Source organism: Haemaphysalis longicornis, unplaced genomic scaffold (assembly GCF_048455015.1).
Source record: "Haemaphysalis longicornis isolate Haplotype H1 unplaced genomic scaffold, Haemaphysalis longicornis Haplotype H1 scaffold_1, whole genome shotgun sequence".
Classification (NCBI taxonomy): domain Eukaryota; kingdom Metazoa; phylum Arthropoda; class Arachnida; order Ixodida; family Ixodidae; genus Haemaphysalis; species Haemaphysalis longicornis.
The window spans coordinates 241,091,991-241,236,169 of record NW_027526203.1 but is presented as its reverse complement, the minus strand read 5'-3'; the positions used below and the strand labels follow the sequence as shown (position 1 = coordinate 241,236,169).

The window sequence follows — 144,179 nt, the reverse complement described above, 5'->3', positions numbered from 1 at the left end:
GTGGTGAGCTCAGAACCATGCCTATCGACACAGAGGGAGAGCGTATAGGTTGTATTCACTGGCGAGGCGCGCATACAGGCAACCACGTGAGTGTGCCGTCACTGGTTACGTCGGGCTTCGCGGGATGGCGGTACTTGTCCGTTCTAAGGTTATGATGTGTGTTGGACGTTCCGAACTTTACCCCACCGAACGCAAAGTAAAGCCTCGACTCCAATGTGAGTGCGATTAATAACATCTGTACTGACACCAGCGTTGAGAACTGAGTTGAAACGGAGCAGACGACGCACGCCGGTGTTTTTTTTTTTTTCTGCGGCGTGTGGGTGCAGTGGCAGAAGCCGCGCCATGTCCGTGACGCTTCGGCCATGTCCATGGCCGTGTCTAGTGTTGCCAAGTGAAGAAATTGACAGCTAAACTTTTCAGTGAATACCATCTATAAACGCAGGCAGCAAGCCTGCGGGAGAGAGGGCACCGCGAGACGAAAGACGATTTTATGCCAGCGAATCCATGACAATCTACCATCTGGCTGCATGGCAACTGAAATGTTGAAATGAATGCTGAAATACCTGAAAATTGCCACTCAAAGCGAAAAGCAAAGCGATTTTTTTCGTTTTCATTTTTGAGAGAAATAATAAATATCCCCACGTTTTCGTTTTCGTTCCGGCCAGACATACAGTTTTTTTTAGTTCCCAGTTTTTGTTTCCTTCCGACACCATGGTTACGGGGACTTGGTTACTTACTGTCAAGGTAATCCATATAAAATAGGGGCTTGGGGTTCGTTCTGGTTTGCATGTGTGCGTAGAAAGCTGGTCTAAATTAAAAAGTGGGCTAGCGAGACAGGCCTCAGAAGGGCAAGCTTGAGGTCGCCAAATGAGGCGTGGCACTCCTATTGCCACAACAGTGCAGAATATTCTTTAGAAGATAAATGAGAATTGATTTCCCTCTGCAATATTCTTAATACACTGCCAAAAGTAAAATGCGTATTCGAGAAAGCTTTTTAGATTTATCACCATTGCAGATGTCTGGTATGCAGCTAAAACAACATTTTTGGATATGAGCGTATTTCGTTTCTATTCGCAAAATGGCCGGGATTAAAGTTCATCTAAGCCAAAGAAACATTTCTTCGGCTGTAGGTGAAGGCATAAGGGGAAGAATAATTAACGAACACATTTACAATACAAAAGTAAGAATCCACTCTAGGTGGCCCTAAACATTGCCCGTGAGCCGTCGAAAGGTTTCTGGTAAATTTTAGACGCCAAAAGGAAGGCGGCTAAACAGATATAGTCCATCCAACGCCGCCTGTATAAACACTGCCTAACGCGTCGCCCGCTTTCCAATGGGAGCGGTAGAGACGCTTAGTTCAGGCACTCATCCGCTATGTGGCGCGCGCCGGCGGACGTGTCGCCTTTCGTCACTGCTCGCGAGTCCCGAACACTGCATCCACTTCTACAGCGTGTGTCTGTCAGTTTGCCTCGAATGCGCCGGAGCGCGGCCTGGGGAACGCTAGAACAACCGTAAATTATTTTGAATAGTGTCCGAGAAGCGGCGCTGGCTGGCGGACATGAAAGCACGTATGAAGGCTACGGAGCGGGAAAGGGTAGGAGATAGCAACAGGAGAGTGGCGGTTTGGCCATTTTTTGCTCACGCGTTAGGCAAGGATTATACAGGCGGCGTTGGTCCATCCGGCGTGAAGAAAGCAGTTTCTTGACGTCATGCATGCCGCAGTTTACCTGCCAGTAGTCCGACAAAATATAAAAAAATCAAAGGTTGTTCGAAGCATCATTAAAACAAGGTAAAAGGCGCAGGTGCAGACTGGAAACACACTCAAACCCAAACTAGGCCATCTTATCTACGACGACTAGAGGTGATGACAATGAACTACTCGAATTCAGGACGGATTAAGTAGTGATCCAACATTTTAGCGACGTCCTCTTGTGTAACCCTGCGTAATACAGGGAAACTGTTGTGGTTAAGAAAGCTAAATACGGATAAACTCGTTTAGAGTGACAATCCAGCTGTGGCTATGTGCCGTGCAGAGATCAGCGAAAAGAAAGAAGAAGAGTACTGTCGTCATACTGACAGGTTCGTATCGGATTTTAATTCAGCACAGGATTTTGGTAATATTAGCCCGTTACGTTTATCCAGCCCCGCCTGTGTGAGCTTGCCTGCTTGGAGCACCGCACGCACAAGCCCCGATGCCAACCATGGGGACCACGCTGTAATCATCATCAACGCGTTGGTGGTGGGTAACGAGGCCTGCGGTGTTCTGGATGTGCGGACCACCAACATCGAGCACGAGTCCCGCAGTGCCATCCGTGCCGTGAAGTAAAACTTCGTTGCCATGGGCATGGAGTTCCCGGGGATGGTGGACCGCCCCATACGGGAAATCACCTGCACCTGGCTACTGCGCTGCAATGTAAACCCACTGAAGGTCATCCAGCTGGACCTCACCTTCGTCGACGAGGACGGCCACCCGCCCCCAAACTACTCCACGTGGCAATTAATCTTCAAGTTCTGCAACATGGAGGACACACACACTCAGACATTCATCGAACTGCTCACCAACTCGGGCCATCACTTTAAGAAGCACGACGAGAAGGTCATCCAACCCTACGAGTTTGCCCGGCTGCTGATGACCTCTGGGATGGTCCTCTCGAAATGCCTCTGGTGGCTTCCCATCCAGTGTGGCTACGAATTAGGCTACATGCTCAAGATGCTGGCGGACGAGAACTAGCCCCCGGAGGAGTCGGAGTTGTCTGAGCTGCTCCTCATCTACGTCTCGGCCATCTGCGATGTGAAGTAACCTATGAAAAACTGCATGAACCTCACCGGCGGCCTGCTGGAACATCTAGAACCATTCATTTAAAAGTCGGCACCTTGAGATGTTCATCGGCTTAAATCGAGCCTCACCAACACCTATACATTGACAGATTGCTCTCAGGGTGGCGTTCTTCGAGATGCGAAAAAGGTTTATGAAAATAACGTTTACCGCGCGAAGTATTGTGGGAATCTGGACGGTCTGGGTACGTCATGAGTGAGGAACGCCAAGTTGTACCAAAACGAGGCCACGCATGATAACGCGAAATTCTCGCCGTGCCTTTTACTCCTATTGCCGCCAAGCCGGTACCCACGTCCTCAAATTCCACTTCTTGAGAACCGCTGATGCTCCCGCTCCCCCTTCTCCAACTGGCTCTTCTCACTGCCGCCAAGCTTGCACCTCCTCGCACCACCAAGCAGTACCCGAATGGCTCAGCTGTCACACAGGCTACCGGCCCCCAATCAACGTGGCACAATGTTGCTCTTGATCAGTAGCTCCCAAAGGCTCACCACATTCTCTCGCTGCCAGTGTTTTAAAGACGATAGCCTTTCTTGGGCTACTTAAACCAAGAAATTTTGGTCTGTCTGTATGTCTGTTTGCCTGTCTGTCTGTGGCCCGATTCAGCCACCCGGCCAAAGTAAAACAAGGCCTGCGAAATAGTCTTATATAGTCACAGCTAAATCACAGCTAAAGTCCGGTGTAATGTTCATGCTTGTACACATTGTTGAAAAGAACAAGACATTACGCAAATATAAGACAACAAAGGAATACACAAGTGATATTTGCAGTGTTCTTTTATAAAAAATTATAGATGATTGATTTTTGCGAAATGAAATACTACATCCACTGCAGAAAAAAATTCACTCCACCTTCGCCTGCTGTCGCCCGCTCCACTATAGCTTCTGGCGGCATTTGAAGAAATGAAGCGGCAACAGTTACGAAAGGTTCCACTAGATAGGCTCCACGTTCTACTTGGAACGCACGTGGACTAGGGAAACGCGGTACTACAAGCATTGAAGTAGGGTGCCTCAATTCACGCGCGTCTCCGCCGTACGGCAGCGCTGGCATCGATTAACCCGGCCTGGGGAGTGAAACGCGGTAAATTTAAATCGGCTTGAGCAAAACTTTAGCGAGTTTACCTTGAGAGGAGCGCGACGGAAGAGGAACCGCATGAGAGGTGAGCGGGAAAGCAAATGGAGGCATTTACTTAGCAAATGTCGGCAAAGACTATCGTCTTATGTCGACATTTGCAACGAAAGGAGCAGATACGTGGCCAATTTTTTTGTCGTTCAGTTTTTCTCTACTTCTCACTTTTTTGTGGAATTCAAACTCCTTCTATATTTTGCTGCTCTACACTTGTTTAAAAGAACCAAACGTTTGTAAAATATTCAAATACGAAAATATAAAACGTCGTCAGCAGTCATGCGATAAAGAATGTTTCGAACCGGTGAAAATGATTTGACATGTTGCCTGTTGGTTTTTTTTTTTTTTACATTCACTTCAGTTGAGCCATGATTTGCCTTGAGGGGTGGTTTTCTGTACTTGGAATAGTAGCTTCAAATTTTGTGCAGATGTATTGTTGTTTGCACATATTTACTGTTTGTATACAAGGTAGCTGCCTCAGACCAGTTCCGAGGTTTCGACTATAGGACTTGTCTCTTTCAAGGTATCAGGGATCATCTCTGGCGCACTGTTTATATAGATAGAAATGAGCAGGAGACATGGATGGGGCTGGCGACGGGAAAGCAGAGTGGGTCAACGATCGGTTTAAAAGGAGGGAAAAGGCGAGAAGTGACAGCCGCAGGCGAGAGGGGAAGAGTTGGTCGAGATTCTTGGACAGTCGGGAGGGAAGGGATAAAAGGGGAGCGAGGGCTTAAGGTGTCCTGTAGCGACGCCACGGGACCTTAAGGGAGGCTTACGGGAACGCCGAAGAGGAAACAAAAGAAAACCACAGTGCGGGAGCCGCAAAAGGAAGACGTCTAGAGCTGTCTCTTTTTTAAATGATCGATAGAAAAACGCTTTCGCGTATGAGCACCTCGGAGGAATATTTTTTTAGTTCTACCAAACAGCCGCGTGGAAGTAGCCTGTGTATTGCTTGGACAGTCTCGCCAGACAACCTTCACGTAATCTTGATCTTATCTTTTCAATGGGACTGAAACATTGTGTGATCAAAACACCACTGTAAGCAATTCATTGAAATTGTTCAAGTATAAAATCATGTGTAAAGTTTTTTAATTAGCTCTTCAAGTAATAAAAGACCTGAAGTAGCCCTGAATCTAGATACCTGCAGGTGGATCGTCCTTCTAAACCGGTGTGTTTATAGAAAGCTGCGGTGGATTGGTGGGAGCAAGGTTGGGTGCGGGGTTAAGTTTTTTTGCAGGGATGATGATGATTATAAGATTGTAATGGAAGATGAGGAAACCTTTCTGTAGTGTTGTGCGTTGGACACATAATAGATGTTGCCACTGAACTCGTGTGTATATAAACGATAATGACGGATTAAACGTGGTTATTGTCATGGATTGTACAGTGGTGTAGTGTGTTTACTTATATGTGTCACCTTGCCGGCTACACGACATTCTGGCGACAAGGATGTCTTCCACGGGCATTTTGCCACCGCCTCCTTTCCTTGCCACCCCCGGCGCGCCCGATGTGCCATGGGCCCGATGATTACGCCTCTTCGTGAGGTTTCTGCTGGCGTCCGGAGCGACCGAGCTACCCGCTCCCCGTCGCCGAGCCCTCTTGCTGCACTGTCGTGGTACGGAAGGACAGCGCATTTTCCACGCGCTTCCGCCTAGTACGCCGCAAACCAAGGCAGAGCTAACGAGTGCGGGGCCCTTCTGGCGGGGTTGTTGTCCGGTGGTGAGCGGTAAACGTCAGCCGGCCTGCGTCACGCGGCTATACTTTGGCTACATTTTGGTGACGTCACATAGCCAAACGGCTCCCCCGAATGAGGGGTGAAATCCGGCGCTGTTGAGAGCACATCGGATTGTGAGATGGCTGCGTTCATGCCGCCTGTGTTCGCACTTTTGTTGGAGCTGGAGGATCCCGTGCCTGAGCGTCGACATGGGGACCCCTTCTTGCTGAGCGACCGTGACTTCAAGCGCCGTTTCCGTGTGAACAAGGACACGGCGCGAATGCTGTGCGACGCACTCGACGAGCACGTTAGGCCTCGAAGTGCGACGGGACTGTCGACGGAGGCGAAGGTGATGTGAGCGCTCAGGTTCTTCGCTACCGGCAGCTTTCAACATTCTCGGTAGCGTTCATACTCTCGGCATGTCGCAGCCGTCGGTCAGCCGCAGCATTCACGCCGTTGCCAAGGCGCTGACGGAGGTGGGACGCAACAGGGGCTGGGTGCGGTTTCCCTCGACACCGGAGAAGGCGGCCATCAAGCGTGACTTCCTACGGCGCGGGAAAATCCCCGGTGTCTTGGGGTACCTCGACGGCACCTTGGTCGCGATCAGCGAGCCAAGGATGCTGGGCCCCAGGCGAGCCCAAGGGTACTGGACGAGGAAGGGATATTACGCCCTCAACGTCTTGTTGGTGAGTACGAGTTCTGCTCGTTGTTTACGGAAACCGAAATGGTTTAAAAGCGCAACCACTTTGCACAAAAATCAAAAAAGCAATGAAGACCATAAATATAGGCGAATGCATGTTCCTTTTGAACTGCACCATCCATATTGCCTGTCATTTCCCACCGTACAAGTTTTTGTCTGGTGGATAAAGTAGAGGAAGGTATTAAATCTGCGCAGGGTTTACTTCTGCCATAATGGGCACTGCGAAACGTGCTATACAGTGTCCTCTCGTGCAAATATTGCCTCAACACCTCCTCGTCACTTGTACTGACCGTGACAAATGAAAACGTGTTGCACTAGTTCTTATACACTTTCCTTTCACTTTTCTTGCGGGTGTGTGATGCCCGCATGCGCATTATAGGCGTGCAGGCGGGCGCGCCAGGGTCATCGCACGACGCCTATGTGTGGCGTGCGTCGCACTTTCGTCGTCGCCTCATCGAGCAGCAGCGGGTTGCACCAGGCGACGTTTTCTTGGGCGATGGTGCTTACCCGATGGAGCCATGGCTCATGACGCCTGTTGCCCGTCATCCAGGGCCTGAAACACCGGAAGGGAAGTACAACGTTGCACACGCTGCGATGAGGTCTGTGGTGGAGCGCTGCATTGGCTTGTTGAATTGACGCTTCCGTTGCCTGTAGCGCTAGCGAACACTCCAGTACGAGCCAGGCTAGTGACATCGTCGCAGCGTGTTGTGCATTGCACAACCTGTGTTTGTTGGAGCCCCCCTGCGATGACGGCTCCAGCAGCAGCAGCACCAGCAGCAGCGACGACGGGGGTGACGACACAGACGACAGTGCTGAGGAGGCACCTTCTTCCAGCAGCCAAAATTTCTTGCTCCTGAGGGGGCGAGAAGTGCGATGCAGGATCGTGGCTCGCTTTTCACTGGCCAACTCCAGGCATACAGCATTTTTACAGAGGGTGCGCCGCCGACTTCGCAGGCAACTGAGGCTGCGCTGATTTTTATTTTGTGAACTTTTCTTTCCGGCCGTTTGGTTTTCGGCATTTGTTTTGTGTAGAGAGGTCCTCTGGTGTTGTGTGCGTGCTGTGGTTTCCTGAAGAGTGCCGAGAAATTCGCTCGCTTGGTTTGACCAGTGTTTCTGAAGGCCCGACACTGCAGCATTTTGTGTAGAGAGGTCGTCTGGTGTTTTGTGCGTGCTGTGGTTTCCTGAAGAGTGCCGAGAAATTCGCCCTCTTGGTTTGACCCGTGTTTGTGAAGGCCCGACACTGCAGCATTTTGTGTAGAGAGGTCGTTGATCCCGTGCGCTTCGGATGATCGTGACGTCAAAATGACGTGAAAAATCGCCACCGCCCCGGGGCGCCCTCGGAGATCGCGGGTAGTACATCATGTCCCGGAAGTGCGTGTCAAGCGCCTTCGGGGACAATCTCATAACTTTGAAATGCTGCTAGAGCGAAATTAGTAAAATTGTTTAAATATAACAAAGCCTTTTCTGTTTGTGTGTTTTCACTAGCACTGCCGTTGCTGCTAATGCTAGTTGAACATGTTTACACGCAATTATTTTTTTACTTTGTTCAGTTATAAGGCGCCAGGTAGTGCTGCGTGCGGTACAGCTATTTTAGGAGGGATATTTGAACGCTGAGTGCAGGCACTGGACAAAGATTTCGTCCCACCAGGGTCTTTCTTGGGACGAAGAGCGACGTAAACGGCAGTGCACTTTCTCGTGCAGCTTGCAGAGGACCATTCCATCGTTTTTCGAGATTTGAGCGCCCACTCCTAGAGTGGGAGAAAAAAACTGTTGCCAAAGCGGCAGTATATATGAGGACTGTGACGTGAGTATGATATTTTCGTCAATTTTCTAACGCCATGTCATTGTTCGGCCACTCTCGCTTGTGCAGTGAATTAAAACCGTTTTTCAAAACGTATGCGTGCGTGTTTTGCGCACGATCAGATTGCGTACTTATATTGTCACGAAGCCGAGATGACGCAGTTGTCATAAAGGAGAAACAAGTTTATTGGAACGAACTTGTGCTCCCCAATCAACTTAAAAGATTACAGAGGCGGCGAAGCAGCGGTCAACAAAGTGACTTGCGCAGGCGAGTGTCGTCGAATCGAATTCCGCGGCGTCTCCTCTGCACGCTTTTATCTTTCGGCGCAAGTGTTTCTCGAGCCGTCCATTGAAATCCAGAACATTGTAGATCAGAGAAGATTATCCTGGGCTAGTGCCGTTAGGGCGAAAGAGTTTGCTTATCTGAATGAGATAGCCCGTGCGGAATAAAAATAAAGAATGGAAGACGTGCATCGCGGACACAGATAACAGAGCCAGGCGTGGCCGGGCGGTAAAGACAAACAATAAATAAACAAACCCATACATAGTTTGCGGCGATATCATGGCAAGCTCGTTTTAATTTTTTGTAATGGAAGCAGGGCTCCAAGTGCAACGTCAATGAAAAATAGTACTGTCCTCCAATCTTTAGCGTCCCGAGGATACACTTCCCGCCTAGCTTTGTTTCATGAGCTATATTAACATGCTATTCTGCGTGACGAACTGCTTTAACAGCGTCAGCATGTATCACGTCACATTGACCACGCCCACAAATTCGGTGTTTAATCATGCAACAAGAAGTACTTTGCTCAGTTTTTTTCTTAAAACATCCCGAGAATCAAACCGACTTGCCACAGGTATTGTTTCCATCCGCGATAATCACTTGTTTCTACAAGCATAGGTACAACTGTGCAATGAGGTGCAATTTTTGTAATTGAGCACCTGCACTGTATCCTTACGTTAGCATATGTTGTAATTCCACTTCCCTATTTTGTGTCTCTATCCTTGAGGGTTAAATAGGTAAAGTATATCGCAATACGCTTCGTTAACTAAGATAGAGGCCGAATTTTTAACCCTTTGTTGTTTTTTGGCCGTTAAGCTGATAATGACCACATTTTTAGACACACTGGATCTGGAGAGCTGCTGGACGTGGAAGGCCCTGAACGAATAAGCAGTACTGTGGGCCTCAACAAAAATAGGTGCCAACTATGAGCACTTTAACAAGCTGGAGTAGAGAAAGCAGTTTTGGCATTGAATCACAAACATTAATGTGCCCTTCTTTATTTTTGCAATGAAGATAGCATTGGTTTCTGTGTACTTTAAATAAGGCTGTGTACCATCACTACAGAAATGCTATAGTTGATTTTGTCACGATTTTTTTTTTTGATTGTTGGTTACTCTTGGACAGTGCTGCTGCATGCAGAGGAAAAGGAAACAGTTCAACATAACTTGTCACACTCTGATTTATTGAGGAAAAATTCCATACACCTTTGTAGATGCTGCTGTTGGCATATCATAATTAATATTTACAAGCAGGTGTCCTTCATGATGGCAAAAATCGCAAATATCACTCTTCATAAATCTAAGCAGGCAGTCATCAAAGCACTGAGTGCTAGAATACAGGCAATGGTTGGTTAAATGAAACTTTCGTGACCACTTTGCCACTTCTCATGAGAATGTCAGAGTGACTCATGAATGTGAACTCTGTGTCAAGAGACAGCCTCCAACATTTTAAGCATGTTTATTTTTTTGCATCAACAGTGGAGATACATACTTGCATATCGTGTTCTCTTAAGTAAAATGATCTGTCAGAGATCGCCAAACAAAATCACCGTGCAATGGTTGTGCTATGTCATAATATAACTCTTGACAGGACTGAACTAAATGTGCCCAGAAGAGTCCGCAGTGTACTCATTATTTTTTTGTTTGTGGTACATTCATCATCATTTCTTGCTCAGAGCAGAATGACGGGTACAGTGTAATAAACAGAATTTTCTGAAGAGAATCTTGACCGGTCTCTATAATCAAAACAGAAGTCACTGGCTATCCCAGATCAAGCAACACCGTGTCAAGACATAGTATATAGTGGTCGAAAGCAAAGCAACTTTCTCTGTTATCCTCACACAACCATGTCAAACACAAAACGACAAGAACGTCAGGTCTTCATTTTGTTGCCTATTGACATTTTCTGTTCCTTTCTCGTTGTATTCGATAAAGTAGGGTGGTGACCGTCGCCTTCAAAAACTTTTTTTGATTACTATGTTTTCCCTTGATATAAATCGCTGGGGAATAACCAACCAAGGTACCACTTATTGCAAGTCAGTGAGTCAATATCAGTTCCTATAACATGTGAGGGCCAATTTTTTATTTCCAATTAAGGGTAGATCAAATAGAGCTCATTTTGTTTACCTGTAAGGGCTCTTGTAAACTGAAACTGATCGTTTTGTAATGCCAGCGGTGTCAGCCTTACGATAGCTGAGGCAAATTAACCGTTACAGAATTAAAACCAACCATTGGTATTGCGGTGTATTGAGATGCGTACAAAGTTTACAATAGGGACTATGCACTTCCTTTATCACGTTAGAAGCACGTCATTTATCACGTTCCCACCACCCCTCGCGGGAACCCCTGTGTAGATGCGACGCATAGGGGGTTCACGTTGCAGCGTTGGACAGCGGAGGAACGGCGCTGGAACGATGGAGCAGAGCGGCGCAGGCACCGCGTTTTATAGCGCGCATAACGGTGAGGGGACGCGCCGGCGCCAGTGCGTCTGCCGCGGCTATGACGCAATACAATCCAACACAATCCACTTTAAGAAGAAGAAGAAGAAGACTTTATGTTTCAGCAGACGTTGTTACAATTCCTACTGAAGGGGCAGGAGCTAAAGGCATTGAGTGCCTGACGAGGGCTCCTGACCCTCTGGAGTTCACAACAGAGGAGTTCACAGTAGAGGACATGTTTAAATCAAATATGCGTGCTTAGCAATAAGATCCAGCCATACAGTGAGAAAAAAATAAGTAAATCAAGAAAAATACAAAAAATCGTACATTTCCAATAATGAGAATCACAAGTTATACAATATACATAAAACTTTTTTCTTCAATACCTGTTGCCAGCAGATACAATACAACACGAAATCTTTCCTTACTGATTGTTCCTCATGTCTATGAAAAAATCACGTCTTCACACAGTACAGTTTAAATTCTTTAGAGTGAGACACGCCTAGTGATTGTCATATCTCACTTTCTTTTCTATAAACATCACCTTGGATTCAGTCTTAAACACGGTTGCACTGGTGCTAAAATTTAAACTATCCGCTAGGATGTTCAAGACATGTGGTACTTGATAAATGGCCGATTGTTTGCCGTAATTAGTCCTAGTTTTAGGTGTACGTCTTATTGGACGCCGTACACAGTAATGACGGTTTTCTGCGTCACCATCTACATATAACTTATTTTGTGTACCATCTGCAAAAGTCTAAAGTAATACAGCTGGTCAGCTCTAAGTCTTCTTCTTCTTCTTCTTAAAGTGGATTGTGTTGGATTGTATTGCGTCATAGCCGCGGCAGACGCACTGACGCCGGCGCGTGAAGTTGGCAGGTCCTGCAATTTCCCTTGAAAATTTTCGAAACACCGTAATATATTTTTTTGCAGGACAACAAGCTTATTGTAATTATTCCGTGAGGTTGTTCCCCACACCAAGATTCCGTACGTTAGTTTTGAATAGAATAGAGAATAATACATGTTTCTTTTTAGCCATAGCGGTACTAAGTGTGATATTTTATAAAGGCATCCAACTGTTCGTGCCAGAGCCGCAACTAAATTATTTACGTGTACTGACCAGTTTAACTGTTCTTGGAACCAAACACCAAGGAACTTTTGCTCATGTACCCGTGCAATAAAATGACCTTCGTATTTGAGATTGATATCTTCGTTTAAGGGCTTATTGATTGGGCGGAAAATTATATAGGTTGTCTTTGTGGCATTTAATCGCAGCTTGTTTTGCTGTAACCAGTTTGAAAGATGCACCAGATATTCATTTACAATAGATTCCAGAAATGTTAAACTGTTTGATGAGAAAAAAATATTCGTGTCATCTGCATACATAATAATATCAGAAGAACCTGGTATTTTAACAATATCATTTATGTACACAAGAAATAATAACGGGCCAAGTAGGGATCCTTGTGGGACACCTTGTTTCAATTTCATTTCGGCAGATAGGACCCGCCGCGGTGGCTCAATGGCTAAGGCGTTGCGCTGCTGAGCACGAGGTCGTGGGTTCGATTCCCGGCCGCGGCGGCTGCTTTTCTGATGGAGGCGAAAAGCAAAAACGCCCGTGTGTACGAGATTTCGGCGCACGATAAAGATCCCCAGGTGGTCAAAATTAATCCGGAGCCCTCCACTACGGCGCGCCTCATCGCCTGCGTTGCGTCGGCGCGTTAAACCCCACAATCAATCAATCAATCAATTTCGGCAGATAACATGTCATTGATGCCAACTATTTGATATCGATCATGCAAGTAGTTTTCCAGAATTTGTAATGCGATCCCACGAATTCCACAGCTAGATAATTTTTTTAACAGCAAATCAAAATGTATTGAATCAAATGCCTTTTGAATATCTAAGAAAAGACCGAGTGTGTATTTTCTGTTTTCCATATTTACGATTATCTTTTCCTTGATATATGCCAGAGCTTGCTCAGTTGACCTATGCTTTTGGAAGCCGTATTGGTTGGTTGCTATTATTTGGTGCTTGTCGAAAAAAGAAGTGAGTCGCTCATGGATTATGCCTTCGAATATTTTAGATAGAGTTGGAAGCACCGATATAGGACGATAGTTCGACAGGTTGTTACGGTCACCACCTTTGAATATAGCAGTGACTTTGGCCAGTTTTAAATGTCTGGGGAAAATGCCTGTGGTCAAGGTGAGGTTAATAATGAAGGATAAAACTTCGCATATCAATGGTGATATCAGTTTTAACTCTGCGGGCCCTATTTCATCTATGCCAGATGCTACATTGGTTTTAAGCTTGCGGATTAAATTTGCAACCTCAACTGCGTCTGTTGGTCGCACAAAGATGGACTCAGGCACACGGGGGCCCTCTGTTAACGCGTTGTCTGCGCTAATGCTAGGTCTTTCGTACGAGCCCGCATTTATAAAGTGGGCGTTGAAAGCATCGGCTAATCTCTTTCCTGCAAGAGCTTCATCGTTTACGGTTAATTCTTCGATACATCCACTACTTGTACTTTTGCCAGTCAGAGCGTTCACTACCTCCCAGATTTTGCGTTGGTTATCGTAGAGCCTTTCAAATGTCTTTTGGTAATAATCTTTCTTGGCTCTTTCAGGTCCGACGTCAGCGTATTTCTGTATTTTTTGTACTTCAGAAATGCTGCAGGTTCTCGTGAACGTACAAAGTGATGAAATAACTTATTTTTACATTTAATTCTCTCGTAAAGACTAGTGGTTATCCATGGCTTTCGGCAATTTTTAATGGTCCGGTGGGAGAGCCTCTGTAAAGGGAAAGCTGCAGTGTAGCTTGTACGCAAGAACCCGAGAAACTTATCACATGCATCATCAGGATCGGTTTGGTATAAATGCAGCTCCAGTCATGCGCTTCTACTAATCTATAAAAGTGTTCCTGGGCCTCGGTATTCTTTTTGCGTCCAAGGCGGGTCCGAGTTCGGAGTTTGCTTTGATTAGGTGCTGACGGAAGAACACAGACCACCAGAAGGTGGTCACTTAACTCGTACGAAATTATTCCGCTTGTAACGCTATCCGAGCTTATATTTGTTGCACAAATATCACGCAGAGTGGCACTTAGATTGGAGAGCCTAGTAGGCAAAGTTATATGATTTGTAAACCCATAAGCTGATAGAACTGTCTGAAATTCTTGGCTGTACGGGTCACCGGACTTCATATCGATATTTATGTCGCCAATAATCATGTAGGGAGCATTGCAGAAAGTGACCGATGCTAGCGTTTTGTCTAAAAACTGTAGGAACTTGGTTTTATGTCCGTGCGGTGGTCTGTGCACCAGACTGATTGTGGTCTTTCCAAAACGCATCGTCAAGATTTCAATGTCTTCATTCATAAGAGAAAAAGTTTCTACTAATTCATAGTTTAGACTATCTTTAAAATAAATAGCGAGCCCTCCACCTTTCTTTTTTTGTCGACAAAGAAGTTCGAAACGGTAGCACGGAAAATAAGGTGCATCGGCTTTATCCCTAATCTAGGTTTCAGAGGAAGCTATCACATCAAAATCTATTGATACTGACTGCAAGAAAATGGTGATGTTATCACCTTTTTTCCTTATACTTCTAGTTTACATGTAGTATGGAGAACGACTTCTTTGTAGATGGTATTTTAGAGTTGAATTCCGAGACAGTGTAATACTTGCAAGAGTCATTCAAGTCCATCAGAGCGAAATCTAGTAGCAATTGCCATTTTCATGCGACCTATTTAGTTGCGTATTTGGGCCAGGTTCCCTTCATGAGCTATGTGAATCACAGGCGCGTCTTCGTCCTTTCGCACCACCGCCCTTCCATTTGTTGTCCATGCAAATTTCCACCCTACTTCTTTCTTTTTTTGGATGGCAGCCGAGAGCAAAGCTTTGTTTTTCTGGGTCAGATGTTCGTTCACAAAGAGCGGCGTTTTTTGCGCGCATCCAAGGATAGAGCAGTCCACTCTCTTTTTTCTGCACTTTGCCAGCACGTCATTGCGCTTGCTACGTCGAACAAAACGCACAACTATGTTTTTCACGCCCCGCTTTGGGGTGCTAACCCAGTGACATATATCGATGTCAGTAGCGTCTATGCTCTCGCCCACTGCCTCTCCTATTTTCTGCAGGACGGTCACGGGGTCGCTTTCCGCGGGCGCGCCCTTTACACTCGAGATTGTTCAGGCGCTGATAATGCTCCAGTTCATCACATCTTTCGGATAGCCTTTTGTTCTCCTCTCTCAGCTCTATGTTCTGCCTGAGCCGCTCTTGCATTTCCAGCCTCAGGTTCTTTATATCTGTGGCAGTGTCCTTGACGTCATTGCAAATATCAGTGCAGAAAGATATACCGTCTTTAAGTTCACGCATCTCAGCACGAAAATCCTTCTTAAAATCCTCAAACATCTTTAGCAGGTCCCGCAATTCTTTTACATCTGTCACCTCCTTTTCACCATCCCTGTCAGTATCCTTGTTAGCATCCTTGCAAGCACCCTTGCCACTATTTTTCCCCATCACGAGAAAAACAATTTACGCTTTGTTCGCCAGCAGTGCACAACAGCCAAATTAAATCACTTATACTTTTTCTCACCTGCAAAAGCAGAGTCAAGGGTTTACGATGTGGCCGGTTTGTGCACCGCTGCCGAATTGCGTAGCGCCAACGATGTGGCGGGAGAACATTTAGACGATGCCCGCAAAATGCCGTTGCGACGGCCAAGTGAAACGGTGGGCGGTGCAGGCTGTTCCACTAGGCCCCAGCGATGCGGGGGCGCCGCAGTTGCACGTTGCCAGCGTCCAATCGCGCTCCCCTGGTCGAAGCCCGATGAGCTCGTTGAACGTGCCGGCACGTGCGACGATCGAGTCCGGTTACCAGTGCGGGTGGCAGCTTCACAGCGTTGAACCAGTCTCCCAGCGCTGATTCCTTCCACACGATGACTGTGTTCCGCGACAATACGCAGTGGACCTGAATTCCTGGACGCGGTGCACAGGCCTGTTGTAACACGGGAGTGTCGAGATGTTAGACACACACACACACCCTGCACTTGTAGCCACCTCGTGGAGTTGACCGGCTCAGAAACAGACCGGCTCCGCCTCTGTGCCGGGAAACTTTTTCGTCGCTGACACCAGGAATGCGGGTAGCACGCAGGAAACGTAAAAGCACACGCTCCACCAGACCTAGCGAGAGCGCAAACCTGTGCCGGCAACTCTGGTCTTCAAGATGGCCGCGCCCAGGGGCAAAAAAAATCAAGAAAAAAAAAGCTATCGGTACGTTTTTCCCGTTTTGGTGAAATTCCTGGTCGATTTCGATGCAGTTTTTTGCGTCTTTGAATTCTTCTTAAAGGGACACTGAAATGAATTTGTCAAGCTCCCGTTTTTGCTTGCACTGCGTAGACTGGCTCAAATTAGCACACTTTTCATCGTTTTTACGATTGACAAATCGGTAATTATTTTACAAAGCGCGAAAGAAGAAAAACTACCATGCGCGGTTTGCGGCGGCCGCACCAACTAAAGCTGTGACGTTAGGAGGAGCGGGCACCGTGATTGGACGATGCCCAAGGTGAGCAACCAAACAAGTTTCGGTTTCGGTTCTGTAAAACACAACCGTTGGCGTTGTTGGATGGGCATTCTCAATAACTCAGTAATCATCGTACCGCGCTTCTGCCATGTTGTCAGCTGTAAAAATGCATAAAGATAAGCCTCCTAGGACGGCTTGGAATCGTAGCATTCACAAGCCGAAACCTACGCAGTGCATGAACGCCCTCCGCGTACCCGCAGACGCCCAAATTTCATGCGCTTTTCCCCCATATTTGGAGCTTGCCTCCCTCATGCCTGTATCGTAAAAAGCGTGTTCGCACCAGGCCAAGGGTCTGTTCATTCTGGCCTGTGCCCACTGCCTGCAAGCAGTCGGTGCTTATGGCAACAGCACGCCAACGAGAACTCGCTAGCGCGCCAGTGCCAGCCTGCGCGCGTTTTGTGAACTAGTTCGTGGAGCCATGAACGTTGCGGCCCAAAAAAAGGTGAACTCAATATAGAAAACATCGGCGGAAAACGAAAAAGTTAACTTACAGAAAAAAAAGCACGTACCTGCGGGGATTCGAACTCCTGACTTGCAAAATACTTGCGGTGGCATATCTAGCACTCCAAACCACTCGGCCACGGAGTTTTTTTTCTTTCTTTATTACATGGGAAAATACGCTCAGACGTTGCAGTACGAGGAATACAAGCAAACAAAAGAATACCCTGAAGTTATGAGAAGCAATTATACATCAAAATTCAGGCAAACACACACAAGCGTTCAAAAGAGGGAACCAGTCAGGTGGTTGGTCAGCGAACTCATACACACTATGTACAAATGCCACAGTTTCTCGGAAATAAGACTTATTTGATCTTGGTGGCTCAGCATGCCTATCACATAAGCGGCATCACCACAGACTGTACAAACCAATCAACACGAACATGTCATAAGGTGGCTCACCAGGATATTCTCTATCCGATTTTTGCCACTCGGCCACGGAGCGGGCTCCGCTGGTCTTGGTAATATAGGGTATATATTGTACAACCAGTTTACACTTTTATTTAGTTTTGGCATTTCAAGCAGCTTAGGTGACTATTTGTTGTATTGCGCTCGTGCTACAGTAAGCGTCGCCCGAGTTTCCACAATAGCTCACGTCTAGCAATTGCATTTCGTAGACGGAAAAGCGTTCGCAGATGCGTAGTCGTGCTGCTGACCGCTGTGCTTGTTCGCCCAGCGCAAAAAAGTGCTTCCCGCACCCTAGTTTTACGCTGTACGGTAAAAATATCAGTTGATTTTATTTCCTTAGTACCTATATTGACTTCGCTGACTTTTCTCCCGCCTTCAAGAGGCCTTATATTTTCCTACTCGCGTACCAGTCAGCGAAGCGTCGCATGTGCGCTTGTGCAGCGCTTCTGTGAAGCGACCTTGACTTGGAGCTAGATACAGTGTACAAACTAACCAAGTAAAGAAAGGCAGATTCTACCATTCACAAACGTGTCCTGGCTTCGTTTCAACTGAGCGAACGAATTGCGACGACCCGTCGGCGGCCGGCGGACGAAACGCTGGGCCGACTGACTGTCTGAAGGCAGGGGACACAGAACAGGGCAGGGGAGCCGTGCAGTAGCGCAGCCAATTGCGAGCTCGGCTCCTCTCGACGTCACACGAAAACGCCGCAGAAAATGGGCGAGCGTAAAGAGAGGAGGACAGCCTTTTCGAATTAATTTTTCCACTAAATAAAATCGCGTAAACGCGCCCAGGGTGGTCGAAACATGGTCTGGGGACTCCGGACTACAGTTTGCGCAAGTAATCCCGCAATGTTTACATATCACTTCAGTGTCCCTTTAAGTTCTGATGCGTAGTTCGAAAGCACAATTTTCGATGGAAGCCAGTTTGGTACCGTAATCGCTTCAAATTAGGTCATAAGGCTTGGTGGCCGCCTTACTTGTTTATGTCGCTGGGTTGATGTACTCCTGGGGCTCCTTGGCAAAACTAGTTCTACTTCAGGGGTCCTGGTTGCTTCATGTGCTCCGGGTGAGTCATTATAATCTTCGTCGCACAGGTTTACATTAAAAAAACAAACGTTCTTGCTGGAGCCGGGGTGACGGCTGCCCGCCACTGATGCTACCCAGTGTTGTCCCCAATCCAATCCAAATCCAGTGTTAATCCAATCCAATCCAAATCCAATCTAATCCAAGCCAAGCCAATCCAATTGAATCCAATCTAATGCCCCTCGCGAGAGAGTGTTCGTTATCGGAGAGGAGATGGGGTGAGCGGCGGAGAGCGAAGCTGACGCGGCGAGGAGAATGGGGGAGGGGTGGACGCCAACAACAACGACGACGACGCCGGATGCAGGGACAAGGCGGGTGAATGAGATGCCTTCGCATCTAAAATGACATGTTCAGTGCCACAAAGCTGTCTGAAGATGCGTTGGTTGCCCTGCTCGGCACCTGCCTGTCCTTCAGGAGCAAGAATCAACATGTCGGGGGCAGGCACCTCCTCAGCCGCGTCGGCTGTATTGCTGACCTCGTCCACTTGCTGCTGCTGCAGCTATTGTCGTCAGTCGTTCCAACAGGCAGCCACACAACACACTCTGACAATGTTGACTGCAAGTAGAGGCCTATGAAGAAAATTGGTGCTACTGCAGGCAAGGAAAACAGCTTTTGAGAACTGCAATGTTGCACGTCACGACAGACCACATCGAAGCATGTGCGGCATTGTACTTTTCTTCAGGTGTCTGGGGCCTGGATGACGAGCAGGGGGTGTCATGAGCCACGACTCGAGCAGGTGGCCACCATCAACGCCAGAACTCGCCAGGCTTTACATGTCGACAAGAGGGCGGGCAACAGTGAACAGCCAGTCACACAAAGGCACTGTAGTCGGCAGTCACGGCCAGGGCCTTCATATGGCGTCGCACACCTGAAAGAAATACATAACACAAATATGTACTAAAGCATTAAACAAGTACACAGTTCGAAGAAAGGAACAGGTGATAAACAAGAGCAAGATTACAAATAAATGGGTTACTTGGAAGTGATTCATTCCGCAACTGCATGCAACGACGAACGACGTCGCCGTGTTGTATGTGCTTTTCTTTAAACTTCGTTGTTTCTCTTCGCAGGGGAATTAGAGCATGCAGGCGACCTGAGAGGAAAATTGGTTACTTACAACTATAGATAAGGGCCCTCCCACCCATATATGCGGTACAAATGCGGAACACAACCCCCCCCCCCTCCCCACCCCGCATTTCGAAATCGATAAACCCTTAAAATGAGCCGACAAGCTGGACTTGTCACCTTTTCACTATGTATCAAGGAGGGTGCTATGACTCACTGGCGCCATGTTTGCGCGGGTCAGTCGCCCGCCGGTCGACCACCCCACCGCTTGTCGACGGAAACGAAAGGAGGCCGACAAGACGCGGCGGCGGCCACTGATTGACAGCGGCTTTTGACCGGTGTTGAGTGTTGGTGCCCCAAAGGGATTAAGGAGCCGCCGCTCTTCCCCCTGCCTAAGCAACTGAACGCGTGTGCGCGTGAAAGCCCAGACGGCGACGACCGGACAATGGAATCCCAGTGGCGGCGGGAGCATAGCGAAGAAGGCAGTGGCACTGGTCAAGCCATTAACTCTTCCCGGAGTGATTCCACGAACCTTGTTAATCTGTGCTGTTAGGCTCCCTGGGAAGTACGTGCGAGAAGAACCCCACCGTGGGAACGCAGTGCGCGGCGGACACCAAAAGGATACGCGGCGCCCGCGCGTCTTCCGTTCTTCCCCTCTACTACAGGCTCCTGACGAGTGGCAAGGGTGTGTGTGTGTGTGGGGTGCATCTGCCGACATACCTGAAAGGCGTGTCCCTACCCGAGGGCGGTGCTTCACAGCGAGGAACTTACACATCACCATTGGTCCGCATTGTTTTGTATGGAGATCCCTAACCTAGGGAACTAGGGATCGGGGGTCAACAAAAAGGGCGTGCTGCGGCCCGCCAAAAGCTGTCTTCATCTCGATAACTCACTGTAAAAATGTAAATAAACCCGTTGAGTTTGCTCTAAGCTCTCCCCTAGTCCTGGCTCGACGGAGCTACGGCGACCGGCCCCGCTACCAGCAGACTGCGGTCGCTACAACTCGCTACAAGGGGAAAACATGTCAGCCGAAGTGAGACAAGGCGCCGAAGCAGTTGCCACACGATGGAAGCGGGGCGAGGGCGATATAAGTTACGCATATATTACACGGTTCGTTACAAAGTCAGTTACACGCCCAACACGATATACCTGTTTATCTTTCTTTATAACCTTTTTTTTTTCAAGACGCCACCCTATTCGATACCTCTGAACGTGTTCATTCGAGCTACATTTATTGACATACCTTTTCGATATTATTTCACTTAAGCGAACATAGGCCGGAGAGTTAAAAGAATATTTACATACGCATCTGCTAAGTTTTTTTTTTTTTTGACACACTGTTTGATCATCCACAATTGCGAAATTTATGGGAGATCACTGCCACCACACGACACCGCTCAAAACAAACGCATTTCAGTGACTGCTTTTCAGACATCGCGCTCCTTTTCCCTTCGATGCAAAACAGTGGGGCTATATCAGTTTTTGCTTCCGTAACATACGTAGCCAGAAACAAGCACGTACTTACCACCGTGCTTACGTCGCCGGGGTATCCAAACCCCTCGTGTGTCGGAGCTCCGTCAGTGCCGACACCACAGTCTGAATGCTGCGACTGGCGGCGGGGTGCGACAGTGTTTCATGGTGGCAGAAAACGCTTTGCAAACTGTCAGTTGCGAAGAGGGACACAGCACGCACAGCACCTTCGTATCTGTTGACACTTCGCTGCACCTCGATGGCCGATAAGGGCTTCCAATTTCAGCGCCTTGGCAACGGCGTAAATGCTGCGGCTGACCAACGGCTGCGTCATGCCGAGAGTATCACCGCTGCCGACAATCTGTTGAAAGCTGCCGGTAGCGAAGAACCTCAGCGCGCACATCACCTTCGCTTCCGTAGACAGCCCCGTCACACAGCATCCGCGCGAGGCCTTGTTGACACGGAAACGGCGCTTGAAGTCGCCGTTGTTCAGTCGACGCTCAGGCACGGGATCCTCCTCCAGCAGCTCCAACAAAAGTGCAAACACAGGCGGCATAAACGCAGCCATCTTACAATCCGATGTGCTCTCAACCGCGCCGGATTTTACCCCGTGTTCGCGGAAGCCGTTTGGCTACGTGACGTCACCAAAATGTAGCCAAAATATAGCCGCGTGACGCAGGCCGGCTGACGTTTACCGCTCCGAGCCAATCGTGAGATCCCACCGGACAACAACCGCGCCGGAGGGGCGCCGGAAATTTTTCCGGCGCGCGTCGGACGTTGTGTGCGTGCTGTGGTTTCCTGAAGAGTGCCGAGAAATTCGCTCTCTTGGTTTGACCAGTGTTTCTGAAGGCCCGACACTGCAGCATTTTGTGTAGAGAGGTCGTCTGGTGTTGTGTACGTGCTGTGGTTTCCTGAAGAGTGCCGAGAAATTCGCTCTCTTGGTTTGACCAGTGTTTCAAGGCCCGACACTGCAGCATTTTGTGTAGAGAGGTCCTCTGGTCTTGTGTGCGTACTGTGGTTTCCTGAAGAGTACCGAGAAATTTCCTCTGTGTTTTTGAAGGTTTGGTGATGGCTTGTGTGGCCTGAAATAGGCTCTGACCTCTTGTACTCCGGCGCCTTCTGAATGCAGACTTCGTTTTCATTTGATCCTGTTTATTGCTTTCTTTTGATGGGACGTCAACGAGGCACAAGATATTTATTTAAAAGCATCCCAAAAAGTTCCTGCTAGCATCACAAAAACGTGTGTAGTAGATTGCACAGAATGCATGAAAACTGTCAGTCCAAAGAGTGAAATTATGCCGTAGCACAACCATTGCACAGTGAGCTTGTTTGGTGGAGTTACTGTGGACCGTTGCAGTTCACAATGCCTTGTATGCGGGTATGTCAGCGTGCTATTGACATCGACAGCACGGTGACACGGTGTGTGCACCACTGCGGTGTCAAGACATTAATTCTGCACATCACTGTATCATGGTGAATCTGTTGCTTAGAATGTGCTCAGCATTTCTACACATATGGATTTGGCAAATCTTGAACACAATAACAGGATGACTGACAGGTTCAATGCTGTGCCCAAGGGTCTTAATGAAAAAGGTAACAGCAAATGCACAAAATTAAGGCTAACCTTTCTTTGCCAAATTTGCAACCGCAAAACTTTTTCTCATCTGTCTCATCTGCATCATCTGTCTCGCAGCCATACAAGGCAGTACCACCCTGCTAAATGCGCTTCAGTTTTTTTTAGTGTGCCAACGACTATAACTTGGCAGTCTTCCCCCCGAACCGCACTTTACCGGAAAGCCTCGCTGGCTCGGAGTTGAAGATATATGTTCTGTTGCTCACAAATTGACTCATTCAGGGACATGTTCTATGCTGGACACACGTTGGGTAAATTTTAGATGCGGAGCATCTTATTCGCCGCGAGCTCGACATGTAGGTGGCGCCAGCGTCGCGCTGCTAGTGTGGATGCTCCGCTGAGCGGCCCGTAAGAATGCACACTGTGGGCGCGCTTCGTGCCTTTTTCTCGCCGTATGTGCGCACGAAAGATGCAAACAAGAGTGGTATGCTGTAGTTCGGTTACTCAACGTTCAGTGTATAGCATGGAGCCGGCAGTCAGTTTTGATTATTACGCCAAAAAACGCGATGACTCATCGGGAATTTCAGAATGGCCGTAATTGTGACAATGAACTTGTACGCTGTGGCTCGTAGCAAGCTCGATTTTTCCAGACTATGGCTTTGAGCCTTCAATAAAAGCATAAATAGAAACAAATCAGGAAGCCTCGATCTCTGAAATTCTGTTTACAACGGCAATCTCAATCCCTTTCACTGGTAGCATGACGCATTCTTGCATTTGTGGGATGCTCTGAAATGGTAACACTACTTAACTGCCCCGAAATTCTTTCTAAGAGCTTACGATATTTTTTGTGTGTTCAAAAGGCAACATAAAATTACTGAATTTTGATCAGCGCAGAGATATAAATGTAACCGCTCTAACGGGTCTTTTAAATGAAATTTTAGCGACTCTGAAGGTTTCATGAATAACGGTTTCGGATCACTTATTTAAAGCTTTCGTCGCAAGTGAACTTGCGAATTGAATTGTCAACGCACGCAGTACAATCAACATCTCATGTTTAGCTAGGTTTTCGCAAAGTGACAAGCAGGTTTACAGTGTTCAAACCATGCTTCTGGGACCTCAAAGTGAGCACAAATTTTCTGTGACGGCTGCTCTGTTGACCATTTGCGTTCCTTTTAAAATCTAACAGGTGCCTGCAACAGCGAGATGTGTTTGCATTCTTGCGTATAAGGTCGCCTACGAACCCTAGAGATGGCAATAAATGAAGTTGCGCTGTTGCAGATGTAGTAAAACATTTCCTTTTTATTTCTCGTTGCAAATCAGCGTAACGGGTTCCATCGCCTTTGTCTTGGCGTTTAATTCTTGAGGATTGGTTAAAAAATGAAATTCTGCGCATTTCTTTTTTTTTCGGAAAGGGGGAGGGGGTCCTGCCAACGTTGCAAGAGCAGCGAGAAGAGAACGCATGTAACGCGCGCGAAAAGCCAAACTATGGTTATCACTATTACTTACAATCGAAACTACACTAGGCGTCGTGTTCTGTAGCGGTGAAAAAGCAGTACACGTATTTTCCAAAATGATTAACCCCCCTTTGGTCCGAGATTGTCCAGGAATTGTGGGACGCCTTTTTCAAAATTGCATTGAAAGCAAGCATTGTGGGAAAAAATTAAAAAAAAAACCAGCGAGTCATGGCACACACCCCACACACATGTGGGCAACAACGTGCATTATATTACGCGTTTTCTCCTCTTTCTTTAAACTTAGGTCCACCTTAAGAGGTTAAGACGTGAACAAATTAGGCATTTGGTTATGCTGAGTGAGACACGTTTCTGGACAAGGTGATTCATGTCGGATTTGAAAATGACACGAAATGCCATATGACTGACGCAAGCTCACAACAGCTTAATTTTACCGAAATATTCCCCCTAAATACTCTTGCGCATCCATAGAAACGTATTTTAAATAATACGTAAAATTAGCAACTCGATACAGATGAATAAATGTTTATTCCTCCTCCAGAGTATAACCAAGGACTGTCCAAAAATGGTATTTATTTTAGAAAAGGTACGGGAAGGACACGATCACACAGGCGCTTGCGGGTGTACAATACGTGTCCGCGGATGGGCGATAGCGCACGGGTCGTGTGCAGTGTAAATGTTTTTGTTTGTTTCTTCTTTCTATAAGGACACAGCGGAATTTTACAAGGGTGTGGAATTTGCACGCGTATGCACAGGTCTTGTCGCTTCTTACCCGTTTCGTGTACTAAACTTTTATCCTTGAAATAATCGTCACGCCAGCTTCAAAGATCACCCTTCGACGTTCCCGAAACGGCAGACGACTGCACTCAGCAATAAGAAAAGTGCAATGTGTGGAAGCAATATTTATAACACGTTTGACACTCAACCGGTGACCACAGCGAAGATGTTTCGTGGAATTAAACCAGCGCATTAACCCGCAACGGCCGCTGATTATTGCGTTTGTAGAGGAAACGAGCACGCAGAGGTTACTATGTCATTGCTTACTGCCAAACGAGCACACATATTGGTTGTTTTGTCGCGTGCAGCACGCGTCTTTCGCCGCACGCAACGTGAAAAAGCAGACGACGCGAGAGCGCCATCCACACTAGGAGCGGTTCGTCCCGCCGCCGCCAGGGGCCGACTGTGTTCGCGCTCGGGGCGAATAGTCTGGGCATGTCCCGCGTCGGCGTCCGCACTCACACTGCGCATGCGCAACTCTCCTCCTTCCCTCTCTCCCGCAGCTGCGCGATACTCCCGCCACTTCTTCTCTCGTACCAGCTGCGTGCACTTCGCTTTCGCTTCTCCCGCGTTCTCGCTTCTGCTTTCGCGGCGCATGCTCGGCGCTTGCGCATCTCTCCTCCTCTCGTCTGCTCTCCTTCAACCTTGAATGTAAATCGGGTAGCGCGCTGCGCGCGTTCAGTTCAGCGCTTGCTGCGGTCACTGGTCGGCGACTTTGGCTAGTTTCGGTTTCCGAAATGGTGGCGATCCTAGCGGCACGGTGCTGCGGCGTGGCCCTTCCCTTTCCCTCAGTGTTTCTTTCTTGCCACACCGTCAACGCTTCCGCGCCTCCTCACGCATGCGCAACAGCTCACCGGCGCCAATATTTTTTTTCTTTCTCTCGGCGCGCACGGCGGGCCAGTTCGGTACGTGCGTGAGCGAGCCGGCGTGCGAAGGGTTGCGCGGGTTGCCTAAACGCTTCCACGGGCGGAAAGTTTCGCTGCATTATAACATACATTCGAATGTATTCTAAATATGGGGCAGCGGAGGAAGGAGTGCTACCACTCCTGCGCAGCTCTGTGGTGCAGCAACACAGGGCGGCACAGTTCGACCAAGTTTCTCGCCTTCTCCAAAGACGACAGGTAAGCAAATTAGCTTTGTACAAGTTATAGTGAATTCCTTAAAAGCCGACTGATTGCACTCTTCTGTTTTCAAAATAATTCGCGCATGTAACGTGAAGTTAATGAGACATGTCACTCGTCTTGGAGTGGAAACTAATGGGCAAATATATCCCAGCTGTGCAGGTACGCAAAGTTTTAGTAGAAGTAAACGCGTCTTTGGCACGTACACACTTGTTCGCAAGATCAATTTGTGGTGGCATTGCCGCTTTTTGATTATTGTCTTAGTAACTGCTGGAACGTCGATTCAGTATACTTATCAAGGTATGTTTTGTTGTTTCGTGCAGCAGGTATGAGTCTAGGTTTGGGCCCCAAGTCGAGGATGGTTTGCGACTTCATTGGACGCTTCCTCCGGTGACTCTCTTCAAACCATCCATTGTCATCACGACGCACCTGCTCACAAAGAAGGCAAGCTCAACTGTACGCGCTTCTTGCCTTTCATGGCGTACATACTACCACATCGATTGATGGCGTGGAGGTGCTGCGCCCTAAGCATTTTTTCCTCCCCCGTCTTGCTCCAAAACGTATATTTGCGGCGAAACTACTGCCAAGCGTTGCTTCAGAGCTCCGAAAAATCTGACGTAACTCCGCGGTGTTCAGTGCAAGTCGATTTTCACATGACGCAGTGGAAGGCCAAACCGAAATACATGCGTTGTCTGCAGCCGCCATTGCAAGCGTTTCGCTGATTAAAAAATAAATCAAACCAAATAGCATTGCCGGCTTTGCTGTTCAATCTAAACTGCGCGCCCGCGCCTTGTCATCTTATCGCGAATGGGTTTGGTGTTCCATAGTTCTGAAGTTAGAATGGTGATGCCGTATCGGACAGGATGAGATAAGAGGCGCTGCCCAGACGCGAGTTAGAGGGTAGCTTGTAACAACCTGGCCGATATCTGGGGCTTAAAATACAGGAAAGCTTCTTTTTTTTCTGGGTGTCTTCTCCCCCCCGCCTTCCCTCCCACCCCCCGGTAAGCAGACTGTTAAATCACGCGCCATTAAAAGAAAAGACGGTTCTGTGTTCTACGACGTGCACATGGTTGGGCATTGTTTTTGTACGTAGATATAATCCAGCAAAGAGTGTCTACAGTGCGGTCATTGTGTTGCAACAGTTTTTTATGGCTGCATTTTGTTGGTGTGTACATGATTTCTCGGAAGTGTATGCAGGTTAATGGGCGGGTCAACGCTTTCTTTCAGAGTTTGCGTTAACTCGCCCGAAAGGCAGGGCTTGAAGCATACGTGTGCGTGCTTTCTTTTAACATATAGATTCCCAATGATTGTGTCTCTGAACTGAAACGAATTTTTTTAATGTCAAAAGAACATTCCTGTCTCGAGGTGAGCCCAAGAAATAAGTATACATTGAGTGGAACTTTCAAGTTCTTTTCTTCTCCCGCCGAGGTGTGCGCGAAAAAAAATCTGTGTAGGGACTAGAACTTTCGAAGTCCTTCTTTCGTAATCAAGTATTGTGTACCTAAATGTGTATTCATGGCTGTAACTTTTGCGCAACTTTAGACGGAGACCGATACAAAAAGGGACTCGAAGACCTGTACCTGTCACCGTGTAAAGTTGCGCAAAAGTTACAGCCATGAATTCAGAATACCAACTAGCCCGCCTAACCGTGTTATTGTAAATGTGTATGTAGCACGTTTTTTCCCTATTGTACAATATTGAATGCCTAAATTTGCATATGTCATATTTTTGCTTAGTCCAATACTGTGTTCATAAAATATATGTGCAATATATTGGTGTAGTACATGTGTTTTCATGACTTCGAATTAAAGACGTCCTCATATGAATTTTGAATAAATGCATAGCAAAAATAATGTTTGTGTAACACTCCAATTATTATCGCCACAAAGGCAACAATTCGACACCAGAAAACGTACTATTACCTACATGTTGTCTTCGTTCAATTATTAAACACGTTACTGCACACATAACAAACGACGGGCGGCGGCCATTTCGAGTCATCGGCGCCGCTCGTCCAAGTTGGACGTGCGTCGGTTTCAGGGGCCGGCGCGCGGCGGCACGGCCTGGCTGCCGCGGGATAAATGACGTCAGCAGCGTCCGCGACGTCAGCAAACGCCCTTTCCCCCCTCGCCACTCGTTGCCATGGCGATTAATGCAACGTTTCTCAGAGGCCACGTACTACTAGGGGAGTATTTGGCGCTGCTGGCGCGAATTACGTGGGACCACGGTGGATGCGAGAGAGGCCGCCCCGTGCTGCGGTTGACTCCACTTCACTCCGTTCTTCCGATGAAGTGTGATGGAAGCAACAGTCCCGTCAGTTAGTGGGTTGGCGCAAGGAAGCGTCAGCACCACCCCACAAACTAACAGCAACGCTACGTCCACTGAAGACAAAGCTGCGCAGCGAAGGGCACGCGACGCTGAGCGCAAACGCTTGAAGCGAGCGGCGGACCCTGAGCTTCGTCGGGGCGAATGCTCGGCGCTTGCGCATCTCTTCTCCTCTCGTCTCCTCTCCTTCAACCTTGAATGTAAATCGGGTAGCGCGCTGCACGCGTTCAGTTCAGCGCTTGCTGCGGTTGACTCCACTTCACTCCGTTCTTCCGATGAAGTTCTACGAACACAACGGCAACACAACGGAACCCCGAGATGCTCCGCATCTACTCAGCGTTCCCTTCGGGAAGATGGGGCTAATTTTTGTCTTCTGTAAATTTCCTGTTCATGTTTGCCCTTCGCATAAAGTCCATTTGTTCTCTATCATTTTCCCACTTGGCCTGTGGTCCTATATGGGGTTTTTATTGGTTGTCTTAAATTTACTGCATTATTCCTTGATGTCCCAGCAATAAAGGATCCATGGAAAAATGTACCCGCTTCACTGCAAACCAATGTAAGTGACTAGATTTACAAAAACCACACTGAGTATTGTAGCATTCAGGCGAAACGTACAAAAGCCACTCCCGGGCTGGAGTGAACACTTGTAAATGACGGCAAACCACAGTCACTACCTCACGATTGTAAACAAACAGTGAAATGATATTGCACAACAAAAGGCACTCTCGGCTTGGAGTCAACACTTGTACACGACCTGGGGCAACAGAAGGCACTCTCGCCTTGGAGTCAACACTTGTACATAACGGCAAACCACAGTAACTACCTCACTAGTGTAAATAAACAGTGAAATGACATGGCACAACAAAGGCACTCTCGGCTTGGAGTAATTGCATGTAAATGACAAGAAAAAACACTATCTCACTTGTGTCAACAAACAGTGGAATGTAAGGCAACAACAAAAGCCACACGGCTTGGAGTCAGCGCTTGAAAGTGACAACAAAAGACAATAACTATCACACTATAGTGTAAACAAAGAGTGCAATTACTCAACGCTTGTAAATGACAACAAAAGGCACTATGTCACTTGTGTAAACAAACAGTGCAATGCAACGGGGAAATAAAAGACACTCTCAACTTGGATTAATTACTTGTAAATGACAAGAAAAAACACTATCTCACTTGTTTCAACAAACACTGGAATGTAAGGCAACAACAAAAGCCACACGGCTTGGAGTCAGCGCTTGAAAGTTCAAACAAACACTGGCATGGAATGGGGCAACGAAAGCCACTCTGCTTGGAGTCAAAATTAAGTAAAAGAAATCACAACAGGAAAAAAAGTTTAACGGTGGTGGGGAATCTATGTGCTGTATTGGGAGTTGTCACGCTGATTACTGCGGTGGTTGCTGAGGTGGTCGGTGTGACCAAGCGAAGGTCGCAGTAATCAACATGATTACTGGCAATACAGCACATAGCTCTTGCACAACTATTAAGAGCGCCTGCAATAAGGCGCCTTGTGCCTCAATGGCTGCTAGTTGCCGGTTCAACCCGGCAGCTATTGTTTCCAGCACAGCTGCCTGGCGCTCCTCTGTCGTCGCAAGCCTGGCCAGCACCTCCTCCAGAGCCCTGTGGTGGCGGGCAGTCTCCTGCGCAGCAGTGCATACACAGCTAGCATTTCACCTATGCTCCATTACACGGCATTCCTCAACTTTTTATAGAACCTACAAGTATTACAGCTTGTAAGAAACAATTGTGACGTGCCAAAAACAGCACAGTTGAGGCTGTGTGTAATTTGAATCAGAGGCCACCTGGTTATGTTGGACTGTTTCTTTTATTTTTCCTTCTGCGTGCAGATGTCAAGAGGAAAAAAATGTTTGCGAAGAGCTACTGTGCATTCATATTGAAAGCATTCACAAATACACGTTACTGTCACATGATAACAAATGGTTGTATAGGCATGCGTGAGGCAATGAACACAAACCTGTTTCTTCTCCTCCTCCAGCTTAACAATGCGGGCGTAGCCTGCAGACATGCGCTTGATGAACTCCAGGTTCTGCCGTGAAACACGGCTTGCAGGGTCCCTGTCACGAAGTGTTTAGCGAAGAATGTACCTAACCTGTTTTTGTTAGCACGTGGAGCCTGTTACACAACTGGCAGCAAGCCTAGCTCAGCCAAGAGTGCATTTTGTTGTTGTGGGTTGCCTAAGTACCCTACCCACTCGCATGGCTGCAGGAGGCCTGCCCTGGTGGAGGAGGTTCAGCAGTCGAGCTGCTGGAGGGAAGGCTCAGCCTGGCTTGGGCTGCTGGGCAGGGGAGGCGTGTGCGGGGGAGGACTAGGAAGGGGAGGCGTGTGAAGGAGAGGGCTGGGCAGGGGAGGACGGAAAAGGGGAGGGCTGGGCAGGGGAGGAAGGAGAAGAGGAGGCCTCTGCGAGGGAGGACTTGGAAGGGGAGGCCTCTGCGGGGGAGGTCTGGGCAGCGCTGAGCTCTGCTGGGGAGGGCTGCAGGTGCCAGGCGGGCTCCTAGGTGTTGCTGGAGCTGCAAAAAATTCGAAGTACATTTCGAGCAATCATCTGCGCATGGCGCTTAACACTAGCAATGCTGAAAATAATGAGCATGACATTGAAATGGAATGTTTACACACCTGCCATGCCGCTGGTGCCTGGCCTGTCCCACACGGAGACCAGTGGGTGTCCTGCACCAGCAGCGGTGGCCCCCGCCGGATCCTGATCGCATGCAGCAAAATCGTCCACAATTATCAACATTATCTCCACAGGCTACACAAATTACATAAGCTATGTATGACTTGCGGCTAAGAAGAATGTGCGGTCACACCTGACTGCCGTCCCCATCGAAATGCTCGGTGAGAGCCTCCATATCCCCTAGGTCCACCCCAAGCAGGGTTAGAATTCGGCCTGCTTTCCCCGGCACCGGCCCGGCGCCCGTGGGTCTGAAAAGGAGTGGAAGGCTGGGTACAACTTCAGGAAAACAATTGTTGAAAAAAATGCCACTTCCACCTTGGTGGAAAGCAAAAACGCACTGCACTCCCGTTTAACTTACTTACGTACAAAATTGCTGTAGCTGCTCGTACGCGGCTATGTATTCAGGAAAAAAATACCCTTTGCATTCCTAGGCAAGGTAGCATTGCTTTTAAGATACCGCAATAACGGCATCACATTAGGACATCAACTCACCCCATGGTCCCCCGGTATGCCAGCCACGCCTTCTTAGCCCCACTTTCTCCCGTCTCCATACCGCCTTCCACTGGTACATAGTTTTGCTGGCAGGGCCCTCGTCATTTAGGAGGCGGGTGACCTCCCGCCACAGCCGACGTTTTTTTTTTTTTTTTTTCTACGGTGGCCCGGTCGCAGGCCTCTGCTGCCAGCACGGGGTTCTCCTCTACAAACTGAAGCAGAAACTGCACCTGCGCCTGCATCACCTTAGGACCCAAAGTAACGCCCTTGTGCGACGACATGGTGCAGTTTTCCTTTCAGTCTGTACTGAACCGCCAAATAAAGACGTTCAAATATTGCGCGTGCAAATTTGTTGTCCCACGCGCAGCGCCGCTCGGCGCCGTAAAAGTAAACAAAGTAGGATAATAAATACGTTTACTTGATTTAATCGCTGACGATACTGCCAATGAAAACAGATAAACAGAAAAAAATTTGTTATATTTAAGCAATATTATAACTTTCGCTCTAGCAGCATTTCAAAGTTATGAGATTGTCCCCGAAGGTGCTTGATACGCACTTCCGGGACATGACGTACTACCCGCCGTCACGATCACGTTACGACGTCACGATCGTCCGACGCTCATCAGGTTAGTAGAATACGCAAAACGGGACCACTGGCGCTCCGCGACCACCCGACGAGTACGACGTAGCCGTTGAGATGCTTTCGAAGCATTTCGTAGCCCCTTGCAAAGTCCGCCTTCAACGACATCGGTCAACTGCAGGGTGAGCCCATCCCTGATTTCGCAGTAGAGCTTCGCGAGTTAGCCGCTCTTTGCAATTTCGCCCCCCAAGCGGACGAAAACATGTTTGAATAGTTCGTAGCAGGCGTCACGTGCCTGCGGCTACAAGAGCGATTGCTGCTGCAAGGCGATAACCTGACGTTCGATCATGCTTTCGAAGTAGCACGGCTTCGTGATCAAACCCAGCGTGAATCCGAAGCCTTCGCCAATCCTGTTCATCGAATTCAGCAGCAGTTGCGAGACAGCTCAGCAAGGCAGGGTTGGCGAGATGGCAACTGCGATAATGGCACACGCTTCCCGGGGCGTCGCCGCTTCAGCTGCTCACACGCGTACAGTGCGTACAGCGCACCTGCGCCTGATGTGAATAACGCCGCCGCTGTTCTCCCCGGGCCTAGAAGTGCAAATGCCTGCGGAAACTGCGGCGTAGCAGGCTGTTCGCCTTCGGAATGTCCCGCGCGCGGTCGCACATGTTTTGCCTGGGGACGCCGCGGCCACTTTAAGAGAGCTTGTCGCAGCTACCGTCGCGGCCGATAAGGGTACTCTGCAGAGGTCCATGAAATCGTTCCGGAAGAGGATGCTGCAAGTGTCATTAGAATCTTGGCGGTCCGTACTGATAAGAGTACAGGTGTCTGCGTGGATGTCAAGGTCGCGCCAGTTGCCGCGGTGACGCGGGTGCATACCATGAACTTCTTGGTTGACACAGGCTCGGCCGTGTCTATTATGTGTAACCACCAATTCCAAAGGTTGTTCGTCAACGCAATACAACTGACAAGTTCCCATCTTACATTGCTGGATTTTTCACGTAGGAATATTCCCGTTATCGGGTCATTTCACGCCATAGTCACGTCCAAGGGGAAAGAAGCCACTGTAACTTTTCATGCCACGCCATGTGGTACACCTCTCCTTGGCCCAGTGGCGGTCCCAAGGGGGGGGGGGCGTAGGGGGCTGTCGCCCCCCCAAAGAGGTCCTCAGTTTCTTATTTTTAGTTTTTTTAAGCATTCCACTTGCGCGAAGTTAAATCCCAGCGGATTGCACCGCATTCGCGCACACGCCTCCATGGTTATCACCACTTCAGCAGAATTGGCGCAAGGACGAGAGCGATTCTTTATTCGCCTCGTCCCCCCCCCTCCAAAAAAAAATCGCCCCCCCCCCCCCCCCCAAAAACCAATCTCTGGGACCGCTACTGCCTTGGCCTAGATGCTGTTCAAGCCCTGGGCCTTCGCATCATAAGAGAGGAATTGCGCTGCCTGAAAATGTCCACGCAGGAATGCCGAGAGCTTCCAGCTATGAGTTCAGTCCTTCCCAAAAGCACCATGCCAAAGAAACCCTTTGGCCCTCCCACGTATGTGGGAGGGCCAAACTGTGGACAAAGTTTGGCCACTTGTTTTTGCCGGGCCTGAGATTTGTAAGAGGTGTGCAACACAAAGTTAAGATGAAAACCTCCATCGCACCAGCCGCACAGAAGATGAGGCCCCTACCATTTTCAGTCCGCCAGCCGGTCTCTGGCGAGATTGAGAAACTACTTGCTGCTGATGTCATTGAGAGAGTCAATGCCTCCGAGTCGGTATCTCCTATTGTAGCAGCCCGAAAAGCAGATGGTAGCATTCGACTGTGTGTTGATCTCCGGGAGCCCAACAAAGCTATAGTAGCAGACAACTTCCCTTTACCTCAGATGGAGGAGCTGCTTCATGCCCTCAACGTAGCACGCTGCTTTTCCAAGGTGGACCTGGCATCAGCCTACTTCCAGGTTGTGCTCCACCCAGGCAGCAGAGACCTAACTTCATTTATAACTCACGAGGGCCTCTTTAGATTCAAGAGGGTCTGCTTCGGGTTGGCATTGGCACCAGCTGCGTTTCAGCAGATCATGACGAAAATTCTTGGAGGTTGCAAAGGGGTCTTGTGCTACTTGGATGACAATCATTTTTAGCAAGACGGAGAGCGAACACAGACGAAACCTGGAGCAAGTACTGGAACGAATGGCAGGAGCTGGGCTCAAGCTCAACAAAAAATGCGTCTTCAACACGTCGGAGCTCTCGTTCCTAGGACATCACGTCAGCGCAGAGAGTATAGCACCACTCCAGGCCAAGGTTGATGCAATCATTAATGCTCCTGCGCCGAAAGATGCAGCCACGCTAAGCTCCTTTTTGGGGCTAGTTGAATAATATTCTAAATTCGTGCAGCGACTGGCAGAGGAAGTCGAGCCAATGCGCCGTCAACTTCGCAAAGACGTACACTTCCACTGGGATGGCGCCGCCAAAGAGAGCTTCACGGGAGTAAAAAGACTTCTAGCATCCCACAAGGCCCTCCGAATGTTTGACCCGAAGCTACCTGTCATTTCGCAACAGATGCCTCTGCGTACGGTCTCGGTGCCGTACTGCAGCAAGTGGAGGGGTCCCATGTGCCGACTGTGGCATTTGAATCGCGGACATTAACAGAGACAGAACGAAAATACTCGGCCGGAGATCGTGAGGCCCTTGCCTGTCTGTGGGCCTGCGAGAAATGGCATGTTTACCTCTGGGGCCGATCATTTACTCTACTGACGGATCACCAGGCTTTGGTGGCATTGCATTCATCGCGGAGCACAGGACAGCGGCCACTTCGTATCGCAAGGTGGACCGCACGACTTCTGCGCTACAACTTCAAAATACAGTACCGCAGCGGAGCCCACAACCCGGTAGCAGATTCCTTGTCCAGACTGCCCGTGCCAGACACAGAAGGTGTCTTTCAGGTTGATGAAGAGGTTGTGTCCTTGGTTACAAAATAAGAATTCGTAGGAGTTCTTATTTTAACTTGCATATCTCCGCGAGAGGCTAACATTCTATCGATATTATGCACGCGTTGGCATTAATAAGACATCTTCATTGTGTTTCCTTTTCTTTCTATGTGAGTGGTCGCGTTACGGAAATGTAAAAAAAAACAGCTGTGTACGATGAAATGAGTGAGCAGATACGTCATTAGTGCGTGTATGTTCGCTCTTTACTTTTTTGAAGTGTAAGCGTTTTGTAACCGTTGCATTGATAATTGCTGAACGTGTACCTTACGTATGTCTGTTCGTTGTAAATGTATTATGCGAAAATGAAAATATTAAAAGCTTCTGATTACGGAGCCATGACTTGTTCCTGTGCACTACTTTCAAAATGAACACTTCTGGCGCACTTGCGTATCCAGTCCAGGAGTTTCGTAGTACATAGGGTATTTCAAAATACATTTTACTCGCTAAAATGGCCAGCAAAATTTAGCTCCTTCGCGCAGCAAGTAGGAATATTTCTTGAACACCACTTGCTCTTAAATGTTTTACTGGTCACATTTATGCAACAAATTTTTACCCCCGAACTGCCCATTAAAAGAAAAACAAATCGACTCGTTTTTTTTTGTGCTGATGGTTCAATCATGCAATATTTTTGACCAGTAAAACAATATTTGCAATGCAATGCAATGCAACAGTGCAATATTTGACCAGTAACACACGCATTCAAAGAAATTTCTACTGGATGCGTCAAACCGCTGAAGAAGTTCACGGTTCATTGATTTGCGGGACGTCTTATTTGGGGACACCCCGTAGTTAGCCGACACAATGTAAAAGGCCCTCACTGGTGCAGGTTACACTTATGGTGGTGACGATGATGATGATGATTAGTGGTATCCTCTTTGTAGCGGGGTGATGACGTCATCTCATAGGGACCCCCCCCGCTTCCTCCCCCCCTCCCTTCGCCGCTTCGAGCCGCACTCCAGGTCTGCCCCCCCCCCCCCCCCCGGAAAAATAAGAAGTCTACGCCACTGGTCTGTCGGCAGGACGTTGAAGCAGTACTCAAGTGCTTGCGGCTGCTGCCGTAAGTCATAAAAAGAAAAGCCGCAAAAACACAAGTAAATTTTACGTAATTATTGTGTTTTAATTTAAAAAGCAATCTTTATTTTACAAAATAATTTTGAATAATAATAGTTTAGCGAAGTTCCGTTTTCATCTCCTAGGTGCCGCGCGCGTCGACTTGCCCCTCAGCTTCCACGGAGTGGGGGGGCTAGCGCCGCCCGGATTCTGAAGCGGAGTTTCGCAACTGTCTATAGTTCATCTCACAACCTACATGCAGCACTGTGGAGGCTACATTGTTGTCCCCCTCAGGCCGCCTAACTCACCGCGAAGGAAGCGACAAAAGGCGCCGGGGCCGGGCGGTGCCACTTGCCGAGAGGGGAGAAGGGAGTGTCCTTTCAGGACCCCCTTCACGGCGGATTAGGCGCCCTCAGTGGGCGCACTATTGATAACAATGTAGCCTCCACAGTGCTGCATGTAGCTTATGAGATGAACTATATATTGAGTAACTCTGGTGGTAACGTTGAACAGGGCGCAGGCGAGTCGCACACAGCAAGCATGCAGCGGTGCCCACAGAATGTGCTTCAAACACACGGCTGGCGAGCCGTGCGTTAGCGTGGCGGGCACATGGTAATAATAAAAAGAAAGACAGCGAGAAAACAAGCAAGCAGCACATCACAGGGGAGGTGTTGGTCACAGTCGTTGTATGCGCCCGATCGGCGAAAGCCACAGTGCAACGATGAACGGTTTCGTTTTCGGTGTCGGCGCCGACAGCAGGTCGCAGACGACAGGGGAGAATATTTCCTCCCCCGTTTCGATGTTTCGTAGAGGCCGTACAGAGGGCGCTACGTGTAATTAGCTAAAGGGAGAATCTCGCTGGTCCGGGGGAGAAAACCCTCGATTTCCTCCTTTTTTCTACCCTTTTTTCTTAGGGTGCACCTGCAGTTTTTTTTTTTCTTCATCTCCTTGAGTGCATTTCTAATTCCTCTTTACTTACTAGTGGGACATCGCAAACCTACGTTTGTAAGCTCAGTAGTTTACTATAATGTACAGTCATCAAAAGTGTTAACAATAACGAATAAGCGGGTGCCAGCCTATGCACGGATCGGCAGATTACGATAGCCAACGGCGCATCTTCGGCGGCTGATAATCGGCGCTCCCGATGCTGACTTTCTGCACTCCACAGCTCCAGCGCACGCGCACAACCTCGCTGATTACCCAGGGCGCTACAGCAAGCTGCTGACCTGTCCATACGCTGGCACCTCGTTCTTTGTTGTTGTTAACACTTTTGATGACTGTACGTCGCTGGCGTGTATCCTGGTGTAGAATCGTTCGGCCACTTTAATTATCTCGTGCGTAATGTTACCCTGTTCTCTTTCTGAGTGCGTACAATCTGCCTTGTTCAATAGCTAGCTTCTACTTACTTGCTTTTAAGCTTCCTTTTCTCTCCAGAGTTTCCTCTATCACTGTCATGTTGTACACACGATTTTCGTTCGTTTTACTTGTTAACCAATTTTGACTGCTCGCCTAATCCAATTTGGTTTACCGCACTCGACACTTTCATGTTCTTACGCTTGGCAATTACTTCCTACATTTTCTCGGTTAGACTGCCAATTTGTGTCCTACATGCTGCTTTTCCCACAGCTGCTGCTTTCTCTGTGATTGTCGTTGTTAGGTTGTCATTTAGCGCGTCCACACTTCCCGCGTTCTCAACGGTTAAAAGAAACTCCTGCGTACTGGCTGTATTTGACTCCATGTTGGGTTTCGTACTTTTTCTTAGTTTCCCTCTTTCCCTTTTGAGATTCAGTCTTACTTTGCACCTAACCATCTTATGATCTCGTCTTTGCATCTTGATTAGCACCACCACGTCCTGCACAGTACCTGGGTTAGTTGTCACTTAAATTTCGTTTTTCGCTACACCGATAGGACTTTTACATGTCCATTTCCTATTATTTCGTTTGTAGAAGAACGTTTTCGTTAACCTCAGGTTATTTCTCTCTGCAAATTTCACCAGTGTATCTCCTTGTCTGTTGCGATTGTCTATTCCGAAGTTTCCCACTGACCTCTCTCCCATTTGCTTCTTACCTACCTTTGCGTTAAAGTCTCCCATCACAATCATAAACTGCGTTGTTGCCTTCTCCATTGCAGATTCGACGTCCTCGTAGAAGCTATCTACGGCTTTATCATCATAGCTGGTTGTTGGCGCATAGGCCTACACTCATTTTATCCTGTATCGCTTGTTTAGCTTGATTACAAGAGCCGCGGCTCTCTCGCTAATGCTGAAAAACTCCTCCACGTTTTCTGCTATTCCTCAGCATAGAATATGCCCGCTACTAAGCTCCATGAACCTTTCTCCTGTCCTTCTAACTTCGCTTAAGCATATAATATCCCACTTAATGTCAGAGAGTTGCTCTAGTAGTACAGCTAAGCTTCTTTCGCTAGATAGAGTGCGTGCGTTGAACGTTGCCAAAGTCAAGTTCCAATGGCGGCCTGTCCGGACCCAGAGGTTCTTACACCCTCTGTTGGATCGCTGGCCTGACCGCGGCTTGGACAGGTGCTCTAATTGCGTTGTTCAACCATGGGAAAGGGGGGCCACCTACTGCACCAGGGTGGCCAGATCTTTCTCTGGTGAGGGAGTGCTGTTTATGCCCCTAAGAGCCTTCCTAGCATGGTTGAACCTATCTAGTTTAGCTTCCCAAGTAACCGGGATGATGATTACTTCCGGCAGGCAGCACTCCATATCTGCAAGTGTTATGTTCTGGGAGCCAGAAGAAGAAAGCGACACGCAGAAGATGTTACTGCAAAGCAGTATATGTCGAACCCCCCCCCCCCCCCCCTTCCGTTTTCATTCCGGTGTCATCGATTTACTCGGCATCCGCCGCGGTGGCTCAGTGGCTAAGGCGTTGCGCTGCTGAGCACGAGGTCGCGGGTTCTATTCCCGGCCGCGGCGGCCGCTTTTCCGATGGAGGCGAAAAGCAAAAACGCCCGTGTGTACGAGATTTCGGCGCACGTTAAATATCCCCAGGTGGTTAAATTATTCCGGAGCTCTCCACTACGGCGCTCCTCATCGCCTGCGTTGCGTCGGCGCGTTAAACCCCACAATCAATCAATCGATTTACTCGGCGCCGCTCCGGGGATCCTCCTCACCACCGCTCACACGTATTTCACAACTATTTTTCCCCTCGCCTCCACCGATGCCCCTTTGACAAGTTGCACAGTCGGCAGTTAACGGTGGTAGTGCGGTTATCAGATGATTGCGAAAAATAAACAGAAACACGGATGGGCGTGCGTAAAAAATGCACTGACGATTACTATACTTGCTGATATGAAATTTGTGCGCAGCGTGAGCTGCAGTCTTCCCGGTCGCGGCGCATTTCTCGTGCGTCTCAGGAAGTGTTCGCGTGACCAGCGAACGCACGCCGGCGTGCGCTACTCTGCTGCTACCACGCAGCGCGCCGCCGCCGCCGGCCAGCATGTTGCAAATCGTGTTTGGACCTCCCGCGCAAATGTCACGTGTTACGGATTAGCCCCGCACAAGGGGGCAGCGAGCACGTTGTTGCAAATCGTGTTTGAACCTCCCGAGCAAATATCACGTGGTTTGTATTAGCGGAGAATGGAACAGCGTCTGGTGAAAGTGTCAGGGGGAGGGCGCTTCTAGGTGGTGACGCATGAGACATGTGTGAGGGAAAGGCAGTGGGAGAGATGGCACCATAGCCGCACCCACCTCACCCTTCGCTAGACGCTCCTCTCCGTTTTCTTTCTTTCGTCGCTGCTGCGTTCGCTCACTCGGTTACGCGGACATAAACAGACACCGCTCCCGCGAAGCCCAGTTAACGGCTGCCAAAGTGCTGCCCCCTAAAACGACCGAAACCCACCGTCACCGTTTCCGCTCAAATTCCACTTCGCCACGTAGCTGCGAATCCCTCCCGGTTGAAGAGAAACTTGCCCAGTCGGAACGCCGACGTGAGCCCATATTTCTTTTTCAGCTTGGGAAGCCTTCTAAGCGACATTTTCGCCGGTGTCTTCCACGCATAAGTATGCGCCATCAGCGGCTGCCGGTTTATGCGTGCTCGGTTTGCGGGTGGAAAAAAAAAGGGGGGGGGGTGTACACACAGCTAGGCTTCATGCCGCTACCGATGAAATGCCGGTTGTGCTGGTGGGAGATTTAGATTTTGAAATTACATGGCTCAATGCGCTTCGTCGGCTGTCCTCCTTAATCGAGTAGTTCGGATGTGGGTTGATGTGTTGCACAGACATCTTACACAGACAGTATGATGTCTACGAGGGGGAAGGGAAACGCCACATGTTTGTACGCGAGAATGGAGCTCAAGGGCTTCCAGATCTTAAACCGTTATGGGACGGTTGCGTGCCGTTCGCTTGGAGGAAGAAGAGCAAGAATTGAAGCGTTGGCCCGAACACTAGCGCAAACTTGGGCAAAAACAACTGAAAGCTGCTGGCGCCGCCGTTACCGCCTTAAGTTCAGCTCTTCGAGTAGCGGCGGATCCCTCCCGGATGAACAGCAACGTGCCCGCTTGGAACGCCAGCGTGAGCCAATATCACTTCTTCAGAGGGCTTTCAGGAGATATTTTCGACCGCATCTGTCACTTCTAAGCGCACGCACGTCAACGGTTGCCGGGTTAATCGTGCGCAGGTTTGTAGGGGAGCTTAGTGAGAGGGAGGGGGGGGGGGGCGTGCACGCGCAGCTATAGGTTTCATGCCCGAACTGATGGATGGCATGTCCGTTGTTCTGGTGCGAGGCTTAAACGCAGACCTTAAACGGCCGAATGGGACCTGTCCGGAGCCCTTAGTGATAGAGGGGATTGGGTTTATGTGTTACACAAACAGTAAGATGCTTACGACGTGGGGGAGGGGGAGACAGAGGCAGCTCCATGTTTGTCTGCACGAACAAAGCTTGGATCCTTCAGAGGTTCAGTCAGCTAATTGGCTAGGAAGTGTGCTCCATCGCCAATTACAACAAACGTGTTTTGTTACGTGCACTCCGTGGACTGCGTCAAGCTTTGCAGGTCATCCTTCTTCAGAGTGGGAGGGCACTAATTTTTTATACTAAATCTATGCCTAATCGTCACGTAAAATCGCAGACGTTGCTTGCCACTTCTTGTACCCGGGCGGCTTTGCGATCAGCCAAAAAAAAAAAAACTGCGTGTGTATCGGCGGTATATCGTTTAGGATCCTACGCGGTATCAGAGAGGAAATAGGCTGTACGAGGGGGCATGTAAAGAGCTACCGAGAGTTGTTGCCGGCAAACGAAGAGAAATGACATTAAGAAGCGCTGCGTGTATTGTTTTTATACTAGATAATTAGCAGGCGGTGCTTATCACTCCTTGTACCTGGGCACCTTCACGTTAGAGACTTTAAAATCGAGAACTCAAATTCTGGGGGTTTTACGCGCTGAAGCTATACCTGGGCAACGAGGTACGCCGTAATGCAGGGCTCCGGATTAATTTAGAAACTTTGGAGTATTTAACGTGTGCCTGAATCTCGGCGCACGAACGCTTCGGTTTTGCTCCGCTATCAGAAAAACGGCTGACGTCAAAATGGAACTTCTGGTTGAAAACAAACTGGTGGCCAATTAAACGTTTCGTGAAAGTTTCAGGACAGAATTTCAGGTTTGACGGCGGAATTTGATAACAAGAAGCGTATTGCTATAAAAAATCTAAAGTGATGTCTATGTGCTTGCTACGAATCTTAAACGTAAACGTACGACCGCGACTACGGGACTTCGTTCACTGTTGCCCTGCGGCAGGCAGAGAAAATACGAATGTAACCACTTTTGGCGACATCACGTTTGCGGTGCACGGCTTTCTTTAGAAAGGGTGTTGGGCGGTGCGAAGTGGCGGACAGTGACATTTGCAAGAGCAGCAAAAACCCTTACAACCAGGCGCTAAACGTCCTCGTGTTTCTTTGTGGCTATCAGTCCGCACCAAAAACAGGACTACCATTGGCTTTTTATTATTTATATGGAGGTAATTGTACAAAGATGCCATATATAATACTCGCATTCCTTATTAATGATTTTTCTGGCTCTTTTTTGTGTGCAAGTACCGACGTCTTCCCTCTTCTGTTTGAAAATCACTTATCTCCTTGGAATTCCTTGTATGAGGTAGAAGCAGGACGCCAGGTAGCTAACCCGTACAGGGTAGTCCATCAAGAATTTTTGTTGGCGTCAACACAATGCCTTGCCGGGAACGTCGTTACGTGACAGCTGCGTTTCCTTTGGTCATCTAGGCTTGGTAGACACGTTGGACCAGGCGACGGGCGTCGTTCTTGAAGCTCTTTACGAGAAGGGAATGCTGGAAAACTGCCTCATCGTCTTCTCCAGCGACAACGGCGGTAATAGTGCAAACGGGGCTTCGAATTGGCCTCTGCGCGGCCAAAAGAAAACCCTGTGGGAGGGCGGAGTGCGCCTGCCGGCGTTTGTGTGGTCCCCTCTGTTGGGAGCAAGAGGCCGCGTCTCCAGGGACCTGATGCACTTCGTGGACTGGTTGCCCACACTTTACCACCTGGCCGGTAAGCACGTTCCTCATTTCCTGAAATGGTCAAGCAAGTTGGCACAAACAGGCTGTTGATGAAGATGATGCTACTAATGATGACGACATTAGAAGGTCCACATCAGGGCAAACTCCAACACTATATACAAAAAAAATGCTCCGCATTATACGCCAATTGCCCCATAAGAAATTTCGGTCGAAATTATTTAGGTGAAGCAAATCCGAAAAAAGGTATGGGGGCGAGGTGATAATGGCGGTATTTTGTTAAATTTGTACGTGAGGTTGGCATCACATGCTCTCGGTCTTAGTATTAGGTCTGGTGCTCGCATATTATTTCACGTATAGCGATAGCTATAGGACCACAGAAACTACTGTGAATAAATTAGCAGTACATTAAAATTACATTTCACTCACTGGATGGGGAACCAACGTGAAGTGTTACGTAAAGGCGCCGTAGAATTGAGTTGGTTACGTTGATCATTAAACTTTGTGATTAAAGAAAACGTGAAAAAAGCGTCTCCCTAATCCTCATTGTGTATTGCTTTAAAACACCAAATACAACGTTACGGCGTAGGCGTGCCACTTGGCTCTGCCACTGGGCAATGCCACAAAATCAAAGTTAGAAACAAGCATCTCTGACAAGAAGTGCAACCACGTTCAAGCAATTACGTTTACACACTCGCTCTAGAAGAGTTACGGATGATTTGTCTGGCCCTCGAGTGTGGCTGCTTCGGAGGTAATAGCAGGGAACGGGGGATTTCTTTAAGCCAAATAATTCCAACAGACATCCTGGGCCAATGGAGCGAAATGAAAGCAATCCAGATTCCGCCGAAACATCGCAGTCGATAAAAAACGCGCATAAATTGGGAGTATGATCCCCCCCCCCTCCACACTTTATAAAATGGTTGCATTTGACAGGTGGTGACAGCCCCACTGCATGGAAATTTTTTTTTCGTATTCGAGAAGTTTCTAGGAAAGCTGCGTAGCCTTTGTAGCCACTTTGTCTGATCCGGATAGAAGCTAATTTGGCCTCTGCATTATCAGGCAGGATAACTGGACGAGGCTTTTTTTTTAATATTTTGGGAGATCTCTGCTGAGGTATGATTTACCCCTGTCTGACTGTTTGTATGTGGCGACATTTGATTTCTGAACATGAGCGTACTGTTTAACAATAAAGTGTTTCTTGTTTATCACATTTATATATTTTCTCAGATTGTGCCACGAGTGTTAGGCGGTACTCAGAACTTGTATGTTCCTTTTTTCCGCTCCTCATTTACTTGAGGTGTTTTCACGCGCGGAAAGCTCACAAGGCAAGTTTTGTTAAAAAACAATCATGCATTCTGGGCGAAAAGATGGCCAAAAGGGACAAAGCATCCCAAACTGCCAACGTACGGAGCCACGGAGCCACTCTTCCGTTCAGCGCCCACTCACTTCACCCGAGCCCACTGCCGCGCCTCGAACTTGTACTCACCTCCTGGCAAAGGAGCACACATTCTTGTGCATAAGCGGTTGTACATGTCTGAGTGTCGTGCTTAGTTTAAAATGCGGCGCGCCCAATCAGAAAAGGTTTGGGTGATCTTTATAAAAAAATTACTACCATTCCACTCTGTGAAGCTGGATGACCAGCGGAGCTGTAAGAAACGCAACTGAAAGAACGTGCCCTATACAGTGCGCGATGTCATCATTCAAAGAGAGACACATCGGTTGTTTCCAGCTTTATATGTAGTTTAGTGTTTCATTTGTGCGTATACTTGGCTGTAGTGCCATCTGCGGACGACGGTAAGCGAAGAGAGTGCGCCGAAGCTGTGAGGAAAGGAGCAATGACGCCGAGTGGAGAGGGACCAAAGAAGTTATCTTTAGCTGTATCGACTCTACGATGTTTTCTGGCCTGTGTGCTCGGTCTTCTCATGCATCCGGGTCTCCTGAAACCTATAGCGTATAAGAGCTCCGCTGTAATATGATCACCCATTTAAACCAAGCGTCAGGGTCAAAGGCCGGTGCATGGTTACATACAACTGGATAGAGAATGTAAGGAAGCAGCATTTTGCAGCAAAGTGAGTTTGGCGGGGTGCGTGCGTGCGTGTTGTGCGTCCTACTAATGTTTCGCATGTTTATACAACGGTCCTAATTCGCTGTGGTGCATCTATATCGGCATTATGAAACGCCTCCATTCCGACGGCTGACCTCATTAGCCATGAATGAAGTTGCCGACCTAATTTTATTTTATTTTTTCGTTCGACCGTCTTCATCACACATCTCTTTCCTACTTTCTCTGGCCTTGTTATTTGGTCTTTCTCTTTCTCTCATTATTGTCATTATCCTGTTGATGTCCGCTGCAAAACTGCACCCTCTCCCAACATTTCCAACTGCATGTAGTCCTCGCCACAAACTACTCTTTTACGCGGTCGTCCAATGTTTGTTGCGCTAAATGCACCACATTTACCGGCGTAAGTACAACCAGAGTCCGTCAAAAGCATTGACTGACTCTGGTACAACTGTTCCGTACACCTGTGATGATGATTATGATGATGATTGCTAGCGGTATCCTCTTTCTAGCGGGGTAATGAGGTGTCATCTTACCAAAAAAACTAACATATCTATGTTTTATACTCTTCATTTAGTACTAGAGCTGCTCTTAAGGAGGCACAAAATACTTATTTTTTCTATTACAGGTCGTGGGTGTCCTATGCAATATATCCCTCTCTACTTTTCGTCTACCAGCATTCTAATCTTCTTTTCCCCGCCTTGACAGCCTTGAAGTTAACTCCCTCTGTGCTACCCTTAAATTCTAGGGCTTCTGGAAGCCGAATATTTCTTTCATGTAGATATGGATGGGTACACTCGCATTCCAACAGTACGTGCCGCATAGTTTCTGTTTCTTTCCCGCAGACCACGTCTACCCCATCATTTTGTGTATACTTCCCTACAAAGCTCTCAGTTCGCTAGCAACCTGCTCTAGCCTCAAAAAGCAAAGCACTGCCCTTGGAACTATCGTAGAAATTTTCCTTTCTGATGCCCAATTTCTCTGCCCTGCACATCTCTACCGATGTTTTAGCTTCCATTTTTTCCCTCCATTTATTCGTTTCAATCTGCCTTGCTTCCTTTTTGGTTACCTTGGCTGTTTTGGATTCTCCACTGTTCTTTCCGTATTTCATCGTTAGCCTTCTAGTTTTCCTTAGCCACTGCGTGTCCACGCTTTTTATGTATAGGTACCTTAAAAGTTTAGCTGTCCACCTACGTTGACCCATTGCTCTCAACCTCCCGTTAAAACATATTTTACTGTGTGCTTCTCGCACTTCAAGCGACGCCCAGCCCATATCTTCCTGCACTGCTCCGGTAGTTGTACCATGCGCTTCTAAGGCCAAATGGTCTACCGTGCTCTGGTTCACTTCAAGGCATGATAGAGCATCTGATTTTAAGCAGAGTACTGCATTCGCAAATGTGAGACCCGGAACCATTACTACTTTCCACATTTCTCTCACTACTTCATATTTATTATACCTCCACAGAGCTCTAGGCTTCATTATAAGCTGCGTTTCGCTTTCCTTTACTCTTAAGTTGCTCCTCGTCAGTTCTTAAGTAGTTCTCCCCTTCGTTGATCCGCACACCGAAATATTTATATTCCTTGTCTCTTGGTGATTCGACATGCTGAATTGACACTGCGTCAGTGCAAGTGTCATTGAAAACCATTATTCCCGATTTTGAGTGCTAAAATTTACCCCAGGTCTTTGGCTTCCTGACCACTAATATTTATGAGCCATTGCATATCGCTCTGGTTATCAGCTAAAAGAACAATGTCGTCTGCGTATAACATGCCCGGAATACGCTGTTGTACCACTTCGCCTTGCCACATATGCGTTAAGTTGAACCCTAATTGACTTCCTTCAACTTCCTTTTAAAACCCTGCCATATAAAGCATAATTAGTATTGTGCGCGAAGGGCATCCCTGTTTGACGTGCTGTGCGCATTTCTGGCCTTCCCATGTCAGGTGCACACTATTATCTTTATAGATTGCTATAAGGAACTGTATTAACTCGTCGTCTAAGCCCTGGAGTTAAAGCATTCTCCACAGCAGTTCTCTGTCTACGTTGTCATGTGACCCTTTAATGACCGAGAACGTAATCCATAATGGTCTATTCTGAGCTTTGTTGCTCTAGTCTGAGCTCTTCAAAGCTCTTCAAATAGCTCTATTCTGAGCTATTTGAGCTTTGTTGCCAGCTTAATTTCTGATTTTATCGCCTGCAATACTAATCGATGCACCACTAATGTTACTCTGAGTGGTCTGTATGAATAAATACTGGATTTGTTGCCTTTATGTATTCAATTCATCCTACTGTCTAGCCAATCCTCCGGTATTTGCTTGATTTAGATCACCTCATCTATTGCCCTCATAAACGATGCCTTACTTTTTGGTCCAAGCAGGTTTATAAGCTGCATTAATATTCCGTCCTGGCCCACTTCTGTTTGCGGGGAAACCTTTTGCTCTGCTTTTTTCCAGTCAAGGCTGCTCAAACTTATTTCCTCTTCCGCAGACTTCTGTGGCGCTGATGTTGTCGGTGTTATACGTCTCAAAAAACAAGCTCCACTATTTGGACCACAAAGACGCAAACTCGAGAGCTCTTACCGTTTTACTCTGTTTGTCTTTCTTTCGACTTCATCCTGGGGTTTTTCGGAATGTTGTAATTTCACCGAATAGCGAAACGGCTGACATGTTTCAGCCCTCGGCAACGAAGCCTCCATGGGCTCAAACTGCTCTTTTCTGCGTTTTTTTTTCCCTCTGTAACTAGTGTTTCTTTTCTGCCCTGCTGTCCCCAGGAGGAAACGTCGACGACCTAGGCTCCATCGACGGTGTCAACCAGTGGGAGACGCTGTCCAGGGGTGCGCCTTCGAAGAGACGGGAACTCTTACTCGGCTTCAGTGTGCTCACCAATACCGGTGCATACAGGAGCGGCAGGTTAGATGCAACAGATGTTGTCGCACGGTAGCCAAGGCAGGAACCGATACGTCAATAGCAACACTCACGCAAAGAAATAAAAAAAATCGTAGGAAATCTCTCTGTATACGTCTACAGCAACGGCTGGTGGAGTACCGCTATGAAATAATCATGGTTCTCCGAAGAGAGTGTTTCATAGGGCACGTCCTAAAGTTATAGCTTTATTCTCCCGGGGCAGATGACCTTTTCACATATACTAGGACATTATTAGCGTTACCACGTTTCCTAAATACCCGTGTGGATATGTGTCATATGTTCATTGGCGTGGGTGTGGAGCAGCTGCGGCATGTATTTTTGGTTTAGATATTTTAAGGCGCAGTGAACTCTATGCGGCATGATGAATTTTTCATTACGGCCTTCGAACTAGAGAAAAGTTTTTAATAAAAATCCCCCAATTTTACCTCGATATCAGGGAGGACACTTCCTGTGCACTTCACACTACTAGCGCGTTCTTCACTTTCAAAAATGTTTCCCAGTCGCTTGCCGTACCTCCTGTGCTGATACCAGAAAGTCCACATTAAACTGAGTAAGATCAGCCTTCCGCAGAAGCTGAAACGTTCTAGTTCATATTACGTATTACATATCGGTACGCCTCGTTTTAAAACGTGGGTGCACAATTGGGGTCTCTTTGAAGCATGGTCGGAAAACTGCCGCCTGCTAAGTGAATTAAGCCCATCAACTCAAACCTCTCACAACAATAAAATTGTTACCAATCATCAGCACATGGAGAGCCGCCGGAGATCAGTTCGGCGAGATTTTCCTCAACACTGAATTAGTATTTCTATAGGGCGGGTGGCAAACCAGCACTTTTTATTCTTCAAGTAATTGGGTAACCTTCCAGCATTCAGGATGACCGTGGGATATAAGCTGTGTAGAGGCTATTTGACCAATCAGTGTCAAAGTTTTTTGCACTCACTGGTTTAACGCTATGGGTGCCTCTCACATTGCAATTATTGCTTTCGTATATTTGCCCCACTTGAGGCTCCGTGTTCCCGTGCATGAGCCGTCGACTTCGTGGCTCTATACCTGCCAGGTACAAGCTGGTGGTGAGCCCTAGTGACGGCAGCTGGGACGAGTTCAGGGAGGAGCCGCCGGGGAACGTGTCCCTGGCCATCGACCTGAACCAACTGATGGCCGACTCGGCCGTGGCTCAGACTTTGGCGAAGTTCTACAACACGGGGACGCCTCCCGCTGCGAAGCCAGAGTGGAGGCAGTACGCTTCCGTCTGCTGCGGCTCGGAGCTGGGGAGCAACTTCAGGACCGCGGACTCCCCCTACCTATTCGACGTCGTCAGCGACCCTTGCGAAACGAAGAACCTTGCAGGAGAGCGGGGCGACGTGAGTGCCTATAACAACTGCAAACCATTCGAGCCGAGTAAAGCGCAAAAAAATTACACAGAGGACGAGGGACGACAACAGGGAAGAAGCGCTTCCTCGTCCTTCGCGTATATTTTTGCGCTTTACTCGTCTACCATGCAATACCAACTTGCCCAGAAGTCCGCCTTCATCGGCAAACATTCATTGCGCCAGTTCAATACTGCCGGCAAACTATGTGACTGTGTGTGCGCAGGACGAAATAATAATAATAATGATAGTAATAATAATAATAATAATAATAATAATAATAATAATAATAATAATAATAATAATAATAATAATAATAATATAAAAATGGTCGGTGTCTTCACATTCACTTGTATTGGTATGTTCATTTTAACCACTTTTTCCTCATTTAAATTTGGCGCCAGAATTAGGATGTCTAGGTAGAAAAGACATATTTCCAATTTTACACCAAAAAATATGATATTCATGAGTCACTCAAGGGGGGCTGGTGCGTGCACAATGGCAAGACGTTACTCTAAATTTTAGAAGGGTATCATCTGTCCCGAAGGCTGTGTTTTGCTTGACCAAGTGACGCACGGAAACTTCCCAGAAGCCAGATCGCACATCGATGTAAGACAAGTACGACGCTGAACGAAGCGAGTCAATGCTTCCATCAATTCGATGAAAAGGGTTGGAAATTCTTCTTAGCAATGGTATTCAGTCGGCGATAGCCAACGCCAAATCGCCATGAATAATCTGTCTTTCTTACCAAGGTCACGTCAGCGCCTTCCCGTCGGGATGCTTTTTGAATGACGCCCTTGTTGGCTTTCCATTCAGTGTCTTTGCGTTTTGTGTGTGTTGATGACATTCTGTACAAAGCCAGATGACGACGTGCTCCGCGCCAGCGTTCCTTGTAAAGTGCGCAACTCAATAGCAAGAAGCTCCCTTTTATTCTGTAGCTACTCAGGGCCGTACCCAGAAAATTTTTTCGGGGGGGGGGTTATGAATTTTGGGAAGGGGGTAGTTTTGCTGAAAGCAACAGTAAGTATTGTTTACGTGCTGCCTGGGAAAGATTTCGGGAGGGGTTTGAACCCCCAAACCCCCCCTCTGGGTACGGCCCTGAGCTACTACATACAGATTTTCTCAGTCCGTACGGCCTCAAGTGCTCGGTGGTCACGTCAGAGGCTCAGCTTTAAACTAACCAAGGAAGCGCTACGCGAACACACGCCCACGCGCACATTTAGACATATACATTCCCACGCGCTCGCAATATTCATAGAAATAGAAATAAAAGTACAAATCTAACAGAATATGTAACAAATTAATATAACGGTAAGTGAAATAGAGTTAGCCAAAATCACAAAAGGTTGACTACTCTAGCGCGCTCCCGCGACTAAGTCATAAAGAATGCTCTCGCAGTTCATGCCCAGTAGTTGCTAATGCATATTTTTTTCTTCGCCGAGCTTTTGTCGTCTGCCTCAGTCAAGACATCGAAGTAGCTTGCGCTCTCTTTTGAAGTGGGAACAGGTGCCTACAGTGCAGTCATTATTGGAGCACGCACATCCTCCGCGAGCAGGGATTTATACACTCCCTCCCCCCACCGCCAAGGACGATTTCATCGTCGTCGTCGTCATCATCATCATCATGATCATCATGATCATCAGCCTGCTCAGGTACACTGCAGGACGAAGGCCTCTCCCATCGACCTCCAACCGCCCCTGTCCTGTGCTGCACGGGTCCACAGGTTTACCCCGAAGCTCCGCATTTCCTGGCCTCCCCCTTCTGACGATGATGATGATTGTTTCGCGGAGTCCCCCGCGTAACAGACCATTTTCATGAGCCCCTCTACCCGCATAGAACACTTTCGAACAAGTAGCATTGACGCATTCTTATGCGTATGCCCCGAGATCGAACACAGTCGGCCCCTGGCGGCGGCGGGACGAACCGCTCCTAGTCTGGACGGCGCTCTCGCGTGGTCACCTCGTTCACGTAGCGCGCGGCGCAAGACGCCTGCTGCACACGATAAAAAAACGAATAAGTGCACTTGTTTGGCACTAAGCAGTGGCGTAGTTACCTCTGCTTGCAGATATTATCTAGAAACGCAATAATCAGCGGCCGTTGCGGGATAACGCGCTAATTTATAGCGTCCTCGATAAACACGCACCGGTGTTGCCTCCAAAACCGGCGCGGTGCACAGTGCCCCACGACGGTGCGTACCGGCACAGAGCGTTGATCGAGGACAAACGGGGCGGTTCTACCCAGGCGCCATCACTTAATCTAAGAAATCAACTCATAAAAACGTTCACAAGTAGCAAAACAGCACTGTCATGAGACACAGCGCTATTAGAAAGTGGTATTTATTGAAGGCCAATGATTATATGTACGCACAACTTAAATCCGTCACACATGCGGAACAACGTACCGCCACCGCTTCCACTAAACAGCTACATACACGCTGCTTCTCATCTTCGTTTGAGCCACAATGCGAGTGCCTGTTTTGTTCCGCCCTTCCATTACCGCAAAAAAAGTAGGTCTTCATCGTCTAGGCACTCCGGTAACAGTTGATGATAATTCGATCGAACGAAACGAACGTCAATCCCCAAATGTCTGGCAATGCATGCAGCCGTCTTTGAAGTACACGAAGTTCGCGTCCTCATTTACAATCTCTGGCTGTTGTTACCGCCCGTTAGGAGCCTGTCGCATCGTTGCCCGATGAATTCACAAGCACGCCATCCTTGTCAGCAACAATATATAGCTCCTTCCGCCTTGACACGAGTGCGGCAATGCGCCGTCGCTGCAGCAGACGGCGGAGGAAGCCCCTTCGCCGGCGTCGTCCGCGATGCATCTCGGGATAGCGCCCCGGCGCACCGTCGACTCTCTCGGTGCGCGGCGGTGCAACCAAAAATTGCCCCGCGACGGTGCGCCCCGGTTTATCGAGGACGGACGGTGCACACCAGTGCGGTTTATCGAGGATGAAAAGGTGCACCGGTGTGCCCCGGTGTGCACCGGTACGGTTAATCGAGGATGCTATTAGTTCCACGAAATATCGATGCCGTTGTCGCCGTTTTAGCATAAAACGTGCTATAAAGATTGTTTCGACACATTGCACTTTTATTATTGATGAGTGCAGTCCTCTGACGTTTCAGGAACGTCAAAGGGTGCTTTTTGAATGTGGCGTGGGGATTATTTAAAGGATAAAAGTTTACCCCCCGAAACGGGTAAGAAGTGGCAAGACCCGTGCATATCCGTACATTTGCCATACCCTTGCAAAATTGCGATGTGGCCTTTTAGAAAGAAGAAACAAACAGAAACAATTACACTGCACACGACCCGTGCGTCATCGCACATACATTAACGTGGACGTATTCTACATACGCAAGCGCCTGTGTGATCGAATTCTTCCTGTACCTTTTCGAAAATAAATACTATTTTTGGACAGTCGTTGCTTATATTGTGTTGCTAATTTTATGTAGCATTTAAAAGACGTTTCTGTGGATGCGCAAGAGTGAAATACTCTTTTTCATTGCAGTAATACCTCGTTAACTCGAACTCGCTTATCTCGAAAATTCGGCTAAATCGAAATTTCCCGCGGCACCGAACAGTTTCCTATACGTTCCATGTGTTTGCTGCCCTTTATTTCGAAGTATTTTTGGGCCAAACTGCGGATATCGCGATATCTTGACGAAAATTTCGCCGCCTCGGACCGTCAAGTCAAGTCACCTTTATTTATTTATTTGGTATCAATAACAACAACAACACGGATACCAGGTGCGCAGACAAAAAGCCAGAGAAAGAAGGCTTGGCGGGGTCTGTGCCCCTTTCGTAGTAATGTACAAAAAAAAAACTAATCGTACATGTGAAACGGTAACAAACTAATACACACAGTTGAAACTTTATACAGCAAACATTCTTGATCAGCACATGCGCGAAGACACATTTCAGACACAAAAATGAGAAATACTCTATAATAATAGTTTCACACTAAGGAATATCTACGTACCCAGCGAGTTAAGTAATGACGGCAATGTACGGCAATGTAAAGGAGAGCAACTGGAGACCATAATTTGTGCGTGTAAGGGGAATCACCCATGTGTCAGCATGGCGAGTATGACGAACAGGACAGTTTCGTTTCATAGTTGATAATTGATCGATGATAATGTTGTTTCGCTTCATTCCTGCGTAGTAACGCTTGAGGAGCGTGTCCTTATAAAATTGTGGAACAGCGCGGATACAAAGTTCTTTAAAAATGGGTGCAGTGTGAGCATGATGCGGCAAGTTTGAGATAGCTCTCACAGCTTTCTTTTGTAAGATATGAAGTTTTGTTATGTTTGACATTGTTGTGTTTCCCCAGACCAACTGGCAGTAATTTAGTTTGGATACCAAAAGGGAATTATAAATTATTAGCTTAACACTTGTTGGGAAATAAAAACGCAGCCTTGCAAGAACACCAGTAATACGCGCCAAGTTTGTTGAAATCGCTGCGATATGCCTATTCCACACAATGTGTTCTTCGAATATCACTCCCAGGCTTTTCGTGTGATCTACTATTTCTATTTTAGACGTACCAAGCATAAGATCCCCATCAACATTTCCTTTTCGGTTTTTTGCTCTGAAAAGGACAGCCTTCGTTTCACCGTTTCACAAGATTCGCGCGATGCTGCCGCGCCTAAGTCCCTCGATTTTTTTCTCGTTTAGTCGCGCCTACGACAAAGCCGATGTACCCGCCGCGGTGGCTCAGTGGCTAAGGCGTTGCGCTGCTGAGCACAAGGTCGCAGGTTCGATTCCCGGCCGCGGTGGCCGCTTTTCTGATGGAGGCGAAAAGCAGAAACGTCCGTGTGTACGAGATTTCGGCGCACGTTAAAGATCCCCAGGTGGTCAAAATTAATCCGGCGCCCTCCACTACGGCGCGCCTCATCGCCTGCGTTGCGTCGGCCCGTTAAACCCTACAATCAATCAACCAAAGCGGATGTTTTCCCCGAACGTGAAGTATGAGCCTAGAGGCATATCAACTTTGTTACGCAACCCATTGGCACGTCATGTGACGGTAGAGACATGCGCAGAGGTACAGTGCACTACAAAATAGGGGTGTCATAGAGTTTCATACTAATATATACTAGAAAGAAATCTGTCGCTGCAGTCGCGGGCCGCTGTGGGCGGTGCCATCGCCGCTGGCGACGTTCCTCACCTACTTGGCTTAACTAGTCATATGTCTTCTTTTTTGTCTCGAAGCCAAAACCAAAAAAGGATAGCATTTCTTTCTTGCTCATCGTGGCTCTACATAATCATTGATAAATCAGTCTTTCTGGATGTTTAATTTTACACTAACAAAACAAGTAAAAATTGCGTAATTTAATGCACGTTGTTGCCCACATGTGTGGAGGGTGTGCGCCACGACTAGCTGGATTTTTTTTTCACCACAATGCTGGCTTTAAATACCATTTTGAAAAAGGCGAACCACAATTCCTGAACAATCTCGGTTCAAAAGGGGGTAATCAGTTTTCAAAATACTGGCGTCTACTTGTTGAAGTACTGCTTTTTCATCGCTAAGGAACACGACGCCTAGCGTACTTCCAATAGCAAGTAATACTGTTTGCCAACGTTTGTTTTTTCCCGTTACATTATTTCTCTTCTCGCTGCGTTTGGAACGTTGGCTAAACCCCCCCCCCTCCCCCCCCCCCCAAAAAAAAAAAAAAAACAAGGAAACGAAAAGCACACAAAACTTTTATCCGCGACTTTTTAAACCAATCCTCAAGAACTAAATGCCAAGACAAAAAAAAATCGCGCCAATCCACCCTGTGAATGTGGTTGGAAAGCAAAGCTGTAACCGACACCCAAAACGATTACCCATGCGACTTCACTTAAATTCACTCACGTCGCTCTACATTACGGAAACCAGAGAGAAGTGAAATGCACTTAACCACACCCTTTATTACTTCAAAGAGATATTCTTGGTAAGGTTAAATCAATGCATGATGCATGAACGGTGGTTTCTTGAGTTGTATTGGTGAAGGGCATGAGTGGAAATTTTTTTATGAAATAAAAGGAAGCTCAAAAATCGCGCCAATCCACCCTGTGAATGTGGTTGGAAAGCAAAGCTGTAACCGGCACCCAAAACGATTACCCATGCGACTTCACTTAAATTCACTCACGTCGCTCTACATTACGGAAACCAGAGAGAAGTGAAATGCACTTAACAACACCCTTTATTACTTCAAAGAGATTTTCTTGGTAAGGTTAAATCAATGCATGATGCATGAACGGTGGTTTCTTGAGTTGTATTGGTGAAGGGCATGAGTGGAAATTTTTTTATGAAATAAAAGGAAGCTCAAACCAGGTGTTAGAAGATCTCACTTCTCCGTCGCTGCCGCCGGGGACGGAGGCGACGAGATCGGCTGTAAATACGAAGGAGGTGGAGGAGGAGGAGAAGAAGGAGAAAATACTTCTATTCGGATTTCTGAATGGCCCAGAGCGCTGCCCAGGGGAGTGGTTCCTTCTTCACTGGAGCAAAAATGCAGTTCGCGCCGCCTGTGCTCTGTTCACGAGCTGATGCTGCTGATGCTGGGTAGGCAGAGAGGGGCTGGACAGGAGCATCTGCCATTGCTCTTGTTAGGTAGTTTACGGAAAGAGAGGATGGTTCTCAGGGCTAAAGTTGCACACCCCGATTATGTAGCGGAGTGTTTCTACTTCAGAGCAAAATTTACATTCAGCGTTGCAGTGCTTCCGGTGCATTAGTGAAGACGCGTCGGGTGTGGGAAGGAGCTGGATTGTATGAGCCGTAGGGTAGTTTGTTGTTCTCTGCAAAGGTCAGGGTAAGGTGAAGTAGGTTAGTTCTGGAGTTCGCCACGATGATGCCGTACCGCTGCCCTCGATGTTTTGAGGCGTCTGTGTAGATAACTGCGTGATCCCCACCGAGGGTGGTGTTGAGCGCTTGAGCCCGTATATGTCGGCGACCCTCGTCATGTGAGGGGTTCGTATTTCTAAGCATCTATAGTTCTTGTCGCCAAAATTCCAGGAGTACAAGGGGAGTGACATTCTGTGCTGCCCAGCCAATCTAGTGAAGGATGCGGCGACCAGTTATGCTCAGTCGTAACTTCTGGTTAGAAAGATGGCCCTCTACCAGCTCTTCCACTGTCTTGTGGAGCCCCGTGCTAAGCAGCCTCTCTGTGGACGCACTCATGGGAAGAGGAAGGGCCTGCTCAACCGCCTTTCTAATCATTATATAAAGCATCTTTATGTCCTCCTCGCCGAGAATAAGGCAGGGGTTGACGTAAGTGATTCTCGAGAGGACAAATGCTTGAATTTAATCGAAACGTATCAGCTTCCTTGAGGCCTCGCTTCTTGGTGGCAACTCGCTTGATCATGTGCATGATTTGATTGATGCTGTGTTTGAGGCGCTGCAAGGATACGCCACGCTTGGTGTTGGCCTGGAGATGTAGGCCCAGGATCTTGATGCTGCGGCTTGGAGTGATGGCATGGCCATCAAAGGGTATTCTAATGTGCTCCTTGGTGTGTCGTTTGGCGCGAGGGCGGACGACAAGGAGCTGTGATTTTTTACGTGAACAGTGGAGGCCACAGGCTTTAGCACATTGGCGTACTAGAAGAGAGATTCCATGCGTTGGCGTGAGCTTCCATTAATGTTTGTTACTCCTAGCACATGCGCAGTCCGCGTACAGGCTGCTAGACGTGCCGTGGGTGGAGCGCACAGCAGCGCGAGATGTCGCGTGAAGCTATCACGTTGCATTCACCGAGAATGCAGAGGGTAAACACGTTGGTGTTCTTGGTGAGTGCACCTCCTTTCTTCCCAGTTTCTGCGCGGGCTCGTAGCTAAATCGGTAAGACAACAAGCTCCCACTTTGTCATACCAGTAGTTCCAGGTTCGATTCCTGGCGGTGCCAGTGAATTCTTTTATTTGTTCGCGGGAGTTTTCTGGTGACACCAACGGTCGCGAAAGAACCCTTGGGGGGTAGAGGTAGAAAGCTTTGCTTTAAAATGAGGTTCAGTTTACAACACAAAGTAGTTACCGAGAACCCGTTGCGCTGTCTCAGAGTCGTAACGAGAAATAAAAGGAAACGTTTTATTACATCTGCAACAGGGCAACTTCATTTGCCGTTTTTATGGTTCTTAAGCGATATTACGCAAGAATGCACACACATCTCGCTGTTTTAGGCACCTGTTAAATTATAATAGAACGCAAATGGCCAATACTGCAGCCGTAACAAAAAATCTGTGCTCACTGTGAGGTCCCAGGAGCTTGGTTTATACACTGTAAACCTGCTAGTCACTTTGCAAAAATCTAGCTAAACATGAGATGTTGATTGTACTGCGCGCGTTAGCAATTTAATTCGCGAGTTCACTTGCGATGACAGCCTTAGCTAAGTTACCCGACACCGGTATTCATTAAAGCTGCCTTCAAAGTCGCTAAAGTTTTGATTGAACTAAATCTCAGCGCAAAAGACCCATTTGACCGGTTGCATTTATATGTCTGGGCTGGTTAAAATTCATGTTGTCTTTCGAACACACAAAAATTATCGTAAGCTCTTAGAAAAAATGTCGCGGCAGTTAAAAGGTGTTACCATTTCAGGGCACCCCACAAATGCAAGAATGCGCCATGCTACCAATGAAAGCGATTGAAACTGATGTTGTAAACTGAATCCTAGGGATCGAAGCTTCCTGATTTGTTTATATTTATGCTTTTATTGAATTCTCAAAGCCATATTCGGGAAACATCGAGCTTGCTACGGCGCACGACGCACAAGTGTATTGCCATTATTTCGGCCGTTCTGAGATTCCCGATGGGTCGCCCCTTTCTCGACGTAGTAACGAAAGGTTATTGTCGCTTCCACGCAGTACATTGAACGTTGAGGAACCTAACTACAGCATAACACTCTTGTCTGCGCCTTTCATGCTAACATACGGCGCAAAAAAGGCACGAAGCGCGCCCACTGTGTGCAGCATTCCCTGCTACCGCTCAGCGGAGCATCCACACTAGCAGCGCGACGCGGTCGCCACCTACATGTCGACCTCAAAGCATTCTGACGGGCTAGTTGGTCTGACATGATGGAAATAAAATTGCACTGTCGTCCCGTCTTTTTAGCGCAATTTTATCTCCATCATGTCGATCTCGCGGCGAATACACACATCTTGGTGTATCCACTCTGTTGCCCTAATTGTCCCCCGGTTGTCGGTTCGTCTCACTAAGGCCAGCCCAAGTCCACTTCTTTTTCTTCATTTTTACTATGATATCGTCAACTCTAGTCTGTTCTCTGATCCAGGTAACTCGTTTCTTGTTCCTGAGTGTTATTCCTAACATAATTTGTGCCATGACCCGTTTTGGTTGATTGATTGTGGGGTTTAACGCGCCGACGCAACTAAGGCGATGAGGCTCGCCGTTGTGGAGGGCTCCGGATTAATTTTGACCACCTGGAAATCTTTAACGTGCGCCGAAATCTCGTACACGCGGGCGTTTTTGCTGTTCGCCTCCATCATAAAAGCGGCCGCCGCGGCCGGGAATCCAACCCGCGACCAGCCACTTTAGCCACCGCAGCAGGTCATGGCCCGCTTAACCGAACTAAGTTTGCTTTCTAGTTGTTTAGTAAAGCGCCAAGTTTCATCTCCGTATGTCCTCAACGGCAGTATGCACTTGTTGCAAATTTTTCTATTGAGTGAGAGAGGTAGCTTACTTTTTATTATTTGGGAGTACTTGGCGAGGGCTCCCCAAGCTATACCTATTCTGCGCCGGATTTCTTTCTCGTGGTTGGGGTCGGCACTAACCATCTGTCCGAGGTAGTTATATTCTTTTACTTCTTCTAGGGTTTCGTCTCCTAAGCTGAAGAAGACGTGATCTGATAAATAGCGATTATAAAAGTTCCATCAGCTATCTCGGAATTCTCAAACTTACTAAAATAATTAGTTTAAATCGGTATAAATGGGAATTACTTAGCTCACATGCTGAATTGTTTCGGTGTCTGCGCTTGTGTCGCGCGGTGGTGTAGCCCCTAGCTAGCACATCTGGAAAGACGCTCCTCTCCATTTCCTGCCGACGCACAGCCGGGGCAGTTCCTGCCATTTCCTGCCGACGCACAGGTTGGGGCAGTTCTGGGAGAGCGCCATTTGCGAGTCCCAGGTTCTAAAAGCGGCCCCTGCCATGTCAAGGAACGGCCATGTCAAGAAACGGCGAACGGTTAAGCGTTTGTTTACACTTGTTTCGTTTGTCGTAAAATGTCCAAGCACACCGGCACTCGGCTGGCAGATCAGCCGGCGAGCCGACGCTGAGCAGACGACACATCTCTTTGCCGGAAGTGCGTGAAAAAGCCGCCCAATAGCAGGATGTCTACCTCATGACGAACATCTGGGAATCGATGACGTAGACATGTGAAGATGGCGGCGTCCAAAAACATACAGGGAAGGGTGAGAAAAGGGCGACAAACGTTGCAACAAAAGTGTGAGCTTCCCGCTGCCTTCCCGCTGCACGTAAAAGAGTAATACTTGGCACAGCTGACGTTGACGACCCAATCTAACGATTGCGCTAGTTCATTTAGTGTGCTCAAAACGCCTTTCAGGGCCCCTTTAAGTGTTACTCCGACCATTATTCGTTCCATGGTCCGTTGAGCTGACCTAAGTTTGCTTTCTGGTTGTTTAGTAAGGCGCCGCTTCCGCTCCATATGTCATCACCTCGCATTTATTTCTGAACTTGCTGCTGAAAGGTCTCCATGACTGGCAGGCCCGGATAGTTTCGTCCGCATGTTTTTACATCTCTCTCAAAGTGGCCCACACTAGCGCGCGCTACAACCCGCGGCCAAGTTCAAAGCCAACGCCCGCGCTACGAACCCAAAGGAAATGCTGTGCCCCGTAATGCAGTAATAGCACAATCGGATAGACACCGGTTTAAAACGCGCAGGATCGCGGTTCGATTCCGACAAGGGGAAGAGTTTTTTTTAAGCGCGAATGCACTTTATAAGCGACCCCAAACCATCCACCGCCGGCGTCGGCGGCGGCGGCGGCATCGGCGTCCGCAGTGCTCCTCTATATTTAAAAAAGAAACAGCATCCAGCGCCAGGTTTCGATCCGAGGACTTTGCGGCCGCAGCGCGACGCTCTACCGACCAAGCCACGGACGCGACGGTGATATCAGTGTTAGTGACGCGCTTTATATCTTTAACGCATTCAAACTACGTCGTCAGCGGCGTGCGTTGGCGACTCAGCGGCGTTATAGCGGCTTGATAACTGCGTGTACATGTACACGTGATACTACAAACCCGATGGAAGAGATGGAAGAGAAGGCGGCGAGGCGGTGGGCTGCGGGGGCCGAGCGCAAGCGCCGCAAGCGGGCCGACAACCGTGCATTCGCACTTTCACATTCTCCCCCTCGGGGAAATGCGGGGGAATTTTTTCTTTCCAATTGTCTGCACATGTTATGGTTCTCCACCGATGCTAACCCGTACCCTTCAGGCCTATGGGGTGGTCCAGTGGTTAGGTGGCCGGTTTCACGGCGTAAAGGTCCCGGATTCGATTTCGGGACCTCCCTAACAACATTTCTTTCTTAGGCTTCGGGGTTTTCTGTCTACAACGGAGAGATATGTGTCGGATTAAACAGCTCTACTGTTTGAAGTCAGCGGCTTCTACCCACACCGTGAGATCATCGGCATATATACCAAAGCGAGCGGCAGAGTCCCATTCGAGCGTACGAGCAGTTAACGCGGGCCATGGCAAGGTTGAAAAGCACGGGCCGAGGATAGAGCCCTGGGGCACACCGCTATCGCAGTAGTAGGTCCTATGGCTCTATCCCGGGTACGTGCTGCTAAGAAGGATGGGACGGTTCTCAAGGAAACTACTGCCCTGTTTTGGGCTCTTTGACTAGGCAATGCCCTGAGTTAACACCTCGAGAATAGCAGCGATCGAATGCCTTGCGCACGTCAATTGCAACGATGTAGTCTGGGCTACCCGCCCGGGAGTTGTGATTGAAGACGCGGTGTAGCAGGCAAAGGCAGTCATGACTACTGATATTTGGGCGAAAGTTCGTCTGCGCCGGATGGAACCATGGTTAGATGTACTCGAGATTATGCTAAAGGCGATTATTAATGAGGCGTTTGATGAGTTTACAGAGCACCGGGGTAAGGGAGATCGGGCGGAGATTAAAGATGTTAGTGGGATTTTCGTTCGGCTTTCGTAACGGATGAATGAGCGTGAGTTTGAGTTCTAAAACTTCGCCCGTTGCTCAGTAGTCATTAACAAGGACCAAAAGTACGGAAATGGTGGAGTCATTCAGATTTCGGTGGTGTAGCCACGTGATACCATCATGCCCCGGAACCGAGCGTCGTTTGCCGCGGAAAAGCGCAACCTCGTTCGTTTGTGTGCGTTTCTTTGTTTAGACGCTAGTCTCGCCATTCTTGCGTCCTCCGACAGGCAATGTTGAGCAGGCGGCGTTGTATTAAAGCAGCAGCAGCCAAGCATCAGATTCCGTAACGCGAATGTCATTGCGGGGCAGGCGGGGGGCAAACAGTGCCGACGATGGCGCTCGAGAAGCAGTACGCAAGTGGCGCCCTATAGGCAACACGACGAACGTCGGGAAGCGCGCAACGCGCCACAAAGACAGAGGTACCATGTCGTGGAAAACTTTCAGAGAGCTTGCGGTAAATACAAAAATGTGGCTTATCCTTCTTTCGTAGGAATCGGTAAAACACGAAAGTGAAATGTGCCTTCACAGGAGCATTTGAATGTTTATTGTGCGTCGATATGAACTTGCACATCGCTGTTTATATTTCGTCGGTATGGCACCGTGATCCGCATCAACATTAGACACGGGATTACACGCACCGGAGCATTGCGTAAATCCGATTGAAACCCCAGGCGCTCGCAAACCGTGCGAACAAAACCAAACGGGTTGTCAGCGAATCGTTTGGTGAAGTCACAGTACGCTACCGCTAAAGGAGCATAATTTGCGGGTCGACAGTAGTCTTGTGGGTCTGCCTTGCGAGCGACGTCCTGCTGGCGGGTCGCTTAGGCGAAGGTGCGACCACATTGGTCCTGCTCCGTGGCGTGTACGCCAGACGCTTGCGTTGCGACGAGGTCGGCTTGTGGATCGCGGAACGCGGCGGCGGCGTTCCACAAGCTGAGCGGCGTTCCACATAGACAGCGGACGGATAAACACAGCAGCTTTCGCTGCTACACGCGGCTTTATCGTGGCGCGAACTATAGGCGTCATGACGCACTACTGCGCTTCACTTCTCCTAGATGGCAGCACCATCTGAATGGACAAGTTAGAGGAAAGGACATAAGGCGCTTAATGGAACTTTTCCTGGTTATGTCATTTCCGTGATGGATGACTCCGGTGAGGTTTGTGTACCCCGGCATAACACACTGTCGTGTTAAAATGGGCTTTATTGCAGGCATTTGAGATTTAGTTTAGGGGTGTCTGATCTAGCCACCAATGAGGACAAATAATAACAACTGATCAAGACAATAAATGAACTCGTACCTAGGTTCGAAATTCCATGTCACCTTCGTGTTGTGTGCTGAACAGCTTCGCTGGTAATCCCCTTTCACAAACTGGAATCACTCACGATTTTCAGCACAAGTAGAGCACCGTAAGGGGCTAATGAAAAGAGCTTTTTGTGTCCCGTCATTTGCGTTTGTTGTGTGTATTTCGCCAAAGTGCTGTAGAATACATCAAGTGTTTATGTAAAGCTACTTAGTGCAGGTGAGCCAGGAGTCCATTCCTGCTGACCACGTGCGTTCAATTACGCCGTGCTCGCGTGCACGCCGTTTTCGTCGCAGTGATACATTGATCAAGGCTTTCGGCCATGGTTGCCTTTTACCTATCTACCACACTGACATTAGGCCTGTATACGTCGCTTAGAGCCAAACTAAGCTTGTATCTTGATAGAAGTGAGATGGCATATTTTAGGAGGGTGTTTATGGCCATCGCTTAGATATAGCTGTAGAGATTCAGTGCAGATTATACACATTCGTAACTACCTCGTGGTCACTTAGGTTGCTGGGTTATGGGAGAACATTGGGAAAAATAAAAAACTTCGGTTAAAAAAACGCCAACGGCGACAAAGGTTGTTCACGGCCACCCCAATAATTCTTCCGCTGTTAGCAAGAGTTTTCCCAGCAACCATTGAAATCCCGAACCTTCTCGTCGGCTCGTAAGATTGTGGCATAAAAAATCATGAGACATTTAACCCTTTGAAGGTGGATAACCAGCTAACCGTCGGGTCTCTGCGCCAGCGTGGACGACTGCGGCCGCCTCGGACGGGACTGTATCGCGCTCTAGGGGAGGGAGCACCGCGTTTTGTTGACGGGGCACACAAACACACGGAACACTGGGATACACGTTCGCTGTGAAAGTCGTCCTTTTACTTGCTTTCTGATTTGTTTACTGTTAACATACGTGGTCGCTATGGCCATTGTTTTCTTGGTGACTTGTACAGATACCCGATAAAATTTGGAAGCGTAACTGCTGTTTGTCGCGCAGCTTGTGGCCAGTCTGCGAGAGAAGCTGTTTGCCGCCGCCTCCATCACGGTGCCAACAGCCGAGAATATCATGGAGGCCAATTCGATTCCCGAGTGCAACAACTGTGTCTGGGGGCCCTGGGAAGGTTCCAGCTGCGACAGGCCTGTTAACTACTGCTGTAGCAGTACACCGGGAGCGCACCGTGACACCGGAAGCAGGCGTCCCGTCTCACAGTTCAATGCTGCCACAGTGCAGCGCACCGATTTTCTATGGGGTCTGGTGCTCTGTTTTGTTACCTACATCATTTGGCGGTAGTTGGCTTGCTTATTCGGGCTAAAAGACCTCTCCGACGCTAGTGTTAGAACCGGCTAAGATCCTGCACATGTAATTACCAAAGTAGGCGGCTTTGTACAAGCCAGACGCGAACCTCTGCGTTCGTGCGCCAGTCCGAGCTCGTTTACTTTTCGCTGCATACTTAACAGGGCGTACGAATTTAAGCAGTTCAGAACTTTTTATGCTGTTACACGCGACCGTAGAAACTCAGCGATCTCATTGCATGTATTTACGAGGACGCAATAAAATATACTGACAAAAATCGCTTTGTCTGTGCTACAGATCTGCTTTTGTGCAGTTGTGAGGACACCATTTGGCATTACGAAAAATGCGACACGAAAAGAGCACACACCTCACGCACTTGGTTTGTTTCGTATAATTCCATATAGAAATACAACTATAGGCCGTAGCACTTCACTCATCAGAGGGATGATGGCAAGTACATAAAATCATAAATAAAACTCACGAGGCTCCACCTGTCTCTTAATCCCGAGGACTTCCGTTGCACGTGATTCAGCTCTTTAGTAGTGGAACGTAGCCATCAACACCAAAACGCAGCCCAGCGAGGGAACAGCTAGGCAGCAAAATTCGTCACCGTCGTCACCATCGTCAGTACCTGGTGGCCAGGCCAAGAGGTGCAACGGAGCAACGCGTGTGAGGCATATCTCTGCCATCCGAAAGCGTAATGCGGACGCGGATCGCGAGGCAAAAGGGAAAGTATACGCTTCTTTTCAGAGTCTGCTTATGTCGACGTTTCGACTTGAGACAAGCTTGAGACACGCACACACACACACGCGCGCGCGCGCACACACACACACACACACACACACACACACACACACACACACACACACACACACACACACACACACACACACACACACACACACACACACACACGCACACGCACACACATGCACACATGCGCGAACGCACGCGCACGCGCACGCACACACACTCACAGGCACACATGCACACACACGCACGCGCGCACGGACACACGTACGTACACACACAAGCTCACACACACACACGCCTACACATGCACAGACTCACACATACACACACGCACACACGTGCACACACGCGCGCATACACGCACATAGACACACACATGGACACACACGTACACACACACGCACACATGTGCACATGCACACACACACGCGCGCACACATGAACACACGCACACATGCGCGAACACGCGCACACGCACACACTCACAGGCGCACACGCACACACACGCACACACGAACGCGCGCATGCACACACGTACGCACACACACAAGCTCACACACGCACACATGCACACACTCACACATACACACACGCGCGCACACGTGCACACACGCGCGCGCACACACGCACACATGCACACACGTACACATGCGCACACACGCACACATGCACACACGCACACGTGCACACATTAGCACACACGCGCGCGCCACACGTACGCACACACACTTACGCACACACGCACGCATACACAGACGCACACACGTGGATACGCGCGCACACAGCCATCGCACACACATTGACACGCACCCACAACACACATGCACGCACACGCGCGCACACATGCTCACACGCACACACACGCATACGCACGTACGACCACACACGCACACGTGCACACACACACACACACACACACACGTGCACACATGTGCACACACGCACACACACACACACACACACACACACACACACACACACACGTGCACACACGCATATAAGTACACGTGAAATTTACGAAAATTCAGCCATATTATCCCTACGCCAGGTACTCTCAAAATTTCAAATCTCTTCTCTGGGACCAGCAGTTTCCGCTGTGCTACGATGAATATGTGCATGCAGTAAGGTTATTCTGTATATCTACATGTGGGGTAGGGTTTCTGGCGCGCCCATAGGATAGAATCACTGTGGCATTACGCCTCTCTGGCAGAATCGTCCTGATGCTTACGAAACTGGTACAAGAAATGGAATCAGAAAGAGAAAAAATAGAGGGGGTGGGAGTGGTGAAACGTTTATTGAGAAAAAAGGGGAAAAAAATGGAGGAAGCTTACACTAACGTGTAAGACTTAAAGTTAGCGAAGCTGTACGCAACCTTCACGACCATCACGACGGTGTAAGACCGCGACTGCAGCCGGTTGGCTTCATCGCTGCTGCCGCAACGGCCTTTACTCCATCATTGTTGCTATAAGTGTGAGCTTCGTTAATTTTTTTTGGAAGTGATAATCATTGGACATCCTTTTGGAGGGGCGTACGCTTGTAATGAAATGGGCCGGATCACACGAAACGGAGGGAACGCTCTTGGTGCGGATGAGGAAATGACATTATATTTACAGACTGGACAGCACAGAGGGTTTAAGCAATGACAAAAGGGAATTCACAAAGCGTTATGGAGAAACTCAGATAATAAAAACAGCCCACGCGGCCCGCTCCAGCGCCCGCAACTACTAAGTCCGCGCACCGTCCCCGCGTAAACGTCCCGAGGGCAGGAAACGCTCACAGTCGGTTGTATGGTACGCGGGAGCCGACGTCACCCTTTGAAGCGGTGTTCGCGTCGTTGAGGTTGGCTACCCAGGTTCCGAAGCCAGAAGACTTTCAGCCGGGTCCGCTGACGGTCTTGATCCCGCCACGCGCCCGGTCACGCGCCGTTCGGAACGCCGGAGCCCGGTCGACGGTGACCCGTGCTGGCGACGATGTCCCGGGCCTTGGCGGCGACGCCCGGAACCGTAGCGGAGACTGGCGACGGCCTTGCCTCACTGTGGCACGTAGACCATACGTCTTGCCCTGAGGTCGCACAGAGCCGTGCCCCGTTCAGTCCGCCTTGTTCCCTGGCTCCGTCTCGCTCCCTGTCCCCGTGCCTCGTTTTCTTCCTCTTCCTCTAACTCAGCAGCAGCCGCTTGGTCTTGCACTTCGTCTTTCTCGCGTAGAATACGGCGTCAGTCCCCTACCCGGCTATGTTCCATCACAACGCTATGACCTGTCTTTCTCGTTCCGAGCAAGTATTGTCACGATAACGGCGAACGCTGAAGTTCATTTTTTTTTTTTTTGCCAACCTTGGACAATCCCCCATTTGGGTATGCTTGGCTTGCAAACGTGCGCAGGGGACGCTTGGCGGTCGCCGCGAGGCCCGCGCTCACGTGCGCGCGCTCGGCAGTTTCTTTGTTTTGCTAAACAGCTTCGCTTTTAAAAAACGGTGGGTGGCCTTTTCAGTTCGGGAGGCCACGAGCCGCCGGTGCTCAAGAACCACACGTTTGCACATCCCTAGAGTTGACCACGCCAGAATCCAATCAGCGTAATAAGGCTTCATTCGTGTCACATGAACAACCTCAGCTGGCGTCATCACCCGGGGAGGGCGCACTATTCCCTCGGGTATAACTTCAGAGTTAAGGTCACTCTTCGGCGCGAGGCTTTGTATGGGCCGAAGTGGCGTCTCAGAAACTTCTCTGAGCGACCTCGGCTCTCAACCAATGTCCACACCAGCAGTTGCTCCCCTGGCCAGTACGTGACTTCTCGATGCGGACTCTCCTCGAAAAAAGGCCTGCAGGTGACAACTCCATCGCGCTGCTAGTGTGTATGCTCCGCTGAGCGGTAGCGTGTAAATGTACGCTGCGGGCGTGCGTCGTGTCTATTTCATGTCATGGGCGCACAAAATGCGTAGAGAAGAGCGGTATGCCGTAGTTGGGTTCGTCAATTTTCACTGAATTGCATTACAGCGGAAATTTGCATTTAAACCTACTGGATGGCCTAAATAATGACAGGTAACGTGTGTGTCGTGGTTTATAGCAAGCTTTTGAACAGGGATGACTTAGGCAATTGGTAGCAAAATGCTTCGTATGGGTGTCTTGGTAGCTAAAGAGAGCACCCTTCAAAATCGGCATTTTTGACGTAGGGCTAAGTGTGCGATTACGTCCTGCTGCTTGTTGGGCCTCCAGAAACGTTCTCAAACTCGGGCGTGTGTATTTGCGCGGCCCAAATTGGTCAGAGGCCAATGCATTCTGCCGCGACCTTAACACATGGAGTCGCACAAATGTCAGAAGCCCGAGATAGTCTCTCATGCATCCCGCCGAGGTCGGTGGGTAGCCAGATGGTGAAAGGTCGTTTCTAGTACGGGACTTTTTCGACAGTAGATATATGTCGGAGCCCTGAGGCTCGTGCGAAGGTTTTCTGCAGAACTGGCCACAAAGATACTCAGTCAAAATGTTAAAATAGTTCCACTCAAGGTGAAAGCAGAAGTGCAGAGCAGTGGTTCGCCACGGTGGCACCCTTATGCGCTCTTTGCCACCACCCCTCACGCTCTTACCCTATCTTCGTCACTCTTCTCTTGATGAATTGCACAGAGGTTTGTTCAATGCAATTCAATTTTCCCGCCTTCGCAGGGCTCGCGCGCCTTTTCCTGGGACAGCTCGCATCCTTTTCTGTATCTTTTGTTTCTTGTTCTGCCTGAACCCGCACGAGCGGGAGTTCTGTTTGTGCTCGCTTTCACCTCGCACGTGCTGGAGCCGTTCTGCGCCATTTGACCGCGTTTTTTTTTCTAGGCGGCCACTTTTTCCGCTTAGTATCGTAAAACCCAACCAACGGAGCATTCCGAACTAAATGAACGCGGAGACTGCCGGTTAAGTAAATATTTTTTGCCTCAAATTTATCTGAAGTTTTTTTTTTTTTTTTTGCTCCAAATAATGGGGACATGTATGACAAATGCCAGCGGTTCCAGGAGTTTCGAACGGTTCTGCTTATATGAACCTCTTGTTCAAGTATCCTCAACTTTTGGCCTGAAGGCTGAATCGAGGGACAAGAGGGTATCTCCTCGAGGACACTGTTTGGTTGCGTGACGCCGCGTGAGTGCAGTGGCTATGTAGCGTGACATCGGACGAGCTATACGACTACATGCTGGGCCCCTAAAGGGCTCTGAAATTAAAAGTCGGTATCCTGAAGGGAGGTTCTACTGCGTTCTTTGACTCTGAAGCTGCATTCAAAGCCGCAGTGACCACCGAGCGTGTTTTGCAGTCAACTGTTTCTGACTGCAGCCAAACAACATCGCTGTTGTCCGCATTGAATGTGAACAGCCGGCCAGTCAAGTACGGTCGCAACTTCTCAACAGCCCAAACTAATTCAAGGCATTCTAACTTGGCAAAGATCCGGCGTCACTCAGCATTGGAAATTTGTAGACTTGCGTTTGTTCTAGTTAAAGAGGTCCTGAAAGGCGTTTCGAGTACACTGAATGAACGCGCGCAATCGTTAGGTTGGGTGATCAACGTCATCTGTGCCAAGTATAACTTTTTAACAGAGGAGCTGTTGTTACTGGTCGTAAGTTCGCAATTCCTTTTCTGCACGAAGCAGTGTTGTTGTTGGAGATCAGGTATGGTGGGGCTTCACGGAACCTTGCTGTGCAACGATTATTCAAGAAATGTTCAGTTAACCAGCCAGGAATTCTTGAAATCAGGTAGAGAACATTGATATGTGACACAGAGAGTAGGTGTAAATCCAGTATACAGGTTATTTCCTCAGTATCGCCAATTGTGTCGGGGCGCAGTGGGATAAACCGCCTCGCTCACTCTATCCACGTCGCGCGTCTAAGTGGTTTGCGTGTCGTATTCGCGAATCCAAAACGTACCTTTTGGTTGAACTGCGAAACTACCATATGAAACGTCAACGGATCGTTTAAGTCATTGGAACGATTTGTTCAGTTGTCAAATTCGTGCTTTCAATATATAAAAAGACTATTGTACTTGCAGAGAAAGAAATACTGATGTGTGCATTTTGCCGAATTGGTATGTCTTTATATAGAGCAAACATATTTTCCTTCAATCCACTTACGCAACACACATGGTTGGCTGAAGCGAGGGAGGGGGAGGGGGGTGTGGATATAGGGCCGAGGCAGGCAACCAAACCCTTCACATATCGCAATTGGCAGCACTGAGACCGTAAAAAAATGAACGAACGGCCTTTATAGAGAGAAAAGGGCCTCCAGGCCATCAGGGGAAAAACTGATGGTGGAATAATTGTTTTTTGCAAGAATATGCACAGTCGTACAAAGAGGTAGGCGCGCCCCCATAACTCACTCGTTACTCCTTTGGGACCGCTCTTAATATCGTTTACGGTGTACTTGTCTAATTGCTGATAAACCCGGGGTCGCCTAGAAGTTTCCCAGAAAGTAAGGGGGTGGGAGGGTGAATGGAATGCACTATGCACTTTAAAAAAGTCCCTGTGCCGTACCGTGCAACCCTTCGGCTGCTTTTTGTGACAGCTATAATTGTTCAGAACCGATCGGAATAACGGAATGGAATACTACAACTGCATGCCTGTGCACGCGCGTGCATGGCGTCACCACAACACGACCAAGCTCTACATTGGCGCGAACAAGCGGCCAGTTGAGCAATGTATAAACCAACGTCGGTTCGGAACGCATTTACGTGCTCACTATGACACATTTTGAGGCGATTTTTTCGTCCTTAGGCTCCCTTATGTACCAGCACATGACGACGTCGCGTCCGCGAGGTGTCTCTGACACGGTTGTTTTCTTTTCGCGTAATCTTTCGGCGGGGTGTGGAAGCGTAAGGGTCCCGCCCCATTTTGTGTCAGCTTTTCCAGCCGTGAGCGAAGTTCAGGATTCGTAAGCGCAATGACAAAAAAAAAAAAAAAACGACGCAAACGGAACGCAGAAAGCCGGAAGGCCCCGTGTCAAGCGATGCTGCGGTGCAGAATATCGCAGTAGCAGACGCGCGCAACCGGATGTTCTTGCAGACGTCAACGATAAGCGAGGCATCATGGGTCGTCACGCTTGCGTGGTGCGAGGATGTGGACGAAATGAGGGAGAATCGCGGCACGGGCGAAAATGCGATGTTTTGATTTGCAATAATTCCACTAATGCTCATCGTTTTAACAAAATTCTTGAAAGAGGCGATTACTGGAACATCGATTTACCTGAAAATGTGAACACCCTTGTATCGGCAAAACCCCTTTCAGGGCCCTTTTAAGAATGGGACGATGATCGATGATGGCTCATTGATCGAATTCGGCACCTCGTGGGCGATGCTCAATACAACTTACAAGGACTGCAGTGAAAACTCGATCCAACGAAACTCGATATTACGAATTTCCGTATCTAACGAATAAATTCCGATCCCCCTTCAGGGGTCCATACGGTTCAGTGCTTTTATGAACATGAACTAACGAAATAGATTCATCGCCTTTCCCCATTTAACAGCATCTCGAGCTCCGCAAGCCGTCAACACGTCCGAGAAGAAATCGCGCCTGCAGTTCCTCGGGACACCTTCGTCGGCTTAACGATGTGGTAGCCGATCTGAGCTTCCACGACTATCTGAGCGCCGACGCATACGCTGGTACGACAGAAGTTTTGAAAGATGAGGAAATGGTACCATTAGCTTCTGCAGCACAAGATGTGTCAGGGTATGCTGACTACCCAGAAACCGATGAAGCTCCTGTGCCCGCTCCAGGACAGGTTATGGGCGCTCCTGACTTGCTCAGGCGCTTTGCTGGGTCTCACAAAAGAACAGAGGAGGCGTTGAACGCGCTTGCGTGCTACGAAAGGTCTGGCCGCCCAATGCTAACGAAGCGCAGGCAGGCGAAAATCTCAGGCTTTTTTTTTTTTTTTTTGCCAGGAAATGAATTCATTACTCCCAGAACCCCTGGCATGTTATTGTTATTTTTTTCACTGCGGACTTTTAGCTCATTGCTAAATTACCGACAGGCGAGCGCCGCAGCCGCTGCAGTAACGGTGCCATTGTAGCTGCTGGGACGCGCTTCCCTTTCGATATCGAATTCACGGCACCGACTGCTTCTAAAAGGACAGTCCCCGATTTTACGAAGTTCTTGATTTAAAGAAATATTTCTCGGTTCCCGGTCACTTCATTATATCGGGTTTTCACTGCATTTGCACAGCATGATATGGTCGCTCATAATTCGGGCAGACTCCGCATCAAGCGAGACTCGCCTACCTTCTTTGCAAAACATCAAACAACTTCGCTTTATTACAAAGACGCCGCCTCCAAAGGGGTGTAACAGAGAATGGGAGGGTTGTGTCAGTAAATCTACCTTAGGCCGCTGAGTGGCCAAATAACCTAGCCAATCGTACGTCTTTGAAAATAGCAACGTGACCCAACTCTCTTTTTTGCGGAAAGTCAAAGGTGTTCACCGAATACACGTTACCAAGCAATCAGAAAATAGAACAGACTAACTCTAAGTTCTGAGAATATACCTCCAGGCGTTCCTCCGTTAGTGCCGTTCTTGAACGGAACTTGGACAATCACACTCCGCGCCGAAAGTAACCTTTCATTGTTAGCGCTACCTTCATTCCGTGAAACCGCTAGAAGCAGCGCACACTGTGCCTCACCCCAAACACACCCACCTCACTGCTCCTTCAACTCAGTGTGCATAATACGTCATCCGAACTAATTGGCGGACATCTCATACAATTCCAACGGTTCCCTCTCACCAATTCTGGCCGGCGGGTCCTTTTAGAATTGGGAATAACTACACCGGGCTATGACGGCCCACTTCAGAGACCCTCCCACGACCACTCAAGAACTCATTCAAGTCCAACCCTTACCGCGTAACATGCACCCTGAACGCCACAATGGATGGCGTAAGGCTAGCGCGGAGGCCACCTTGCGACAGTACAGTCAAAATGCTGATGTGGTCTTCACAGACGCGGCAACATACCCCCCTACCCAGCGTTCTCCCTGGCAGTAAGCCCCGTCCAAGGAGACAGACTATCACTGCCTGTATCAAAACACGCTCACCAGCTGAAGCTGAAGAGGCGGCAATCGCGCTTGCCGTCTCCTCTACCCAGGCTACTAGTGTTGCGACACACAGCCAACAGGCCTACCGGCACTTTCAGGCAGGAACGGTTCACGCTGCGGCCTGCGCAATGCTACTCCGCCCCCCCCCCCCCCCCTCAGCAGCGACATCTACAGATCGTATGGGCTCCAGCCAACGGTGCTCCGACCCATCTGGAAGTGAGACGGAACGACACGGCCGACGACCTCACGCGAGAACTGACACGTCGCCCGGGGAACGAACCAAACGTCGCCTCGGAAAGATTTACTCCCTGCCTGACGTACGCAGAAATGACCCAACATCTACGCCTTGCCCGACGCTGCCTTCCCCCACCCCACCGACACCAATTCACTGAGCATACTACCGTGCCTTGCAAATGAATACATTTCCCCACCCTAAAATGGTCTGCAACTATCTCCGAACAAATTACATCCCCTAGCTGCCCCTTCTGTGGAGTAGACGATGCCCTGCTGCACATGGTTACTGGATGTCCCTCCCACCCTCTCCCCAAACTGAATCCTTAAAACTCTCCCGAGCTCTGAAGGCCCGCCCTGTCCGGCTCATGCTTGTCCGCCCACCGCCGGCTGGTGAAGAGGACTCTAGTGGCTGGCAAGGCATATGGAATCTAGCTGGACTGAGGACTCCACCTCCTGAAGATTCCATGCATATTCGGCCCACAATAAAGATGTGTATCCTCCTCGTCCTTTTCCCGCCGCCGAAGCGCCACGCATGTACCTTCTCAGTTTGAGCACTACAACCATACCAAACTAATTGTACCGTTTCGCCATTTATACTCCCTGACCCTTCCTTCGACTTCGCAGCTTCCGTCTCTTTACCGAGGTTCTTTAACTACCATGGCTTCTCCTGTAAACTCGCCAAATTGTCGGCCTCTTCAAGCGCACGACAAGAAAGGTGCCGTTCGGGCTTCGAAAAGACAACACATTGGACAACATCATCCAGTCGCGAATACATCTATCGCTTAGACACATAACTCTGCCTCCCAAGAACCCGATGAAAAGTGAAAGACGTTCCCACGAATGCGTTTTACACCTCTCGTACTATGTCGACCCAACCGGTATAAAAGCAAAGAAACTGAACAAAGCTAATAAGCTAAGCAAAAATAAACAAGCTTCTGGCGCTCTTTATTAATTGACGTGTTCGAACAAAATTGTTTTGCTTGCGGTTCTTCTAAAAGAGTGACTCCGAGTCTGTCTTGGCTTGTATGCGTGTGTGGAATAGCTTGCGCCGAATCATCAAAATGCGCCAACGTGGAAGGCTACAGAAGGGCACACTTGCGGTCATCAAAGGAAGCTTGTTGCTTCTTCTAAGCCAAACCAATGCACCATTCTTCCAAAGAAGATCAGTGCGAGGTTCTTTGATTTTGCAACTCCCTTAGTAAACCGCCGAAAGCAAGATGCACATCCAAAATAGTTCTTTAGTTCTTTCACAGAGCTGGGTGCCTGGTATGCAAGCTTAGAGACACTTTGAGCTTAAGGCATGCGAGGGAAAAATATTTCGAGGCATCGCAAGTGCTCTTCAAACTTTCCGCGTACACGCTCACATCGTCGAGATAAACGAGTGTTGCACTCCACATTAAGAGCGTCCAATGGTACCTGTCCGAAGTCAGACAACGCGTCCAACGGCGTGACGTAGTGGGCACGGTCAAGTGTCTCCAGACTGTCGCCACGGTCAAGGGTACAAGTATAAATGGGTAATGCTATTATACTTTCAGCTTTGATAGCTTGCGGGAAACTGACTGAAACAGTCTTAGCACTAAAAGTTTCATTATTTCAATGACAGATTATTTGAACAAGAAACTGTGACGGGATACGCAATATTAGTGACGCGCTCATGAATTACCCTGCGTGCCGCAGACAAACTTGTAGCTAAGTAGGCCAATTAGGAATAAACTTGTTCATAGGGACAATCACACTGTGGTGTTGCGGCATGTGGAGGTGAACGAAGAAAAAGAGCACCGTCGCCATACTGACAGGTTCGGGTGTGTGTTTAAATCTACCCACTGCTCTTCCTAATAGCTGCGCGTTACAACGCAGCCCTGCCGGTATTGGGCATGCCTGCTGGGAGCACCACTGGCACACGCCCCAATGCCAACCATTGGGTCCGCTGAGCTGGAAGCAGCAACGCGCTGGTGGTGTGCAACGAAGCCTGCGGCGCTCTCGATGCCCTGGCCGCCAACCTGGAGGTCAAGTTCCGCACCCCCATCAGTGTCGTCCAGCAGCAAAACTTCAGCGCCATGGACACGGAGTCTCCGGGGACTGTGGCCCGCCCCATCGGCGTGTCCCATGGCCCAGCCGACTACCAGTACCAGCTGCTGCGCTGCAACGTGGACCTGCCGAAGATCATCCAGCTGGGCCTCGCCTTCCTGGTCGACGCAGGCAAGCCGTCATCACCACCTGGAAATTCAACTCCAAGCTCACCCACACGGAGGACACGCACCCCCGGGCATCAGTCGACCGGCTCACCAACTCGGGCAGGTCGACTCAGGTCGCCCCGGGCAGGCCGCCCCGCACGCGTTTTCCCAGCTGCTGACGCCCTCTGGGGTCGTTCTCTCGGACCGCGTAAGGTGGCTCCCCCCAGGCGGGTAAAGCTGGCTCAAAAATTTGTCTAAACACGGATGCCGCCATGATGCCACGCTCTAGTTGCTAGATCAGTAGTTGAAGATATTGCTAACAATTTTTCTTGAAAATGAGGCACAAATTTAGGGCCCTAAGCTAAAATTAGGCAACTTTTATGGCAATAACTAAGTTTCTTTACAAGTTTGTATGCTTTTTATTAGTTTTCTTGAAATATTCATGCTTGAACAAAAATAAATGAAATTATAAGCAAAAAGAGGACGTCGGGTTGAGGCGCCAAATTCAGTTTCGGTATATTGTGAGGAGCGTCAGTCGTGTGGGGCTAATTTACAAAGGTTCACTCTAACACGCCTTAGTGTCTGCTGTGTCACTTCGTTGCTTGCGAAGACAAGCTTGCGAAGACTGCCGACGATACGGAATAAAGCCGCCGCCGCCTATCTTCAAGGGCACCTTCTCTACATGTCCGTAGTGGCTGCTGCCGGTTTGAACTCGCCGTCAGCCGGTCATATCATGTTACGCGAAACATGTCTGGGCAGATCGGCTCCTTTTAATCGTATATGATTCGTAAATTAAAAACAAACAAACGTACGAACCATTTTACCATGCCTAGCGTATAACTAGGCTCTTGTTTACGGGTGCTGTTATACTTTCACTGAACGGTGTTAAGTACTTGAGTCAGAGATAAAACAACCGCCAAATAATAATAATATGGTAACTTTATTTGCACAATAAGGTGGTTTTCTAGAGGAGGCCAAGGCGAAGCCGAAAGGTAATCCCGAATGTAGGTGCAGAAATCTCCTGTATGGGTGTGTGCGATTGGTGCATGCTCCTTTGATCGCTGAAACACGCAATCTGAAATTTTCGAGAATATATTTGATGCTTCGCATGACACATTTCTTAAATTCGGTGGATCAGCGACGTTGTTTAATTACGTATACTTGCACCTCTGCTCTCATATGGCCCATGTACATACCTGCACTGAGGAGGTAGGGGAGGAGTAAACTTCGTTCATGTGAGATGGGCACCCGTGTGGTGGGGCGTTAAGAAAAAATATTGTCCTTCCCTGGGTGCCTTCGCCAATGAACGGAAACGGTCACTTCTGTTCTCGCCCAATTATCAGGACCACCCCGCCTACAGGCGGTTTTGCCTGAAATGCCTGCGGGTTCGGCCGGAAATCTGTCTGTCAACAGAAACCGCCTAGGAAGCATGTTGAGGTAACTCACATATGCGCTTTCTTGGGTCGCGATGGGACCGTCATGTATTTTGTGCAAGGCGAAGTCGACGAAGGATATACGTCTCCCTTGAAAAGTAAATTAATTTGAGTGCACCTATAAATTGTTATTGCCGCTCATTAGTTCAATCATAGTGGTTAATTTTGAAACAGCTGCCAAACATAACTATAGCAGGTGAATCAGACTGCCTAGCATGAGACTATCAATCGCTAATATAGAGTATCCAGACACTTAAAGGAGTACTGACACGAAATTTTTATGTTACGTTTTTTTCGCTGCTATGCGTGCCTACCAGCCCACTAATCATAGAATGACAGATTAGACGGTCGAGCGCAGCGTAAACATTCATTTACGGCGTCGTTTATTCGTGCCAGTTTCGGTTTCGACAAAAAAACGCCGAGCGGCCGCCATGACAGCATGTATGACATGGCGTCACCATTCTTGCCGTATCGCTGCCTCTCTGGAAGCGCGCGCGAGCGAGCGCACGCGCGCGCCCAGAGTGAGTGAAATACTTTATTAAGGACGAGAGGCCATGAGGCCCTGTGGGGAAGTGAGGATGGCGGAGGGGAAGCAGAAAGGGAGAGGTCACAATTCATCACAATTCACACAGTGTACACACTTCTAGTTGTAAGGTCCTATTCACAAGATGCACATTTCACTCTGTCAGTGGCACCAAAATGCACAGTTTGCACTGTTGACATTGGTCGTGGATGGGAATGGCCAGTCCGGGAAAGTCTGTCAGACCGCTATACCACCTTGTACAGACCGTTTTCAAGCGCGTACTGGGTAACAGACCGGCCGAGGTCTTCGCCGTCCCCACAGGCCCGGGCAGCATGACGTCAGTCCCAAAACCATGACGTGTACACACGCCCGAGCAGCGCGCGCCAACCACAGCCAGCGCGTCGGCTTCGTCACGGGAGCCCCGACGTCGGCAGTTTGGGGCACGTAGCAGATGATGTCACGTCGGCCCGCTCTGGGCTTTCTCGTGCGGGCGAAGATTAAAATGGATTTTAAATGTGTTTCGCTGAACGGTTGCTGTTGAAACTTGCTGGGAGATATCTCCTGATAAAAAGGAAGCGTTTTACATAGTTATCTCAGCTTTGAAATTTCGTGTCAGTACTCCTTTAATGTGCATTGCATATGGCAGCCATTAAGAAAGCCGACAATACATTGAAATCTCAATTTTATTATTTGCGACAGTTACATCTGCACGTATCGGTTCAGCCAGGGCCATCTGGAGACGTTCTCCAGCTGTATACACTAGATAAAAGGAAGGAATGCGATATGCGAATGCGATACGCGATAGAACGAAGGAATTCGATATGTGTAGCACAGCCTTCTCATTTATGCCAACATCAAACCGGTGGCCACAAAGGTGTCACACCAGACCTTGTAGAATTTCCACGCTTCCATTCTAGCGTGCTCACAGCAACAAGGATGATGACGAAGTTGCATTACCGAAGCTGGGTTCCAGTAATGCTGTAGCTGATTATGAAAGCTCTGGCTAATGCTCATTCAGATTGTGGTCATCAGCATTCTTATTTTCATCAAAAATAATGGGCCATCGCAATGCCAATAGCCCGTGTATCATAAGCAAAAATAAACACAGAAAAAGCAAGAGGGTCATATGTACAAGCAATTCTCATCCAACAAATTTTATTTCACCGCCAGTAATGCTACCAGACCTCTAGGGAAGTTTGTGATGGTAAGAGCAAGGCTAAGATGACCTAATGTTCTCTTTCGGTTTTCAAAGGCATTCAGAAGCTAAGCAAGATTCTAAACGACCAAACGTGATTTTTGCTTTACTTACTCCTGCTCCATGTCGAGCACAAGAACTCCGGCCTCGATGTGGTGGGCCGTTCTGGTTGCAGGCACTTTAGTTCCGCTATCCGCGATTTTGATTCGCTTCGAGCTTTATTTCTGGCGCGGGCGCTTCTGAATGTCAATGAACTGTCACCTGTGTTCTCCGCAACACGCCGAATACTGCCTGACGAACGATAATTACTTACTTTTCGCGAACTGGCAGGTGTTCAGCATGGACTGTTAGTCCCTGCACATGGCAGAGCATCGTGCTTCTAAAAACACGTTATTGCTCGTATAGCAGCATTTAAGAGCGACAATTTTTTTAGCCCTGGTGTTGCAGTGAACTCTGATGTATTATTCGGCGCATGTGCGCAAATAAGCACGTTGACACCACCCCCACCCTCACCCCCAATCTCCTAAAAGGAAGTTTAAACCCGCCGCACAGCACAAAAACGAAACTAACTGCTGCTTGCTTGCCAATATGGTATGGAGTCTTTACGATTTTTCAGAGATCAGAGGTGCTATCATGGCGAAAGGCAAATTATTTTGTAGTTATTTCTTGTTATAATTAGTATAAAAAAGAACAGTATCTAACTAATGTTAACACTTACATGCAATGCTACATGTTAAGCAAAGTTGTGTACAGCTAATGGCCCAGCTTCACCTTTTCAAACCGGATTGCAATTTTTATAATATACATACAGTGGACGAGATAGAACAGATTACCTTTTAGTGTACTGTCACAGTTTATTTCGCAATTTGATTGATTGCAGGGTTTAACGCGCGTACGCAACGCAGGCGATGAGGCGTGCCTTAGTGGAGGGCTCCGGATTAATTTTGTCCACCTGGCGATCTTTAACGTGCGCCGAAATCTCGTACACAAGGGCGTTTTTGCTTTTCGCCTCCATCAGAAAAGCGGCCGCCGCGGCCGGGAATCGAACCCGTGACCTCGTGCTCAGCAGCGCAATGCCTTAGCCACTGAGCCACCGCGGCGGGTTATTTCGCAATTTGGTCCAGTACTACGGGCATTTACCTAATTTAGCATACTTCGCAGATTGCCGTCTTTTTGCATTGCTTCTGTTGATGTAGAAGTGAATGCGGGTCGTGAGGTAAAACGCACCTCTGCCGCAACAGCCTTACAATGATCACTGCACCCAAGTTCACACTGCTGCTTAGCCTGCACCACACTCAAAATGTCAAGGATGCTATCCCAATGCAGCTCAAGAAGACTGAAGCATTCAGTGAACGCGTTCTCCATGTTCAGCACAAACCTGTACAGAACGGCCTGTACACAAAGTGGAGCTCGCACACTGCAGCCGACGATTCTGTGAGGGGCTTGTCCTAATAGTGACAAATACGTTTCCCCATCCAGTCAGGATACATCTGTTATTTCCCGCAGAATTCGACGCACAATGTAAAATCTGTACTCAACCAGGCAATCTATGGCACATAATATGGGAGTGCGTCAAGAACCCCTCCCTTTCCTTCCCCTACTCCTGAGCAGTGGGAGATACTGCTGTCCAGCTCCCTCCCTCAAGATCAACTTCTGCTGGTCGAGAGGGCCAGTCGAGCCGGCATGGCACATGGTTACTAAAATGAGAAACCACCCCACCTAAAAGCTCGATAAAAAGTTTTGTGTATCTCTCTTCTGCCGGCGCAGATTGCGCTTCCACTTTTTTAGAGCTTCTTCGTCTCGCGCCCTGATGCCTGGGCAAAACAGTGCGCAGCAGACCTTCTTTTCAGTGTTGTACGGAACGGCGTTACAAGGAACGACGTTCCTGGAACTAGTTCCTTTTTGGAGGAACGGAGGAACGCCACCGTTCCATTAAGGGTCGGTGGAACTGTAACGGTAACTCGTTACGTTTTTGAAGGAACGGCAGGAACGGCGTTCCTGCCGTTACATCGCTAGGATTTGGCTGTTTTTAGTGCCAAGGCTCGAGTACAAAAATCCACAAGTCGCTACTGCGTTTCTCTTCCCGCCCTTCAGCCGTAAGTGCTTCCTCGAAGGTCAAAGGCAGAAGAATAACCACGCAGCAGGCCGCAGCTTATGCTTGCTTTCATGCTGGTTGAACTTACGCGGCGTTCGACGGGTGAATAGCGTAGCCGAGAGCCGAGAGAATGCTTTTCACCTTTCATCGTTTGCCTGGGGAGGCCAGGACGCGCTTATGGCCGATAAAATTGATCCCTGGCGGGAAAAGATTGTCTAATACGGGATCCGGAGATTTCGGTGTCGGACATTTACGCGCAGGACGTTTCGGTGCGGACATTTCTGTGCACGGACATTTTGGTGCATGACGTCTTGGTCCAGACATTTTGAGTCACGGGATGTCCCAGGCATTCTTTGAACATTTTAGATTTAATATTGTAATTTCGTGACTTGATATGATTTTATATTCGATGCTTGTGCTTCCGCCACCATGTGTGGAAACGAACGCTAAATACTGGCGGAGCATTGCCACATAAAACCCAATTTCTGTAGTAGATGGTAAAAATTAATTTTGTCAATTTGCATCCGTTCAACCTTTTTTTTTTATTTTAACATTCATGTGAACAACCCTACTACTTTAGGTGTTACCAAAGCGCTTTGCTTTCACTTCAGCCAACGGTGCAAGACGCTGCTTCTTTTAGTCCATCCTGCCCCCCCACAGCAAAACATCCGCGAAAAAAAAACAACAACAGAAAAACGAGGTAGATTAAGCGCGTGTGCATTCCGTTTTAAATATTTTCTCAATAAATCTCGTATTCGTTGCATTCGGTGTCGGTTCTACTTAAAACTAACCAACCAACGATCGCACTTACGGTGGCGTTACTTAGGGGAGGGGAAGGTTGAGCCCCGCCGGCTACCAGCCCCCTTGGTAGAGAGAGAGGGTTGTCACTTGTGGTTCACCATTGCGTCAACTGGACTTCGAAAACTTGAAGATGACTGTTACCGCTCTCGTCACACTAGCCTATTCAATATTTTTGCTCCTTATAATGGGAGAAAGCAATGTATGCCTGGGGTGTCCATGATATGCGCGACTTGAAGAATTAATTCCCAATGGGGAGACTGAAGGCGAAGAAAGAGCGATTCCTGGAGTGGGGCCGCCATCGGTATGACCAGGACGCGCGGAAGGGCGTAGCCAGCAAACGATAGTGGCCATTGTTTTCTCAGCGGCTTTTTGGGTGGCTTTTTGTGTCACATTATAGAGGTTTCGTGAGCTCCTCGTGAATGTAAAGCTTTTTCCTGTATCACTGCGGTGATGCGTCGGAGACCGTGAACTCCGCCACGCCTGTAGGATTTTCAGGGGAAACCGAAAATAATATGACTCCAAAAGAAATCTGGTCGAGATTCGAGCGGGTAGGCGCGGAGGGGGGAGGGGGGGCGCTAGGACAAAGAAATAAAATGTGGTGAATGTAAGCATGTGAACATAAAACGAAGGTTGGTTTTCCCGAACAGGATGGGTGCAATTTGTATGCGCAACCTGTACGCGCTTAATCAACATTTAGGACATTAGAAGCTGGGGCTGTTTTCAAAAAGGCCCGTTCTTCCTCCACGACAATATCCTAGACCAGTGTTCGCAAATTAATTTTAGCAAGGCCACCCAGCCGACGCAATACCCTTCATAAGGTTTTCTGCATTCTCGGGGGCTAGGTAATGTTTGTTACGTTTTGGATATTGAGTTTGTGCATGTAATTTATGTAATTTGAGGTTGTGTAATTTAAAGAAAAATACAAAAAAGGCGTCGGACCATCGTAAACACCGGTTAATTGTCTTAGCTAAAAAAGAGGGAATATAAATTAACAACCTGTCATAAATAAAAAAAACGTGTGCTAAAGAATTCAATGGGATGCAAAACAGGTGTCCCCAGGAATAGGTATTAAACAAAAATATATAAATGTAGAATTTCTTTAAAAAAATAAAAAATAAATTCACTGCCCAGATTGTTGCCCATAACCCACATTAAGCGGAAATAAAAATATAACGGCTGTCGCAAACAGGTAAGCACCCGATAATTTGGTCGCTGAAAAGTTTGCGCACCGAAATGTCCGTACACCGAAATGTCCATGCACGGAAACGCCCATACACCGATATGTCCGTACACCGAAATTTCCGCACCGAAACATCCCGCATCGAAATGTCCCAGAGCCGCCTGGAGTTTGTCATGTGCTCCCTGAAAAAATTCGCCTAGGAGATTTTCTTTTGATTATTTTTATCACCAGATAATCTGCTGCCGGCGGTGTTAATATTCGTATAATATACGTAGTTCGATGTGAGTTTTAAATTTCTCAATTAATATCGCCCCAGGATTATCCTAATTGTAACGTTAATGTAACGACACGTTCCAATTTTCGAAGTGGAACTGGAACGCGTTCCTTTCGCTATAAAGGAACTTGTAACGGGAACTCGTTTCAAAATTGGGAAGGAACGAGGAACGAGCTTTCGTTCCTATTTTAGAGGAACGAGAACAACACTGCTTCTTTTCGCCATCTTCCTCACATGCTGGTCCTTGACGAAATGCACTCTCTCACTGTTTTTAAAAACACGTCAGAACCTCCGCACCGATTCCACCGAACGCACGTGCCCCCACCACCTTCCAAGTTCTACGTTTCGTCAGGCCTGATCGAGGGCTACGGCGACAGCGCGGGCGCAGCTGACCGGCTGCGAGATCGTGCACCAGCGCCCCTAGCCACCCTAGCGGTGGTCGACGGCGCGCGGCACGCCGAAAGCAGCGCCGTCTCCGCCCGCTCGGGCCACTCCCCTATTCTAGTTCACTCTACTCACAGCAACGGTGGCTGCCATGATGGAATGCGTTGGTTACTAGGTGAATACCCACTACTGCCGCCAACTCTAGTAGGCAAAAAGACAGCGGGCAACGCTGTGAGGGTGGCATCATGTCTGCGCCCGGGTGTAGCCCGGGTGTAGCACGGTTTCAATGCACGGGCTGGCCGGGCAGCTTTTCCTCTAGTAATGACTCGTCTGCATGCATGTGGTGCTCATGGACTTTGCCCTCGGGGGAGTGGGATTTTCTGAGCTGCTCAGCATCTACTTCCCGGACATCAGCGACGTGAAGTACCCCGTGAAGTGCTGTGTGCCAAACTCACAGGCAGCCACCAGGAGGCGGCCAAACAGCTTGAGCTTGAATGGATTTGGCCTCAGCACCATCCAAGCAGTGACCGTTTTGTGACGGGTGCGGCTTTCGAGATGATATAAATATTTTCGAGGATGACATCAACGATGCCAAATACTGCGGGCGCTACAACGGCCTGAGCGCCACGTAAGTGAAGAACGCCAACTCCTTCCACGACGGGTTCACGTCCAACAACGGGACTCCCTGCCCTCCCTCCCCATCACCGCGTAATCGACATGCACCTTAATTATGAAACCCAACGCCTTGACAGCAGCTGCTGCTTGTGCTCCCGCTACTCCCACCGGCTCATACTCTCTGCCGCAAAACTCACACCTAATCTGTGTGTCTGAGTTATTTCATTTTTCTACTTCCCACTTTTTTTGAGTAATTCGAAGTCCTTTCATGTTTATCCTCTCAGGAACTTGTTTAACAAACAACATTTTTGAAACAAATGTAAAGGCAAAATATACCATGTCTTGATATTGCTCAGAAAGTTTGTCCGAAGCGGTGCAAAGATATGCTTTGTTCCTTGTGGATTTTTGAAAGTGAAGCTTTAGTCCTCACTGATGCTGCTGTACGCAAACACGCCCTGCAGGAAAGCCAACTTTCTCTGACGATAATGATGAATGATTGTGGGTGAAGCAAAAGAAAAAAACGCTTCCCGTGGCCGGACTCGAATCTGAGTCCCTCGCGTTATGAAGCCGGCGTCTATCCTATTGCTCCATTTTGACTTTTTTTTTCTTTATTGCCTGCTTGGCGACAACACAACACGCACTGTTCAGTACACAAATTACTAGCTCCAGCCACCAATCGGCTGAAGGGAGTGGCTTAAAACATCTTAAATTGCGCTAGGAGATGTCCTAGCGCAATTTAAGATGTTTTAAGCCACTCCCTTCAGCCGATTGGTGGCTGGAGCTATGGTCGAAGTGAACGCCACGCAGCAGGTACCGATTCGCGGCGTACACCTCTAACTCTAACGTTAGGCCTACGGAGTGCACACCCGAGAGTTGCTGTGGGCATTCTAAAAGAGTGGTGGGTACCTCTAGAGTAGCACATACTCGCCGTGTAAGATTGACCAACCAAAGAATTCATCGCGAGAAAGCTTCGCGTTCAACCATCGTTGTCGTTAGACAGAGGGGTGCATGATTTTTTTTTTTTTTGCATTCCCTTCAGCTCACTCCAGGCAAATCAGGAGATAATTTACAAAAACTTGTAGGGGGGCTAGTGGGTTCATGATTCTTAAATATGTTTAGCGCAAAGACCAAATACGATGCCGAAGGACTCATGATTTCGTGGGGGTGTTTCCAGTGCGATTATGTGAACTATTTATTGTGTGAATGTTCACCTCCAGAACTACGCGACGGTGTGTGGTGTTCCCCGAGTGTATTTGACGGTGCTGTGAACTGGATCCGTCAGTACGATTGTCCGCGATTGCTTTTTTGTCACCTCCGTGTGCCGTTTTTAATAAAACAAACTTTTGGGAGGGCATGTGAGGCGGAAAGCTCGTTGTTACGATGACGACGATGACGACGATGACGAGGACACCGTGGCCGAAACATGCCCGCACAGTGCTCGTGGCGCGAATGCGGACTGCGAGGATTGCCCTCGGTGTGGTTGCTCCGAGGAAGAAGAAGCGGCAAGCCACACGAGGGAATGACGTGGACCAATGGGAGGTGGCCACAAGCAAGGAGCTGGAGAGACCAGGCTGGAACGAGAACACCGGGAGGAGTGCACGGAGCAGGTTCGAGGAGTGCGACGTCCAGGTGGAAGACTCAAAGCTCATCGAGTTTTCGGGACCCGAGCTCGAGAGGGGTCTACCTGGCGCCTTGGCATCCCGAACCGAGGCTCAACTCCTGAGTCGTGGAGGCGCGCAACGTTAGCGGGCTCCGCTTTTGGACGACCCGCTGGCTGCTGCCCGTCGTCGACCGTCAGTGGCCGGTGCCTCCTGCCCGCTGCTATAGGGCACCCGATTGTATGCGAGTGCCGAACAGACCGTTGTATACGAGGACAACGGTGCGTCTTCCTCGTCGACGTTCCGGCACGCGTGACGACGTCATCGTAGCCCCGCGACGTCTCGCCTCGCATCGGCAGCAGAACCCACGACACCCTGCGGACAGCGCCTAATCACGGCGAGCCTTTGGTGGGGAATTTCTTTGTGTTTTCTGTAGATTTGGTATTCCTAAGGGTTATGTACGTCTCGGTTAACTTTGAGTTGTAATTGCCTGCTGTGTGTCTGTGTTAGTTCAAGTTTATATTTTTTATGTCCTTTGCAAGCGCCCTCGTCTAGTTATTCGCACTGTGGCAAGTCCCAGTCGCCACTGAATTCCTGAAAAGAATGTGCGGAGATTCTCCCTCACAATATACAGGGTGATCAAAGTTAAGTCGACATTTTTTTTTTAAATTAGGCTCTTAGATGTACAATACGCGGCAAATGAAACGCGAACACGAAAATATGAATCATCACACGCAACATTCAAAAATACTGTTCGTTGAAGTCTAACAATGGCGCGCTATTTGCGTATTGGAAAATCCACATTTCCGGCCTTAGTTTTTGTAACCAAGCCACGCGTCATTGACTTGTATGGAAAGAAATCGGGCGATTTGCGTGTTTTGATTCACATTTTGGTGTTCCCGTTTCGTTTGCCGCGTATTGTACGTGAAGACTACCTCTGCAGTGAGGTTATGCGCGGAGGGCGACACAGAATGAGGTGGTAATTATTGATGTCGCTGGCTTAGTTAACTAAAATTGAATAATTAACTTTTTAGTGCTTGAAGTAAGCAGGCGTGTTTGTATTGAAACGTTGGGCGCAAGCTTGTTTCTACGCAGTTTCATTTGGCAGAATTCTTCAAGCGCCTCCCTACTCCAAGATATCGAACTGCGAAGTTTAATTGCCGTTCGCATGATTACGCATGCAAGACAGTGAGGTCCGGCGCAAAGCTCCTCCCTTTTGTGACGTGCCTGCTGTGTATACGGGGTTTAGTTTGACAACGAGGTGGAGGCATAGGCAAAAGTGATAACTGGCACCCTTTCAGTCTTGGGGCCCTGTTCTCGACTCCACAAATTCACAGTGAACTGGGAATTTGCCGGAAGTCTTTTCTGATTGGCTATCAAATTTGGTCACGTGCTTCCGGTTGACAAAGCGGTTGTGTGTGCCTTTCGTCATTTTGACGTTTCATGACGTGTACGGGCACCAGTTCTAAAGTTTGCCTTATTAATCTTCACTGAAAGCGCATGATTCTTGACGGGCAATGAAAAACTAGACTAAATGTAGCGGACATGACAATGTACGCCTGTCTTTGCAATTCAAGAAAAATACGGCTTGTATGTAATTCGCTGAGAAGGCGTGATGTAATTTAAGCAGTTGGCGCGAACGACACGTCCCACATTGGCAACTTCAGCCTGCGTAAAAGTGATGTAATGTTACGTAACCGCTTGAAAATGGCGGCTGCTGTCGCCGTGAAATAGGGCAAAAAATTTCACCGACCTTCGGCTCCGTGAAAACCCCGTGAATTCTCAGCAGGCGCAGTTTCACATGGCACACGATTTAGAGCATATTTTCGAAAGAAATAATAATTTTAAGACTGCTTCCAAGTCAGCGATCACGGAGCATACAGATAACGTGCCGTAGTTTGCTTTTATATATGGCAATGAAATAAAAATTGTTTGTTTGGCGTAACAGCAACATAAGAGGGCAGTACAAACCTCCCCATGACAAAGAGAATCTAGTGCATGGCATTTGTCCACACTCCTCCTAACATGGAGGAAAGAAAAGCTTAGGAGAGGCCCTGACGTCACTTCTACAGACAGCCGCCGGAACCGCCATATTGGTCAGCCGCCCTTTTTTGCTTGTATTTTGCGCGCAAGCGCTGCCTCCTCCGCCGTCGCTCGCTCCACTGTCGTCTGCTTCGTCTTTTCCCGCCGACCGTTCGCTACCGGCTTGGCCGCGCAGTGACGTCGTGCCTCGGTGGGCCGGCCTTCGGCGCCGTTGCTAGGACGCACTTTTTCGGCGGCCTACGATGGCTGCGAAAAAATAGCAGGGGCTTAGCTAGGCTATGCCAGTATATACGTAGCGTGAGCTAAGATTCAGCTGGTTATTCTTAGGTTTCCTGGTTGTCTAGGATTAACTGATTATCATGCTTACTGCTGCTAAAACGATTTCCAATGCAATGCAATGCAATGCAATCCAATCCAGTCCGGTCCAGTCCGGTCCAGCCACTGCTTCTCTCGCATGCGCAGCAAGGCTCTCCAGGAGCCACGCGGAACGGCTATCAAGCTGCTCCGGCGCAGCGTCAGACTTGGCTACTGCGCAACGGAGGCGCACAGCTGGGCACCCGCCGGCGCCAGTGCGTCTGCCGCGTCTATAATGTCACTCCTCTGGTATGCGGAGACCGGCGAACGTGCAGACCCAATTCTCTACACACCCGTACTCCAGTTAGATTGGATTTCCAATCCAATACAATCCAATTTTATCCAATCCAATCCAATGCTCCTTGCACTTGCGCAGCACGGCCCTTCACCTCGGCCAGTGTAGCTTACGCTGCAAAATTACGACACTTCTTCCCCACTCCTCCCAATGAGCCGGTGGCCTTTATACACAGGGTCATCAAAGTAAAGCCGACAGATTTTTTTTTTAATTCGGCGCTTAGATGTAACGTGAAGACTACCTCTACAAGGAGGTTATGCACCCAGTTGGACGCAGAATGAGGTGGTAATTATTGATGTCGCTGGCTTAGTTAACTAAAATTCAATAATTAACTTTTTAGTGACTGCAGTGAGCAGGCATGTTTGTGTTGGAAAGTTAGACGCAATCGTGTTAAGCCGCAGTTTCATTTGGCAGAATTCTAGCGCATCCGTGCTACGAGATTTATGACATTTAGTGGTGCCTCCAATCTTATTTTACGGTACCTCTTGATTGCTAACGTGAAATTAAATTTCTGATAAATCTGTTTTCCCACATTACGCCACCGTTGACGTTGGTTAGACTGAAACTTGAAGGATTTTCAATACTTATTTTCGTTTTTGGTGAATGCAACGTCCTGCGGGGCCGCTATATGTTATCAAAGGCTGTTACTTTCAAATAAAACAACGTCACGGTTTACTTTGCGTTCATGGTTCCTGTGAACTCCCATGCAGAGCGTGTAAGTAAATGCAGCAGGGGAACCGCGCCGACCGCGAACTTAGGCGAGTTCGGTATGGAGCTTCCTTTCACGCCTAGGTAAAGCAAATTCTACCTGCGTTTTTATACAGGTAACAATCTACAAGAAATGGTACGAAACTTCTGACAGTTGCCTACCTGTGCGGAAACATCCTTTCCAGCCGCTATTTTGTGCGACGAGCCTCTACAGGGTTGGCTTCAGCTCTATATAAAAGTAAATTGGTGGGACGGCACTTTGCCAAGTGTGATGTAAGCGGTTTTATAACACTGTATGAAAGCACCATGTACCCCTCTTCATCCCCAGGAATTTTAAAATGTATTTTAAAAGTAGGCGCTTTTAGAGTGTGGGTCGCTGTTTCGCGGTACAGCAGTCTGGTCTGCCCCGGCATATTTTTTTTAAAGCGAAGCTTTACTGTATTCACTGATGCCGTTGTACGTCAATACGCACTGCAGCAAAGCCAACTTTCTCTGTCGGTGAAAGAATGGAAGCTAAAACGTCGTTGGAGATGTACAGGGCGGAGAATTTGGACATCATCAGAAAGGAAAATTTCTACGATAATTCCCAGGGCACTGCTTTGCTTTTTGAGGCTAGAGCAGGTTGCCTGCGAACTAAGAGTTTTGTGGGGAAGTATTCACAAAATGATGGGCTATGCGTGGTCTGCGGGGAAAAGAAACAACTATGCGGCACATAGTGTTAGAATGCGAGGGTATCCATCCAAATCTACACGAGGGAAATATTCCGCTTCCAAAAGCCTTAGGATAAAAGGGTATCACAGAGGAAGTTAACTTCAAGGCTGTCGAGGGGACGAAAAGAAGATTAGAATGCTGGTGGGCGAAAGGCAGAGAGGGGAATATTGCCCAGGACAGTTACCACCTGCAACAGGAAAAAAAAAGTATTTTGTGCATAATAAGCTTTTTGTGGCTGCCCTAACCAGAGCTATAGTATTAAACCAAGAATATAAAACATAGGTATATTGGACCTTTTTGGTAAGGTGACCCCGCTACAAAGGGGAAACCAATAGCAATCACCATCATCATCGATGATGGATGATCGTGAGTGAAGTGAAAGAAAAAACACGCTTCCCTTGGTCGGAATCAAATCAAACCTGGGCCCTGTTGCGACCGGGCGGGGGCACCCGATCCGAGCTCCGTGGCCTCCGACATACGAGTGGTAGCGTGTATGATGCGAACGGCCAGCCGCTGTTGCAGCCGTGAAGAAGTCCAGAAGCCGTAGGCTAACGTAACTGTTTACTTCATAGCGAGAGGTGAGCCGAAGCCAAAGAACAATGCCCCGACGGGCGAGGTTACAATACAGGACTCGTACAGAGCGACAACATCGATTCGCTGCTCTAACAGGAATGGTTTACAACGCTTGGGAGCTCTATTTATACCCGAAAGCGGTAACGGTCAAACGCCAACACGCTGGAACACGCACTACACTCTTTCCAGAGTTCGTAAGCTGTTCATAGCCTCGGGCACGTTGAGTCCGAGAGAGGGGAGAGAGGAGGACTCCGTTGCGATCACCGGGGCCTGCCTCTGTGTCCTTGAAGAGCGTGGAGACGAGCCGTTCAGGCAGCCGCCGAAGTTCAGCCGCCGCAGGCAGCCGCCGAATGCGCAGAGAGCGAAGCGTCTGACGAGGCTTTGTCGCAACTTGTTGCCGACATGATTGCGCCTGTTTTCGAAGGAGCACGAGTGGCTTCGCCGCACAGCCGAGGAGTGATGCGGGGAAGTACTGCGGCGCTGGCCCATTCGTAACAGCTTCTCCGCCGGGGGTCCGAGATCCCGATGGATAAGGGTCTGCAACCGTTGTCCGGAGGGATGCTGTCGAAGTGAAGTGTTCGGCAGACGCTCGACTCCAGGCCTTGGCTGTACGACACCGTGCTGGAGCTTCACCGGGCGGGTCACTGGACGAGTAGTGGCTCCCCAAGAACGTCTCTGGCTTGGTCAGGCAAGCAACAGAACAACACAGGAAGACACAACCGCATCGCCGGCAAGTGCGAAGACAAATCCCACCGCTGCCACCAGTTGTTGCGACCGGGCGGGGGCACCCGATCCGAGCTCCGTGGCCTCCGACATACGAGTGGTAGCGTGTATGATGCGAACGGCCAGCCGCTGTTGCAGCCGTGAAGAAGTCCAGAAGCCGTAGGCTAACGTAACTGTTTACTTCATAGCGAGAGGTGAGCCGAAGCCAAAGAACAATGCCCCGACGGGCGAGGTTACAATACAGGACTCGTACAGAGCGACAACATCGATTCGCTGCTCTAACAGGAATGGTTTACAACGCTTGGGAGCTCTATTTATACCCGAAAGCGGTAACGGTCAAACGCCAACACGCTGGAACACGCACTACACTCTTTCCAGAATTCGTAAGCTGTTCATAGCCTCGGGCACGTTGAGTCCGAGAGAGGGGAGAGAGGAGGACTCCGTTGCGATCACCGGGGCCTGCCTCTGTGTCCTTGAAGAGCGTGGAGACGAGCCGTTCAGGCAGCCGCCGAAGTTCAGCCGCCGCAGGCAGCCGCCGAATGCGCAGAGAGCGAAGCGTCTGACGAGGCTTTGTCGCAACTTGTTGCCGACATGATTGCGCCTGTTTTCGAAGGAGCACGAGTGGCTTCGCCGCACAGCCGAGGAGTGATGCGGGGAAGTACTGCGGCGCTGGCCCATTCGTAACAGCCCCCCGCGTTATGAAGCCGGAGTCTATCCGATTGCTCTGCGAACGCCAAGCAGCAGGTACCAATTCGTGGTGTACACCCAAGCCCGAACGTTACGCCAATGGAGTTCACACCCGAGAGTTGCTGTGGGTACTCTAGAAAAGTGGTGCGTATACCTCCAGAGTAGCACATACTCACAGTGTGGAATTGGCCAACCAAAGGAATCATCACGAGAAAGCTTCGCGTTCAACCATCGCCGTCGTTAGACGGAGGTGTGCAGGATTTGAAGCAGGATATGTCTCACCCCCCCCCCCCCCTCCCCTCCAGCAGTTTTCATTCCGGTGAAGTCAATTTACTCGGCGCCGCTACAGCGCTCCTCCTCGCCACCGCCAACACCGCTTTGTTATTCCCCTCGCCCCCACCCATGTCTCTTTCAAAACTTGCGCAATGGGCTGATAACGGCGGTATCGCTCTTATCAAGCGTTATTAGAGCAACCTGCCCGCTTTAAACGCCAACGTGAGCCGATAATTTTTCAGCATGAAAGGATTTCCGCGCGATATTTTGGCCCGTGTATTCTACGCCGAAGAACGCGCCCAACTCCCGTTGCCGGTTTATAAGTGCACTGGTTGGGGGTGCAGCAGGGGGGCTTGCATGTGCAGGTATAGTCTTCATGGCGCTACCGATGATATGCGCGTTGTGCCGGCGGGAAATTTAAACGTGTAAGTCTCGCGGCTCAATGCGACCTGTCAGCTGTCCTTAATGGTCAAGCGGTTTGGGTTTGGGTTGGTGTGTTACACAAACAGTGAGATGCCCACGACGCGGGACTAAAACAGAAAGACACATGTTTGTCCACTAGAATAAACCTCTAGTCCTTCCAGGTTTTAACACCCTATGGACAGACGCGTGTCCTTCGCTCGGAGGAAGCACAGTGGTAATCATAAGAGCGTCTGCCGGAGCAGAAGCGCGAATGAGTGCGAAAACAACCGAAAGCCGCTCCCGCCGCCGTTTCATGTTTGTCCACAGCTCCATGTTTGTCCACTAGAGTAAACCTCGAATCCATCAAAGTTTCATTGGGATAAGTGCTAGTTACTCCACCGCAGATCACAGACAAACGTGTTTTGTTTCGTGCATTTCGTGTACTGCGTCCGGCTTCGCAGGTCACCCCTCTTCACATAGTGGAAGGGCACTATTTTTTTTTATTACGCGGGCTTTTTTGTCAAACGGATAGTGGGTGGCTTCTCCCTCAGATCGTCCAGGGAACGCGTGAAAACGTTCCGTCAGATGGTTATGCACTATCGCCTAGACATAAATAAGTATCCTCCCCCTCATAAACCCCTCAACAATATGTAGCAAGCCACCTGGAGGCAGCTCTAAACTAATAAAATCTATGCCACCAGAAAATTGCCATTGATTTATTCAGGACCTTACCGAAACGAATGCTCTCTATGTAAAATTCCTAAGACGAGATTTAGTTCACCCTCCTCCTAGCGGTCTGCAATTACCTAAATCAGAGCAGTTGGAAGGTGCGATGCTCAGCATCGACCCGTCGATGCTAGTTTGGGCCCTGACACGAGCGCTGGAGATTGCTGCAAGGCGTGGTCTTGTCGCTACCCCCTCGAAACCAATAACCCACTATTCCTTGTCCCTTTCTTTCCGAAATTAAGGTTTGATTTATCAATCCATTAAGCGGGCCAATACACAAGACACCATTGCCCTGACAACGAGGAGGTTAAGAAAAACTGAATCTTAAAATTTCGTTTTTAATGCGGTATGCATAAATGTCAGATATTAAGCAAGGTAGCTTTTAAAAACTCATGCACCCCTCCGTCTAACGACGACAATGGTTGAACGCGAAACCATCTCGTGACGGATTCTTTGGTTGTCGCCTGAGTTTTCCAAACCACTTCGACCAACATTGTAATAAACAACTTGTCGTCAATCGCGTTCTCTCGAAGCCTGTTCATATCAGGTCGTCTGTTAGACCTGGCTGCCCATTATCGCCTCTATTGTTTCCACTGTACATAGAGCTTAGCTCTTTGCCTTAGCATACAACAGAGCCCAAGGATACGTGGTTTTTCGTTAGCGTCATGTGGAGCTCCACATGACGCTAACACAAGCGTAGTGTTCACGAAGTCCTTATATTGACTAAGGAGTTTTGTGACGTGTCTGGAGCGGCCATGAATATGCCAGTGGGGAGCCAAACCTTCCAAATTTGCGGGTATTAGTTGGGACAATACGGTACTTGAATACCTTGACGTGCCTTTGCACCAAATAAGGAACTCAGGGCCACACTGGTCTTCAGCACTCACGCATGTCAAGCGCACCTCGCAGGCATGAATGGGGCGAGAACTTTCTGTGCGCAACTGCAATGTCTTCTTGGTAGCAAAGCTTGTTTATGTGTTTCAAGTACTGCACTGTGCGCGGGCGAAAGTCCAGGCTCTACACAGAGTATTTGCTATCTTCGAGTGGGTCTCTGAATGGGAGCCAATGCGAAAGGATAATTTCTATCTTCCTTTAGGGTCTGGTGATGTTGGGTTAAGGTATTTGTTTGTGCACCAACTTGTGTCTAGACTTTTCTTCTACAAATTGGCGGATCATCTACTTTTACTTACTATACTTCAAGGGCGCATAAGTTACCATTTACCTTTTCTCCTTGTTTCTACGGGTAAGGTTAACAGGAAGCCGCCATGGGGTTTCCTAAAGGAAGTTGTGGATACTTTTTTTTCGCTTACTGTGCGGTTTTCTCTGAAGTACCTGTTCAGCGTTTCAAGGAAGGCTATAAAGAAGACTTTAATTCATAATCTGTTCACCGTGCCTCTTTATCGCCAGCCATACTTGCGCGACCATAAGAACAATGTTTTGATTGATTGATTGATTGATTGATTGATTGATTGATTGATTGATTGATTGATTGATTGATTGATTGATTGATTGATTGATTGATTGATTGATTGATTGATTGATTGATTGATTGATTGATTGATTGATTGGGGGGGTTTAACGCGCCGACGCAACGCAGGCGATGAGGCGCGCCGTAGTGGAGGGCTCCGGATTAATTTTGACCACCTGGGATTCTTTAACGTGCGCCGAAATCTCGTACACACGGGCGTTTTTGCTTTTCGCCTCCATCAGAAAAGTTGCCGCCGCGAAGAACAATGTTTTAAACCCTGTCAAGCGTATGTGCGTGCCGCCAAATGCCAAAACGTTTTTCTTTAAGCTTCATTCGCAAACGCTTCCAGTTAAAACATGGCTGCGCGAAAAAGGAATGTCGATTCCTTGGTCAGACAATATCCGCTTGTGCAATCAACCAGAGACTATTGAGCATTGTTTTGAGCTGTGCCGTGACGCCGTGTCTCTCTGGGACGTTTTGCAACGGACACTAAAAAAGGACATAGACATCACCCCCTACACCATTCGCTTCTTGCCATTTGAGGACGTTAATCGGGTGCCATATGACGTTTTCGTTCTGCTAGGATTGTTTAGCTTGTGGAAGTGCCGCATGACTGATCGGCGTGCGGAACCCCCTAGGCCTACCAAGTGCATTTTTCGGGAACAGGCGGCGTTGGTGCGGAGCGCTTATGCTGCACACTAAACTTTTTTACACCCTTTTTGGCCAAAAAGGGTGTAAAAACCTTGTCCCATGGCTAACAGTTTTATCGGTCACAGTTCGGCTAACAGTTTTATTCAGTTTTATCGGTCACAGCATTGTTTGATTATAACTTAGGTATTTATTTTTTCAAACTACTCAACAACCAATTATGTTTTGAACTTCTTGACGTAGGTACTTTAGTAAACCATAACACTACTAGATTTGCCTTGAATAATAACTTGTTGTTACCTAAGGTAAAAACTAATTATGGCCAGCAAACATTCCATTTTGCCGCAATTAATCTATGGAACCGCCTACCACTTAATATTAAATCATCACATTCTATCACAGCCTTTAAAAAATCTCTAAAAAATCTTCTTCTAGCCTGATATGTTTCCTAATTTCTTTGTTTTGCTGGTTTGACTTTCGTCATTTGTTTGCACAGTAGTTTTTTGTGTACTTTTGTAAACCGTTAGTATTTAATTATGTATAATGATAATTTGTTTTTTGAATGCCGTGTTGATGTACATAGCTTAATATTTTTGTAACTTCCATATGAAAACCATGCACTACATGTTCTTGCTAATTTGTTTTCTTCACAAATGTTTTATTGCACTTGTTTTCGCTTCCACTGCTGCTTCTGTAACGTTTTTTGCGTACTTCATCATCGAGGGTCCCAGTGCAGTCGCTGACTTCGGGACCCTTGTCTGTAAATTTTCTTTGTAACCGTTTACTTTTTATGAATAAACTTCAACTTCAACTAACACCTTTAAAAGGTGTTTTCGCAAAAAAAGGGTGTACGGAAGAAAAAAGGGTGTAAGAACAAAAAAAGGGTGGTGAGCTCAAAAAAGGGTGTTGAGCATCCTCACACCGTTTTTTAAAGGTGATGGCATGCGCAGTACCATGGTGTTGTGCATGTCATCACCATAGCCTTGGAGGCTTGCGACCTATCCCCATGGTGTCCTAATGCAATTCATGGCGACAGGTGTATGTCTGGAGGCTCTGTAAGTAAATGAAATGCAACAATTTATGACTAATGGCACAATTTTAAGTTATATATACAGTGATCCCTCGTGGCATCAAACTCGGATGTCTTGAAATATCGGTTAACTTGACATGACACACACAAAAAACGTAGTAGTCTGAACCAAAAAAGAAGAAATAATAGAACTTCACAATTTCATGCACGTGACGATCACAACATTGGTACACTAGAGGGACCACTGAAAACCGTTATCAGTGTGCTCACTACACATTAGCATTCAAGTGATACAACTAGACAGAACTGGACCCCCACTACAATTGCAATCATGTTTTCTGGTGGTAGCTTCCAAAAACAATATCCCATGTGATGTGCACCCGTAGAGAACTTGTATTGGTATTTGTCGTCACAACTTTTTTAAAAGGCAGACAACCACATTTATAAGTTCTATTGACCATAAATTGCACAATTTCTTTTGTGTCAAAAATTTTGAGACTCAAGACGAATGAAACCACGTTTTCCGAACAAACTTTTACAATCGACAGTAAATGTTGCAACACAAAAAAAGAAACAAGAATGTTTGCAAAATTCTGTGCATGAATTTTGAGACTAAAACTAATTCACAACCATAAACTATGATTGAGGTGTCTATTAATAAACATTTTGGCAAGTTCCCTTAAAACTTTACAACCAAGCACATACCAAATATCAAGATACAAGCAATTGTGAACTTCCTTCCCTCCGAATGCAATGAGGTGGACACAGCAGTCTGAACTATAAAGAACATTTATCTTTGACCCATCCTATAGCCGGTATTCATTGAAAAGTTTAGCTGTCAATTTCTTCGTTTGGCAACACTGAAATAGCCACGAACATGGCTGATCGCGCGGCTCGTGCCACTGCGGCCGCACGCCGAAGAAAAATATAACACCGACGTGCGTCGCCTGCTCCGTTTCAACCGATTCTCAACAGTGGTGTCATCAAAGTTGTTATTAAAAGCACTCGCGTTGGAGTCAAGGCGTTACTTTGCGTTCGGCGGGCTAGAGCTTGGAATGTCCAAACCATATCATGCGCTTAGCACGGACAAGTACCGCCAGAATCCAAGCACACCCTTCAGGGTGCTTGGATTCTTTCGCCGCAGGAGTACCCTTTTCTGCCCAAAATAACATAGGTAGGAGCTTTTCCTGCAAAAGCACCCACCTAAGGGGTACAAAAAGGGTGCATCATCCTCGGTTCAGAAATGGCGCTGCAGGTGTGCAGCCACATATGGCACAGTATGACACACAATTACGGTATGAAACATTCGTGCTTTCCAAGCTCCGTTCTATGAGACATTCCATTAAAGCTCAATGTCAGCTGTTTGCTTGAACTTTTTGACCCACCGATTTTTGAAACATCCATTTATAAAGTCTAATATTACAGCCACATCGCAGTACAGAAGTTGTATCATTAGAGGATGTTGATTATTCGAAACGGTGTTAAAAATTCAATTTTATATTCATTTTGCTAAACTGCAGCGCACAACCTTCGAGCTTCACTGCACAGCATAAACGTGTTATGCAGTGAAAGCAAGTAGGCGTGCAACAGATCAACTGCACAAAAGTTCTTCGTACCTTAAAACCCTTGGCTTCTCAGCATTGCATCAAACTTCCAATCACGGTAGCTACTCGCATTGAAGCACAAATTTATTGATTGTAGGGTTGACCGCGCCGACGCAACGCAGGCGATGAGGCGCGCCGTAGTTAGTGGAGGGCTCCGGATTAATTTTGACCACCTGGGGATCAGAAGCACAAATATACCTGCGTGATAAACGTTAAGGTAAACACTAAGTCACTATGTTCAGTTTCGCTGGTTAACCATCTCCACAGGGGGCAAGAACTAAATATTTTCGGTTTTGATAATGACCGCCAAGCCGAATGAAACCGTATTTCTTTACTTGCGCTAGAAGCTATCCCCACAAATTATTTGAATAGGAGACTTGGCCGTCATCCATCATAGCAACCATGTGTTCTTCAATAACACTGCGTTCTGCAGGTGAACGTACGGCTTTTCTCGCTATTTAGGAATAAACGTGTTTAGAGGGACAATCGCACTGTCGCGTTGTAGCATGTATAGATGAGCAAGAAGAAAGAAGAAGAGCGCCGTCGCCATAGTGGCAACTTCGGCTGTGTGTTTAAATCAACCCAGTGTTCTTCCTAATAGCTGCCCGTTACATTTACGCAGCCCCGCCTGTATGAGGATGCCTGCTGCGAGCAACACTGGCATAAGCCCCAATGCCAACCATGGGGTCCGCTGCGCTGGATACAGCAACGTACTCCTGGTGTGCAACGAAGCCCGCGGCGTTCTCGATGTCCGGGCCGCCAACCTGGAGAACGAGTTCCGCGCCACCATCCGTGCCCTGCAGCAGCACGAGTTCGTCCCCATGGATACGGAGTTTCCGGGAGATGTGGACCGCCCCACCGGCGTGTTCCGCAGACCGGGTGACTGCCAGTTCCAGCGGCTGCGCGGCAACGTGGACCTGCTGAAGTTCATCCTGCTGGGCCTCGCCTCCCTGACCCCAACTCCAACCATGGGGTCCTCTGCGCTGGATACAGCAACGTGCTCCTGGTGTGCAACGAAGCCCGCGGCGTTCTCGATGTCCGGGCCGCCAACCTGGAGAACGAGTTCCGCACCACCATCCGTGCCGTGCAGCAGCACGAGTTCGTCCCCATGGATACGGAATTCCCGGGAGATGTGGACCGCCCCACCGGCGTGTTCCGCAGACCGGGCGACTGCCAGTTCCAGCGGCTGCGCGGCAACGTGAACCTGCTAAAGTTCATCCAGCTGGGCCTCGCGTTCGTGACCCCAACGCCACCCATGGGGTCCGCTGCGCTGGATACAGCAACGTGCTCCTGCTGTGGAGCGAAGCCCGCGGCGTTCTCGATGTCCGGGCCGCCAACCTGGAGAACGAGTTCCGCACCACCATCCATGCCGTGCAGAAGCACCATTTCGTCGCCATGTACACGGAGTTGCCAGGGGATGTGGACCGCCCCACCGGCGTGTTCCGCAGTGCAGCCGACCACCAGTACCAGCTGGTGTGCTGAAACGACGAATTCCCGAAGTTCATCCTGCTGGGCCTCGCTTTCCTGGCCCCAATGCCCGTCATAGGTTCCACTGCGCTGAAGTGCTGCTGGTGTGCAACGAGGCATGCGGCGTTCCCTATGTCCAGGCCGCCAACCCGGAGAACGAGTTCCGGACCATCATACGTGCCGTACAGCAGCACGACTTTGTCGCCATGGACACGGAGTTCCCGGGAGATGTGGACCGCCTCACCGGGGTGTTCCGCAGACCGGCCGACTGTCAGTTCCAGCTGCTGCGCGGCAACGTGAACCTGCTGAAGTTCATCCAGCTGGGCCTCCCCTCGCTGACCGAACGCCAACCATGGCGTCCACTGCGCTGGAAACAGCAACGGGCTGCTGGTGTGAAACGAGGCCTGCGGCGTTCTCCATGTCCAGGCCACCAACCTGGAGAACGAGTTCCGCACCACCATCCGTGCCGTGCAGCAGCACGAATTCGTCGCCATGGACACGGAGTTTCCAGCAGATGTCGACCGCCCCACCGGCGTGTTCCGCAGACCGGCCGACTACCAGTTCCAGCGGCTGCGTGGCAACATCCATGGACCTGCTGAAGTTCATCCAGCAGGGCCTCGCCTCCCTGACCCCAACGCCAACCATGGGGCCCGCTGCGTGGAAAGCAGCAACGTGCTGCTGGTGTGCAACGAGGCACACGGCGTTCTGTGTGTCCAGGCCGCCAACATGGAGAACAAGTTCCGCGCCACGATCCGTGCCGTGCAGCAGTACAAATTTGTCGCCATGGACACGGAGATTCCGGGGGATGTTCAACGTCCCACCGGCGTGATCCGCAGCCCTGCCGACTAACAGAACCAGCTTCTGTACTGCATTGTGGAGCTCCCGAAGGTACATCAGCTGAGCCTCGCCGTCCTGGTCAAGGCCGCGAACCCGCCCCCCAAATTATCCACTGGGAAATTCAAGTTCAGCCTGACTGAGGTCACGTATGCCTAGGCACCAGTCGACCTGGGCGCGAACTCTAGAATTCAGTTTAAGAAACACGAGCAGTAGGCTGTCATCGATTCGTACGAGTCTCCCCAGCTGCTGATCGTGGCTGGGATCGCACTGTCGGACGGCGACAGCTGGCTCTTCTTCTGGAGTGACTCATACCTTGCTTTCGTGCTCAGAGGGCAAGAACGTGCCACTGCATTATATATAAATAAATGTTTCTATAACAAGCATTGCGTAACGTTTTTTTAAGTTATTACTAGGACAGAAGTAAAGGCACCTTGGAAACATGTAGCTAGACTGTCTTTCTAAATCAGTATATCTATAGGGTGCGCATTAAAATGTAAGACTTTAATTGTTCCTCGCTTATAAGTGTGGTTTCATACATTCAGTTGGGATACACTGATTTAAAACCACAATCTAGCCCTTGCTATAAGCGAGGTATGCAAGATGGGGGAGGGGAAAGAAGGAAGTTCAGCACCGCAAAGTTGATGGATTAAGAAGTGTGATGAAAGCAATCGGTTCTTTTGTTAGTTACTTCTTCTTAGACTTCGTGCGTCAGTGACTGTGTGAGTGAGAGGGCGCTGTCAAAACAGCACACGACGAAAGGGCACGCGACAGAAGAGCACCGACATAACAGCATGGCGTCAAAAGGGCACGCGACAAAACAGCACGCGACAAAACAGCACGGCGTCAAAAGCGCACGCGACGGAAGAGCACACGAACAAAACAGCACAGCGTCAAAACAGCACAGCGACAGAAGGGCACGAATTTTATGGAATGCCTAACTGGGCAATTGTTTAGATTTTAAAGCGTATACAAACATTATAGAGGGTGCAAGATGCTCTGTAGGAGTTTTTCTTCACGTTCCGCTGCTCTTTCTTGTATAGAACCAAAAAAATCAAAAAGAAAAGACGAAAGTTTGGGCTAAATGATACTCAAAATGGCTTTTGTTTCCTTTTCAACATCAAGGTTTATAGAAACGATCCCTTACACTAATCGTTTTGAAGTAGCCCTTCAATTTTTGGGGGTTAATATCAGAGTATAATAATAATAAAAATATAATAGTTTGTGTTCGTGGGTGCATGCGTGCATAAAATCCATAATTAGCAGCAAATCTCGTCGGATTCACCGAAATCAACGCCGGTCAACCAGCCGCAGGTTCGCCGCCACCACCATCATCGATACATCGGCGTGCTGCGGGTGCATGGTGCTGACAACACAAGGGTGAGAAGAAAGTGCAAAAAGGGGTGTCAGTCTGACAAACAATTCCAGCAGTTTGCTTAGGGCTGAGTCGGAAGTTAACCGTTGAGCGAGCTTCCATGCACGGTGGAGAGCACTTCACAGGGCGAGCGCCGAGCACGAGACGTGCAGTTTGGACGACACTCTAGCGGGTACCCTGTTAGAGTGGACGAGCTACCCCGAATCCCTAGGTCGAGGCTAAGAAGAAAGCCTGAGTTTCAACCCCCAGTCCACTGTCACTGGCGTCCAGAGGGGCACGTGGGCACGTGAGATCCAAAGACCGATGCCGGTCCCGCTACCGTGATCCAAGTCATCATTGCCCGGACGCGAGTGACAGCTTCCCGTATTTGAACGACTCCAACGCGCACCTATTTTGAAGCATCTTTCAAATTTGTGCGTGCTTTGCAATCGTGCTCAAAACCGATATCGGCTTCAAAGCGGCACGCAGCATTGCCGGGGACACAAACTTCTCCAAAAATACACCTCAATCCAGTACAAACAATCCGTCCACTACACGTCAGGAGGAGGAGGAGGAGGTGTGAAACTTTATTTTATGAGAAGAATAAAAGAGAGGGCCTGTGACCCACAGCGCAGGTGCAGTCCCTATTCCGTGACCCCATTGGTCAAGGCCGCCGCTCTCACCCGTTCAGCTAGAGTCCTTTGAGGCTCCAGCCCCGAGCAGTTGAGCAGGGCTGCCTCCCACATATGCCTCTCTGGTAGGGGAAGGGTTGGGGGATAACGCAGAGTTGCTCTGGCATGCCCACACCATGTGGAAGGTGTCGGACACCTCCCCACAGTGCAGACACCGCCCATCTGTTTTTGGGTCAAAATGCTTTGCTACTGCAGGGCACATAAATGTGTTCGTATGCAGGCGCTGCAGTATTCGTTCATCGACCTTGCTCAGACCCTTTGCAGGGGCTGCGTAAAGCCAGCGGTTATCGCCGCAGTAATGTTTAACGATTTCTCTAAACCGTAGAAGTGGTTTGCTAATCTCCGAGCCGGGAGAGCATGTGAGGCGCCCGGTGGGTAAGCGCTCGGGCAGCCGCGTGCGCGGCCTCGTTATCTCTTAGACCCTGATGCCCTGGAGACCAATCACTTTCGTTAGGTTCGGGGTCTACGAACCGCACCATTCGTTTTAAAACACTGTAGGCCGAGGGTGGTACCATGCCCGCTAAATAGCTTTCAAAAGCTCGGCGAGAGTCCATGATTATAGTCCTTGACTTCGGGTCCGAGGCGGCGAGCGCTATGGCAATCACCTCGGCTTACGTGGAGTTCCGAGCCCGCTAGGAGAGCCCATAGTCTTGCTGGTCCCTGTGAATTACAGGGGTAGTGAAGAACCCTAGAGGCGACGGCCCTGCCACATCAACGTAGAACACACCTCGCCTATTTCCGTATGTGCTTTCCAGGGTCCTAGCGCGTGCTTCCCTCCTGCCTTCGTTAGTGTGCTTTTCTATGTTGCGGGGAAGTGGATGCACCCAGAGCCTGTGCTGCCACAACTCTGGGAGTTTGCATGTGTCCTCTGGAGTGCACTCGTGTTTGATTTGAGGCGATCAAGCAAGTGGCAACCCCACGCCATCTATGCGAGTCTCGTGTACTGATTAGTGAAATGGGCCTCTTTCAGCTCTCGGTATAGGAATTGAGCACTCCCAGCGCTGGTAACCTGGTGTTGGAGGTAGCTACCGGGACGTAAGGGCTCGTTTTGTGGCCTTCCTAATGATGACGTCTATGCGATTCTCGCGTTGTTTGGTCGTTCGTAGGTAGGTGTAAGGTCCACTTATGAGATTAGCGGCCAGGCGCCCGGGCTGCGCGTGAGAACCCGCCGCTCTGTCTAGCGACGTAGCACGGTGGACTCTACGCTGCAGCCGTCGCTAATTCTTCGCGGCGCGCACGGGAGACGGATCGTCTGGCCCACCGCACACCACAGGGTTAATCCCCCATTGAGAGAGCAGACAGCGCAGCCGGATTCCAGGAACGTCTGCTCGACGCGCGGAGGTGGTGGGATTACCGGCGTCAAAGCGCGCGCCCTGTAAGAAACCATTGTTAAAGCGCCCCCGCCGGCGCAGGGCACTGTCGCCGTCTTTCGCTTTCACCCCGCGGGGTCGCCCACCCCTGCTCGTCCGCGAGCGTGCCGTTGACCCGAAGATGGCGGCGCCTTATTGAATATTCCGTGGCGTGCTGAGTGACAGCTGTCTACGTGAATTTGGGCACTTCCATACGCGTGTACGAACGCTACAGGGGCGTTCCCGAGAGAGGGTGATCTCGAGGTTTTATAAGGCCGAACTTGGCCGTTGGAAATCGTTCTTGTCTGAGCGCTGAGCTGGCAGTTCCCGGCGGGACAAGGAGTCTCGACCGTTAAAGCTAGGTTGGGATTTGTGAGCCCCCTAGTCGAGGTTAAGATCGCGTCGGAGGTTTAGGGTGCAGCGCCGTACCGGGCAACTAGACGGATCCTGCGGCGAGACAGAGTCTCGGCCGTCGTTTCTCGAGCGGTTTGTGTACGCTCCGAGAATAGGAAGAGTTAGACGAAGTTGAGGAGCTCGAGTGATTTGTGCGCACTCGGAGCTAGCGTCTGGCTGAAGTTTGCAGTTTTTCCTTTATTATTCATGTACCCAGTTTTCCCACTGTAAATAGCTGCATATAAACCCTTCGTTTCATTTATCAACCCAAACGCCTTGAGTTCGTCAATTCGACCGCCGTCTCCAAGAACTTCAACACCATCGCCCTGCCAGCCTCCTGCCAAATCAACCGGAGCCCGGGCGATTGGGTTCCTGATCGACACCGGACCCCGGGGAAACGATCTTTACTGGCGCAGCCGACAGGATTTGGCAGAAGAAATCACCAGGCCACAACCAGGGGAAGCAAGCAGACGCAAGCCCGCCTTCACCGGCGGCAGCCGAGCTCCGCGCGGAGTGGAGCGGCAGAGCCAAGCCAGCGCACGGGGCCAACGACGCGGCGGCCGACCACCGGATGTGCGGGTGAGTGGGATTTCTTGCGCTTCGTTGTGGCGGTGTAGGCTGAGTCTGGGGTTGCATGGTAGTCACGCGGAGCATGCGGACGAACATGGCGGAAGGAGACGGAAATGGTCAGACAGACGAGGTGCCACCTCAAGGAGGCTCGGCAGCAGGAGGATCTCCCCAAGTGGAGCCCGAGGCAATGATTATTAGGCGAATGGAGTTGGAGTTTCAAGAACGGGAGAGAAAAGCAGCGCACGAATTGGAAGAACGGGAGAGAGAAGCAGCGCGCGAAGCGGAGGAGCGAGAGAGAAGAAAGGCGCGAGAATTTAAGGAGCGCATGCAAAAGCTGAAGCTCGAATCTGAAGAGCGTTTGCGAAGGTATGAGTTGGAGCTGGAGCGGAGAAGGCAGACGCTCTTGCGCTCGGACACCCGCGAGCAGAAACAATGGGGCACAGACCCAGCAAGTCGTATAGCGACCGCGAGGTTGAATGGTTCCGCGGCCAGTGTTCGGAAGTTGAACATTGCGATGAGAAAGTAAGCAGCCGTGACTCCCTACACGAGGCTAGCGTTTCCGCTGGTGTCGAACGCGTGGAGACGGACATTGGGATGAGGAGTGATGAGGAAAGCACGTCCGATGATACCGTAGAGCGGTGTAATGAAGTGGTGCTCGAACATGACGAGCAGCCTCGCAGGCGAAGTTTGGGGATGGAGCTGCAGCGCATAGGGCAGAACCCGTCGAGCGGGCCCAGTTATGTACTGACAGCACAGTTGAATGGGGGCAGCCCGTTTTTCAATTTGAAGCCGCGCGAGAACGAGATAAGCGGCCGTGGCGGCGCACAGGAAGCGAGCGACTCAGCTGGGAGCAGCTGTTCGGAAAGGGAAGCGAGCGTGAGCAGCGTTCCAGCGAGCGCATCCGGTATGGGAGCAGAGTCAAGGGGTAGCCCCGTTGTCGCGGGTGTGGAGCCGCCAGTTGCTTTTTCACCGGACACTGCGCTAATGCACGCGGAACTTGCTGGCACGGGCAGCACCCAAATTCTAATCGGTGGACCGGACGAGGCTGGAGTCGCGCAGGAAAGTCTTCGGGCCCGCCGCGCTCCCAATTGCGCTCGAAAGTTGCACGAGAAAGCGAACTCCGTGTCGGGCATTCAGGAGCTCGCCCAGAAGAGAAAGGAGATAGAAGACGAGAAAGCATGTGACGAGACGGAGCGAAAAAGAGACGGAGTTGACGATCAGGCTGAGGAAAAGCAGGAGTTAAAGGCGGATAAGGGAGCTGAGAAGGTAGACTGGGTTGAACATGTAGAAAATGGAAAAGGAAGTGAGAGAGAACGCGAGAAGACGGAGGATGAGGAGCCCAGAACGTTTGAAGAGGGTAGGAACGATACGGAGATGTCGCGTGGGTTAGGTAGTCTTGAAGGTGAGAGTGTAACCGAGGAGGCTGACGGAAAGCACCAAAACGCATGCGTGGGGACTGCGAAACAAAGCATGAGAGCTACCGAGGGGGTTACGAAGGAGAGAGAAAAACCATGTGAGGAGGCAGCTACAGTTGAAACAGAGGAACGAGACGCAATCGGCAATCTCGCGAAACCGGCGACCGAGATAGAGTTTCGTAGCTTTAGTGTTGGTTGCGGCCATTACCGAGATTTAGTCGGGAGCCGCGCTGGATGGGTTGACGCACTAAGTTCTGTGACCTGGCAGTGTGTCACAGGCCCTAGTTCTGAGTTGTGCCAGGATGAGTGCGTGCTGGGACAGCCGAAAAACCGTCTTTGTCAGGCCGCTGCTCAGAACGCACCTAGCGTGCACGAGCGGTTTTTGATAATGACAGGTGCTTGTGAGGTAGTTGTTGTGGGGCAGTCTGTGCGTAGGGGAAAGAATGATCCCGAGAAGGTCGTCGCGTTCGCGGGCCGACATTCCGCTCCAGCATCAACCCTGCGCTCACGCTGCCAGCGCGCCGCATTGCCTTACGTTAGGGCATTAGGGAGGCATGGCCACTTGGCCTATGGGACAGGAAGCGAAGTCGCATTTTGCGATACCACTCCGTCTTCCCCGAAGTTGTGTTCGCCTCATGGGGCTAAATTTTCGAGACTTGCGTTGACATTGCAACGCTACGCGGTCTGGATCATCTGCAGAGGGGGCTGGAAGTACCGTATTTACCCGATTCTAACGCGCACCCGATTTTCCTGGCGAAAAACCGAAAAAACTTGCACCTCCGATTGTAACACGCACGGGACTTTGTGACCCAGACAAACGAATGCGAGAGAAACGGGTGATTTATTTCCCGAAGTAATCTCACTCATCTCACTCCTCGTCACTCTCCGCTGACCACAACATCTCGTCCTCGGTGCCTTCAAGCACGTTCGCAATGCCACACTTCTGAACGAACGTTCAACCATGGCCGATGGGATCGTGGCCCACGCCTCGCACGCCCGTCCCGAGAGCTTCTCCAGAGGTGCACGCTTCAGCCGACCGCTCGTTTTGAAGGCGTGGGAGCCGCTGCTGCTATTGCCGTTATCAAGCCCGCAAGTGAAACGATATGACGATTTGTGTGAACGCCGATAGAAAAGCCTAGACGCCTAGGCTTGCTACGTCCAGAAAATAGTTTCTAAAAGCTTTGGTGGCGCTGCGATCGCCGGAGGGAGCGGACGTGTCTCGTTGCAGCTCCTGCAATTGTGACGATTAAAGGGGTCCTGAAATGCCTTCCGCCGATGCATGGATGTACATGTAACCAAATAAAGCAATGTATTAGCAGTCTCCTCCTGCAAGAATTTTGTTAAAGCGATGAGTATTAGCTGAGAAATCGTAAATCAAAAACCGCGCATAATCGTCGCGCCGTATTTCCTCCTCCTTTCAACTGTTTCTTCGCTGTTGGCCTCCCCTCCCATGATGCTCCGCTCCTCAGCGGTGACGTACTTCCTCTATTGCGCTCCCACAGACTGCCGTCTGCTACGCGCCAGCTCTTTCGGCTTTTTCATCTTTGTAGACACCATGGACACTCCTCTAAAGGCTGGAAAAGCGAACGAAAGACCTGGCCGCATGTGTGCGGCCTGGCCTTGCCCTTTCGCGGTGTACGTAGCTGCCGTTGGTATCGGCGGCGAACTCGCAGCCGCGCGGGGAGAATCGTGCGCTCGTTCCCTTTGGTGCACCGCGCACTGTTTATCCAAAAAGCGCGGTCTCAGATGTGGCCCCGCTGGTGCCGGGTGTTATTTTGCGGTGGTTGTAATTCCTACTACCGGCGGCATGTGAAAAAAGACATTTTCAACCGACACAGAACCCGTTCACCAAACGCGCCGGATCGGATCGCTTTATCAGCGGCGACGAACGGGAAGGCGCAGAGCAAACCAACGCCGCACTCGATCAGCGAGAACCCGTGTTCTGGCAAGCTGCACCCATGTTTTGCATTCAACACTGACGGGAAAGCGTTTGTTTGCACTTGTTTGGATAGTCGTAAAATGTCCAAACACTCCGGCACTCCGCTAGCAGATCAGCCGGCGAGACATTTCGGAAAACATTTGACAGATGGCGCCGTATGCATTAGTGTGTCGCTACGCAAAACTGATGAGACGCTCTACTAAAACAAACTCCCCTCGCGGTGTTTACGTAGTGGGACGCAAAAATTTAGCGTTTAGCGTATGCAAAGGCCACAAACGCTGTACTAAAACTCTATTAGCAGCAAAATAGCGTGCGTATGTGAGACCGCTTGCGTTTACAAAGCTGCACGCCGAGCGCGTACGTTTCAAACCTAGTGACATCGTTTAAATACACTGGCAAGCACAGTGTAACGTAGTCAGATATCAACCGTATGCTCAGGCGACAAGCAAGATCTTGTTTTATGTGGGGCGGAGATTGCGCATAATTAAAGGCTCGTTCGCACTTGCGACGAAAGCGAGTGAAAGCGGCAGGAATTCCGTCGCTTTGTCGCGCGACGATCGTTTTTGTCGAATGGTCGGGACAAATTTTCGTCGCGCGACAGAATTCCCGTCGCTTTCGCTCGCTTTCGTCGCAAGCGGGAATGGAAAGTTCTGCCGCTGCCGTCTGCTACGCAGCTCGGAGGTAACCGCGCGATCTGCTCGGGCCGGACGAACGCGCACACTCCCGTACGGCAGCGCCCCAAGCGGCAGCCGTCCGCGTACATCGCTCCCGGCGTCCGCCTGGAGCCCGCCCTCGGCACCCTCGGCACAGTAGCCAGTATATTTGAAAGGCACTATAATGGAGGAGATTTTTTGCTTCCGATGAACCTAGTTCTTTGCCCCTATGTTTTTAAATACGTGAAGTGGTTAGCACGTCGTCCTCACGCAGCTCTGTATCGTCGTAGCATCGCTGATTGTCCGAACGAAACTTGCAGCTAAGCCAATGCAGCGACCGAAGCTGTGTGTGTGTGTGTGTGCATCGCCTCCTGTGTGTTGTGGACGCCTTCGTTTCGCGATGAAATGCGATATTGTACTTCTGCGGGTGGATAGTGCTTCTCATGGTCTGGATTATCTTTCTCGAACGACGTACCACTCAACCTCGCATGGGGTATGTGTAGTGTGCCTGGCTAAAAGCCTTCTCGCTTGCGCGCCAGAGTTGTGACTTGCTGTTCGTCCCCGCAAACCGGGTGTAAGGTGAGTGCCGAATTTACGACGGGCAGGAGGAAGCAACCCATCGTCTGTCAATCGCGGTTCAGACTTGAAAACGCATGTTGTGACGGTGCGTTCGTTCGAAACGCATCTCTGGATTGTTTTGAAGTTGAATAAAATGTACGCGTCAAACCCGGGCATTCGGCTCAGGGCGTTCTCTGCGATTGCACCAAAGAAGTGCCACGGGGCTTTCTTTATGGTACGTACTCACGTAAGATAAAATCCATGTCGTGTTATGGCCGTGTTGCATTCAATACAAACGGTTAAGCATTTGTTTACACTTGTTTCGTTTGTCGTAAAATGTCAAAGCACTCCGGCACTCCGCTGGCAGATCAGCCGGCGAGCCGACGCTGAGCAGACGACACATCTCTTTGCCGGAAGTGCGTGAAAAAGCCGCCCAATAGCAGGATTTCTACCTCGTGACGAACATCAGGGAATCGATGATGTAGACATGTGAAGATGGCGGCGTCCAAAAACACGAAGGAAAGGGTGAGAAAAGGGCGACAAACTTTGCAACAAAAGTGTGAGCTTTCCGCTGCGCGTAAAAGAGTAATACTTGGCACAGGTGACGTTGACGACCCAATCTAACGATTGCGCTAGTTCATTTAGTGTGCTCAAAATGCCTTTCAGGGCCCCTTTAATGCAGCGGTAATTGCCAGCTACGAAAGTTTATTTGGTACCAAAGTGAGCGGTACGGTACGGGGAACCGGCCGATACTACCATCGACCAAGTGGTACGTGAACTTTCACCGTTTTCTGGACTTTGAAAGTTCGCCATGTGCACGCCGAGCTAAGCCTTAGGCCTAGCTCACGAGTACGGCCCCCGGGGGCACTCTCCCCGGAGCCAGGCCTAACGACGCGTACGACCAAGATGGCGTCATCACCGGCGATGGAGGTGTGCGAGGCCAAGGAACCCGAGACCATGCCGGCAACTACCGTCGGCAACTTCGAAGGAAGAACGTGCGTTCAAGTAGGAGGCCGCGACGCGACGCCCGGCGAGTCGAGCGGATGGATCGCGGCGAGCAGAAGAATGCGTAAAACCAAGGACCAGCAAGGTGAGCGACCAAGGGCCGAATTCTCTAAAAAACGGGCGTCGCTTTGGAACGACGGGGTAGCGCCATTGAAATGTATGTGTTCTGGGGTTGGGGCCGCCGCTTTGAGGTGGGCAACATGAAGATACGCTGCAAGAAAAGCACTGTGGCAAGGACGCGAAGCGACAAGTGAAATGACGGAGGGCAGTGGGTGTCGCTTCGCGCCCTTGCCACAGTGCTTTTCTTGCAGCGTATCTTCATGTTGCCCACCTCAAAGCGGCGGCCCCAACCCCAGAACACATACATTTCAATGGCGCTACCCCGTCGTTCCAAAGCGACGGCCCGCCGTTTTGGAGAATTGGCCCCCAACTCTCGCCTCGGAACGACAATCGAGACCTAAAGAGCGGGCTAACTTCACCAAGCGCGTTACGGAAAACATTAGAGAGTTATAGCAGATCGGAAAAACGGTTCCGGTACGGTACACGGTAGCCGCTACGGGACCGTACCGGGAAGGCTCGTTTTTAGAGTTATAGCAGACGGTAACTACCGGCCATGCTACCGTGACTGGGAGCGACTTGTCTTGTACCTCGTTTGGCAATTTTTCGTGAGTCTGTGGCGCTTACTGTGCTGAAATATTAGTTTTCAGTTCTCAAAAGCGCTAAAGACAGTATTAGAAAAAAAAAAAACATCCAACGCCCCTACGGAGATTCGAACTGCGACTGCGTGAACATGGAGCGGCATTTTAACTCTACGCCATTTCAATAGATGGCGCCAGTAGGTCAAGCTCAGTAAGGTCCCTGAAAGAACTAAGGTAGCGCCAACTGCTCCCTCCTTCTCCGCTGCCCTCCTCTTTTTTCTCTCCCCTCACCCGCGGCGCCGCCGTCCCTTTAACTCCGCGGCGGGGCCGCCATATTTGTTGGCCACTTGAGAGCAGACGCCCTCGCTACGCTTCAGGGCGCTCGCTGCAGTTTGCTCTTGTTTTCGCGCCGAAATCGCTCTTTGGTAGCATTTATAGGATTTCTAGAGCCCCGTTTTACCAACAGGCACTGAGTGATAGTGTTTTGTTTTATATTTTTGTCTACAAGGGGATATTTGCGGGGCGGATGCCGCTGGCGCATACGCACAGCGCGGTTTTTGTTTACGTGTGCGGCATTCTGTAACACCTCAGGATAGCTCGTGAATGCGAAAGGATCGAGCGTGGACATTTCAAACTGCTCTGTTACGGTAGTTCCGTTCTTGCATTCGCGTGACTGTGGTCGTGCAATCACTGCACAGAGGTCTTGCGCACGGTTCGCGGCAGTATACAGTGCGCTTCATTCGCAAATGCCGTAGTTCGAGCGCTGCGCTGGCGTCCTTGCACTCGCCTTTCTTGCGATAATTGTGTATCCTCAGCGGCGTTCACTCTGCGCCCGCTTTTACTAACGACCTACAGCCTACCTTAATTACGCGCAGTTTAGAGTGCTTTGCCGTTTTTGTAGAAATGTTTCCTTCACCTTCATGTCGTTATAGGCTGCTGTGAGTAGACTAAAAACATACACATGCTGTTGTGCGTGTGTGCACGTACAGCGACGTGAAAAGCCCCTGCTTCCCCGACTTCGCAGCCGGATACACTAAACTACACTCGCGGCCGTACGTTCATGTGCGAACCTAGTGAAAAACGCAGACTTGTAATTCTGGGAATACGCGCCAGAGAAGACTGCGATCAATCGATCGGGTAAACTGAAATTACAGTCCCTCTAGGTACAAATTATGTAACTAGTTACTGCAGTTAATTAATCATGCAATACGTTTTTTCACCGGGCGCGGTCGTTTACAGCCGTTATTAATGGAGGCGCCTGGACAGAATTGTTTTGTGCTGGGATATATTCTGGCAGATTTGTACATTGCACTAACACAGGGATACACCCGAAAGAAATTCGAAAGAGGACCAATGTCACGATGATTATCAAGCGAAAACAATAAATCACAAAAATGAATTGGTGCCAGCAAATAGATATTTTATTGGAACAAACGTCCGTAATGACGTCGTGCAGGTGGCTTGTGCTGCTGACGTGGCTTCCCGTGAGAAAAAATGTTGGGAGTGGCATTTGGGTTTAGTTTTTTTAACGCCAAGCTTCTCCAATATCCGTTGCTCAAATTGATCCGTGAAATAATCCTACTGAGAAGGGAAAAGAAATGTCGCCACCGAGTTTGAGATGCGCCACAAACACTCCGCAAATATAGGCAATAATGCATTGCAGAATGGAGTTAGTGGCTGTTCTACCGTAGCATGGTCAAATTCGTGTTCGCGCATCTGCTCAGTGCCGCGTCCGCTCAACTCGCTACACTAAACCCGTTTAGCAAGCGCTTTGCTGGACGTCTGCTGAAAATAATATAGTCGCCCAGTGTGTTTTGGTTCAAATCGCAATGACTGGATACGCTGCGCCATTGACTACTAAGATGAAGTAAGCGCGCACACTGCAAATGTACGGCATCACGTGTAATGCAAACGTAAGTCGTAATTAACGTTCCTCTGTGCATACACGGAAGAAAGGGCGTACAGCCGTTACGGTGCGAATATGCATTTGAAGTGCTCATTCAAACGTGCGCGAATTTAATAAAGCGATAACAGAAATTGCGCATCAAACGTACGTCAACGGCGCGGTCACTATATTAGCTGACCTTAAATTGTTTTACCTAGCCGCAATTTTTTTTTTCTCGCCACAGCCTCAATTTGCGCCGCACCGACCAAGCCCATATTACGCAGCAAATCACTCCGATGTCATAACAACGGGATTATAATACCACCCGGGTAGCTAACACACAAAACATGACTTCACGCCAAAAAGAGCGTACACGCACTCGGAACGCACACGATACATGGTCAGACGCAAGCTGCCGTCGGCCAAAACAAGCATGAATTCAGGTGAACAATTCTCGCGTCACGAAACCCTTACGACAACTGACTGAACATGCTACGCCGCTGATATTGATGCTGGAAGTTAAGCGCGCACATGACAAATACACGGCCTCTTACCAAAGCTTACGACGGGACGAACTCGGCGCTGCGCGCAATGCCTACTCAGAACAAAGCGTGGACGACGGTCGCGAAGGGAATACGCATTTCTTCGTAAGTGACCGCTCAAGCTCGCGCAGAATTTAACAGAGCAAGAACAAGCATTCAGAAACTTACCTCGCAAAAGAGTGATGGTAGCGTCGGCCTGAAGTATGCCCGTTCAAATCTATGCAACCAAACTTTTCTCCTTTCTGCGTCGCGTTTCCCGGACGGAATAACGAAGTCTTGTGCCCTGCCTGACGATATTCGCGCTGCCTAAGGCACAACACATCGACACCGAGAAGCAACTTAAAACGACACCGGTGCGACATTTTTTCGAAGCGAGCAGCTAATTCCGGTACTGAAGCACGGTGGCGACGGTGGCTCGGAAGCCAGCAATGGCGTCGCAGCGGCGGCGTTGCGCAATGTCCCAGCCGGCGAGGCATCGGCGAGGCGACCCGGCGGCGGAGCAAAAAAAACAAAACCACGTGACTTTTCCCTTGGCCAATGGCGCGCGGCGTTCGCCGGCGAAAAAGAAAATGGCAAAAAACGAAGTAAGAGAGGAGCGCGGGCGAGGGCGAAAGGCGGCGAGATCTAAAGATGGCGCTACCTTAGTAATTTTAGGGACCTTAAAGCTCAGTAAGGTCCCTGAAAGAACTAAGGTAGCGCCAACTGCTCCCTCCTTCTCCGCTGCCCTCCTCTTTTTTCTCTCCCCTCACCCGCGGCGCCGCCGCCCCTTTAACTCCGCGGCGGGGCCGCCATATTTGTTGGCCACTTGAGAGCAGACGCCCTCGCTACGCTTCAGGGCGCTCGCTGCAGTTTGCTCTTGTTTTCGCGCCGAAATCGCTCTTTGGTAGCATTTATATGATTTCTAGAGCCCCGTTTTACCAACAGGCACTGAGTGATAGTGTTTTGTTTTATATTTTTGTCTACAAGGGGATATTTGCGGGGCGGATGCCGCTGGCGCATACGCACAGCGCGGTTTTTGTTTACGTGTGCGGCATTCTGAAACACCTCAGGATAGCTCGTGAATGCGAAAGGATCGAGCGTGGACATTTCAAACTGCTCTGTTACGGTAGTTCCGTTCTTGCATTCGCGTGACTGTGGTCGTGCAATCACTGCACAGAGGTCTTGCGCACGGTTCGCGGCAGTATACAGTGCGCTTCATTCGCAAATGCCGTAGTTCGAGCGCTGCGCTGGCGTCCTTGCACTCGCCTTTCTTGCGATAATTGTGTATCCTCAGCGGCGTTCACTCTGCGCCCGCTTTTACTAACGACCTACAGCCTACCTTAATTACGCGCAGTTTAGAGTGCTTTGCCGTTTTTGCAGAAATGTTTCCTTCACCTTCATGTCGTTATAGGCTGCTGTGAGTAGACTAAAAACATACACATGCTGTTGTGCGTGTGTGCACGTACAGCGACGTGAAAAGCCCCTGCTTCCCCGACTTCGCAGCCGGATACACTAAACTACACTCGCGGCCGTACGTTCATGTGCGAACCTAGTGAAAAACGCAGACTTGTAATTCTGGGAATACGCGCCAGAGAAGACTGCGATCAATCGATCGGGTAAACTGAAATTACAGTCCCTCTAGGTACAAATTATGTAACTAGTTACTGCAGTTAATTAATCATGCAATACGTTTTTTCACCGGGCGCGGTCGTTTACAGCCGTTATTAATGGAGGCGCCTGGACAGAATTGTTTTGTGCTGGGATATATTCTGGCAGATTTGTACATTGCACTAACACAGGGATACACCCGAAAGAAATTCGAAAGAGGACCAATGTCACGATGATTATCAAGAGAAAACAATAAATCACAAAAATGAATTGGTGCCAGCAAATAGATATTTTATTGGAACAAACGTCCGTAATGACGTCGTGCAGGTGGCTTGTGCTGCTGACGTGGCTTCCTGTGAGAAAAAATGTTGGGAGTGGCATTTGGGTTTAGTTTTTTTAACGCCAAGCTTCTCCAATATCCGTTGCTCAAATTGATCCGTGAAATAATCCTATTGAGAAGGGAAAAGAAATGTCGCCACCGAGTTTGAGATGCGCCACAAACACTCCGCAAATATAGGCAATAATGCATTGCAGAAGGGAGTTAGTGACTGTTCTACCGTAGCATGGTCAAATTCGTGTTCGCGCATCTGCTCAGTGCCGCGTCCGCTCAACTCGCTACACTAAACCCGTTTAGCAAGCGCTTTGCTGGACAAAAATACGTCTGCTGAAAATAATATAGTCGCCCAGTGTGTTTTGGTTCAAATCGCAATGACTGGATACGCTGCGCCATTGACTACTAAGATGAAGTAAGCGCGCACACTGCAAATGTACGGCATCACGTGTAATGCAAACGTAAGTCGTAATTAACGTTCCTCTGTGCATACACGGAAGAAAGGGCGAACAGCCGTTACGGTGCGAATATGCATTTGAAGTGCTCATTCAAACGTGCGCGAATTTAATAAAGCGATAACAGAAATTGCGCATCAAACGTACGTCAACGGCGCGGTCACTATATTAGCTGACCTTAAATTGTTTTACCTAGCCGCAATTTTTTTTTTCTCGCCACAGCCTCAATTTGCGCCGCACCGACCAAGCCCATATTACGCAGCAAATCACTCCGATGTCATAACAACGGGATTATAATACCACCCGGGTAGCTAACACACAAAACATGACTTCACGCCAAAAAGAGCGTACACACACTCGGAACGCACACGATACATGGTCAGACGCAAGCTGCCGTCGGCCAAAACAAGCATGAATTCAGGTGAACAATTCTCGCGTCACGAAACCCTTACGACAACTGACTGAACATGCTACGCCGCTGATATTGATGCTGGAAGTTAAGCGCGCACATGACAAATACACGGCCTCTTATCCAAACCAAAGCTTACGACGGGACGAACTCGGCGCTGCGCGCAATGCCTACTCAGAACAAAGCGTGGACGACGGTCGCGAAGGGAATACGCATTTCTTCGTAAGTGACCGCTCAAGCTCGCGCAAAATTTAACAGAGCAAGAACAAGCATTCAGAAACTTACCTCGCAAAAGAGTGATGGTAGCGTCGGCCTGAAGTATGCCCGTTCAAATCTATGCAACCAAACTTTTCTCCTTTCTGCGTCGCGTTTCCCGGACGGAATAACGAAGTCTTGTGCCCTGCCTGACGATATTCGCGCTGCCTAAGGCACAACACATCGACACCGAGAAGCAACCTAAAACGACACCGGTGCGACATTTTTTCGAAGCGAGCAGCTAATTCCGGTACTGAAGCACGGTGGCGACGGTGGCTCGGAAGCCAGCAATGGCGTCGCAGCGGCGGCGTTGCGCAATGTCCCAGCCGGCGAGGCATCGGCGAGGCGACGCGGCGGCGGAGCAAAAAAAAACAAAACCACGTGACTTTTCCCTTGGCCAATGGCGCGCGGCGTTCGCCGGCGAAAAAGAAAATGGCAAAAAACGAAGTAAGAGAGGAGCGCGGGCGAGGGCGAAAGGCGGCGAGATCTAAAGATGGCGCTACCTTAGTAATTTTAGGGACCTTAAAGCTCAGTAGGTCAAGCCTGGGCAGCACGCTCCTTTTTGAGGCTCGAGCGGGGGCACTTCGTACGCGAGTTCGACAGAAGAGGCTGGACGATTCGGTGGAGGATGTCCTGTGTCGTGCGTGTGTGCATGAGGAGGAAACGATGGAACATGTGGTCCTCCAGTGTGATCAGCTTGGACCAGACCGCAAGGGCGTGGGGAGCGATGGCAACACTCCTCTGCATGTTGCTCTTGGGTTTGAGGAGGGTGGCTCGGTGGACATGCGCGCTGTGGCGCGGACAAAGTGCCGCCTTGAAATGTGGAAGAGGGCGACCCCCGCGACCCTTGGCACACAGTAGTATGGGTCATAGTTTGGCGTGGGACTAGGACGGTGGGTTCGGGTTCTTCGGCCACTGGGCCTTCACGGGTCCTGAGTTCTTGTATATAGAGTGCGTGCGTAGTGTTGAACTTTTTTTTTTTTTTTTGGTTAGGGTCGAGACCTCTCACCCGCCCGCTGCAAAGGGTACAACCGCAATATCATCATCATCATCATCATCATCATCAGTACTGTTTCTGTTTCTAGTTTTTCGTTGTATTTGAGAGTCCCTCGCACTGATACCGCCTGTTGCTCACTCGCCGATTTGTAGACGGGCCACATGTTGCTGTTAATACTAGTTAAGTAGCCATATCGCCTTTATTTAACCTAAAAGAAGCTATCGGACATGCGTCGTTCGACGACACAAGCAACGGCAGTTGGGCCGGGACCGTGTTTCGCTTGCTGCTTGAGCTGTCAGAATCGCGCGGATTTCACTTGTTGCAACCTCATTTTATTAAACGATCTCATATTTACAATCCGTTCGACTAGGCGTGAGCCAATCGTACGTATCCTAAACTCTTCCAAAGCGGCCGCCCGCTTCCGAACGACGGACACGGTATGTCTCGGTACCGCGCGGCCGAGTCGCTCCGGTATACGGTAGGGTTCTGCGCATGCGCGGTGGCGTCCAGACGGTAGACGTTACCGTACCGGAACCGTTTTTCCGATCTGCTATAACTCTCTATTAAGAGAGCTGCCCGTATGCCGGCAACGATACCCAGGGAAGACCACAAGATTGTAATTAGACCGAGGGGAGGCCTAAACATGGCCAAGATCGAGACCTCGGTTGTCACGGGCGCGATCATGGCGGCCGCAGGTACGGTGAGGGAACACGAAGGGGAAGATACGGTGTGCGTCAACGCGGCGCAGAACATTCTAGTAGTTAGCACCCCAAGCGAAGAAAGAGCCGAAGTGTACGCCAGAGTCAAGACCATAGAATTCGGAAACATGGAGTACGAAGTCTATGCATACCGAACCGCGCCCGAAGGGACGGTCAAAGGAGTAATTAGAGGCATTGCGATCGACGAAACACCAGAGGACATTAACGAAGCAATTGTGACGAAGTACAATCCGCTAGCGCTTGAAGCGCACAGAATCGGAAACTCTACGGCAGTCATCGTCCTCTTCGAAGGACATAGGGTACCCAGATACGTGAAATATAGAGCGGCGTTGATAAAATGCGGACTCTACAGAAAACACCACGAAGTATGCCGATGCTGCGGCAAAGTTGGACATCGAATTGATGTTTGCCCGACCCCGGAGGCTAGAGTATGTTTCGCTTGTGGAATAGCTAACCCTAACGCGGAACACGAAGGAGTGTGTAAGCCCCGATGCAAATTATGCGGGGGTGCGCACCCGACGGGAGACAGGGTGTGCAAAAACAAGTTCAAGGTGTCCTTCGTAGTTACGAAGCGGCGATGGGAGCGAAGGACAGGGTTAGAACAACAACAGCTGCAGAAGACAAAGCCACCAAAGACGTCAGACTTCCCGCACCTGCAGGCAAGCAAGGAGAGAAGCGAGAGTAGACGGCGCAGTACCAGCTGTGGAAGAAATGCTAGCCGACAGGAGCCCCCGCCACCGCCGCAGCGCGAAGGAAAGCTGACGTGGTCGGGCGCAGTGAAGGGAGCCAAAGCAGAGGAAGTGCCTAGGGGCAAACAACAACAACAACGAAGCGAAGAAAAGCCCACGAGAAAGGAAGTCTACGACATGATCAGGGAAAGCAGCGAACGGATGCTCAAAATGATAGACGATAAGATCGACAAGCTAATTGAGGCACTGAGGTCCAACATCCAACCGATGGCTCAGACCCAAACGCAAAAACAGGAGCAAGCCGCCCCAGAGATACCAGCACCGATGAGGAAGGAGGAAACAGCCGTCACCGAAGAAGAAGCCACGAAGAGCAACATCGAGAGCGACGCCGAACACCCCACGGAACCCAGCAACAAGAAAAGGATCATCGAAAACACCAAGGAAAGAAGACTCATGGCACGTCTCGACCGCATGGACAGGGAGCGCGAACAGCTAGCAAAAACGACGAAGGATAAGTTTAGCAAGATGGAGAAAACGCTGCAGGATCTGCAGAGCGGAATGAGGCAGATGCAAACCCAATTGCAAACATTCATGCAGAGCATGGAATCCCAAACGCAAGCGTTCATGCAAAACGTGGAGACCCAGATCAACACTAAATTGCAACAATTATGGACCCAACAACACCAAGTACAAGGACCAAGCCAGACCGAAAGACAGTAAAAGACCAGAAGCCGGACAGGGACCTCCTAATCTGGCAATGGAACTGTAATGGTTACCAAAGTAAAAGGGCAACGATAATACAACACCTAGAAGGGATAGACAGGAAACCAGACATCTTCATGCTTCAAGAAACGCACTGCATAGAAACACCAAAACTACCAGGGTACAGAGCACACGCCAAAGCTGCAAAGACACTGAGCGAAAACAAGACGGGAGCACACAGGCCTATCGGCGGGGTGTGCACGTTCGTCCGTAAGGGCATCGTCTTCGTCGAGCACGAGCTGAACACCGGCAACTGGACCGACAGCTGCGCGGTGGAGGTGATCATTGGGAGGAGGACGAAGACAAGCACACTCGCCGTAAATGTGTACAGCAGTCCGAGGCACAGGAAACAGAAGTTTCGCACGCTCATGCAGAAAGCGCTAAGAACGATAAAAAAAGGAACGGTAGTAATCGGGGGCGACTTTAATGCACCACACTACGATTGGGGCTACGACAAGACCACCGAAAAAGGAAGAGACTTAATGCAAGACGCGACGGACGCAGGGTTAATACTGATCACGAACCCTGAGACCCCAACGAGAACGGGCACATCGGTCGCCAGAGACACCACCCCGGACCTGACGTTCGTAAGCATCGAAGGCAGAGGGGACGCGACATGGAAGAACACCAAGATCGATCTCGGCAGCGACCACATGATCATAGAGATACGAGTCCCACTCGGAAACGACACAAGCCAAGAGAAAAAAAAACACAAATACACGAACTGGGAAGAGTTTCGCCGCCACCTCCCAACTCAGCACGAGAAAATAGAGGACATAGACACGTGGGCAAAAGCGATCGTGGAAGCAACCGAGGAAGCAACGATTGAGATAGAGACAGACGGAAACGTACACACGATGGATAGCCGACTGGCCCACCTCATCGAAGCAAAGGAAGCCTTAAAAAGAAAATGGAACCAACAACGTACGAACAGAAAGCTCAGAAAAAAGATCGCCGAAATTAACAGAGAGATAGAAAAACACAGCAGGGAGCTCGGCAAACAACAGTGGGAACAGACATGCATGGAGGCGGACGGACAACTCCACATGGGTAGAACGTGGAGACTGCTCCGACACCTCTTGGACGAAACCCAAACCAAGGGCGAACAGCAGCATAAACTCGGCAAAATCATCCACAAGGCGATCGCGAAGGACGGGGAGGACGAGGTGAAGAGAAAACTCGACGCCAAATACCTCCCGGTTTCCCCGAAAGAAAAACACCCAGAATATCAGGGAACGGAAAACGCCGAAATAGACCGGGACATTGAAGAATGGGAGGTACGAAACGTCATGCAAGACCTCAATAGAAGATCGGCGGCGGGACCCGACCGAGTAAGCAACAAGGCACTACGAAACCTCAACGACGCAACGGTCGCGGCACTGACGGAGTACTTCAACAAATGTTGGAGGGCCGGAAAGCTACCGCGCCGATGGAAGGAAGCCAAAACGATTCTAATACCGAAGCCAGGCAAACCACCCGGCGTCGAGAACCTAAGACCGATATCGCTGACGTCGTGTGTAGGCAAACTGCTAGAACACGTACTCATGAACAGGTGGCAACACTACCTCGAAGAAGCAGAACTATACCCGGACTCGCTCATCGGGTTTCGGAGTAAGCTAGGGACCCAAGACGCTATGCTACAGCTCAAGAGAGAGATCGTAGACTACGACATCAACACCAACGACAACAGAGCAATACTGGGCTTGGACCTGCAGAGTGCCTTCGATAAAGTTCGGCACTCGGCGATCCTTGCCCAGGTATCGCGCCCGAATCTGGGAAAAAAATCGTACAACTACATCAGAGACTTCCTTACCGACCGCACAACCCGAATCTGCGCGGGAGACCTACAACTACCAGAGAAGACACTAGGCAGCGAGGGAACGCCGCAGGGAGCGGTAATCTCACCGCTGCTCTTTAACCTAGTAATGATCGGGGTCGCCAACCGACTGCAGAGCGTCGAAGGGGTACGACATACAGTCTACGCCGACGACGTAACGCTATGGGTCACCGGCGGAAGCGACGGCCACATCGAGAGCAAACTACAAGAAGCACTGGAAGCAGTAGAAGACCAGCTGAGGGGCTCGGGACTGGTATGCTCCCCCGCAAAGTCGGAACTCCTAGTGATCCCGCCCAAGGGAGCGAGGCGCAACAAGCAGCCCACCAGAGACGGCGACAATATAACAGTAAGAACACAGGGGGGACTCACCATTCCCCAAGTAAGCAGGATCAGAGTCCTAGGAATGCTCATCGAACGCAGCAGGGTCAACGGAGAGACGGTCTCCAAACTCGACGCCAAGACCGGCGCGGCGATGCGACTCATAAGAAGAGTGTCGAGCAGAAGAGGTGGGATGAAAGAGGAACGACTCGTAAGACTCGTTCAATCCTTCGTGGTCAGCCACGTCGCATACGTCGCCGCCTTTCACAATTGGCGGCAGTGCGAGCGGAAGAAAGTCGACGCGATGCTGCGCAAGGCATACAAGTCGGCGTTGGGGCTCCTAGGAGGCACGAGCACGCAGAAGCTCGAAGCCCTCGGACTCCACAACAGCCTGGAGGAAATAGCGGAAGCCCAGCAGACGGCGCAGTTCACAAGACTATCGGAAACCAAGACCGGCAGAGAAATACTACGACAACTAGGCGTCAGCGTCAGAGAAGATCTGCAGACGGGGGAGCAGAACCGCGGGAGACGAGCAAACGCATCGTCGTAAGCCCGATCCCACGGAACATGAACCCAACGTTCAACAAGGAAAGAAGACAAGCACGGGCTAAAGCGCTGATAGCACTTCACTCAAACGACGAAGGGGCGGTATTCGTGGACGCGGCCAGCTACAAAAACATCAACGGCGTCTTCAGCGTCAGCGTGGTCGAAGCCAAGACCGGCGAGACCAGGCTTGCGGCAAGTGTGAAGACCAAGTCGCCGAACCAAGCCGAGGAAGTGGCGGTGGCACTCGCCATCGCGGACCCAAGAACAAAGACGGTGCTGTGTGATTCGCGAACGGCAGTGCGCAATTTTGCGAAGAACCGGGTGAGCTGTGCGGCCGCGCGTATTCTACGCAAGGCCGAAACCAACAGCGACAACGACGGTGTGGTAATTAAGTGGTTCCCCGCACATGCGGGCGAAGGGGTGGCGAGCTCGCTGGGGCTCGCCAACCACAACGAGACGGCCAACGCCGTGGCGCGAGGATTAGCCGGCCGTGCCACGGGAACGGCGGTCGCCGACGAAGTGGATCGCCCCGACAAGGACACCATGACCAGTTACAGCGAGGTGATCTCATGGTATAGACTAGGAAGACGAACGATGGCCCTGCCTCACCCCGGACTGACTAGGGAAGAGGCGGTTGTGCTCCGTCAACTGCAGACAAACTCAGTGATTACCCCAGTGCTAGCCAAGCACCTGTGGCCGGAGGTTTACGTGACTGATGTGTGTAGACTGTGCGGGAAGGAGCGGGCCACGCTGGCCCACATCCTAAAAGACTGCATAAGCGCGAACAATGGCACCGACGTTCTCCCGCCCCACATAGAGGAGGCGAAGAGATCCAACGACTACGGCGTGCAACGCAAGGCCGTCCAGCAGATTCTAGCGGCGGTCGAGAGGCAGCGACCGGACGGGCCGGAGGCAGAAAGGGGGAACCCGAGTACGCCGAAGACCACCGGGAGCGACTCTCGCCGCTAAGAAGACGTCCGGCCTCGTCGACCCAAGACTCCATCCGAAGAGGGTGGGGTAGGGGTTACTGCAGGAAGCTTAATAAAGTTGTTCTCTCTCTCTCTCTCTCTAAAAGCTTTGGCGCCATGTTGAGATGGCGATGGCGATGGGTGAGACGAAATTTCCGCTGTTTCGGCAGTTTCGGTTTTGTATCCGATTCTAACGCGCATGCGATTTTTCGGCCTATATTGTCGGAAAAAAGTGCGCGTTAGAATCGGGTAAATACGGTACGCGAATGCACGCGTACGCGATCGATCCGCGGAAGTACGCGGAAGTACGATCCGGAAGTACGCGATCGATCCGCGCACCGAACTGAACTTTCTGTGCACCGCAAGTGAGCGAAAGCACAGCCGAACATTCTGGAAGGAACGTTATCAGGCTACGCCGTCAAGGACATTTGCGCGCGTGCGCATAGTGGCAATGCAAACTGTCTTAACGTTTTATTTTTGTTGACTGCAAAATTGCCCGCGTTCTTTGCCAGACCTTATTCCTTTTGTTCTTGTTGTCGAAGTGCCAGAATGATTGTGCGTGTTTGCAGTTATAGCGCGCATCAGTGTTATAGGTTGAGTTGTCTCGTTGTTCGGGCCGTTTACGCGCTCCGGAGACACGACCCAATTTCTTTTTACTCGCACTTAGTGTTTTTAGCATTTTTTTTTGTGTGTGTGTTTCCGGTTTGCTAGAGTATTCCGTCCCTGTTGAATGGCTAGTGAATAGGTTGTATTTGTAGTTTAGGCGAGAGAGAGTTCGGATCAGCTGCAGAAATGGGAGGGGGCTCATTTGTGGTTATACCTAGCTCCTTCCACGTGTTTTTGTTTGTTTGCTTGTTCCGCTGTTATTGCGGAAGGAGAGATGAAACGAGTGGCCCTTTTAAATTCGTTTCGGATTGACTGAACCAAGAGGTCCAGTAACCCTCTTAAAGAGGGGAGTTGTAAGGTCCACTTATGAGATTAGCGGCCAGGCGCCCGGGCTGCGCATGAGAACCCGCCGCTCTGTCTAGCGACGTAGCACGGTGGACTCTACGTTGCAGCCGTCGCTAATTCGTCACGGCGCGCACGGGAGACGGATCGTCTGGCCCACCGCACACCACAGGGTTAATCCCCCATTGAGAGAGCAGACAGCGCCGCCGGATTCCAGGAACGTCTGCTCGACGCGCGGAGGTGGTGGGACTACCGGCGTCGAAGCGCGCGCCCTGTAAGAAACCATTGTTAACCCGCCGGCGCAGGGCACTGTCGCCGTCTTTCGCTTTCACCCCGCGGGGTCGCCCGCCCCTGCTCGTCTGCGAGCGTGCCGTTGACCCGAAGATGGCGGCGCCTCATTGAATATTCCGTGGCGTGCTGAGTGACAGCTGTCTACGTGAATTTGGGCACTCCCATACGCGTGTACGAACGCTACAGGGGCGTTCCCGAGAGAGGGTGATCTCGAGGTTTTATAAGGCCGAACTTGGCCGTTGGAAATCGTTCTTGTCTGAGCGCTGAGCTGGCAGTTCCCGGCGGGACAAGGAGTCTCGACCGTTAAAGCTAGGTTGGGATTTGTGAGCCCCCTATTCGAGGTTAAGATCGCGTCGGAGGTTTAGGGTGCAGCGCCGTACCGGGCAACTAGACGGATCTTGCTGCGAGACAGAGTCTCGGCCGTCGTTTCTCGAGCGGTTTGTGTACGCTACGAGAATAGGAAGAGTTAGACGACGTTGAGGAGCTCGAGTGATTTGTGCGCACTCGGAGCTAGCGTCTAGCTGAAGTTTGCAGTTTTTCCTTTATTATTCATGTACCCAGTTTTCCCACTGTAAATAGCTGCATATAAACCCTTCGTTTCATTTAAAGGGACACTGAAGTGAATTTGTCAAGCTCCCGTTTTTGCTTGCACTGCGTAGACTGGCTCAAATTAGCACACTTTTCATCGTTTATCCGGTTGACAAATCGGTAATTATTTTACAAAGCGCGAAAGAAGAAAAACTACCATGCGCGGTTTGCGGCGGCCGCACCAACTAAGGCTGTGACGTTGAGAGGAGGGGCGCCGTGATTGGACGATGCCCAAGGTTAGCAATCACACAAGTTTCGGTTTCGGTTTCGGTTCTGTAAAACATAACCAATGGCTTTGTTGGATGGGCATTCTCAATATCTCAGTAATCATCGTACCGCGCTTCTGCCATGTTGTCGGCTGTAAAATGCACAAGATAAGCCTCCCAGGACGGCTTGTAGTCGTAGCATTCACTAGCCGAGACCTACGCAGTGCATGAACGCCCTCCGCGTACCCGCAGACGCCCAAATGTCATGCGCTTTTCCCCCATATTTGGAGCTTGCCTCCCTCATGCCTGTATCGTAAAAAGCGTGTTCGCACCAGGCCAAGGGTCTGTTCATTCTGGCCTGTGCCCACTGCCTGCAAGCAGTCGGTGCTTATGGCAACAGCACGCCAACGAGAACTCGCTAGCGCGCCAGTGCCAGCCTGCGCGCGTTTTGTGAACTAGTTCGTGTAGCCATGAACGTTGCGGCCCCAAAAAAGGTGAACTCAATATAGAAAACATCGGCGGAAAACAAAAAAGTTAACTTACAAAAAAAAAAGCACGTACCCGCGGGGATTCGAACTCGTGACTCGCAAAACATTTGCGGTGAATTCCTAGCGCCCCAGACTGCTAGGCTATTTTTTTTTCTTTAATGCCGGTCTTCGACACAACACAGAAACACAAAACAAACTTTTTCACATGAGCAACTCGAGCGACGAGCCACCAACCTATATAAAGGCTGATGTCTCTCTAAAATTCCCTAAGCATAGTCAAGGGTTCTATCCTTGACAGCCACTCAGGAGTGTATGCCTTGCTCTTCTGGACTTACTGGGATATAGACTCACGAAAACATTGCCGCGTAGGTCGGGCGTCCACATCACCGTGGAGCCAGGCCATGCGCGAGCGCCATATGCTATGCAAGGCCACCAACATAACGAGGTCCAAGGGCGCCCCCTCCTCGTTTTCGACCGCTAGATAGCGTATGCCATGGGGGCTCAGCGGGAAATCTTTATGAAGGGTCCTCTGGAGGACATCCCACAAAAATACCGCAGCCCAAGAATGCAGAAAAACGTGCTCTATCGTTTCTGGTTGTTTACAAATTGAACACTGAGTTCCCCATGGCACAGATATCCCTCTATCCTGCATCCATGTTCCAACAGACAAGGTGCCTGTGTGTAGTTTGAAGAAAAAGGTTTTCACACCAGAGTGAACCTCCATTCTTTTGACGCGCTTTAGCACATTTTGGCCTGGCCCAGCACGGTAATTATACCTATACATAGGGACGGGGAAAACAACATCGCAAATGTCCTTATACAGTTTTTTGCGTGTCACAGAGGACAGGTACTCTCCAGAAAAACGTGCGAATAGAAAACGGGCCGTCATAACTATTTCCTTCAAATACCCATACACGCCACCTGGCATGCACCATGTGGATACTACATATTCCGGCATAGCACGCGCCAGCCGTACTTGCATGACACTCTGCAAGAACGGGTCACGAACATCTCGCCAAAACAAAAACCGGTTTACCAGCTGTCGCACATAAAGGTGCGCCAGCCCCAAGCCACCATCTCGGACTCTCCGAAACAGGTTTGTTCTGCTGCACCTCTCCCATGTTGAGCCCCAAACGAACACCGCAAATACCCGGTGAAGCCTTTGGACGTTGATTCGCGAACAATGCAGTACCTGCATGATATACCAAATCTTCGCTACAAAGAATAAGTTACATGCCGTGGCCCTTGCAAAAATTGACAACCTTGCCCCCTTCCATTTCTCGGCCTTCTCCCTCAACGCCATTGTCTGGCTACGCCAGTATGGTTCACTATCCCTGTAATATTCCAGTTCAACGCCCAAGTACTTCACTGGAGTGGTGACCCAACTAATATTAGCGAAGGTTGGCGGTGTTGATGACCATTCCCCATGCCAAAATCCTAGGCACTTTGCCCAGTTCACAAAACTACCCGTCACCATGCCAAACTTTTTGACAGTGTCAACTACCAACTGCACGCTTTCTTCGTTCATACAAAAAACGGCCAAGTCGTCTGCGTAAGCCAAAAGTTTAACTTCCGACTCATGCAGTCGGAAGCCTTCGATGGCACTATTTCTGATTATACTCATACACAGGGCTTCGATGTATATGCAAAACAATAGGGGGCTGAGAGGGCAGCCCTGGCGCACCGAACGCTGCACTTCAATTGGGGCTCCCAACTTTTTGTTCACGATCAGCCGCGTAGTGCAATTGCGGTACGCCAGGGCGACGCCCTCTTTAATTACAAACCCAACGTTCACATGGTCCAAAATACAAAACAATATCTCGTGTGACACACAATCAAACGCTTTTTCCAAATCAATCTGCAGGACTGCCACTCCAGTGTGCAGGGCGTCGCAGCACTCAAGGACACACCTTGCTTTATGGATATTTGTAAAAATATTGCGACCCTTAATTCCGCACGTCTGATGTGGCCCTACTATTTGTTCGACAACACTTTGAAGCCTTTGTGCCAGAACTTTCATAAAGATTTTGTAGTCGACGTTTGTTAATGATATTGGCCGGTACGACTTGACAAATTTAAGTTTCTCCGCTTCATCTGTCTTAGGAATGAGGACTGTGTGGGACGTGGAATATGATGGGGGCAGTGTTTTAAGATCATACGCTGCATTAAACATCTTCGTTAGCACAGGTACCATTTCATATTTGAACATCTTATAAAAAGCAGCGCTTAACCCATCCGGCCCCGGCGACTTTCCCGGGTTCAGGCTTTCAATAGCACATTTCACTTCGTCTTCCGAAATAGGTCGTTCAAGCCAGTCCTTCATTTCGTCTTCCAAACGAGACAGCCCGTCTATGAAATCCCGCTTGAAGCTTTCTGCGTCCACCGCCTTAAGAGCGAACAGTGCTTGGTAATACTCATAAAAAGCATTATCGATTTCGCTTTTTTCACTCGTTACTTTACCCATGTAAGTGATCTCCTTGATCTGATTGCGTCGTGCATGTGCTTTTTCTATTCCGAGCGCACGCTTTGTGGGCGCCTCACCTACTGCCCATTGCTCTGCTCTCGCGCGTACTATGGCACCGCGATAGCGTTCTTCGTCAATAAGTTCAAGCTTATGCTTTATCTGTGCTATGTCGTCCTTAAACACCCCGGGCATTCTTCCCTCCTCTAACGTTAATTTTTGTAGGATGTTTCTAAGCATTCTTTCCTTTTTGGTTTCTTCATATTTAATACAGCTACACCGTTGTATGGCTTTTATTTTTATCTCTTGCTTGCTTAACTCCCACAGCGCCCCGATGTCACTATGTGTTCCATCTAGTTCGGCAGTTTTCTTTCTAACAAACGTCGTAAATGTTTCGTCCTCCAAAAGTTTACAGTTTAATTTCCATAGGTCCCATGTAAAGGGGGACTCTTCTTTCTTGCCCCCAATCGTGCACTTAACCAAACAATGATCGGAAAAGGAAACCGCGTGCACATCATAGCTTTGGCATTTCTGTATTAAATCCAGCGAAACGTAAATCCTATCCAGCCTCGCGTGGCTGAAACCTTGAAAGTGGGTGAATCGGACGTCTTTTTCCCCGCCTAGACATTGCCCGACATCAACGAGTCCATAATCCGCAACAATTTCGGATAACAAATTAGTACTAGCATTTCTATACGCGTTGTTACTTGTTTTATCCCGGCCAGAAAGTACGCAGTTGAAATCACCTGTTATAATGATCATTCTGTCTGTATCGACGTGTTGCCTGAGAGTCCCAAAAAAATTTTCCCTCTCTATTACAGCATTTGGAGCGTATACACAGACAATTCGAAAGTTCACATTATCAAGGCTGCAATCACACACAACAAGCCTGCCCGAACGACACGACGTCACACCCTCCACAACCAGACCCGGCAGTTTCTTCAGCAACAATACACATCCCGCGGAGATCCCCACAGCATGACTTACGCAAGCATAGTACCTCGACGTGAAACGACGCACCATGGCCTCGGTCTCCTCCTCCCCCTCGACTTTCGTCTCCTGAACGGCTACAACGTCAATGTCCTGCTCTGTTAACAGACGGTAAACCTGACTTTGCTTTCGACGTGTCGACAGCCCCCGGACATTTAATGTTGCTACGCTCAGGGACCCACTCATTACCGTTCACTTATGAAGGCTACAGACCGGGCGCATGGTGCTTACCTGACACGTGAGGACTACGCTACGCGTTCTTAAACGGCGCCAAAGCATCTGGCGGAAGTTGCTGCACCGGCTGCGTCTATGGAGGCCCCCGACCGCGATGGACGTTCGTTCGAGGCTTGGATAACAGCCGTCGCCCCTGGTTCGTTTTCAGTGGCGGCTCCTCGCTGCTGGTTGTGGTTTCGTGGCCGCTCCCTTCACCCGACTTGTCAAGGCTGCGCTTGACTGTGCCTCCTGTACCACCTAGCGTTTCCGCGGGCTGGTGCTCGGCGTCCCCCGTTGGCGGCTGAGACGCCGCTGCGGCCGGTTGCTCGGCGTCCCCCGTTGCTGGCTGAGACGCCGCTGCGGCTGGTTGCTCGGCGTCCCCCGTTGCTGGCTGAGACGCCGCTGCGGCCGGTTGCTCGGCCCCCGTTGGTGGCTGAGACGCCGGTGCGGCTTCCTCCTGCGTCCTAGGCTCCGAGCTCTGAGAGAAGTCCGTTGTGCTTGTAGTCTCCTCCGCTGTCGACTGGTGTCCCGTGCCTTCCGCGGCCGCTTCCGCCTCGACCACGTCCATGAGGTGCTCGTCAAGTTCCTCGCGTTGCACAGGCCCCGTGACCGCCGCGTAAGTGCGAACGCACTGCGCTTCCGAGTGGCCGAAACGCCGGCACCGGGAGCAGCGTGGCACTTTGCAGTCTCTGCGGACGTGACCCGTTCCCTGGCAGCGAAGGCATTGCATCGGCCGGCCCGGTGCGACGAGGAGGGCTAGCTCCCCAGCCACCCGAATTTGATGGGGCAAATCTTCCAAAGTCACGCCAGATTTTAGCTTCAGGTGCACCCTCGTCGTAGATCCTTTGTCAAGGACACCTTGTACTCGCCATCTTTCTTTGGTGATCTCGATGACCTTGCCGAAGGTAGCGAGTGCTGCCCGGACGTCCTCGTCATCAACGCCGTGCAGCAGCCAGTGTAGCTTAAGCCTCACTTGGTGGTCTTGCGGGTCGATGACGAGACACCGGCGTCCCTTCACCTCCTGCTCGCCGGCCGCTAGCATTTTCTTTGTGGCCTCGGCACTCTTGAAGGTCACCGCCCACACGTGGTTGATTTGGTACGCCCCCAGCGCAATCACGTCGGGGAGCATACCAACACGGGCGAGCATGTCTCGGAAGTCCTCTACACGAAACGGTCGGGCTTTCACGTCGCCGTGAAGAAACACCGTATTGGAAACAATACGTCCTGTAGGCAACTGAGGCAAAATAACTTGATACTCACTATCTCCCTTAGCATCTACCCTGTTTCCGCGGCCGGCGTGGGCCGCTGTCGCCGCTCCAACGGAGCTCATGATTCCGCGTCCGCACGCTACGGTGGCAAGAGGTGGAATGACCAGACTGCTAGGCTACGGAGCGGGACGCGAAAGCCTAATATAGGGTATATATTGTACAACCGGTTTACACTTTTATTTAGTTTTGGCATTTCAAGCCGCTTAGGTGACAATTTGTTGTACTGCGATCGTGCAGTAAGCGTCGCCCGAGTTTCCACAGTAGCTCACGTCTAGCAATTGCATTTCGTAGACGGAAAAGCGTTCGCAGATGCGTAGTCGTGCTGCTGACCGCTGTGCTTGTTCGCCCAGCGCAAAAAAGTGCTTCCCGCGCCCTAGTTTTACGCTGTACGGTAAAAATATCAGTTGATTTTATTTGCTTAGTACCTATATTGACTTCGCTGACTCTTCTCCCGCCTTCAAGAGGCCTTATATTTTCCTACTGGCGTACCAGTCAGCGAAGCGTCGCATGTGCAGCGCTTGTGTGAAGCGACCTTGACTTGGAGCTAGATACAGTGTACAAACAAACCAAGTAAAGAAAGGCACATTCTTCCATTCACAAACGTGTCCTGGCTTCGTTTCAACTAAGCGAACGAATTGCGACCAAGCAATTTTTTTTAACCTCCTTGATTGCGACGACCCGCCGGCGGCCGGCGGACGAAACGCTGGGCCGACTGACTCTGTCGGCCGGGAAGCCGTGCAGTACCGCAGCCAATTGCCAGCTCATCCCCTCCTGACGTCACACGAAAACGCCACAGAAAATGGGCGAGCGTAAAGAGAGGAGGACAGCGTTTTCGAATTAGTTTTTCTACTAAATAAAATCGCGTAAACGCGCCTAGAGTGGTCGAAACATGGCCTGGGGACTCCGGACTACAATTTGCGCTAGTAATCCCGCAATGTTTACATATCACTTCAGTGGGACACTGAAGTGATATGTAAACATTGCGGGATTACTAGCGCAAATTGTAGTCCGGAGTCCCCAGGCCATGTTTCGACCACCCTGGGCGCGTTTACGCGATTTTATTTAGTAGAAAAATTAATTCGAAAATGCTGTCCTCCTCTCTTTACGCTCGCCCATTTTCTGCGGCGTTTTCGTGTGACGTCAGGAGGGGATCAGCTGGCAATTGGCTACGCTACTGCACGGCTCCCCGGCCTTCAGACAGAGTCAGTCGGCCCAGCGTTTCGCCCGCCGGCCGCCGACGGGTCGTCGCAATTCGTTCGCTCAGTTGAAACGAAGCCAGGAAACGTTTGTGAATGGTAGAATTTGCCTTTGTTTACTTGGTTAGTTTGTACACTGTATCTAGCTCCAAGTCAAGGTCGCTTCACACAAGCGCTGCACAAGCGCACATGCGACGCTTCGCTGACTGGTATGCCAGTAGGAAAATATAAGGCCTCTTGAAGGCGGGAGAAGAGTCAGCGAAGTCAATATAGGTACTAAGGAAATAAAATCAACTGATATTTTTACCGTACAGCGTAAAACTAGGGTGCGGGAAGCACTTTTTTGCGCTGGGTGAACAAGCACAGCGGGCAGCACGACTACGCATCTGCGAACGCTTTTCCGTCTACGAAATGCAATTGCTAGACGTGAGCTATTGTGGAAACTCGGGCGACGCTTACTGCACGAGCGCAATACAACAAATAGTCACCTAAGCTGCTTGAAATGTCAAAACTAAAGAAAAGTGTAAACTGGTTGTACAATATATACTCTATATTACCGATGCCAGCCGAGCCCGCTTCGTGGCCGAGCGGTCTGGGTTGCTAGGTGTGCCACCGCAAGTATTTTGCAAGTCACGGGTTCGAATCCCCGCAGGTACATGCTTTTTTTTTTTGTAAGTTAACTTTTTCGTTTTCCGCCGATGTTTTCTATATTGAGTTCACCTTTTTTTGGGCCGCAACGTTCATGGCTCCACGAACCAGTTCACAAAACGCGCGCAGGCTGGCACTGGCGCGCTAGCGAGTTCTCGTTGGCGTGCTGTTGCCATAAGCACCGACTGCTTGCAGGCAGTGGGTACAGGCCAGAATGAACAGACCCTTGGCCTGGTGCAAACACGCTTTTTACGACACATGCATGAGGGAGGCAAGCTCCAAATATGGGGGAAAAGCGCATGACATTTGGGCGTCTGCGGGTACGCGGAGGGCGTTCATGCACTGCGTAGGTTTCGGCTAGTGAATGCTACGATTCCAATCCGTCCTAGGAGGCTTATCTTTATGCATTTTTACAGCTGACAACATGGCAGAAGCGCGGTACGATGATTACTGAGTTATTGAGAATGCCCATCCAACAACGCCAACAGTTGTGTTTTACAGAACCGAAACCGAAACCGAAACTTGTTTGGTTGCTCACCTTGGGCATCGTCCAATCACGGTGCCCGCTCCTCTTAACGTCACAGCTTTAGTTGGTGCGGCCGCCGCAAACCACGCATGGTAGTTTTTCTTCTTTCGCGCTTTGTAAAATAATTACCGATTTGTCAACCGAATAAACGATGAAAAGTGTGCTAATTTGAGCCAGTCTACGCAGTGCAAGCAAAAACGGGAGCTTGACAAATTCACTTCAGTGTCCCTTTAATGAACCCCAACGCCTTGAGTTCGTAAATTCGACCGCCGTCTCTAAGAACTTCAACACCATCGCCCTGCCAGCCTCCTGCCAAATCAACCGGAGCCCGGGCGATTGGGTTCCTGATCGACACCGGACCCCGGGGAAACGATCTTTACTGTAGGGTACGAAGAAGAGGATCCTACTGGTTACAAAGGCATGGGCGATCCAGAGCGCGTCCCTGCTTCGTAACCCGCCGCGCATGTTGGATACGCATTGTATCATCCGTCCGACCTGTTCACCTGTTCGCTTCAGTTTGGCAATGGTGGTCTCAGGGCTACGTTTGTTGTGAATAAGCAGACCCAGGATCCTGATTTCTTGCACTTCTGCGACAGGACCACCTGTTAAAGAGATAAAGCCTTATGTTGCCTTTAGGATTGGCTTTAATGTGCAAAAGCGCTGATTTTGTTGGGGCACATTAAAGGCCGAAATCGTTAGCATAGCTTTCGACAACGCTGGCAGCCCTTTGAAGGCTGTCCTCCATTTCCCCAAGGCTGCCTTCTGTGCTCCAGATAGTTATGTCATCGGCGCCAAGGGCATGTTTTATGCCCTCTACCCGAGCTAATTTGTGCGGCAGCTGCATCATAGCGATGTTAAAGAGTAGTGGCGACAAGACCGCTTCTTGTGGAGTACCCCTTGTACCCGTGTAATATGGACCACTCCTCATCTTCGTTCCTAAGGAATGCTTGACGTTTGGAGAGGAAATCTCTGACGTACGCGAAGGCTTTCTGACCACAATCCGTTGTGCTTAAGTTTGCAGTGCTGCTGTGCTGCCCGTTGTCAAATGCCCCCTTCAAAGTTATGGCAAGGATGGCTTTATCGTTTTGTCGCATTGTAGTTGGTCGAATTACGTCGCGGTGTAGCTGGAGAAGGGCATCCTGTGCGGACATATGTGGGTTGAACCCGAACATAGTATCTGCAAAGAGGCCCGTGTACTCTATGTGTGGAGAGAATCAGACTATCGCGGACCATCGGCTCCATGAGCTTACCCGCGCATGAGGTGAGCGAAATTGACCTCAGATTATCAATCTTAACTATTTTTCCTTGTTTGGGTATCAAAGTGACCAAGGAGGTCTTCAATTCTGGGGGGAGTGGACGGTCGTCCCAGATTTGATTTATGTAATCTAACAGTTGGAAGTAGGCCGAGTACGGTAGGTTCGCTAATAGTTGGACTGTTATAAGGTCTCTTCCGAGGGCTGTACCTCTGCGCATCTAGCTAAAGCTGCCCAAATGTCTTGTAGTGTAAAGGGGCCATCCATGTCTGGGTTCTGCTTGCCTGTGTACTGATACTCAGGTGCACTGGGGTCTTCCGTGCGGCAGAGATATATCTGGCACATAGAGTATCCGCGAGTTGGGTCGTCGTACCTTGGTACCCGTGTAGGGCTCTTCGGAGTTGACGTTGCGTTTCACCTCTCGTCTGAGTTGGGTCAATGAGACTACGAAAAAGGCGCCATCTCCCCTTGATCCCATTTGGCGCGCATCCGAATTGCATCTATCTATCTAATTTGCGTCGCTGAGTTGGACAGCGTATTCCACCGCTTTTCCAGTTAGCTCACTGATGCGGGCTCGAAGCTTGCGATTAAGTTTCTGTTTCTTCCATTTTTTTTTAAGGGTAAGGCGTGCCTCCCATATATGCATGAGATTGTTGTCGACAGTTGGGTTGTTTTCGGTGGTTTGAAGTGTTGTAACGTGCTGCTGTTGTAAGGCGGTGATCTATTTTTCCCACTGCGTATAGCTGTCTGTGAGGAGAGCAGGGGGAACTCCTGTGACGATCAGCCGTCTTCGGCGCTGTGTATGAACCTCTTCTATGTCTGAACCTGTCCGCATGCTTTTGGTGTTTCTTTTGTTTTGAGTGCGCGCAGAGTTTGAGTGACGATCTAAATATTCCATTTTCAACGAGCCCACTCGACAACAAACGTTTATTGCTCCAAAAACGCCCTACCAGCCTGAGCGCTTGCTTGCGAGCAGGCCCCCGTGCCTGCTTTTTTGTGGCACCAGACCGGAAATAGACGCGTCCACGTTGCGGGGAAAAGGACGAAACACCCCGGCCAGTGACATATCGAAGGCCTCCGAAAACGCCGCGCGCCGGCCCCCTCTCCGGGAGAGAGCGCGCAGCTTTCGTCGCGTTGTCCCAACAAAGTCTAGGTGGTGTTGGTTGTCCGCGGTTGAGTTGAGAGGGAACATTTATGCGCGATTTTTCATCGCGCGTAGTTTCGGTGATAGTGAACAAATTTTCATAATTCTTGCGGGAGGAGATTGCTGGGACAATAGACTTTACCCCAAAATACATTCCGAGTAGTCGATGGTAAGTGTTGCAGGGTCCTTTTAAAGAAATATTGCGGTGAGCATGCTTTGCTGCAATTAAGCGTGAATAAAGTATTCATGCAAGCGCACTCACAATTCTGGATGCATCTCTTCATGCGCTGCTCAGTGTTGTGTGCGCGCTGTGTAGGCCCACTCACATATACAGAGTCGGTAAGATGCGATCCTGACCTCTCGGCGGCAACCGGGGAGCAAAGGCTGTGCTCAACCTTAGTCTAACTTGCAGCTTCAGGGCAAGAGTTCTGGCGGAAATAAATAAGTACTGAAGGATGGCGGCTGAACTTCCGGCTTAGTTTCAGAAAGATATGATCTCGTGGTTCCCAGCAAAACTAAAAGTATCAAACAAAAAACTGACCATGACCTTAGCCGCCGTGAGCGATAACGGGATCAGGCGGCTTGAAAAAACTGCTATAGCTAGCAACAGCCTCTGCCTGATCATCGCCTGCGGCGATTCACGCACCTCCACGAGTCAAAGGAGGCTAATAGCCCAAGAACAGTGAGGAGCGTCTACTTTGTGCTGGTTATTCGGGAGAGCATAGGAAAAAAATTGTCTCAAGAAGGAACTTCCCTAGCGTGAAAGATCTGGACACTGCAACAAAAGATCCCGTTCAGCCGACTATCCAGCATGTACATCCTGGCCTGTATTGAAGGTCGCTAGACGGCTGCCGCCCCGGAACTGTTAGTATCTAAAATGCTTTGGTTGCCACCAGTGTTGCGATTCAGCACTTTGCTGTGCTGCAAGCTTCGTGCAGCGCTCTTGTGCTTTGTGGCAGAGCCTCCACTACGTGCGCCATCCACGTGGGCGCCTCTCCGTCAGTGACTCAAGCTTGCAGCGACAGCCAACAGATCACAACATGCCGCAGATCGGCCAGCGAAATGGCGCCTGACTACCGGCGCTCGGCGGCAGCAGACGCGGCGAGCTGAGACTCGTCCGAACGACGCGGACGCCGCATTGACGTCTCCTCTCTCCCCCTCTCTCAAACTCGGTGTGCGCCGTTACTACCAACCCCTCACGAGCTCGGGAAAGGGAGTTTTGTGTGTCTGTACTATGTTCGCGCTGCGTGCTTTTGGAAAGCCAAAGGGGGTGGTGGACTTGTTTGACTGTTAGCACTTTGGGTATAAATACGGGGCCTCAAGCGCAGAAGTGCGTTTGTTTTGGAGCAGCGAATCAATGCTGTCACTCTGCTCCAGTCCTTCACTGTAACCTCGCCCGTCAGGGTACCATTTCTGTCTTGCTTCGGCTCATCTCTCGCCATGCAGTTAACCAGTTAAGTTCGCCTTTGGCTTCTGGTCGTCGCCTCCAAGCCAGCAACATTTGCTGGCCGCTCGCCACCACGCTACCACTTGCATGACGGAAGCGACGGAGCCCGGTGCTGGGACGCCTTCCCGAATGTAACACCCATTATTGGTAACTTGGGTCAGCCAGTGGCGTCGCTCATTAGCGCACCCAGGATTGTTGTCTGAGGAAGGGGGGGGGGGGGGGTTGAAATTTTCACAACAAATTGTGGTGGTGTTTTTAACAGGCTACATAAAAAGGGGAAATACTTTGATTACTTTACTATAAACATGCCTATATCACATGCTTCTCTGCACGCAAAGAAATAACACACGGTAGAGAAAGAGAAATATTTATTTAATAGAGGTTCTTCGAATTTCAATGTGGAGTGGTCTACTCCAAACCATTGAAGTCTTACAATGTGGTATGCATTGTACCTATAGGTACAATGTACAAATAAATGAAATAGCTAAAAGTAAAATTACTTTCCCACACGTACGCAACAACACACAATGCACACAAATGTAATGGACAAAATATATACAAAACATTAACAAGCTTTTAACTTTTGTGCATGCACCACCAAGAAATACCACACATGGACGAGAGAGAAATATTCATTTTTTGGACAGGTTGGTCACATTCCAATGTGGGGCCGGCTATTCCAAACAAAAATATAATGAGGTAGTTTGTACTAAAGTTACCTTCTCATGCACGGACGCGCACACACACCAACAAAAAATAATGCACGTAAAGATAACACGCACAGTATACACAAAATATTTTTGCGCTTTTTAACAATACCAAGCAACGATACATAAATTACAGGAGGAGGTGGAAGCGAAAGGAAAGGCTGAAATGTTAAACAGGCGTATATAGCACAATCCGCTACCCTGAACTGGAAATGAGGCTCCCGGAATAAAACGAGCGCGGGGGAATAGAAGTGGAGAGGAGCGTACAATCATAGTCCTTTTGTCAGGCACTTATTTATGTAAGCAGGTGTCGTTTCGAAAACGAAAAAGGCCTTTGGCAGCCTTCCGTCGAAGGGACAGTAGAGATTAGTGCAGATTGTGCGCTGTATCCAAACTAGAAACGCTTGCACGCTTTATCATGAGGACGAGGAAATAAGGCCCCGCCTAATGTAACTTCGTTTAGACCATCCGTTCGGAACACTCGTCACTCAGCCTAGCGCTGAACTCGCTCGTCCAAGCCCAACAAAGCAGCGGGGAGTCACGGCTTTTTTTTTTTTTCGAAGGTTCGACGCGGCCCCTTTTTTTCTGGCCAGAGAGTTACGTTTTCAAAAGCGACGCGCGTCTCGTGCTTTCGGTTTGTTTGTTTCAAACGCTCTGGGGAACGCCCGGTGTCGGAGCGTTCGCTAAGAGGAAATATATGGGTTACTCGGCATGAGAACCACGCCCGTTTTGTGTTTCTCTGCTCCATAGACGGCGGAAGAGAACGGCACAGGAAGAGAAGTCCGAACACGCAGCCAGCCGAGTTGACATATAAATGGGCCCAAACTAAGCAAGTAAGATTTGTAGCAGTGCTCGGCTGCTGCTTTCCAGTGGTGTCCGCAGAATTCGGCAGCAGCATGTGTTTCGTCACTTAATTGTCACCACGCCATGGGAGAGTAGGATCATAAGAAGCGCACGGGTTCCCGTTGAGGCACTCAGCTACGCGGTTCCCTCCAGGGCGCGGCTCTAACAGTGGCGATGCAGTAAACTTGGTCGGCACATCTGTGTACGTCGTTCCAGAGGATGCCTTTTTCTGTATCTGTTTTCTGCCTCAGCAAACGCTGCAACGCGTTGAGCTGCTATCGCCAGGCCGCATTCGTCTTGCTTTGAGAAGTACATCGCCAGAAGGAACGCCGTTTGCCAGGCTGGACATACCCGATGACCACTTCCAAAACCGCCGCTCGACGCCCCATTCCCAGCGGGTGGCCGCGGACGGAAGCGAGTGGCCGCGTTCGGCGACGGCTTGGTACGCTTTCGATGCGTTGACGGGGCGGTAGCATTTCGGCTGGCGCACCCGCAAATTTTCCCGCCATTTTTTCGCTACCATGGTTGCCAGACCAGGACTGCCCTCTGTTGATTAGTTCGCATCATCCGTAAAGGCCTCAGATCTGTCAGCCCGCTCTGGTTATACCCCTGCGCGCTCGCGCCGTGGGCTCGGGCTCATGCCCTCCCCTTTACAGACTGCCTTTACAGACGATAGGACTGCCAGAGCCCAAGCGCCGGGGCACCAGCTGCATGGCGTGAATAGACGCCTTACTCATTCCTGGAAACAACTGAAGGCCGCCACGACGTCGTTGTTTATTGGCGAGCCATTCGTTCTGAAGACCGGACCGTTTTGACAGCGTGAGCTCGGACCCCGAGCCGCAGTCCCCCGTGGGCACCAGACCTCTCGAATCCCACGAATTTCGCGAGGGAAGGCACGGCGCCAAATGCGGGTTCCAACTGACACTATATGGGAGCGACCGGTGCGCAGAACGTGATTGGTGCAGTTGGATCCGGGCTGGACATCTCGAGGTCGACCAATCGGATTTTAGGGCTAAGGGAAAACTGGTCGTTATAATTGGAAAGGGCAGCATTGCCTCTTTGTGTTGGGAAGTGCTGATAACATCTTGCACACAGTGTGTAAAGTGGCTACTTTTCGCCGAATCAGAGAATTTGAGAGGCCCCTGGCCGCCCAAAATTATGAATGGCGACATGGCGAATATCTCGCGATTAATCTGTTAAAGCCTCGTTCGAGTTATGAGTTACGTCTATAATGGCATGATTGGGCGCACAAAGTGAGTTCAAATACGGGAAACGTGACAAACCTGCCTGCAAACAATGCTTTCAGCGTTGGCGTTCAAGTGAGTTGCAGTGCCGCGCGGCAGGCATTTTTTTTTTTTTTAATGTCAAACACCTGAGCCTTATTCCTACCACTGCTGCTACACCTCCTCCCCCCCCCCCTCCCCCCTTCGATACTAGACTTCCCAGTGCAGCACTGACAAGGCTAGAACACTGGCAGTGCTTTAGATGCGTGATCAGCAAAGCTGGACATGAAGCGTTTTGTCGAAAGGCTTCTTATCGTAGCGAAAGGCTTATATATGCGTTTATTGCCGCAGATGTCCAGAGTGTAAAGTAAAAAAAAAGGCAACTCTTGGCGACTTTTTGCTCGTCGTTTGGCGACATTTACTACAAACTCAGAGCCAGTAGCAGACGCACTAAGTCTAGTGTAATCAAATGACTTCGGAGTCCTTGTCTCGTTCAAGTCTCAGCAGAGAGAAGCGACGAGTTCGCCGGGTAGTGCACGAAAGACCACGATTTCAAAAGCCCCGCTCTTCATGCGCCGTTTTAAGCCCCTTACCCACAAACCCCAGACACATTGGCCCAGCTAGTGCCGATTGTCCCGCGCCAAAAGACCCACTTTTTAAATTCCGTCCTCAGAATCTAAGCCCACGCTATTCTACGTTTGTTTTCTTAATTTTTTTACTTGTAATTGTTTTGTTCGGCTTATGATAGGAGACGTAAAGGCGAGAGAACATAAGTAAAGAAACGAGAACATTGACCGATGTTGCTGGCTCGTTCTGTGATGAGTTATTGTCCTCTATAATTTCGTGCCTTACAATTATCAATTTAGTTACTAATTATGTCATACCTGCAGGTGTGGTGCACTTATAGCAGTCTATGAAGAGCGCATCATGTCCTTTTTTGGTCTAAATTACCTCCCTGGCATGGCAGTGCATTTGGTGCTGAACGTCGCGCTCAGTCGACCAGGCTGTGTCCAGGCCAAGGTGGAAACGTCATTTTTTGGTGCCTAAATGCTTTAAAAATAGTAATATAATGGTCGACAAACATCTCAAGAAAGAGGAGGAGGGAGCAAACAAATTTAGAAGGGAAGAGAAAGAAAGGAGCTGTCCTTAAAATCACTTTCATTACGTGGTTATAAAAACCTTACGTCACTGCCCCCCCCCCCCCCCCCTCTGGAATTAAAAGGTAGAAGAGGATAGACCCGAATGAGAATATTTAATCCTTCGCATCCAGGAGCGCTGTTCACTGAGATTTCCAAAGCAAGTAAGTTAGTGTATAAAGCCATTCCTTCCTTTCGTAAGTTTGCCCCGACACAGTAGCGGTCCCAGAGACTGGTTTAGGGAGGGGGGGGGGGCGAATTTCGATAAAAAAAAAACAGTATAAACAGACAGTAAAGAACAGTAAAAAAGCAGTAAAAAAGAAATAAGAGGGCACTTGTCATTATTATTCGATTCTCCACAGCATGTAGGTGTAGCGGTCCCCTTTTCCGAAATCAGTTAGGGGCGAAGAGGCTTTATTGCAGCTCTGAGGATCTTTGACTTCTTCCCATGGCCTGCGCTCCGCGCATAACGTCACGTCAAAGGTCGAACCGCCACTACAAATCAGTCGATGGTCCAAAACAGTTCGTCTTGACGAACGCGGAACGTCCAGAAAGGACCCTTGGATACGCAAACGGCAAAAGAACACACACCCGTGAAGCCTCGGAAGCTGCCGGCGCCCTGTTCTCGGAATGCGTCCTGAGCCGTGCGTGCACGCACACACACAGTTCGTAGAAACGGTGGAAAGGCAGCGGCCGATGGGGTAGGGAGGGCGCGGTGCATGTAGGCTCCCTACGGTGGGGAAGCGTGCGGCCTGCAGTCCAGTGGGACACAGGGAAGCCGCACTAAGCCAACACGTGTAGCCTCCACGCAGTGTAGGCATCGGCAAAGGCGGCAAATGGGGGCCGGCCGGCTGTTTTGCAGACGCCCCAGGCATCGGCAACTTGCAAAGGAAGCGACTTCGAAACAAGTGTACATGGTTCGGCCCGCTCCTGTCCTGGAGTCAGTTCTGCGGGAAGGTGCGCGTGTGCGGTGTAACCATGCCGGCGTGTGCGCGTGTGCGGTGTAACCCTCTTGCGCACAAATCACTTGGCGGCACAGTGGTTTTTGGCGCCCCTTAGGCCGTGCAATGGCTGACTCACGCCCGCATTTCTGTCGGTCGCAACACGTTTGCGACCTCGCGCAAGTTGGATACTTTAAAAAAATAAGAAGCTGAGGACCACTTTAGGGGGGGGGGGGGACAATCCCCAACTTTACCCCCCCCCCCCCCCCCCCCGAAGTTCAATGCGTTAAATGATAGCGCAGTACTAAGTGACCTTTATAATAATACAAAAGAGTAATTGTCGAGTTTTTCTTTATCCCCCCCCCCCCCTCCCCAAAATACAAGCGCAATAGCAGCCGCCATAACATAAAATTCGCCTGCAGGATTAATAGAATAATGGAAACACCTTTACATGACAAAGAAAAAAAAAACGCAGGGAGCCGTTTCGCCATTGCTCGAAGCCGCGGGCCCGAGTTTGGAAGTAGAATGGAAAGGAAGGGATGATGGGAGATCAGGGTGGGAAGAAACTGCACCTAAAGCATTCATGAATGCCTTCTTTTCAGATAAAGACAAACAAAGCGTAAAGCATGCGTGTAGTCTCCTCGTGACCCTTATTTTTGCAACAATGCAAAAATAAAAATAAAATCTTCGCAGTGCAGTTAACTATTATTCGCTGCTATATACCAGATACAGAAAAGGCCGTTCACCTGTCTACCAATTGTAAAATATGGTTCGCATGGCGGAGGCGCAGACGGTGCTCGCAAGCCAGCTTCGGAGGAAGAGACATAGATCCGATATTTGAGATACGTCTGAATGCGAATGCTTACTCAAGTTCGATCTAAGTTCGATCTACCTGCAAGTGCAAGAAATCTGCTAATGTACGTTGGCAGAATTTGATAACCCATATTTCTGGAAGCAAATTCGCTATAATACCACGACTTCATTGTTATCCGAGTTCACTGGTTTTACTGCGCGTGCATGAAAAGTTGCCGCTTTCCTCGCTAGGATGTCATAAACCCAGGCGATATACGTAAAAGAAAACCGAACCTTTGTTTTAAAGGGAGGTGGAGGGTTATATCAGCACATGCAGTGCTTAGTATTAAAAAGTTGTTTAGCGTTCAAATAAAATAAAATAAATTCGATCTAATCATATTAGATTTGATTTGAGGTCAGAAGGCAAGCGGAACAATACTCAGTCCTAACCTGTGGGAAATTTCAGCTTCCTTTTTTAGAAGTCGACGAATGATTCAAGTCTCGTGACTGCAGTTGCGCACAAAAAGTTCAGAAAGTGCTGAGCCCTCGAGCCCTTCGGCTCGAGGGCTCAGCAGGCGGAATGCGTACCAGGGCTCTATGGGCTGAATACTCAAAAATCACCCACAGGACAACGGAGTTCATCTGGGATTCGACACTGCACCGACTGAGGACCCTCGTCCCCAAGAAGCCCCAGCTGGCAAGAAACAAGGTGCATACGTTGGATGGCGTTTCCCTGCCGAAGGACGTCGAGTGCGCGCTCAGCCTGGGACCCAAGTTCGCCGTGCAGCCAAGGAAGCCAGCCCCGGAGAAGGTCGCGATGGTGAGACAAGTTGCTAGGTTGGCACATGACTCTGATGTTGAGCGCTGTGCTTCGGAAGGAAATGATGTGTTGTTTCAGTATGGTCACGCTCCCAGGAGCCTGCCTTTAGCACGCACTGTTTCCTTCCTGAGGGAGCAATCGCTCGCGCTGCTAGCGGCCGACAAAGAGGGCGGTTTCGCCATTTTGCCTACTTCCTTGTATCGTGTAAAAGCGCAGGATGCAATAGATGCTTCCTTTCAGATGAAAAGCAATGTGTGCCTGTCGCGTGTCGGAACAGAGGCCAAGAAACTGTGTGAAAAACTAAATCTAACCCGATTGGCCCAGAGTGTTGGTAGCGCCGTGTCCCGTTCACTTCGTTCGTCCTTGATCATTTTGCGCTTACCTACACGATGAATGACCAACTCGCCCAAGAAACCACCCTCGTCTATGTGTTGACCCACCGTCTTGCCTGATCATCTATATCGATTCAACACAGGCTACTCACGAGATACGGCGTGTATACAGCACACTGGGCATTACAAGCGATGTGCACCGGATACTGCAATCGTTCCCGTGACCGGTTTGCATCCTCTGGACCTGCCGTAGCACGCACACAAACGTCGAGGCCGAATTGGCTGCTCATCCTCCGCAAGTTATGTTCCCGCTCCCGCTTCTGCAGCTGTCCCTGCAGGACGCTCTTAGCCTCTTCGGCGCTCCACGCGTGCCCTTCTTCCTCTGCGTGGGACTGACCTCCCTGGCGGCTTAACCCGCTGTGAGGAGGTCACGCTCCGGAGAATTCACCTGGGTGTTGCACTGACGCCTGCTGTTCGTGCAACATGGACTTCTGGCCTTGCGGTTACCTATGCAACCTGCCCCTACTGCCCTGTTTCCGCTGCGGAGGCGACATTAGACCATCTCCTGGGGACATGTCCAGGTCTTCAACCAGCCCAAACCCGGCACATGGTAGCCCCAGGACACCGACCAGGCCGCCCGCCCGATATTCATCGGTGGACGCATGGTCCTCTTTACAGGCAGCTCTTGGACTTTCTTGCTGAAACTGGCCTATACGGCATTCTGTAGCCCATGAAGCCGCTTGCCTCCCGCCACTTTCGTTTTTTTTTTTTTTTTTTAATTTTTTTTTCAATTCCTCTGATGCCCTGGGGCAAAATGGCGCAATTAAAAAAAACTATCCGATAATGTGCGCGGCGTGAAGAGTTACCGCGATGCCACCGGAGGGTGTGGGGAGCAAGCTTGTTCCTTCCGGAAGGGGGGGGGGGGGGGGGGGGCAGTAAAGATGCGTGTCCCCGGCGGCGTTTTGCTGCGCCGAAATCTCGACTCACTGGCGGTTAGCTTTCGGCCTTCATCTGAAAAGCAGCCACCCCAGCTGGGCTTTCATTGTCACAAGAATTAACTTGAATCCCAGAGCTTCACGGTAACGCAGTGCGTCTGATGCTGGGCGTGTCTGCATTCCATTGCGCATGAAGGCACGACGAATGTGAGTCTCCTCTCGAATCTAAGAAAGGGAGACATACACGTTTCCAATAATTTCTGGGTTGCTGTCCTCTGCTCTCCGTGAGACCTGACAAAGATGTATACGGGGGAACTTGTGGACTGTGGCGTCGGTGCTTTACCTGCACGCGGAGACACCCCTCTCCCCATTCTCTCAGGAAAGCGTTCTCGAGGAGAGAGAGGGAGAGTAAACCCTATTTCGACCTCCGGTTCAGGGGAAGTGGAAAATTTCGTTTCTC

General features: G+C 49.6%; 3 protein-coding genes and 3 pseudogenes across 4 annotated transcripts; 5 read left to right on the top strand and 1 right to left on the bottom strand.

The window, feature by feature from the left end:
* The first annotated feature begins 2,338 nt into the window (after positions 1-2,338).
* Positions 2,339-2,731, top strand: LOC144158305 (CCR4-NOT transcription complex subunit 7 pseudogene; annotated as a pseudogene).
* A 29,312-nt stretch (positions 2,732-32,043) lies between these two features.
* On the top strand, positions 32,044-98,134 carry LOC144143257 (arylsulfatase I-like). 2 transcript variants are annotated; one of them, XM_077675042.1, is made up of 5 exons: positions 32,044-32,198; positions 42,267-42,548; positions 47,345-47,483; positions 48,556-48,859; positions 97,779-98,134. In XM_077675042.1, the coding sequence occupies exons 2-5, from the start codon at positions 42,329-42,331 to the stop codon at positions 98,037-98,039; spliced, it is 924 nt and encodes a 307-aa protein (XP_077531168.1). In that variant the 5' UTR covers positions 32,044-32,198; positions 42,267-42,328; the 3' UTR covers positions 98,040-98,134. The 2 variants fall into 2 exon arrangements, with proteins under 2 accessions (XP_077531168.1, XP_077531163.1); XM_077675037.1 differs by lacking the exon at positions 97,779-98,134 and adding an exon at positions 63,320-63,882.
* On the top strand, positions 74,514-75,048 carry LOC144174640 (CCR4-NOT transcription complex subunit 7 pseudogene; annotated as a pseudogene).
* On the top strand, positions 83,033-94,576 carry LOC144174632 (uncharacterized; annotated as a pseudogene).
* A 21,213-nt stretch (positions 98,135-119,347) lies between the features above and the next one.
* On the top strand, positions 119,348-122,410 carry LOC144168851 (uncharacterized). Its single transcript, XM_077697842.1, is given in 2 exon segments — positions 119,348-121,324; positions 121,327-122,410. Coding segments are annotated over 2 exon segments (2,811 nt in total). The 5' UTR covers positions 119,348-119,511; the 3' UTR covers positions 122,325-122,410.
* Positions 122,411-128,602: 6,192 nt separating this feature from the next.
* On the bottom strand, positions 128,603-129,874 carry LOC144158300 (uncharacterized). Its single transcript, XM_077689107.1, has 2 exons — positions 128,897-129,874; positions 128,603-128,833 (listed from the first exon to the last, which is right to left on the bottom strand). Exons 1-2 carry the CDS (start codon positions 129,836-129,838, stop codon positions 128,603-128,605), a joined length of 1,173 nt encoding a protein of 390 aa, XP_077545233.1. The 5' UTR covers positions 129,839-129,874.
* Between the last annotated feature and the right edge of the window lie 14,305 nt (positions 129,875-144,179).

Bases quoted from the DNA above. Each gene is read 5' to 3' on its own strand.
- LOC144143257 (XM_077675037.1), top strand. From the start codon at position 42,329: ATGCTGGAAAACTGCCTCATCGTCTTCTCCAGCGACAACGGCGGTAAT. The intron at 42,549-47,344 runs GTAAGCACGTTC...TGCTGTCCCCAG, and splicing joins CACACTTTACCACCTGGCCG to GAGGAAACGTCGACGACCTA. The intron at 47,484-48,555 runs GTTAGATGCAAC...TATACCTGCCAG, and splicing joins GGTGCATACAGGAGCGGCAG to GTACAAGCTGGTGGTGAGCC.
- LOC144158300 (XM_077689107.1), bottom strand. From the start codon at position 129,838: ATGAGCTCCGTTGGAGCGGCGACAGCGGCCCACGCCGGCCGCGGAAAC. The intron at 128,834-128,896 runs GCAACGGGGGAC...GGGGACGCCGAG, and splicing joins CCGCAGCGGCGTCTCAGCCA to CAACCGGCCGCAGCGGCGTC.